We start from the raw sequence: 144179 nt of genomic DNA on the forward strand, positions 1-144179 counted from the left end.
ATAGGTATGCCTATCCTCAAGCCTGTGTTCTCTCCTCACCACCAAACTGATGCGTCACCATCTACCCAGCCCATGACATATTTCTGAGCTGACAGCCTAGCCTGTTGCTGTGATAAACGCCATGACCAAAAATCACTTGGGGAGAGGGTCCATTCCAGCTTCAAAATCACAGTCTCTCATCAAGGGAAGCCCTAGTGGAACCTGGAGACAGGAACTGAAGCAGAAGCCATGGAGGAACACTGTTTTTAGCCCCCTCCCAAACTCACGTTCGGATACCTGTCCTATGACGATGCATGTGCACCCTCGTTTGGCTCCCAGGACGCTTTGTAGGTCAGTGGTGTGGTGTGGCAATATTTTGCCAAGTAGTACCAAATGGGCTTTTGAAAACGAATTAGCCCAGTGCATGGACTAGTGGGCTGCGCTGAGAAGAGAATTGTTCAGTTGCTGGCATAGGGCTTCCTGAGCTAGACCTGGTGTTTGTTTTCTTTAGTTACAACCATTTTCATTTGCAATGCCTCCTTCAATGACTCTTTGCATAGTCCACTCGAGAGCCAAGAACTCCTGGTCCAGCATAGAGATGCAAACCTGCTAGTCTAGCACTGAGGAGACTAAGGCAGGAAGATGATAAGTTTGAGAGAAGCCTGGGGATGCTCCAAGGCTTGATGCTACTACCGATGCGATGCTACACTGTGCTTGCAGACAGGAGCCTAGCATGGCTGCCCTCTGAGAGGCTCTACCAGTAGCCGACTGAGACATACACAGATACTTACAGCCACCTTTCTTGGACACAAAGAAGCCAGGCATCCCTGTGGTTCAATTAGGGAAAGGCTGGAAGAAGCTGAGGAGGAGGGTGATCCTGTAGGAAGAAGATCACCAGTCTCAACTAACCTGGACTCCTGAGATCTCACAGACACTGAGCCACCAACCAGGCAGCATAAACTAGCTAGCTGGTCTGAACCCCCCCCCAACACATATACAGCAGAGGACTGCCTGGTGGGGTGTGGGGGAATGTGGGGGTGTGGGGACATCCTCTTTGAGATGGGGTGGGGAGGAGGAATGGGATGAGGGACTTTTGGAGGATAACAGGAGGGGGATAACAAGTGGACTGTAAAAAATGATCAAAGATTAAAGCAAGGATAAGGCGAGGTGACACAAGCCTTGAATCCTAGCACTCAGGAAGCAGACACAGGCTGATCTCTGTAAGTTTAAGGCAGCCTGGTCTGTATAGAGAATTCCAAGTGAGCTAGGGAGATCCTATCAAAAAAATGACCAGAAATACTTGACTAAAAATAAACTAATAAAGCAAAATAGAGACAGACCCCTTTGCTAACCATTGGAAACGAAAGACAAGGAAAATCTGGTTGCTTTCTTTCTGTCCATCCATCTGTCGGCCTTCTGTCTGTCTGTGTATGTGACCTGAATTTTGTTCTCATTGCTGTGAGCTGGGATTGCTGAGATATAACCTCCCTGGTTCTTTCTCTGCCTGCCTTTTTTTATCCTGCATGTGTCTGTGAGGCACCAGTGCAGGGAGAGTTTCTGAAGAATTAGCAGCTGCTTGACTCTAACACTGCAAGCTGGTGGAGGTCCTGGGAAACTCCTTCTTCCCTGTTTTTTGTACCTACTTCTTTTGTATCCCCCTGTTCGACTCCACTCAAAGACTTGTGAGTGAGGCACAACATAAGGCAGGGCATCTGTGCATGTGGCTCTTCCTTCCAAATGTTATTTGAGCATAGTTCCCTTTATATAACACACGTCTGAAAATAGGTATGCCTGTGACTGTGTCTGCTTGAACGAAGCAGCTTCCTTTTCAGTGTGGATTAGAGTAGATTGTTGTGAGACTATAAGAAGACACTACACACCAAATCAGACTAGTACAATGTGCTGTGTAATTTTTTCAACACCCTATCAATGATGTTACACTTGCCCTTATTTTCAATGTAAGAAAACTGAGGACGTATGATTACCAGAAAAAAAGGAAGCGGAAGAAAGGATAGAGTGGGGAAAAATAAGAGGGAAACAGTTGGGAAAGTGATGACGAGGAAGTGAGAGGATCTGGTGGTGCTTTCAGAGGTGGGTAGATGATGGGGAAAAGTTTAAAGTAGATGTACTTTTGTTATGAACGTAGGACACGAAAAATAAACCAAAACCTTCTTGAAATGGGACAATCTGAAGTCATAATAATCAAGAAAAGTCTCTCTCTCTCTCTCTCTCTCTCTCTCTCTCTCTCTCTCTCTCTCACACACACACACACACACACACACACACACACACACTTACTTTTCATTACTTACCTCTTTGCTGATAAGGCAAAGCCAGGCGTCTGTTCTGATATAGAGCCATAGTGCTCCATCTAGTGGCGATCTTTAGAAAATGCACTATAGCCATAGCATCTAATGGGAAGCTTGAAATACAGCGAAACTATGTCAGGGAACCAAATAACCCTATTAAAAATGGGGTACAGAGCTAAACAAAGAATTTTCACCTGAAGAAATTCAGATGGCCGAGAATCACCTTAAGAAATGCTCAGCATCATTAGTCATTAGGGAAATGCAGATCAAAACAACCCTGAGATTTCACCTTACACCAGTCAGAATGGCTAAGGTCAAAAACTCAGGAGACAGCAGGTGTTGGCGAGGATGTGGAGAAAGAGGAACACTCCTTCATTGCTGGTGGGGCTGTAAGATGGCACAACCACTCTGGAAATCAGTCTGGTGGTTCCTCAGAAAACTGAACGTGACACTTCCGGAGGACCCTGCTATACCTCTCCTGGGCATATACCTAAAGGATTCCCCGGCATGCAATAAAGACACATGTTCCATTATGTTCATAGCAGCCCTATTTATAATAGCCAGAAGCTGGAAAGAACCCAGATGTCCCTCAATGGAGGAATGGATACAGAAAATGTGGTATATTTACACAATGGAGTACTATTCAGCAATTAGAAACAATGAATTCACAAAATTTTTAGGCAAATGGTTTGATCTGGAAAATATCATCCTAAGTGAGGTAACCCTATCACAAAAGAATACACATGGAATGCAATCATTGATAAGTGGATATTAATTAGCCCTGAAGCTCTGAATACTGAAAATACAATTAGCATATCAAAAGACTCCCATGAAGAAGGAAGAAGAGGGCCCTAATCCTGGAAAGGCTTGATCCAGCATTGTTGGGAAATACCAGGACAGAGAAAAGGGAGGGGGAAAGATAGGAGAGTGGATGGAGAGAAGAGGACTTATGGGACATATGGGAGGGGGGGAACTGGGAAAGAGGAAAGCTTTTGGATTGTAAACAAAGAATATAGAAAAGAAAAAAAAAGAAAAAAAATGTGATGCATAAAAACAATGGAGTTTTATTAGGCCATAAAGAAGAATGAAATTATGTTCAGGAAAATAGGTGCAGCTGGATATCATCATATTAAATGAAACAAGCCCAAATTCAGGAAGAAAAAACTGTCACGCTGTCATATATAAAATACAAAAAGAAAAGATAAGAAAGAAAGGAGACTGGGAAAGTCAGGCTGAGTGTGTCGGGGAGTGGGAACACGTGCAGGGGAGTAATGGAGGGGCAGCCACATCAAAGTATAGTATGTTCTATCCATGCATGAAATACATTGTTTTGTATAATTAATATGTGCTAATAAAAAGCTTCTATTTGAAAACCAAAAAAAAAAAAAAAAAAAAAGACCTTGAGATCCTGTTGTGCGGCTACAATTAAAAAAAAAAGAATGTTGAATAATCATTTGCTTCATATATTACAATCACTGATGCACAGTGCCTTTGGACCAATCAGTAACTTCAGCCCACCTTCTTTGTTGCATTCTTTCCTCGGGAGGGTTATTCTTTGTCCCGCTGTCCACTTCACAGGATGTGTTTGTGTATCAGGTGCTGGGGACACAGTGTAGCACAATATTCGCAAGGTTCCTGTTCTAATGGAGCTTCCTGTGAGAAATATGGAATAGTCAAGGCCATTCCTTACAATAAATATTGTTTAAAAACCTCAATCATAAGCAAAAGTAATATTGCAGGAGGTATTACCATACTCGATTTCATGCCATAGTAACAAAATAACATGGTACTGACACAAAAACAGATAACGAAATGAAGTAGAGGACCCAGACTTAATCCTGTACAATTTTAGCCATTTGCATCTAGACAAAAATGTAAAAAGCGTATATGGGAGAGGGAAAATACTTTTAGACAAGCGATGTTGTGAAATCTGGATGCATACATGCACAAGAATGAGACCAGATATGTATGCCTTACCCTGAACAAACCTGAAATCCCAATGTACCAAAGACCTCAGACCTGAAACATAGAAACTGTGGAAAAAATAGGACACCAAGATCGCTAAAATGAAACTTACAGCCGACAAACAGGACCTTATAAAACAAAGCCTCAGCACAACAAAGGAGCTTGTTAGTCATGTGAGGAGACATCTAGCAGAATGGGAGAAAATCTTTGTCCCCTATACATGTGGCGAAGGACTCATATCTAGAATATACAGAGAGATGACTCAAAAAAAAAAAGAATTGACAAAGAAACAACTAAATTAAAACAGTGAGCTGATCCAATAGTTAAGTGATCCGCTCAGAAATCATATACAAGCAAGTAATATATGAACTGAGCTTCTATTTTACATATTTAGAAGTGTGTGTGTGTGTGTGTGTGTGAATAACAATTAATGTAATGTAAAAGAGGCCGTGCATTTGAGAGAAAGAGCAAGGGGGCGCATGAAAGGAAGGAAAGGGAAAGGGGAAAATGATATAATTATATTTGAATTTCAAAACTAAAACTAAATTAAAGTAATAGTGAGATAAGAAATGAAATAGAGCACTCAAAATAAAAATTACACGTGCCAACAGATAGTTTTTAACTGATCAACATCCTTTTTTTTTTTTTTTTTTTTTTTGGTTATTTTGGATTTGGTTTTTTCGAGACAGGGTTTCTCTGTGTAGTCCTGGCTGTCCTGGAACTCACTCTGTAGACCAGGCTGGCCTCAAACTCAGAAATCCGTCTGCCTCTGCCTCCCAGAGTGCTGGGATTACAGGTGTGAGCCACCACCACCCAGCAACATCCTTTTTTTAATTTCAGAAACAAAGAAGTAAATACTTCCCCACGTTCTAATCATATTTTATTGTTTATAAATGTGACTTCTACATTCTGCACATCTTTATATTATCAATGTTTAAATGATATACTGAAACTTATAACCCAGAAGTTTTAAAAATGAATTAAATGATATGTTACACAAATAAGGCCAGTTTTGCATAGTATATTAATATAGTAACAAATCAACTCTCTTTTCAAAGTTCAGAGAAACGGGAAGCTGGTATTGGTTTCTAGGGTCAGATCCAACTTTGACCAAGCCAACAATATTCTTAGATTAGAGTCAAATAAATTTCCAAACTCAGTTCAAGAGAAAAGGAAAACCTTTAGTTAAAATCTTTACAATAAAATAATTATGATTATAAATCTCTTCAGTTAAATATGCATACATTACATGGTATTTTTAAAAGGATGGAAATGGATAGTTTCCAGACAAATCTAATGCACAAACACTCCATTTATAGCGTATAGGTCAGTTTAACATTCTCTAACAGTTGTGTTATACAGTGGCTGTTTTGTGCAAACACAATGAGCAAACTTAAGAAAAGTTTGTCAAAATTAGTTCTGAGATTTCTGAACTAGAAAACAGTGAAACAAGCAGAGGGGGTGCAGTCACACTGGATTTTACGCACAGGCTGGACTGGAGTGACCAGTGCTGATGCAACCCTGCGGCGGCCACTAAGTCTGTCCTGGGCAGCCTTGGTCTGCAGTAAAAAAAAGTTGAAGTTGGAACACTTGTGCTTTTATGCAGCCACAAGGCCAATAAGGTAGATGCTGTCCTAAAGCTGTCCTACAAAATCTTCACCAATGTTCTGAGCAGCGCAGTGGGTATTTCAAATAAACCCTTTTTGACATTTTATTCGTCACATGAGGACGAGTGAGGTCAATGAGAAGCAGAAACAAAGAGTAGCACAGCACGTCGACAGCCTCAGGACTAAGGCCGAGTTCCCGTGTTAGGTCAGGGTTGCAAGCACAGAACCTATGTGAGAACATTGTTATAAGAATTTCAAGGTCCAGGCCGGGCAGTGGTGGCGCACGCCTTTAATCCCAGCACTCTGGGAGGCAGAGACAGGTGGATTTCTGAGTTCGAGGCCAGCCTGGTCTACAGAGTGAGTTCCAGGACAGCCAGGGCTATACAGAGAAACTCTGTCTCGAAAAAACCCAAAAAACCAAAAAAAAAAAAAAACAACAAAAAAAAAAATTCAAGGTCCTCCCCATGTTCTTCAGGAGCGTGAATATGACAGGGGTGTGTGTGTGTGGGGGGGGAATCTCTCAGTGCATTTGGCAAGAGCTGATTCCTAACATGAGGCAAGGTGGGTTACAAGGTCAACCAAGACAATTTCTCCTTTCATCAAGATAGAATCTCAGTTCTTTCCAATCTAGTGTTCTGGTACAGAAGAGAAATTCTGTTATTTCCTTTAGCGAATCATCTAGGATACCCTTGGACATAAAGTAGCTCCCTCCCTCCTCTGGGTTGGCATTAAAGGCGAGGCTTCCCTCATCTAGCTGCATATACAATTTTCTAAAAGAAAAATCCTAAAGGTGGGTTCTTATTGCACATTGAACAGTGACCCCGTGTGGATTTACACAACCCTTGCCAGGTCTTGCCATCATTGGCGAGGTCTTGCCAAACACACGAAGCAAAGCAGAGGGTCCATTGCGTTCAGTTAGGATAAGATGGTGGTGCTCAGCTCAGGAGGCAGCATTTCCAAGTTAATGAATCCCTTCTGTTCTTTAGACTTCCTTGCCTTCAGAAGATGATAGATATTGTGCCTCGTTGGGCTTTGTTTCTGGCGGCTGCTGGTGAGAAATGTTGCCTGAAGCCACTCTCCTGCTGTTCTCTGCTGAGGTACTCTGTCTCACCCTAGGCTTCCTGTTGGAGATGCTACACTGGTTTCTGGCCACTCTCCAGAGTCCTTGACCCATCTGCGAGTCTGAGCGACCTGTGATCTCCACAGCTGCCACCACTCAGCCTGTGAGCAGAAGGGGACTGGGGGGAGGGGGGCAGTCAGCCTAAAAGAAAATGGCTCAGCCTGGAACTGGTGCTCAAGCCATACAGAGGCCTGTCCAAGTGCACATGTTCGCGCTGGAGAACATGATGACTATGAGAATACCAGAACCCACCCCAGACTCCTGCGAATTCACAGCATCTCAGCCTGCAGGAGCCGGAGGGGCGGCAGACTTTGCAAGTTTTTGACATTTCCTATTGTTGCCGGAAGAACTAATCAATACCATTATCCTTTAGGAAAATGTAAATTAATAATTACTTTTAGGCCCCATATCACTCCTTTCAGAATAGCAGTCATTAAGAAATCAAATACCGCTGGGCGGTGGTGGCGCACACCTGTAATCCCAGCACTTTGGGAGGCAGAGGCAGGAGGATTTCTGAGTTTGAGGCCAGCCTGGTCTACAGAGTGAGTTCCAGGACAGCCAGGGCTACACAGAGAAACCCTGTCTCGAGAAAAAAAAAATCCAAAAAATCAAAAGAAGGAGGAGGCGGAGGAAGAGGAGGAGGAGGAGGAGGAGGAGGAGGGGGAGGAGAAGAAGGAGAAGGAGAAGGAGAAGGAGGAGGAGGAGGAGGAGGAGGAGGAGGAGGAGGAGGAGGAGGAGGAGGAGGAGGAGAAGGAGAAGGAGAAGGAGAAGGAGAAGGAGAAGGAGAAGGAGAAGGAGAAGGAGGAGGAGGAGGAGGAGGAGGAGGAGGAGGAGGAGGAGGAGGAGGAGGAGGAGGAGAGGAGGAGAAGGAGAAGGAGAAGGAGAAGGAGAAGAAGAAGAAGAAGAAGAAGAAGAAGAAGAAGAAGAAGAAGAAGAAGAAGAAGAAGAAGAAGAAGAAGAAGAGAAGAAAAAAGAAATCAAATACCAACAAATGCTGGAAAGGAAGGGCACAAAGGGGGATCTGTGTACACTATTTTGAAGATGAAAACTAGTCCAGTAAGTGTGAAGATCAGTATAAACGTTTCTAAAAGTTAAATATAGCTCTATTATATGACTGTGCTGTGCCACTCTGGGTATTTATGCAAAAGACTCTTAGTCAACATATTAGAGAGACACTTGCACACAAATATTTGCAATTGAGAAAATGCAACACTATTTTGTTGTGATCATAAAAAGAGAAAATGGCGTAAGAATATGTTCTATGGTGAGGTGTGGGGGAAGGGCATGCCTCCACGGGCCCATGCCAAGGCATCCCTTCCCCTGAGGGACCAGACACACTATGGTATAGCATAGAATAGAGTTTATTTAGGGCATGGGAGGGGAGTTAAGAGGGTAGTGAAGGCAGAGAAAGGCAGAGAGAGCGAGAGAGTAGAGAAGTAGAGGCCAGCCATGACCACGTGGAGAGAGGGGGGAGGGGAGAAGAGCCCAAGAGCGGGTAAGAGAACAAGAGGATAAGAGGATAGAGAGAGAGGAGGGGCTGAGCAGTCCCTTTATAGTGGGTCAGGCCTACCTGGCTGTTGCCAGGTAACTGTGGGGAAGGGCATACCTGGCTGTTGCCAGGTGACTGTGGGGGTGGAGCTTAGATAGAATCCTAACACTATTCACAACATTTAAGATATTAATCTGTAGAAACAACCTAGGACAACCTAGGTGCCTCATGATGAAGAAATACGAAAATGTGGCATGCATATACTATAAAAAGATTTTTTCATCCATAAAAAAGATTAGTGTCATTTAAAGGAAAATGGATGCAACTGAAGATTATCATGTTAAGTGAATTCAGTCTCAGTGTATCTTTCTGATACACACACGCACACACATACATGTGTGTGTGTGCGTGTGTGTACACATATATATGTATGTATTCTATACATATATACATGTATTCTAGCCCTTCCCTTAGGCCATGTACAGAGTTAACAGTTGATAAAGAACAGTTAGATACTCCAGGGCCTAATGTAAACTGTCAACAATTAAGCTGGAATAATCTTCTCTTTCTACTTCCCTCTTCTCCAAAGGTCCCTGAGCCAGGGAGGGGATGTCACTCATGTATATTTCCTATGCTCCAAGAGGGACTGTGTCTCCATTCCTTTCTATTCATTCCTCCATCTCCAGGACATAGTGGTTGGAGCCACTATTGCACTAGTTGGTGCATCTTGCCTGGTACTTCTTCTATCACAAATTATGCGATGGCCAGTGTGGAGGCACACACATAATCCCAGCACCCAGGAAGTACAGCAAGGAGGATCTTTGTGAATTCAATACCAACCTGGCCTACCTAGCAAGTTCTAAGACTACATAGAGAGACCCCTGTCTCAAAAAGAAAAATAAAGCATTCAGGATTGGTGATTCAGTGGTACTTTGAGGCTTAATTCTCTCCAGCATCCTTAGTAGCAACTTCTGAAGCTATAGGAGCTAGCTCACAGGGAGAAGACACTTCAGGCCTGTTCTAGCTTTATTTCTCAAAGCATAGCAGCCAACGCATATAACCTCTTCAGCAATAGGCTCTAGCCTTTCAGTTCTGAAATGCAATCAACAACTGTCGCAATAGTCTTTATTGTTTTGCGGACCTCTGTGGCCTCTGCAGCCACCAATTGCTAGAGAAGTGACCCACTTCCAACTCTGAGATTTCCAATTAACCATCTTACGGCTCCTGAGAGCATCCATGTATGCCCTTTAGATACATTTCAACATTTATAGGCCCAAGCTATTGTAAAGTTTCCCTCAGCCACTTTGTTGTTTGTTATCCTTTGAGCCATACTCAACCATAATTAATGCCCTTGACCTTTGCACCCTTTGTGAACTATTCCCTATGCTCACTTCTTTAGGCACACTCTCATGTATCTTAAATAAGTCTCTGAATCTGCAAAACACTCAGGGTCAGAGTTAGGGTATCCATATGTAGCAACGCCTTTATACAAAGGGTCGACAAGAATGGTACCAAGACGATGCACCATTGCATAATGAATGGTGGGGCTGTGAAGATAACCTTAGTAAAGCACTTTGGGAGTTCATATTTACAGAAGGCCACAACTAAAGAGATACTGAAGTCAAACATAAGCGAGGTCTACCACAATAAGAGAAGATTCTAGCCATTCATATCAATTATTTCCTTCACAGATGCACGTTGGGTACAGGATCTTAGTAGGAGTCAGTGAGTTAGCTTTCCACAACCCTCAGCCATTCTGAGCCATTCCGTTTCCACGTCCTGGAGCTGTCCTATGGAACCTCCCCATATGTCTCCAGCTCTGAGGAGCATGGTGAGGCTGCCTCAGGTAGCTCAGGCCAACTCAGAGCTAATGAATGGTAAGTGAGATCCAGGTCTCCTGCTGTTCCTGCTGCTCAGGCTGGTCCTCTGGGTCAGAGAAACTCTGGATTGACACTGGCTAGAGCTGTAGCTAAAGTCTCTCCATTCAGCACACCTGACTTCTGGAAGAGACCCAGGCCGGGCAAACCATCTCCTCCCCTAGCATACACTTTAGCAATATGTAAGCTCTTCTGCTTAGTGTGGAGGGGGTAATGGTCCATCCCTGTACAAGCTTAATCTGTGCCTGTATTGTTTCTTTTTCTCTTCTTATCTTCTTTCTTTCTCTCATTATCTCATTCTTCCTTCCTTCCTTCCTTCCTTCCTTCCTTCCTTCCTTCCTTCCTTCCTTCCTTCTTCCCTTCCTTCCTTCCTTCCTTTCTTTTTTTCATAAAAGCCTTCTGCAAATTGCTTCTCAGTCTTTAAAGCCTTCCAGAAGTTCTCTAGCACCAAATTTGCCTTAGTCTCATTCCCCCTTAGGAATATGTACCCAACACAAATCTTGCCACAGTTGCCTTGCAGTAACCCAGAGAAAGCTCTTTCTCAAATTCAACTTTCTCTTACTCTAGGTTGCTCTCCCACATTATGGGCATCTTAAGCTCGCTGGCCTAAGTTTCTTAACTCCTCCAAAGCCTTTCCTATTTCATAAAGATTCTGTCCCACCAAAGGGCTCAGCAAAGCTTTAACTCTATGCCGGTGCCTGGGTTCTCCTTAAATCTGGTTCTTTCTCAAGTCTGGTGAACACTGTCCTATCAGGTACGCTGATCTGGGCATCATACATTGCTTTTCTAATACCTACATTCTTGAGTTGTACCTATCCCTCCTCTATTGTCTTACTGCCCCTGGTATCTCTGAGAACTTCTGCTAGCGATAACCAAATGTCTCTGATGGATTGTCTGAGCTAGTCCACCAGGGGCTGATTCCCTGTGTCCTGCCACAGGCTATGCAGTTTATGTCTCAAGGATGGATGTGTGCTTATATTGTTTAATTCCTTTGCTTCCATAGTATTCACAGCGATCACATCTGCTCTGTACACCATAGCTTCACAAGTAGGCTGTAAACAGTTTCCCCCCTGATTCCAGCTATTATAGTGCAGAATATCCTTTGACCACCATGCTACCTCACTGAGGACCATTGTTAAGACCCCTGTCAGCCTGCAGCACTATGGATTTTCCCTTTCTCTGTGTCAAAGGTCAGACTTGAGTAGCATATGTTGCTTGGAGGGCATTCCCTTTTTTGCTACCCAACTCCCCTGACATGTCCCTAGGTTTTGGTTTCTAGAAGGAGCTTTGTATTATTGGTCTAATCAGGATACTTTTCCCATTTTAGCCATGTGGTCATTTAAAAATGCCAGGCTAATGCCTCCATTTCTCCATTTCTTTTAGCCAGTTTACCCATTAATTCAGATGCCAGTGCTAAAGCCTCCCAACTCGTATCTTTCTCACTGCAATCCCCTTACTCTACTTGTAGTCACTCTCAGGGATACCTCCTCCACCTTGGATAAAGGCTAGATCTCTTATTACCTATAGCAGTGGTGAGGCTGCCTCTGAAGCTGCTTGCTGGCATGTCCACCCATGATGTACTACTCCCAGGGCTTATAATGTCTGCTATAGACCTTTGCAGTTCTCAAAACATCTTCAGACTCCTAGAGTAGACCCTACCTGTCAAGTAGTATGTCATTCCTTAACACCTGGAAGAGCTTCCCCAGTGGCCTTACTTGCATGCCTCACTACTCTCTGCACATTATATGCCCTTGGCACTATCCCTACAAACTTTAGAGGGACAAACTACCACATCAAAATTTCCTCTGCAAATGCTCACACAACTTCAGTTTGTCTGCCTCCCTCATTCTGCATATGGGAGACAATGCTATTTGCAGTTTCACTCCCCAATCCATTATTGGTTTTGTTGTGTCCTCTCAACTATGCCAAGGGTTGCGAAAGTTCCTTTCCCTGGGGTAGACTTAACATCTACCATTGCAGCTGAGGTCCCAACAACAAACTGAGCCAAGGAAATGATTCACCCAAAGTTTACTCTGGGAACCAATGGGTTTATTAAGCTTCCTCACCTAGGCAACCTGAGGAGTTACTTACACGGATGTGGGCACCTCTCCTCCAAATGGCCCTACCTGAAACGCTTTACTCAATAGGGATAAGGACTTCCCTGGGACCACATGGATGGAGTTCCCAATTCTAGTCTTCCCCAGCATGCAAACACACACACACACACACACACACACACACACACCCTTCTTGGGCCAGGTGCAGAGTTGTAAATTGGTTGGGACAATTGGGAGTAGTTGGAGCTTGGGAACAAGCCCAGTTGGGATAATCTTTTCAAGAGGGGGCATAGAATACCACCATTAAAATGGTAATTACTTGGCTTGAAAGGCAGTCACTCACAATGTATATGGTTCTTTGATTTTATATAGATATATAAAATCATATATATTGCATATGTCAGGCATGACAGCGAATGTGACACTGTCTAGAGGAACAAATGAGACTGACAGGAGGGTGAAAGGGGGAAGAGAAGTATAGAGGGGTCTGAAGGGTGTATTCTCAGAATATAATAAATACTTGTATTATGTCCTTTAACCCGAGGACCACACCTTCAATGAAGGGAAACATTTTCTGAACACAGCAAGGCAGGTGCACACATGAACTCACAGCAGGCACAAAACCTATTCAATTCCGGGCCAGACTAGTTTCCAGCATAGAGAGGGGAGTTGAGCACACAATCCCACCATTCGTCGCGGAGTGCTTGAAAATTGCTAGCTGCTAAGAAAGGAGACTCTTTTCTCTAACAGTGTGTGTGCACCCTGGTAAGTCAACTAGTGGAAGACCACACATCCAAGAAAGTGGGTCTTAAAGCTTTTAAAAATAAAAAGGATAGCAATGTGGGCAGGCAAGAAAAGGGACTGGATCTGAGATGAGTTGGGGGAGAATGAATATGATCAAGGCACAGTGTATGAAATGTGAAACTCTTAAAGAGTTAACAAAAAGTGAATAAAATAAAATAAAAATGCTGCAAACAAGCCACTGGGAGTCCTATCATTTCATGCTTACTTAAAATTATATATATAATGTACACATATATACTACTCAGTATAAACTACATATATACATAAATATCGTGTGTGTGTGTGTGTGTGTGTGTGTGTGTGTTTGTGTGTGTGCTTGCATTGTGTGTGCTTGCATTGTGTGTGCTTGCATTGTTTAATTGAAGTTATACCAATTGGGGTAATAATGCTCTCCTCAAAAATCCTAGATTACTCCCAAAAATCTCAGTGCCATACATGGAAAACCTCCTTTAGAGTTGTTCATCAGTGCAGTCCAAGAGACCTGTAAAACAATATAGACTATTTCCATGGTCCCTAATGCCTTTTGTAAAAAGAAGGCAAGGCCCTGCTGTTGAAGATATAACACACTTTGAATACAGGACTTGGAAGAATCAATCTGGATCCAACCTCAAAGCTGCCTCCTTGAAGACTAGTTTTTCTAGTATCAGAAGGAGCTGAAAGCTATTAACAGTCCTGTTCATCTGTATAATATATGAACTACAACAATAAACAGCACGGCAAGACATTTTGAAAAGCACAATGGCAGCATTTATATCCCGAGGGTAACCAACAGCCACTCGATTAGACTTCAGGGCCACTCAATGGGAAGGAATATATGTCTGGCACTATATATTAGCCAACTTCCCATGGTGTTGAGGCTATGGAACCTAGAGGAGACACCATTACTATCATATTCCAGAGCCAGTATAACTGGATGTAAGTACTAATACTTGTATCCACAGATAAATGTAGCTTTCATCCTTCATTTAAAAACTTTCCTGTTTTTTAGCAAGTGGGGAGCATGATAGAAAATCACAACCAGTAAAAATGCAGAAATCAACCGACCATGGAGTGCCTGCTCCCAATGAATACCCCTACACCTAAGGCTCAGGGAACATTTCAGAAGGGGAGAGGGTCTCAAATATTATAAGACCTACAGAACCAAGATAGCCTCTAAAGAAAAGAAAGCACACAAGTGGGGAGGGAGGAGGTGTGCATCTGGGAAGAGCGAGGATGGGAGTGCGGGATGAATACAATCAAGATATGCTTATGAACTTCCCAAAGACCTAATACAAATATTATGTAACTTTTAAAAAAATAGAGAAAAACTAATCACCAATTTAATTAATTGAGCAACAAATCATTTGTGTAGAAATTCAAATAGGCCTTGCTTTTAACACACAGTTTGAGGTCAGGTCAGATTTGCAAAACTGGTTTTTTGCAATCCTAACTTTAAAACTATAAAAAAATGTAGATTTGATTAATAATAGAAATAAGTGTACAGAAATATCAAATCCACAAAAGCTGTCAGAAAAAAAAATATCTGAGACCATGGAAAAGAAGGAAGTGGCAGAGGATGCTCTGCTCCTGGAAGATACAGGCCAATATTTCAAAGATGTTCATGAAGTCAAGTTACTATCTTTTTAAAAAATATGTTTATTTATTTATTCATTATTACATGTATTGGTGTATTGTCTGCGTGTATGCCTTTGCACCACATGCATGCAGTGTTTATGGAGGCCAGAAGGTGGCATTGGATCTTCTGGAACTAGAGTTACAGACAGTGGTGAGCCACGTTTTGGGTGCTGAAAATTGAATCAGGGTGCTCTGGAAGGGCCGTGGCATTCTCTTATCCACTGAGCTGCATCTCCAGCCTCTGGATTTGTAATCTTAATAAAATATTCTAAAGTTTTTAAACAACTATATGAAGCTGTTTACAAATCAATAGATGAATATTGACAATCAATTTTGATGCTAGAACACACAAACATTAAACCCCATTTAGGCAGTATTGACCTTCCAAGAGTTCAGTTCTTGAGCTTAATTCCGTGAAAAATAAATGTAATTATCATGTCTTAGTATAGTGTTTGTGGAAATATTTTCTTTCCTTTCGTGAATACATAATGATCTAGGTTTTAGCTTTCTCTGAGACCTGCAGAGCCTAAAATATTTACTCTACACTTCCCTGACTTAGGATCCTTCATATTGGACAACTATATTTTAGCTGACAACCATAAAATATAGAGGGTAGCATCAGGGATGGAGAGAGCTCAGCCACTAAGAACACTTGCTGCTCAGTGTCGGGCAATACCAGGACAGGGAAGCAGGAAGGGGTTGACTGGGGTACAGGGGGAGGGAAGAGGGCTTATGGGACTTTCGGGAAGGGGGGATCCAGGAAAGGGGAAATTATTTGAAATGTAAATAAAGAATATATCAAATAAAAAAGGGGGGAAGAACACTTGCTGCTCTTCCAGAGTTCTGTTCCCAGCACTGACATCAGCCTGTTCTTAAATGCCGTTAATGCTGGTTCTATGGGAATCTGATGCCCTCTTAGGTTCCAGCACTCACTTGGCATACACTAGCACAGACACCTTTAAAAGAGGAGGGGAGAAGAGCGATAGGGTTGACTTTGACCTAAAGAGATCCCAGGTTTCTAAAAGTACAAACTAACAAACAAAAAGGTGGTGTTTCCTTTTTGTTAAGGAAATTGAAACCCGCCTCAAGGTTTTCAATCATTCATTGGACAGTGGCCACGTCAATCTTCACTTATCAACAAATCAGCTTAGAGCTGGCTATGTAATGACAAAACCGTTTATATAGCGTTCATAAGCCCTGCCCCCACCACCTATGACACAAGTATTTCCCATCTAGTTCCCGGATGTTAGCAGAGACACTTGGGCTGGCCTCCGCCTGGGCAGGCCTCTTCTGCCATCACGTCCCTGCTACTTCCATGGGACTACCTCAGGTACCATCATAGACTTTTGTCCCCCTCACCTGCTGTCTCTTCCATAAGCCCTGTCTCCTCCAAGTATGCCGTTCCCAACTTGTCTTTAGGGGCCAGCAACTTCTTAATCGCCATCTTTACCGGAGTCCTCGCTGTTGTCATCTCGCCTTCTGTAGTAATCTGGTGTCATCCTGGCCATTTCAGTCTGAGTAGTCATTATCTTCATTATCCCAGATCAGTCAAGGTCTTGCTGAGGTACCTACCAGTGTCATGTCTAACATAAGGGATCAAGATTCAGCTAAAGAGAGCCAAGACAATACAGTAACTCTTGAGGGAGAGTGGGTACAGGAGGCTGCAGAGAGCAGTGCAGTAGGCCCAGATGGCTCCTCTGCCACATCTGAATCTGAAGAAATAGTGGTAGCTTGTCCTACAGGGGTGGAGGATGTTGGGCCCGAAGGAAACCCGGAGGAAGAGGGTAACAGGGCAGAGAGTGTGGGTATCGAGGAAGACTCGGACATTGAAGCTGTTGAGGAAGAGAAGGAGGAAGAAGATGAGGAGCAGGAGCAGGAGGAAAGTACTCTAGCAGATCAACATGTTGTGGTGGATGCCCATCATTTCCCAATGGCTGGCTTCCGAGTTATGTTTCTGGATCTGGTCCACGCCATTCTCAATCGTGTGTATTACAACGACCACATCCTGATTAGAGACCCCCGAGACGACCAAGAGATGAACTCGCCTAACACCTGCGAATCTAGCCACTCAAGTGAGCTCCAAGTACCACCGGAGCCTATTCCATCAACAGTGAGGGCAGCAGACTACGATCATCAGGGCTCAGACCTTCCGGAGGTTATCTCCACGTTTCCAGAGCTGGAGGAGCCTCCTTACTTCGAGGAAACAGCAGACCATTACCTGCAGGAGCCAACAACTAGGACAGCCGGGCAAGCAATAGAAGAGATGGCAGAAGCAGCAGCAGCAGAGGCCGCAGAAGACACAGCAAAGGAAATTATAGAGGAAGCCATAGCCTCCAAGGGTAAGGAAACAAGGCTAGGGTCCTATACGTGCCCAACGGTACTGGGCAGGGGTGGGGAGGCAGGAAATAAGAGCAAAGATTGGCACCAGGAGGGAGGCTGCTGCTCTGGCTGAGGCTGCTTCTTAACTGCGCCTGAACAATTGACTCTGCTCAGTGCTGGCCTCTGGTGGGGAAAGTTGGGTGGGTCGCCTAAAGTCAAAGGTAGCTGGTTAAAAAACTTGTTCTGTTTGTTATTGTTTTTGCTTTTATTCATTTGTCTTGAGACAGGGTCTCATTATTTATTTAGCCTGGGTTATCCTGGAACTCTCGATATAGCACAGCTTGATTTTCACAGTTCCCTGCCCCTGCTGGCTACGGAGTGCTGGGATCATAGGGCTATGTCACTAGGCCAGTTCTATGACATCCTTTACAGGTGTTTGTTGTGTGGCAGTCTCACATAGGCTAGGTTGGCCTTGAGCTCACTAGCCAAGGTGTCCGAACCAGAGCTTGAGATAGAAAATAATAGTAGAATAGAATAATAAAATAGAATAATAGAAGAATAAAAGTAGAAAAGAAGGCTGGCTACAAAAGAACAAGAAAATCGTATTCCTCATCTTGAGTTTTATGGTTTTTAATAGTATAAAAATTCTCAGAAATTTGATTCCCCGCATTGATGAAGTGGTGAAGCAGTTTGGGAGCACTTGCTGGGAAAGGAAGTGTTCTTATTCATGCCTTGAGAATAATTCATTATGAAATTCATATCTGAGGCAAACATAAGTATCTTCCTTCCAGTGTTCTGCCTGAGGTATAATGGATGCAAGGTGACTAATGCTTCTGATGTCTTCTTCAAAGGAGAAGAAATGAACATCATTTCATGGGATATTTGCTGGGAAAGGGAAAAATGTCACTAGAGAAATGGTCAGGTGGCAGAAGTGTAAGGGTTAGGGAGGCATAGCGTGAACACTAGGAGGGTACCCAACTACTGTTTTGGTAGTTGCTCGTGTCTCCCTGTTTCTCCCAAAAGTGTATGGTACTATTAATTGGGAAATAAGAAAAAATGTTCCTGTATGGTTTGTAATGATCTTTACTAAATAAATAGGTGAAAACCATTGTGCTAGACAGTATGAAGATGGCAATGTAATTGATGAGGACGAAGAAAAAGGCGAAGGAAAGAAAAATGAAGCCCTTGATGAATTGGACCCAGATGCAGCAAACTACTGCACCAGCAAATTCAGGTTTCTGTGTATAGCTTTGAGTATCACTTGCCATCCCTATAGCTATTTATCACCTTTTTTCTTTTTTAAATTCTAATTAATTAATTGAGAAAAGCTTTATTTTGAATTCAAACAAAATTCAATATAACTTACTTAGGATGTGACTAAAATATTCATGTACCCATTAATCTAAAATGTGGTGTGTTTTTTGTGGCTGTCCCTTACATATTGTGCAGTGTTTTGTACATGAATATAAGATTAATAACAAGTGATAAAGATATTAGACTTTATACCTGCATCAGATCTAGATGAATATCTGTTTAGAGAACAATTGTCTGAAGCAACAGTGGTAACAGCTGGGCCAGTCACTAATTGAGTCCCCAGTGCTTGGTCACAGTTGTGCAGTCACCTATACTAAGTAGGAAACACCTTTAAGATCACTATGGACAAATAGTAAAAATGTTAGACACTTCAAGTAAGATCATTTCTAATGGTTAACACCTAAATACTCATTTAGCTGTGTATTTTTATATTTTATACCAGTCAAAAGAAATTTTGTCCTAATATGACCATTTATCACCAAATTGATAATTAAATTTTAAGGAATATTTCTTTAAATGATTAATTTTTCTTCTCTTTTCTTTTTTTTTTCCACAGCTGAGCGCTCCATGAAATGTGTGGAAGCAAACATCTGGGAGGGTAAGGAAGTAGAACTAGCAGTGGCTTTACAGCTCAAGGACTCTACATGCCAACAGAGTCTTTCAAGCAGAATATACAAGACTGAGGCCTTCGCTCAGTGCGTTGGTAGTGTGTGGGGTTGACATGTTCAGTTGGGATCTCTGGAGCTGACCACATGCTTGCGTGTGTGTGTGTGTGTGTGTGTGTGTGTGTGTGTGTGTGTGTGTGTGTGTGAAGCACAGACTAATAGCCAAAAAGTCGGTGTAATCACATGATCAGTTGCACAAGCACCTTGATAGCCATGGGTTTGATTCATAAGACAGAAGCATATTCTTCGGTGATTGCTGAGCTATAGCACAAACACAACAGGCGTGCGCAAGGTCGGATTGTTTTCTTGAACATAGGGAGCAAATTAATCTTGTATAATTTTTCATTTTCTCTTGTAGTAAAGAAGAATAGGAAGAAAAGGATGAAGAAGGAAAGTTTACTAAGTTCACCAAATTTAGACTTTCCACTTCTTAAAAGCCCCCCCCCAAAAAAATACAACAGTGACTTCGTCTGAAAGTTCATTATCCAATAGCGAAATTCCTCCTCCTAAATTTAACATGGTGCATTCAAGTTCCAAGTGAAACAATGTCATGTGATAAATTAAAACATAGGCATGATTTGGAGGCAACACTGTAATTCTCTTTTACTGCTTCTGTGTTCATTTGACAGGGATAACTTTGCAGTATTTCATATTTATTTTAAGTACCTTATTGTAGCCCAATAATTAAAATAACACACTTAAAACGGTTTTATAGGCAGGAAGATGAAGTTTAAGGCATTAGTTAAAACTCCATGATACTATCCAGTTATACATGCATTTTCTCTTACCTGTTACAGATATATTTGACAATGCTTAGTAAAGCAAAAAAAAAAAAAAAAACATATTGTAAAAAGAAATAGCAATATTTGTAGTTTTTATTTAGATAAATGCTCCTGACTCATTTCTACTTTTTACTTCTTTGGCTACATTACTTTCATTGTAAGGCAAACTTATTTTAGTTATTTTTATTGTGGTTCAAATGAAATTAAATGTCAATTCGAAAACAATTTTTATATGTGGGACAGCAAGGCTTTACTGTTTTGTTTTCTCCTATAAGAGTGACTACTCTCATGTACCTGTTGAATATTTTAAATATTCAGCTAGACTGATTTGACATATGCTGTGTGAAAAACAATGTACAATATCTTATTGATTACATGCCTAAATCACAACCTATTGGGCTAATTTTTAAATATATTATCTTTTTATTACATTTTGCAATATAAGTTTTCTTCATTATTTAAAGATTTCAAGGGACTTTTCAAAAGATTTTTTTCACTTTTATTTATGTGCAAGCATCTCAGTGTGTGGGTGGGTGCCCATACAGACCAAAAGAAGATGCTGGATCCTTTGGAGCTGGAGTTAAGTGCAGCAAATGCTCTTAAGTGCTGAGTTACCTCTCCAGTCCCTGTAATGCCTTTTTGATTAATTGTTCCCTTTATTAAAATGTCTTCTTTATCTTTTCTCATTAGTTAGAGTTAAGCTACTGTTTTGTCAGATACTGGGATAGCACTACTTTGCCTTTTTAAAAAAATGCCTTTCTTTGTCCTTTCACTATAAGGTGCTACCAGTCCTTAAAGCTAAGACAAATTAGGTTGTAGGCAGCAGAAAGATGTACAGAGCCATATTGGGGTGTCATGCCACATGGCAGGAACTTGACATTGGCCAAGGACAAGGGCTTCGGGCAGGAATCTGACGTTAGGGCATAATACGGAAGTAGGTTACAGCAGGAATTTTTATCCTAGGGTGGAGTGCTAAGAGTGTACTTGACATTGGTCAAGGTGAACTTCTCCTAACCTTTGTTGAGCAAGGATTCATGTGCTAGTCAGGATCCTACCCCACCTAGGGTGGAGAAGCTCAGAGTGAAGGTGAAGTTTGTCTTCCTCCTGATCTACGAATTCCTGAATTAAGCAGGTGACCCACCCAGCTGCCTGAGCAGTAGAGCCAAGACCACCAGAAGACTTCTCCTGAACTCAGCCCAGAGTCTGGGGGGAGGGGCTTGCCCAAACTGTTAAATGGTCTGACCACCATTAAAGTTGGGACCTCGATCAGTAAACTATCATCCTGGCCTCCTTCTTTTCGCACCTTCCCCATCCAAACCTCAGCTTCTGTTCCCCCCCAGTTCATAGTAGCTACAGGCAGCTACAGAATACAACAGAAAGATGGATTTTGTTTTTTAATTCACTGAAGCTGTGTCTTTTTTATTGAATAAAATAATTATTTGAAGGTGTGCATTGAATGCTGTCTTTCCTGTTTGTGTTCATGATCCTATTTTGTTTTTCAGTAATTATAGTTTCATTTGTTTTTAGCCTATGGCCTCTTGGATACAATTGGTTCTCTTCTCAGTCTGAAGTTTTGTTTCCAGTATTCTCTGTGGGGCTGGTTTGGTGGGCATGAAGTATTTAACCTTGTTTATATCATGAAAAGTTTTTTTTCTTCAATTCTGGAAGATAGTTTTGCTTGACAGAGTTTATCTGGGATTGGTATCCAAAGTCTCTTACAGCTTGTAGTACATTGCTTTATGCTATCTGACTATTAAAGTTTATTCTGGTGGTGATTTCCCTGCATGAGAAAACAATTTTAAGCTTAGCATAAAACTAGTTTTCATTGCCAGGAGGGAAAAGGCAAAACTGTATGATTTTTAGCAGCATAAAAATAAAAAATTGCATAATTATAAGCATTAACCAACTTATAAAACCAAATCAAACTGAATAGTATTTTCAATGAATTCTTAATTTTACCTACTTCTATCTTCCTGTATTACTGAAAGTAATTTATAAATTGTACCAGGAAATAAACATATAGTTCCATGTGACTGGGAAATACTGCAGTCTATGTTCCTTTCAAATATATCCTTTAAAAAAGTAGGAGTGTGTGTGCAGAGGGTGCACAGACTGCGAGCACATGAGGAGGTAGGTCCCTGGAATCCTCTGGGCTTCCCTACTGCTTTGATTACAAACATGTGTTACCACCTAGTTGGTGCTATGATCCAAACTCATGTTCCCCTATTTGAGTAGCAGGATCTTCACTCAGTGAATCATCTCCCCAGCACCTTTAAAAAACAATTTTGGCCATTTCAGGTCATCCAAACTCAGTCTTCTTGAGAACTTTTTACTATTGCTGAAAATGGAATTACACACTTTCAAGAATATTCTGCTTGCTAAAAATCAATACCAGGTGGAAACTAATAAATTACTCCCTTTAAACGTGTCTCAGGATCACGTCTATACTGACTTTTTATACTATGGAAAATAAATATAAAAATAAAATTGGAGGTATGTGTTTGAACATTTTTTAAAGGGAGAGAATTTCATACTAATTTAAAAATGAGCGGCCTGTTTATTCATTGGATTACGGACATGTCACTTCTGAGTTTTCAGCAAATCAATGTACAGTTTGTTATGCAAAGGGACAGGAAGTGGCTCTTTGGCTGATCCTTGGTAACACTGACCTCTCTCCCCTATGTGGCATCCTTTTCTCTTCTGCCTCAACTTGTGGAATAAAGTCTAGGTTTTCGGTTCCTGAGATTGTACACCTGTCTTCCCATGGGAATTCTCAGGTGGCACTAATTAGAATGCTAACCTCTAGATTATCTCCCCCGCAGCACCTACTCCTCCCGCCCCCCACCCCCCACACACCCCCACCCTCTCGCCATTACCTTAGTGTTCACTCCCTAACTCGGCCCTTACCCTTTTGACCCTCAGGTCCCATCGGGCCCCCTATCCCCCTTTAGCTCCCTTTATTACTGCAGCTCCATCTCTTACCTTGGCCCCTCAACCCTTTTCCCCCTTGGGCCTCTCTTCTCCTCAGCCCCTACTTCTCACTCCACCTCTCACTCCACCGCTTGCCTTATGTTGATGAACTCTACAAAGACAACAACCAGACAAAAGAAAAAGGGCTTAATGCCTGAAGAACCCGGACAAGACACTGATCCAGCACAAGGCTGCTCCAGCAACTCCAGATACCGGTGCCTGGATCTGAGTATTACTTCCCATCCCTGCATTTCTCATAACTTTATTTTTAATCCTATTAAAGTAACTGAGAAAACATATTTAAATTTAGATAGAGATTCAATTGATCCTTTTGTGAAATGTTACGACAATATTCATGTTCCTAGTAATACAAAATAGAGTTTTGAAATATATACCACAACAGTTCTTCAGTATCTCTTTTTAAAGACTATTAACAAATTGTCATTACTCAGACTTAGTAGCTGTGTTCTACTAGTAACTAGAGTAGCTTGAGCTGGTCACGGCTCAGCTCCAGTTACGCAGTCTCCTGTAGTGACTAGAAAATGATGCCTTTTAAACTGTTGTTACTGAAAAACAGCTATCGGTCACAGACTGTGTGACTAAATAACTAATAACTAAATATTAATTAATGAATTTTATATTTTTGTTATTGCCTTAGAATCATCACTAAATTGGTAATTAAGTTTTACTTTTTGTCTTGTTTGTAAGTATACTTCAGTGACCAGGAAGAGTTTTGTCCTCTTTTCTATTTAGTTTTTGTTAATGTATCTGTGTTTTGTGACAGGGTCTTGCTCTTCAGGCCAGAATGGCCTGAAACTCACTGTAGAGACCATGTTGATATCAAATTTACAAAAGCACTCCCATCTCAGATGCTGAAGTACTGGGATTACAAGTGCAAATATCCATGCCCAGCTTCATTTTTAAATTGTTATTATTCCTGCCCTCATAGTTTCCATTGTGACATTCCTAACACAGTTTCTTTCCCGCCCTCCTCCCAGATTCCCCTCCCTACATTCCTTCCTCCTAGTTGTTGTTTTTATAAGCAAAATCTTTAAGACTAGGAGGTTTATGTAAATCTCCAAATGCCCTCTCAAGTGACAAACCATCCCCTAGTGTTAGGAAAGGAAGGAAGGTTGTTGACATTACAGTTGAAACCACAGTTGGATAAGCACCACCACAGTTGGATAAGCGCCGTGACATTGCAACATTCAAGCTACAAAAGGAAACCATGTCCTCTATTGGTTAATTCAGCGCACACCTGTACATGATCTATAGAGCTGTCTGGTTCTGTTTAGAGTCATTGAGGCTGGTTGACCTTTAGTTACTCCATTTTCTTTCAAATGATTCTGGAGTCAGGAGATATCAAAGGAAAGTTGAATAGGAAGAAATACTGCTTTCTCTTGATGGTTTGAGGGATTTTCAGTTGTCAGAAGGCCCCAGAACTTTTTTTTTCTCCTGTGGCAAGCTTAAGATGAGGTCTTTTTTTATATATTTTTATTTTCTATATTCTTTATTTACATTCCAAATGATTTCCCTTTTCCCAGATCCCCCCTCCCCATATGTCCCCTAAACCTTCTTCTCTCCATCCATTCTCCAATCACCACCCTCCTTTTTCTCTGTCCTTATATTCCCCTCCAATGCTAGATCAATCCTTTCCAGGATCAGGACCCTCTCCATACTTCTTCATTGGAGTCATTTGTTATGCGATTTGTGCCTTGGGTATTCAGGGCTTCTGGGCTAATTAATATCCACTTATCAGAGATTGCATTCCATGTGTATTCTTTTGTGATTGGGTTACCTCACTTAGGATGATATTTTCCAGATCAAACCATTTGCCTAAAAATTTTGTGAATTCATTGTTTCTAATTGCTGAGTAGTATTCCATTGTATAAATATACCACATTTTCTGTATCCATTCCTCCTTTGAGGGGCATCTGGGTTCTTTCCAGCTTCTGGCTATTATAAATAAGGCTGCTATGAACATAATGGAGCGTATGTCTTTATTGCATGCCGGGGAATCCTCTGGGTATATGCCCAGGAGAGGTATAGCAGGGTCCTCTGGAAGTCTCATGTCCAGTTTTCTGAGGAACCGCCAGACTGATTTCCAAAGTGGTTGTACCATCTTACAGCCCCACCAGCAGTGGAGGAGTGTTCCTCTTTCTCCACACCCTCACGAACACCTGCTGTCTCCTGAGTTTTTGGGCCCCAGAACTTTTAACGTTGATATCATTTTGCTTTTCATCACTCATAGGTGGCTTTCCATGGCATGCGTCATCTCCTTCTTGTTGGAAATACATCTCACAATGTTTGGCAATGTTAAAAGTAAATTTTAAAAATAGAGAGAAACACTGTCAGGTTTTATTTACATAATCTTGACTAAAATCTGTGGCTTTTCTCCAGGCATTTTTAATTTCATTGAAAAGTGAACTTGTTTTAAATTACTTTATGTAGCCCAAAGTAAATTAAAATGTCATGCCTAAGACAATTTTTGTGTAAAGAGGCAGATGGAGGCAGGCCTACATTAATCACTGAGTGCATGTGACAACTGAGTCCCTACTTGAAATGGAGCTACTTGGATATTAGATGGACTCTTTGGAGTGTAATTTTCTTTCTTTTTTTTTTCAATTTCTATTATTTTATTTATTTACATTCCCTTCATTGTCCCCGACCCTGGTCTCCCCTGTCACAGCTCCTCATCCCATTCTGGAGTGTAATTTTCAAAAGAACAGTTAAAGTTAGCATACAAAATTATATGTTTTGTTATAGCTTGTGTGTGTGTGTGTGTGTGTGTGTGTGTGTGTGTGATTTTCTTTGTTCTTATTCAGCTTTTCTAGTTACTCTGCCTTATCTCTCTTGCCCTAGATGCCTTCCTCCTCCCAAAAAGTCTTCTCTTTGCCTTTTCTGACATGAATTCCATTTTCTTCACCTTTTCTCCTCTCATCTTTTTTGAGTCTTTTCTTCTCCTTTCATGGTCTCCCTCCTACTTCTATGAAACACACACACACACACACACACACACACACACAGAGAGAGAGAGAGAGAGGGGGGGCACACATGTACACATTTAAATGTAAATTCCATATATAGGAGAAAACGTATTTGGGGGTTTTTAGTGTGGCTTATTTTGCTTAGCATAATGATCTCCAATTTCATCCATTTTTCTGGAGATCTTATTATTTCATTTCTTCCTGCAAATGGAGATAAAAATTCTATTTTGTATATGTTCTGAGTTCTATTGTTACATTTATCTCTTGAACAGCTGTGCTGGCTCTATTTTTTTAGCTATTATGAATGGGGCAGCAGTAAATATGTATGTGTATCCATATCTGTGGACTGTTGACATGGAGTATATCTCTGAAACTGGTATAGTTGAGTATTTCTATTTTGTGGGTTTGCTTGTTTGTTTTGGAGGAACCGCCACACCAATTTTCCTATCAGTTACACTAGTTTACATCCCCTTGGCAGTATATAAAAGCTGCTCTTTTCCTATATCGTTGCCAATATTTATCATTTGTTTTCTTCATAATAGCCATTCCAACTGGGGTGGGGGGGGCGATCACAAAACTGCCTGTCCTGTTTCATAAGGATACTGAGCACTATTTTCAAATATTTATAGAGCATTTGTATTTCTTCTTTTGAGAAATGCTTATTCATTACAAGTCATTCTGTATATATTTTTATATATTCTAGTTATTAATCTATCTGATGTATAAGTGAAAAATTTTCTCATTCTTTAGGTTGTCTCTTCACCCTAGTGATTGTTACCTTTGTGATTAAAAAATGCATGCAAACCATTTGTCATTTGGGAGATTCTTTGCTCTGCTATTAGAGTCCCATTCATACATTCCTTGCCTGTATGTCTGTAATGGGAAGTGCTTTACCTAGGTTTTCCTCTGGCAGTTTCAAAGTTTTATGTCCTAAACTATGGTCTTTCATAGATCTTGTATTGATTTATTCAGGATGATATATGGAGATCTAGCTTTATTCTTCTATGTGTGAGAAAGTACTATTTATTCTATTTATTTAACTTTTTGAGACTGGGCCTCACTATAAAACCGTTAATGTACCATGATGATCCACACTCACAGACCATCCTCCTTCTGTTTCCCCAGTGCTGGAATTAAAGGTGTGTGGTACAAGGCCCAGCCTTCCCTTATTTCTCGATCTAGGGGATGTAAGTATTGCTTGACCTTGCTTCCTGGGAATACATCTAAGTTGGGGGACAAGAATACTAATCTGTGACTGTCTCCTGGATAGTAGGTACAATATCCTTGGAGTACATTAAGTATGTACTATTTGTCTTTTAGATAGTCTTGTACAGTCCTTTTCAAATTTCAGACATTGGAATTTTCCTATAGTTTGAACAGGAGGCCCAATTAAAAATGCCTCCTTTGTGTTTTTAGTCAGGTTTTGGTTAAGTCATTCTTACTCCAGTATAAATAATCTGCCGTGCACATACAAATATCTAGCAGTCCTGACCTAGGTTCAAGAGATAACTGGCATTTACTAAAGCCAGCATTTTGCAACATGGTTTTTCACCTGAAGGGCTTCTCTACGGTTAGTTCCCATATTATTCCTTCCTGTTTCCAAGGCCCATTATGACCTTAACTCCTTGTCCCTCTACGGTAGCTGCCTTCCAGGTCTCACTTTCACAAAGAAGTCCATGTTTAAGATAACCAGTGTTTAAGATAAGACCAATGGGTTTCCTCACAATAGTTCTTTTGGTCCACAGGTTATCACTAGATGGGGCCATATCCAAAAGGAATTGCAGTCTGTTTTACTGGTGTTTGTAGTTCCATCACAGCATGATGAGGTCTGAAGGGTGAGCCATGGTTGGTCTATTCCCAAGTAGCATCACCTGGAGGAGATAGTACAGGCCTCCTCATGGCCTCTTAAGGGGACAGTAAGTTATATTGATAGGTGTTGAAGTTTCTCTGGAACAAGGTTTCACTCCATACTAATTTATGTGACAGAGTTAGAGACTGAGTGGGGACTAGCTCAAATGCATATCCATGGGATCAAGAAGGACGTCAGGAGGTGGAGTAGGAGCCAAGGCATTGTCTCCATTTCTAGATAGTTTGAGATGATCAATTTCAGTGGCTACTCTGGGTTGGCTCTAATGGCCCACTTCTGGCTTGGGTCTGCAAGTAGCCTTGGCATGATTATGGTGTCTCCATGGCTTGACACCTGCAACTTTAAGAGTTGTGGGAGTGGTGATGATTAGGCCATTTTTGTGTGTGTGTGTAGCATCAGCCAAGTCTTTCAATAACCATTAGAGGTACTTGTGTCTGTACTCTCAGAGTTCCCCTGAGTCCTTTGGGAGTGTTGGAGGTGGGTGACAAACACGATCTGATCTCAAAAGGACAGTAACCACATTTTCAGGGTGTGTAAGTGCACCCTAAACAGTACATGTGACAGAATTTAAAGTCCTATTTATTTTCTCAACCAGACCTGAAGATTCAAGTTGGAATTTTGTGTGAAAATTTCAAGTTAATTCTCTGTGCAGGTAGAAGTTACACAGCCTGAAATGTATTGCCAGACTCTGCTGGATTGAGTGTCAGTGAAATTCACTTACAGATGTTTAAATGGGTAGGGACCCTGTTTTGTGTCAACATGAGGACTTTTGAATCCCTGCTTGAGATTTTCCCAAGAACACACAGAAAGGCTCTGCTAGCTTGTTGGGTCAGTATTAGAAACCTTGGCACCACCAAATGTCTTTGTGATAATCCTTGTAAAACTCTTTTTTTTTTTCCTTTTTATCCAAATGGGTTGCTTCAAGAGCTTTTCAACATTAGAATGGGACACATCACCTCGGGAATTGTTTCCTATCGATACTATTCAGCCAGTCTTCCTGATGTTTAAGTAGCTCCTTCATCAATTGTTAAAACATTCCTTTTAGAGGATAATGACAGGGAATTTGGGGTTGGGGGCTTTATCTTCATGGAGGGTAGCCTGTTTGGCTGCCTGGTCTACTTTGACTCTGTATAGCATATCAGTGTACCAGTGCCACAGCCAGGAGCCCAGGGAAGCTCCTAGGAGCTGGTAGATTTGTTCTGTTTTTAAATGACTTTACCTCCTGAGGTGAGTGGTCCTCTTTCTCTGTATGTTGCTGTTTTGGGTCTCTTGATATGAGGGGCTAGTTCCCTTTTGTAGACATCATCTTCTAACAATAGAAAGGTTTCATATCTGAGTTGAAGAGTGGTTCATCCTTTAAGTCTAGTCATGAGAAAAAATTATAATGTATCTGAAATCGTAGAGGCAGATTCCCTCCTCTTCAGGCAAGTATGTGGCTGGATCACATACCTGTCATCTTGTTGAATGAGGAGAGGACCTGGATTTTCCCATAGTGGATATATTGGAACCCGCTCACCCCTGGAATGTGACCTCCTGGAATCTGGTTAGCATCCCCACATACCTGTTGTGGCTGACAGAGCTGGCTGGCAGGACAAGTTGATGTGCATTGCACTGGACAGATGCCAATGGAGGGATGGAATCAGGTGCTCTCCAACTGCCTCAGTAATGTTAGCATTTGGAGCCCGCAGGGAGCAGCATCATGAGCAAAATTCTATCCTCTGGAGAAGCTAATCGTGGTGGTTCCCTGGGGTCTTTGCAGAACTGAATGGGTCTCACATTGGAACTGTGTAGATCCCATAACCAGAAGAGTTTCCTAACCGGGAGTTGAAGAGTTTAAATGAGCCTAGCCCCATGTGATGTGTAGGATAGACTGGAAAAGACCATCTTCTCCCTCAAGCAAGGGTGACTCCCTGGCTTGTCACCTCATAGTGACTTAGGGGGAGTCTTACCTTAGGTTCATATACACAATACTAGACTTAGTCACCTCCTATTATAGATGAACCCAGAAGAACCTCGGGTTGGGCCCGCAATCAGGTCCAGTAGACACAGCACTGTGGAATTATTCACATAACTTGCTCACTATCAATTCACAAGTTAGACATTTCCTAATTTTTATTATTTATTTATTTAAATATTTAAATTTTAATTAATTAATTAATTAATTAATTAATTGGTTGGTTGGTTTTTTTCAATACAGGTTTCACTATGTAGCCCTGGCTGTCCTGGAACTCACTCTGTAGATCAGGCTGGCCTCTAACTCACAGACAGCCACCTACCTCTGCCTCCCTAGTACTAGGATTAAAGGCATGATCCACCATTACCCAGCTTGCATTCCCATTTTAAATTCCTAGTCTTTTCTATTTCTCCAGAGATCAATACCACTGCCTTGATATTCCTTTGAGGCTTTTCCTTTGAGACCAGTGACACCTTGGCATCCTATTGAGGCTTTGGATGCTATCTCCTGTTGGATAATTAAGCTCATCTGGCTCCTCTTGCCTATCTCCAAGGGGGTCGGGGCTGGGGCTTACCTGGTCTGGAGGTTCAGCATAATCTCATTTTTGTTTTTGTTTTCACTCTTGGATGTCACAGTTCTCTTAGCCACTGAGATGAGACCCCAGAATCCAGTCAGAGGTGCACACTTCTATGCTCCAGAGACCTTTAGTGAGCTAAGAGGGCTGGGAGCAGCAGTCTTCATCAGGGCCTCCAGGAATGTTACAGAAAGCTTTGTGGAGTGAGTACTCCAGCACCAATAAAAGCAGAAAGTAGGAGATAGCACCAATGGCGTAAAGCCAAGATAGCTCCTGAAAGGCCTCAGTCCTGCATCTAGTTTCCATTCTCATTTTATACTCTAAAGCCACAAGGTGAGGCGGTGGGCAAGCAAGAGAGATTTTATAGAAGGTATGTGGCAGTCAGAAGACCGTTAAAGGCAACAACTTATTGTTTTAACTATTTCTCCAGCTCATTCTTTTCCAGGCACTGAGGAATGCCATGCTTGGCAAATAAGCAGTATAAACAGAACTTTAAGTACATCACTAAATCGGTATCTAATAATTGGTCTTATTTTCAACAATATATGATAAACATGTTTATTTTTCTTTATGATAATACCATGAAAGAGAAATTTGGCACTTCACCCAATTTGTCTTCAGGAATATAATTAAAGTATATAGATAGTAACAAATAATGATTAAAGGAAATGATATTGTCACTATATTTTCTTGTATTGAACTAGAGTCTTCTATAATGTAATATATCCTGATTATGATTTCCCCTCCCCCTGATACTTCCAGTTCCTTCTCAGGTCACCTCCCATCCAGATCCATTTCTTTTCTGTCTCTCATTTAAAAAGAACTGGCTTCTAAGAGATAATACTAAAATATAACAAAATAAAATATAATAAGATAAAATAAGAACTATCACATCATAGTTGGAAAAGAGCCCAAGATTTGCACAAGAGTCAGAGACTCATTCATTTTCATACCCAGAAAGTCCATAAAAACACCACACTGGAAGCTATGAGTACGGAGGACCTGGTGCAAACCTGTGCATGCCGCTTCAGTTGTAACCTTATTCTAGTTTACGTATCTGTATTATGTTGATATTTATTTCGTTCTTATGGTTTTGGCTAAATGTTTGAGTACTATATGGAACAAGAGTGCTGTGAATGGGCACTGTAGAATGGCCCCCATGGGCTCACATATTTGAATGCTTTCATTGAGAAGTGGTACCACTTGAGAAGGATTAAGAGGTGTGGCCTTGTTGGGGTGCTTGTGGGTTTGTTGAAGGAAGTGTATCACTGGGGGTGGGCTTTGAAGTTTCAAAAAGCCAAACTAATCTCACTGTTTCTCTCTTCCAGCTGCCTGCAGATCCAGATGTAGAACTCTCAGCTAGGCCAAGTGGTGGTGGCGCACGCCTGTAATCCCAGCACTCTGGGAGGCAGAGACAGGCATATTTCTGAGTTCGAGGCCAGCCTGGTCTACAGAGTGAGTTCCAGGACAGCCAGGGCTATAGAAACCCTGTCTAGAAAAAAACAACAAAAAAGAACTCTCAGCTATTTCTTTTCTTTTTATTCTTCTTTCATAAAATACATACCAATGATACCCTTCCTCCCATTTCCTCTCCACACTCTCCAATTTATCCTCTCCCCTAGATCCACTACTTCTCTGCTTCCCTTCAGAAAACAGTGGGATTTCCAAAGCTATCAAACCAACATGACACAACATGATGCAATAAAGCTATACACAACCCTCATATCAGGGCTGGACAAGGCAATATAGTTGGAAGGGGAAAGCAGGCTATTAGACTGCGAGAAATAAGTCTCACCTATTTTCCTAGTACCATGTCTGCCTGAATACTGTCATACTTCTAACCATGACGAGAACAGACTAAACCTATGAAACTGTAAGCCAGCCCCAATTAAATGCTTTCTTTTCTAAGAGTTGATGTAGTTATGATGTCTCTTCCCAGCAATAAAGCCTGAAGACAGGCACCCTTATTATAATTCCTGATTTTAGGAAAACAATTTCTTTTTCTTCCACATTTAGCATAATGTTGACTATAGGTTTATCACGTCACCTTTGTTATGTTGGGATATTTTCCTTCTGTTATTTTATTGATTCTTTGTAAATTTCACATCATACATCTTAATCCCACTCATTTTCCAGTCTTTCCATATCCAGCCATCACCCTTGTAACCCCTCCCAAAAATGAAAATAAATATAAAGAATAAAATCTCTCATGGTGGAAGCTGCAGTATGTCATGCTATGTCCCACAATATACCTTTTTGTCCAAACAGCTCACTTGCAAATGTCCATTTCAGTGAGTCACTGGTCTAGCTTACGACCACTCAATTCTGCAACACCGTCATTACTGGGTCCTCACTAAGACTCCTTTCAGATATCCTGTGTTTCCCTGATTCATAGAGATCCTGAAGCTTTGGTTCCTCAGTACCAGCCCCTTCATGAACTCCAACAGCTCATAGGTGGGGTAGATGTTAGGACAGGCCAGTTCAAAGGCCTGGATCTGGGCCTGGATGGTAGCTGACTTGGTCTGCCTGCCAAATCTTTGCCTCAAAAATAAGGTAAGCTTTCCTGGGCCCATGCTATCAATGCTAACTCTCCTGCCCAATGGAGGGTGGGGCTAGCTCTCCTATGCACAAGCTGCCAGGGTCAGCTCTTCCAGGATGTTCAGGCAAGGGATAGGGTCAGCTCTCCTGAGTGCCACAGTCATCAAAGGGCAAGGACACCCTTCCTGCACTAACTCCATTGGGGCCAGAGCCTCATGGTATGGGTGTGGGAGAGCTTGTCAGGCCCCTGGCATTCTATTCTTTTCTTTAAACTCTGTATCACATTGGAATGTTGAACTTTGGAAAAAAGACTTTTTCTGTGGCTATTGAGATGATTGTGTGATTTCTCTCCTTAAGTGCATCTATGCTGTTACATTATATTTATTGATGTTATTTTTTATGTTGAACCAATCCTGTAACCATGGGAGGAAACCAGCTTGGTCATGGTGTACAATATTTTTGAAGTGTTCTATAACTTGTAAGGTTTTTAAAAACTGTCTTTAATTTTTATATGATGATATCATTGCCTCCCTCTAAGATCTCACATACCCCTCCTTATTTCCCCTTTAAAATTCATAGACTCTTTATTTTGAAAAAAAAGAAAATTTGCACCTATGTCTATCAGAGAATGTGGTCTACAGTTTTCTCTTTGGGTTGGACTCTTAGTTCTCATATCGGCATAATACTGGCTTTATAGAGCATGTTTATGGGTATTTTTTCCATTATGATTTGTGGGTAGTTCTTCAGAAGTTCACTATGATTTGGCAGTGAATCCATCCAGTTTTTTGTGGAGAGTCTTAATCACTGTCTTTATCCCATCGCACATTAGAAAACTATTAAATGGTTTTATTGTCTTACTCTCCTAAAGCCCTGGGCACTGACTTTTGCACTGAATAGATCCTCTCCACACCCATTACAGTAGAGTAGACGAACCTTCTGCTGTATGCTTGATTAACATGAATGCTGATGTTTAAAACTTACCATCAAATAATATTTCTTATGGCTTGAACCACATAATGATGCAGAAGCACAAAGCCTCTTGTCATTGTTGCTTAAATTGGAAGGACAGAGTGGGTCAATAGATGGGTATTCACGTAGTGTGGTTTGGTGCGCTAAGCTGGTTATACTTTGTTATTATTTGTGTTGTATGACTTGTTAAAATAGCATTGCTCTTTAGATTTAATTATGAAGGACATATTTCTTGACCTCTATATTTCTGAAGTCACATCTTGGCCATCTTCTAGTTTTATTTCTCTCTAGAGGGCCAAGAACTTATAAAAGCAAGGTCTCCCATTCTGCTAGATTCTTCCCCATGTGGTTAATATCTCTATTTTCCAGTCTGCTTCTAGAGGCCACACACTGCTCTTGAGATGGTCCACTTGGTAAATCTGACTGTCCTACCAGGGTATAGGCTCCCAGAGCTAAGTGTGCTTGTATGCCTAGAATGAGACCTAGGGCTTTGTCTAGGAGATAGGCCAGGGACTAGAGTGGGAACAGGAGTGGGGGAAAATGGTCACATCATTGTTTAGGTCTTTAGTAGTTTGAATGTTCTAAAATCCATTCTAGTCTCTCAGAACATTATTAATATTACATGAGTAAAAGGATAAACTGTTACACAAAACATGTTGGGATAGGAAGGGGTTGCTTGGCTGGTTTTGTTGTTCTTTTTTTTTCAAGGCAGGATTTCTCTGTGTAGCCCTTGCCATCCTGGAACTTTCTCTATAGACCAGGATGACCTTATATTCAGAGATCCCTCTCTCTCTGCCTCCCCATGTACTGGGACTAAAGGCATGAGCTACCACCACCAGGCCCATGAAGCATGCTTTATTGGTTGATTTAAATGTAGATATTTCCAACTGATCTCCAGTTCTGAAAATCAGCTTATCGGCTCGCTAGCCAGAGTAAGGAAATGGTTGTTAGAGCACTTTTGCTTCCTTCTATGTGTGCCATGCATTGTTGGATGATCCCAATGGCTCCATCTAACCAGAAGACTTAGACTCAGTCATCAAGCTGGCTGGATTATAGCCCCCATGTGCTATGTGCCTTTTCCCACCAAACAATGGCATACTTGAAAGCCATCAGCTTTTGTCAGATACATCAGTGTGCAGAATAATGATATAAAGCAACCTCTTAAAATGTTGCTCCCGTGACAATCTTCAGTCTGAGTTGTCAATATTCTATTTCCCTCCCTCCCTCATTTCCCAGAATGAAATGGACTACAGAACAACCTTTATTGAATTTATTTGCTTTTCATTAATCAAAAACAAAGAAAGCTAAAATGAAAAAGAAAACTTATCAGAATATATTTCTAGGTATTAAAAAACTTAACCTTATGATTAAAAACTGAATTTTCTTAGTAATGTGAGAAATATTATTAATGGGGAGTTCTCATAGTGAGGATCAAATAATGGGGTATAGGCAAAAATGGGGAAGGGAAGGGTTAGAGCTGATATACCAGAATTAAGTGTGTTAAGGGCATTGATTTAAACAAACTATTCACTATGGTAATATAAATGGAATGAAATCCAGTCAATCAAAACCTTAACACTATCAAAAGGGCAAATCTAGAGGATCAAAATAAAAAGGTGCTTTATAGATTAAATGAAAAAAATCCAGCATGTTGTTGTACAGTGTTTCATTATACCATCATCAGCAAAAACCCAGCACCAGTTATTTAAGCTAGCTATAGAATCTCATTGCCTCTCTAGATTTGATTTTGAATGTAGAAGCATTCATCACAGATGATCAAGGCTGCATTTATGTTTAAGCAAAGCAAACACCAAGTGGTAGAAGTAGATGTCCTTAGGATCTAGGAAAATTATCCTAGGTTTATTGTTAAGGCATCTGAAGGTGGCTTTTTATAATGTATGCTAGGCTGAGAGATAGAATAAATGTGGAGAATTTAAAAATGAAAAGTGAATTAAGGTGGGGAACATCCACCCACCATAGGTGACACTATCCCCTAGCTTGGGATTCTGAACTATGTATATTAAAGGGTGAAAGTGAGTTGAGGACTAGAATTCTTTACTTTCCATTTCTTGCCTGGAAAAGCAATGTGACTAACCTCCTTGAGTTCCTGGCTGCCAGGGATTCCCTGCAGTGATGAACTGTACATCAGAATTCTGCCAAAATAAGCTCTTTCTCCATTGGGTTGATTTTATCAGAGAATTTATCAGCAATAGAAAAATTAGCTAAGACTCTGAATCACACAGAGTTCTCTGCTCTAAACTTGGAGCAAGAGAGGAAAGTCACTCGCTCTCCAGAGGCAGCAGACACAGTCTAACTAGTGAACTTGCCACCTACCTGGTCGAAAGTACATCCATTCCCTGGGCTAAATCACCCGGATCTTTCCACTAATTTTTTTTTAATTAGAAGAAATGGTAATCTTTAAGTTGCTGAAGCAAAATGCGGTTGTTTTCTTTCTTTAAAGGCACAATGTCTAAAGTTAATGATTTTACAATTCTGTAGCATAGCTTTTCTGGAAAACATGCTGGGTTTGGAGATGTTGGTAGTGAGTTACTGAGGGTTAGACATTAATAGCATTAATCTCATTCAAATAATGAAAAATGTTAATTTTTATTTCTAAAGTTATTTTCCCTAATAAAAACTAGCCCTAGCAAAAAATATTATATGGAAATACCATAGTTACAGGCAATTATTACTGAAAACGCTGATGCTCCAATCCAGGAGCTATTTATTGCATCATATCCGCCATTTGGCTCCATGCTTGGGCTTTCTTCTTGGCCATTGAGAACCACTCAGGCTCCTCAGGCTGTAGAAATTTCGATGGAAGACTTGAAGATCGTTTGGCTTCTCTTTCCCTGGTATATGGGTGAAGCATCTTCTGACTGTCAAATGCAACTAGAATCATAGGAAACAACACACAGTCAGAAAAAAAACAGAGACACTGGAATATGTTTAAAGCTGAAATGAAGTGGACCATTCTTTTAGTTTTTCTCTGATCACCAGGTACTTACTACTTTCTCTTAGAAGTCACTAGTCTAAAAGTTGTTGCTTGGGCAAATGCCACAGTAGGTGTGTCCAGGAACAACATCAACATGGATATGGCCATAGGGTCATAACCATGGGAAGGGATGCGAGGTACTTCTTGCAGTATAGCAGCCAATATATATATATATATATATATATATATATATATATATATATATATATATATATATATATTGTCATTGTCATTTGAGACAGGGTTTCTATGCTTAGCGTTGGCTTTCCTGGAACTCACTCTGTAGACCAGGCTGGTCTTGAACTCAATGATCCTCCTGCCTTTGCCTCTCACGTGCAGGGATTAAAAGTATATTGCCACCACGGCCCATCCATAACAACCAATATTTTGACATTTATTATTTGAATATCTCATATGTTTGAACTCACATCCAAAGAGAAACATATTATACCTATGCCCTTTTTAATTTAAGATCTGTTTTAAGCAGTCCCTGCCATTGTGAAATTAAATGACTGATGACTCAGTACATCTATCTAATAAAAGCCTATGGAACAAGCATATGCCAACTACTGTAGCCCATCAGACTACTGGTTCCCCAGGCCACTGCCGCCCTCATCCTGCTCTATGGATGATGAGCCTAACTCAATGGTTTCGACCAAACCAGTGGTTTTTAACTCTAATTACACATTGAAACCACCAAGGAATTATTTTAAAAATACTAATGTATCTGAGTATAATGGCACAGGCTTGTAATCCCAGCATTTTGGAGGCCATGGCAGGAGGCCTGGGAGTTTAACACTCTAGATTGGGCAAATATCAAATGACAACCACAACAACCAAAGAACAAAGAAAAACACTCACACACACATACACACACACACACACACACACACAAGAGCAGTGCTCATTCAATTTCTTGAAGTAACGGAATAAGTAGGATGACGTCAGGGTCATCTTTTATTTATGAGCTTCCTGGTGGTTCTACTGTTCAGGAGAGTTGAGAACCACATTTCAGGAATAATCTCATAAGACATGGAGCAAGGTGATGACTGCCATTTCCACAGCCAAATAATGGGTTCCTGGGTCCCTAGTCTTTTTTTTTGTTTGTTTGTTTTTTTTTCATGAAAGGGATTAACGGTGAAAACAAAAATAGCTGAAGTAAAGCCATCCCCACTCCTTCAGCTTCTGCTGAGGAAATCCCTCTGGCACATAACTCTCACTGATGAGATCACCATGTGTCATTTCCTGTCACATTTATTTGCAGCTGTCAACAAGCTTTTTCAATAGTTAAAAATAAATCAATAGGACTGGACCTTTGCAGTGGAGTTTTGTCAACAGTTTCATTGAGAATAGAACAAGTGAAGACATACTGCTCTGCTCTCAGCTAGAATGTGACTTGGTCCTTTCCTCTTCTCCCTAGCAACAAGAATGTTTTGTGCCTTGCCTTGGAAGCTGCTTTGGCGAGGTAAACCACTAGAAAAGGGGCTATGGAAAGTACACACTGGCCGGGCAGTGGTGGCGCACGCCTTTGATCCCAGCACTTGGGAGGCAGAGGCAGGCGGATTTCTGAGATTGAGGCCAGCCTGGTCTACAGAGTGAGTTCCAGGACAGCCAGGGCTATACAGAGAAAACTCTGTCTCAAAGAACCAACCTCCACCCCCCCCCTAAAAAAAAAAGAAAAAAGAAAGTACACACTGGACTTAGATATTCTAACAATTGGATTTTCTTAAACTAAATTAATATCTATTGCATTTCATGAAAGAGACAAGAAAGAATCATGAAGCTGATTTAGAAATATATTGAATGAACCTGAAGTTGCAAAACATTTCACTACATTCCTCCATGGCTATTTTCGACAGGCCAAAAATGAGTGTTCTCACCTGCTTTTGTATGCTGCCCTGACTGTGGCATCTCGTGTCTGGGGATAGTGGAAAGAAAAGTCATCTTTGGTAGGATATCAGTTATTGGCTCAGATTCCTGAAATATCGAAATGTAAACAAAAGATTTATAAGTCCTATCAATAAAGACAGCCAATTTCTTAGAAGATTGCATGGTGCAAGCCCAGTCCTGAATACTATGAGCTCAACAGTAATCAGAAGAAAAGAAATATAGATATAGGATATAAATATTGATGCAGAAGTATATACCTGGATAGAAATATATATGTATAGAAATTAATTATATAGATCCATAACAAAAGATATTACAAAGCTCCACACCAAAGCTAACATACATCTCCTTGATCTTGGAATACATCCATACATGCATGCATGGATAAAATTTAATGATTTGGAATATATTAATTTTTTATTTTATGTGTACAAATGTTTTTCTGCACATATGTGTGTGTGCCATAGGCAGTGACTCTGAGGCTAGAAGAGGGTATTTCATCCCTTGAACTGTTAAGGATGATCATGAGCTACAAAGGCCGGACTTGAACCCTCCCCCCTCACATATGCAGCAGATGTGAAGCTCAGTTTTCATGTGTGTCCCAAACAATTGGAGCAGAGGTTATCCCAAAAGCTGTTACTTGTCCATGGGATATGTTCTTCTAGCTGGGCTGTCTTGTCTGGCCTCAGTGGGAGAGGATGTGCCTAGCCTCACAGAGACTTGATGGGCCAGGGTGGGGGATACCCAGGGGGGGCCCACCTGCTCAGAAAATGGGAGGGAAAATGGGGAAAGGATTGAGGTAGGGAGTGACCAGGAGGGGGCAATGAGTGGGATGTAAAGTGAATTAAATAAATAAGAAAGGGGGATAAATAAAAGATGGTCATGACCTGCTATATGGGTTCTGAAAACTGAACCCATGTCCTCTGCAAGAGCACTAAGTGTTCATAACCACTGAGCAATCTCCCCTGTCCCATAATTTACATTATTAACAAACCCCAAACTGACTCAAGTTTACCACTCTTCTTTCAGACTTAGAAGAAATGTTATCTAGTTACACAGTGTAAACAGATTGAAATAAGATTACCTCCTCTTTTGTCTATAGACACACAGCCTCAGACTGTGCTTATCTCCACTGATCTCAGAAGCCAAGCATGGCCAGACTTGGTTCTTACTTGAATGGGAGAACAACCTTCTCTCTAGCACTGCACCACTTTATAGCTGTGAGCTTACCAAATGTTATGGTCACATGTAAAGCTGATGAGTTGGTTGAGGTGAGCACTTTAAGACTTCTACCTTCCAACAGTTGTTGGTATATGACTAGAAATGGTTTTTTTTTTTGGTTTTAGGCCTTTAAAGTTATCTCTACACAACTGTTCTAAGCCAAAATGTTTACACACATGAGGGTAGAAACAATTCACATATAAAATGATGCCCAAGAAGAACGGAGGAGTGGCCCCTGGTCCTGGAAAGGCTCAGTGTACCAGTGTAGGGGAATACCAGGACAGGGAAGTGGGAAGGGGTGGATGGGGGAACAGGGGGAGGGAAGAGGGCTTATGGGACTTTCGTGGAGTGGGGAGCCAGAAAAGGGGAAATCATTTGAAATGTAAATAAAGAATATATTGTATAAATAAAAAAGGGAACATAGTGGGCTTTACCCTTTTATGATCCTCCTTCCACTTGAACGCTAATGACTACAAAGGAAAATCTTTTTAAAGAAAATGAGTAACCACACCACACGACTTCCTCAATAAATTTAGTCAGCACTTAGAAGCATAGAGTTTCAGGTGGAACTTTTGATATGTAAATGCAATATGCTTTCTTGAGGCCCGTTTTCTGCAGATTTTCTAAGAAGAAAACAAGGCATCCCGCATCATTCCATCATCCCTGATCCTCAGGTCTAGCTCATACTGTACCATTTTAAAATCTACATGTAGGTAAAATCTACATGTAGGTGTGAAACCAAATCTGTACATAGAAGTGCAAGCTTCAACACCTAAATACACATATTTAGGGACTGGTATGAAAATTGTGCATAATGAAACTCTGGATTAAAAACAGCTACCTTTTTCCTATGGCTTCTCTTCCCAGTTTTAATGATGCATGGTCAATTACAGTCTAAAAATATTCAATAAGAATTTTCATAAATAGCTGATAAACTTTACACCCCCACCTGGCTGTGAATCTTCCCTTTGTCTAATATCCGCACACTGTGTGCTGATATCTTTTGCCTCTTACTTAGCTGTCTTAAATGTCTGAGGCCCTGTGATGGTACCATCATAGTGCCTGTGTTCAGGTAACCTTTATTTAACATAATTATACCCCAAAGTGCAAGAGTAATGATGCTGGCCATCCAGATACAAGGAAAAGGAGCTATAAAATATCCCTATTACACGAATAAGCGAGAATCCTAAACTTAACTAAGAAAATGTAAAAACATATGCTGAGTTGCTAAAATCCATGGTAAGAACAAAACTAATTTTGAAATTGGGAGGAATACTTGCTTTGAGCTCAGATTTTAAAAGTTAACAGCCACAATGTATAAGTAACGAGTTAAAATGAAAAGGGCAATCAATTACAGGGCGATAAATCTTTAGTATTTAGAAGCCCAAGTATTCACAGAGGACCCTATAATGTATTCTTTGTGAGTAAAGGGGCCTAATGTACTTATAGCTTGATTCTCATTTATGTAAATCATATGCGTGCACTTGAAGCATGGTTGCTCAGTTTTTACCTTACTGGTTATCTCTGTTGTTGTTGCATTATTGTTGTTATTTGTACTGATAGGACCATTGTGGCTTTACCTACTCTGCAACCAAAGCTTTAGAATATTTATGGAAGGGTTTGATTTATAGACTCTCATTTACCTTTCATTGGCCCTGTAAGAGTATCAAGGCAGACACATTTGTGTGAATACAAAACAAAGACCCTTAAATTGTCCATTATTATGTCTGCCATAATTCCCAGTGCAAGCTTAAATGGTAGCTCCACTAACCTTTGGTACAATTTCCAACTCCGGATTATACTTTGCCTCATATCTAGGTTCCTTGGTCTCAGCCCTAATTTCAGATCTGGTCCTGGGTTTCTTAAGAAAGTGGGATGCAAAGCCCCTTTGCCGCTGTTTTACCATGGTGATCCAAGCTGGCTCCATAGAGGAATCTGCCTTCCAACTAGAGGTCTTTTCTGAGAAAGAAATAAGAAGTATTAGAACCAAAGCCGGGCAGAAAGGATCATCAGTCTGGTTGAGGTTACCCACAATAGTGTTCTAAATGGGATCCTTGTGTTGGTTCCAAGCAAAATAAGTAGATACCAATTAGAGAAGGACCATTCTCTTTTGTACCCTTCCTAAAAACTAGGAAGATAGGGACTGAGTAGTTAAATAGATATGAATTAAAATGGGCATACTGTCCCTTACTGGACCCTTTATTTCCTTTAGCCATCCCTCTTCCCATCACTAAATCGGGGGAAAAAACAATGCTTGACAGGCAGGCTGAGAAAATTCTCAAGACAACAGAGGCTCAGACCATTGATGCAACCCTTACGAATCCAAGAAAAATCTTACAGAGTCTGTTACTTCTTCATCCCTTGTGCAAATATCGTAGTGAAATAGGTGCAATCAGAGGTGGAGACAAGACTTCAAGGATGAGTCTAAGGGTACAATGTTTTTAAGAAAGAGTAGTATTTACAAGATCCCCTTGATCTGAATTAAATTAAGATGATTTCAGGGTAAGAGTGAAAACATATTCCTCTTAATAAACTCAGTTTTGGAGTTCTGTTTGGCAGATTAAAGTGATATGCTATGTGCAAAGTTAAAAACAAAACCAAAAAAACCATAGAATTCTGCCCAAAGTATGCTATGCATGAGGCACATGGAGAAGGAAAAAGCAGTGTCATGACTCTATTAATGAAAAGGGACTGGATCTCCAGACTGCTGCCTCCCTGGAAAAAGAATTACTTGTGAATGTCTTCATCCAGAGTTGGTCACTATCCCACCTCTAAATCCACAATTAATCCTGCCAAAGCAACAATTCAGTGGGAAGCCTAGAGGCTAGAGAATTCATGGCCCATTCATCCAAGGTTTTGCCTTACAGGCCGACCCTCTCTCTACCTAGGGAGACAAAACTCTCACCTGGAGGTCTGTAAACTGCTGACTTCTTCAAAGTGCCTTCATATCTGGGCCTGTTCCCTTGCTTTTCCTCAAATGCTGGGCTGGACTTCTCTGGAGCTCCGCCTGAGTCCTGGAGAGCTCCTTTGTTTGCCTGTTCTTTGCTTGCTCCTGCTACTGAAACTGGGACAAATGGCTTGCAAGGATCTGGATTCTCCATTCCAATCTTCTTTGAGGTTCTGCGCAACCGCACACCGAAAACATTTTCGACATCAGCCTTGCTGGTAGATAGAAGTGGAGAACTTCCACTTACATCACAACACTGAGGAACCTCGTCCTTAAAATAAGTGCTCATGGAAACAAATGGTTTCTGGGCGGGAGCAGAAGCCAAGGTGGCAGGTTTGGTAACAGAAGTTGGGGTGCTTTTAGTGAAATCCCCGTAGCTTTGTCCATATTTCACATTTTTTGTCGAAGCTGGGCCTTTCAGCGTGGGCCAGTAGCCAGTCTTCTTCTCAGGAATGGCTCCTTCAGCAGCAGCATTGGCAGAGTTTACATAAACTTGTTGCTGATAGTCAGTAATCAAGAAAGACTGAGGAGGGTGACCAGGAGGCTGATGGCCCTCAGAAATTCTCCACTCCGCAGGAACATTTGCTGAGTCCGCTGGTAAAACCCGTGGCTGCAACTCGGCTACATCGAAGGCTTGAGAAGGTTGTGTGGAAGGCAGCTGTCCTTCAGACCTCTTCCACTCATCGGGAAAACAAACCGAGGCTTTCTGCTTGTAGTCAAGCTTCCCCAGGGGCTGAGAGACATCCCCGGAAGAAGTGCTCCACTTCACAGAGGCACCCTCAGAAAACGGCAAAACTTTTTGAGGCTCTTCGGACTTTCTGGATAACTGAAAAGGCTGCTTCATGGGCAGATTCTTTAATGTGGTGTCTTTCTTGGGCTCGTCATCCCAGTTATATAAGAAGCCATGCTCGTCGAGTTTAGGCTTCAGTAGGGATCTGGAAGGACGGCTTCGGCCCCGAGTAAAGGGCTTTGAATAAAGGTCCATTTCACTAGCGGCATTCTCTGAAAATACTTGCTGTGCCATGAATTTCACAAAGGACTTGGAAGGTGGCCTGGTGTTCTGTGGTTTCTTGGGCCTCTCTTGAGCAGAAGCACTCTCTAGACGCGAGGACATTTCCTGAACTTTAGATCTTATTGAGAATGGGGTGTGACATTTGGGAGGCGGTGGCCTCCAAGGAATGCCTCCCTCCATAGAGGTACCCTCAAAGCTTGAGGGTGTTTTCTCAACTTTATGTTTGGTAATTGTTTTGGAAGGATGTCCCGAAAGCCAGGCCTCCCTCAAAACACCCCCCTCTCTGGCAACACCTTCTAGACCCGAGGCTGGCTGATGAGCATATTTGGGAGGCATTGATTCCATAGGAATGCTCCTTTCTCCAGAAGCTCTCAGAGAACCTGGGGAAACTTCTTCCTTGAAATCTGGGGTCACTGGGGGCTGAGAGTGCTGCCTTCTAGGCCTCCTCAATGTAGCAACTCCCTCTACTGCATAGCGCTCTGGATCTACTCTTCGCTGGAAGGGGAATCTGGAAGGTAGAGTGCTGCTCTTTGGCAAAGAAAGACTTGCTAACTCCTTGGAGGTTGGTTGCTTGACAACTGATCCCATCAATGGCTGAGTTCTCCTGGGAGCTGGTGGATCGAGAGGAATGCTCCATGAAGCAGCACGGTCTGGGGATACAGAGACTTGTTCAAATGCTGTGCTCTGCCATTGCTGCACAGAGTACCTAGAAGGTTTTGGCTCTACAGTGATGACCTGTGGTACAGATGTGTTCGTGGCTCCTCTGGAGACTGGTTGTTTGGCTACTGATCCCATCAAGGGCTGAGCTGATCCCATTCTGGTAGCTGGTGGATAAATAGGAACGGCCCATGCAGCAGGAACACTGCCTGGGGGTACAGATATTTGCTCAAAGGTAGGTGTCACCCATGGCTGTGGGGGGCATCTGGGAGGAACTGGCTGCATAGACAAGCTCCCTTGGGCCTCAGGGCTATCTGAACCTACAGGAACTTGCTTAAATTTAGGGTTTGCTTGTGTTTGGAAGATCTGTTTAGCAGATCCGGGCTCCATGGGGCCGCTCCATTGGGTGGAAGTGTTCACTGGATCTTGGGTCATCAGTGGCTGGAATTTGGGTATCACTGAAGACTGAGGAGGCAGCAGCTCCATTAAAATGGCATCTTCTACAGAGGTGCTTTCCGGGACTGGTTGGCTTTGATGACTTGGTAAGGGATGAGCAGAATATTTGGGGTGCAGTTGGCCCTTGGAAATCATTTTAGCAGCAACAGTCTCGGATTCTAACGGCACTTCTTGATAAGGCTGTAGCATAGGCTGGGAAACAGTCAGAGCCATATGCTCCGTAGAAGTGCTCCCTTCAAACACTGTGCTTTCTGGAGTGGAAGAAAATGATTGCTTTCCTTGAGGCTTCATCCATGGCTGGTACTGTGTCGGAAACTTTGGATCCATAGAAATACCTTTTTCCAAAGCAGATACCTGTTGCTGGACAAAGGGTTTCAATAGAGGCTGAGAAGGATGCTGGGGAGGTGGGCACTCCAAGGAAGCACCCGCCTCAAATGCGGCACTTTCTGCACTCGATGATATTTCTTTCTTGATGCCTGGCCTCACTGAAGGCTTCAGAGGATATCTGGAAGGCTGTGCAGCAATACTCTCTTCAAAAACAGTAAGTTCCGAATCCACAGAAACTTCTTGCTCAAGTCTTGGCCTGGTTGGTGGCTGAGAATGGTGTCTGAGAAGTACCGCCTCCGTAGAAGCCCCCTCTTCCATGGTTACAATGTCTGAACTGGAGGGGACATTTTGCTCAACATGGCACCCCTTCAAAGCCTTTCTAGGGGACACTGGCTGCATAAAAATGTCCCAGTCAGCAGAAACACCTTCTGGCTGTGCAAATACTTGATGCTCAGACCGAGGGCTCACCCAAGACTTGACAGTGTTTGTGGAAGGCTGTGGCTCTGCAGATTTGTTTGGTCCTACAGAAATGTTCACCAAGATAGGAGGTTGTTGTTGCGTACTTGAACTTACAATGGGTGGAGAACTGTGTATGGGGCGCACTGACTTGCCAGGAGCATTCCATTGTTTTAGAGAACTCTTTGAAACTGGGGACAACTCTTGCTGCTCTTCCTCTGAGCTGCTCAGATCCTCGGAACTGTGGTACTTCTCAACATAACTACTTGATTCTGTGGAAACTTCCTTTTCCTCTAACTCCTGCAAGGTCTGGGAATGGTGCCTGGTTGCTGGCTGTTCTTCAGGGACAGAACCTCTGGTGAAAATTCTTGATTCTGAGCATTCTTCAAACTCTTCCAAGGACTGGGAAGAGTGCGCAGATGTCATTTCCTCACAACTTCTCTCATCTTCTGAAGAGCTCTCTAGTTCTGCAGAAGCTCCTCTAGCTTTGGATTTTCCTAATGACTGGGAAGAATATCTGAGAGGCTGTTTTGGATCCATCTTGCTCATTTTGACATCTACATTTTCTGATTTGAGGAAGACATCATCATCTTCATCATCTTCATCGTCTTCATCTTCATCATCATCTCCATCTTCTTTATCAGCAGCAGCAACAGCATCTTTAGGCTTGTAGGTAGGCTTGAAAGAACGTGCAGGACTCAGCTGTATTTCAGAACTACTCTCATACTCTGAGGTACTCTTTGAATCTGAGGAGATTTCCCTTGTATTTGGCCACCTTCTGAGAGGGAGAGGTGTCATCTGTATAGAAGCATCATCTTCTGCAGTAGCACTTGAAACACTTGTAGAAAGGGCCCGGAGACCACTTCTTGGATGCTTCTCTTTGGGGTAAGTTGTGCTCTCCAAGGATAACTCCATTTGGAGTTGAAACTTTGGCATACAAGGACTGGATACTTCTTCCTCTTCTCCACAGACTTCAGAAGGACGCATATGCACTTGAGCCTCGTCCCTCCTCGAGATAGTGGCCTCTTCTTGGCTTGTAGATTTTCTCATCCACTGCAACACAGTTTTGTCCTTTCTCTTCTTGCCTTCAGAAGGACCATGTTCATGGCATGGTGATGGACCACTAATCAAGGACTCTGCCACATCTGTAGATGTAGGTTGTGGTGCTGGTGCTCTTTGAGCTTCCACATCTATGTCGGCCAATTCCCTCTCCACATCCCCTTTATCTGATGGCATTTCCTGAAGACTAGTAATTTCTGCTTCTGTAGTTGTGGGCTGCCCTGCGCCTTTCTTCTCCAAGAACAGGTGCAAGAAAGAGTGCTCCCCACCAGGCATCTCTTCAGTAGCTGAGGACTCAACTTTGGTGCTCAGGTTATACCCTTGAGTGGATTTTAGAAGGCCTCTTTCTATGATCCCCCACTCATTTTTGGCCCTTCTTCTACGTCTTCTTGGATTGAGGCCTAAAATAGAGTAGCTTGAGGCAGCATCAGTAGTTGGAGTCTCATCTACTGTCTTATCCTGAGTCTCGGTTTTGTAGCTCTGCTCCTGGCTTGAGCGTCCTGCACCAAATGTAAAAAGGAATGGAGAAATGTGTGTGCTTTAGACCTCCTAAAAGAGTGCTATGCTTGTCACTGAATTCCCTGGTATGAAGAAGCAACTGTGCAAAGGACATTCCTTTGTTCACTGTTAGCTTTAAGCTATGGGGAAATATTTAAATCAAAGGGAAATTTCAATCCAATGAACAGACAGTACTCAACTGGCCAATTAGCTCTTTATCAACAATCTGGCTGACTATTAAGAATGAGATTCAGAAAGAGGCGTGCTATGGTCTTGTAACAATGATTACATTTGAGAAACCTGACTGGAGCAGGAGCAAAGGGAATTCTTTAAAATGCCTTTTATATTATTATTTTGTGTATATGGCTATTTTGCCTGCATGTGTGTCTGCTCTTCATATATGTGTGATGCCTGGTGCCTGTAGAGGCCAGAAGAGGACCTCAGATCCTCTGAAACTAAAGTTACAGATAATCGTGAGTCTCCAAATGGGGAGATTAAGCCTGGGTCCTCTGAAGAGCACCAAGTACTCTTAACCTCTGATCCATCTCTACAGCCCAGAAGGGAACTTTTTGCTTTCTAATTAGTAGTCTTATTTTCTATATAGTACTTATCTAAACTTCTTGAAATTATATATTCTATGGATTCATGCTCCTCCCCCACCCCCCAAAAAATGTCAAAGGAATCATTTGAGAGTTTAGGATTATGATCCTTTTTCTTCCATTTTCTGCCTTCTTGCCTTAAACTATTCCTGCATAGCATGTAAAGCAGTTCTTTGAATACATACAAAGCAGTACTCCCAACACCCCAGCAATTGCATCTATGTGAATGCTCCATTCAAGTCTTAGTTCCTAAGCAACTGTTTGATCTAAGCCAGTTCCTTTTTCACAGACGTTGTCTGTAGCACCACCTAGTGGTTCCATGTGTGATATACAGCAGAGAAGAGCTGGACATGCTTTCTCAACTAGGCCCTTCCTGCGGATGAGCAAAGTACCCTATAAGTATTGACACCCATCTCCACGTATGAAAGGGACAACTGTAAAAAAAAAAAAAAAAAAAAAAAAAAAAAAAAAAAGGACATTATTCTCTTAATCTGTGTTCCATCCTTCCTCCCTCTTGTCCTTCTTTGAAAGACTGTTTTTAGTGTTTATTTTCTTTTCTGGGAAAAATGATACATGCTTAAAGAAGTCCTATCTTTGAAACCACATGCAAAATCATTTGTGAAAAAAACCCTGACAACCATTCAACTTAATTGATGGAACCAAAATTTAATTTTGTCAAACACTGCATGAAATTATCTTGCCATCTAGCTGAAGTTAAAATCCATCTGTGCACAAGGAAATCTGCCTGCAGCTATGCAAAGCTGTGGTAGCCATGGGTATGTGAAGTCACTGTAAACACAAGACCTTCTTCTCTCTACTGGAAGAAAAACAACTCCTAAAAAATTAACTGGAGGACAAGTAGTTCAGTTGTTCCTATTTTGTTATGTTGTTGAAGAAGGATACTGAATCATTACTTGCCCTCTGCAGAACTCAGCAAGCATTTGAAAGCATGCAACACATCTACAAACGAAGCAATTCTCTGATTGGAAATTCATTTAGGTAGGATATAAAAGCATGTGCAAACCTTTCCACGAAACCTGTACAAATGTTGTTTTGCCAGTTTAGGTGGAGAGTCTAGGGTTGGACTTGTGTGGGCCTCTTTTTAACTGAAAGTTTTGTTTTGGTGAATTTTAAACTATGTGTATGGGTATGTATCCCCATAAAAGGTCCTCAGACCTTGTCACAAGTGAGCTAGACAGCAAGAAGAATGACAGGAGGGTCGCATAAAGTCTTTCACGGTGGAGCACTTGCCTCCCTCGGGTATAGTGAGATGTCCAGGGGCATGCTGCATGCATAGGGTTTTAGTAATTTTTCAATTATATGTATGTGTATGTGAAGGAAGGTGCCCACAGGAGCGACAGGTGTCAGTTCTTCCTGGGGCTGGAGTTACAGGCAGTTGTGAGATGCCTTGCTTGAATGCTGAGAACCAAACTGAAGTCTTCTGAAGGCCAGTAGCCTCTTAGCTACCGAACCCTCTCTCCAGCTCACTTGTGTGCATCCAACACTGAAATCCCCAAGAGAATTCAGGGTAGCAGCCATGGGGGCATGTTTGTTTATAACACCCAATACACTCCACTATGCAGTGAGGCAGAAGATCATTTGCTAACCTGGACTGTCCATTTTCTGCTCGTTCTGCTCGGCTTGTTTTGTCTTGATTGTCGACTTCTCTTTGGGTGGCACTGAATAGACTTGCTCCTCCTGATTTACTTTCACCTGAAACAAAGTTTGTGTTTTTTAAGAGAGAGAGAGAGAGGCAGAGACAGACATTCAGACACACAAAGACAGAGGCAGAAAGAGGAGAGAGAGAGAGACAGAGACAGAGACAGAGACAGAGACAGAGAGGGACAGAGAGGGACAGAGAGAGGGAGAGAGAGGGAGATAGAGAAGGAGGGAGGGAGGGAGGGACAGAGGGACAGAGATGGACAGAGAGGGATAGAGAGAGGGAGAGAGGGGGGAGGGAGAGAGAAGGGCAGAGAGAGACAGAGAGAGGGAGAGAGAGGGAGAGAGAGGGAGAGAGAGGGAGGGAGGGAGAAAGGGACCGAGAGGGACGGAGAGGGAGAGAGAGAGACAGAGAAAGGGAGAGAGAGGGAGAGAGAGGGAGGGAGGGAGGGAGAAAGGGACAGAGAGGAACGGAGAGGGAGAGAGAGAGGGAGAGAGAGGGAGAGAGAGGGAGAGAGAGGGAGAGAGAGGGGGGAGAGAGAGGGAGAGAGAAGGGAAGAGAGAGAGACAGAGGGAGAGAGAGAGAGACAGAGACAGAGACAGAGACAGAGAGAGGAACTTTATTTCAATTGGCTTGGCCCTCAGACCTTTTCACAAATGAGCTAGGCAGCAAGCAGAATGCCTGAATGCTTGGCCAAAGTCTCCCATAGTGGAACACCTGCCTCCCCTCCCTGGCTTGTGGTGAGGTGTCCCGAGGCCCAACTTGTATGTAGGCCTTGGCCTGTGGATTAGCCTGCTCCTGGGGCTGCCCTCACAACTCAGATTTTATCCATGTGTTAAAAACAAAACTGAGATGTCCTTTTTTTCCTTTTTAGTTTGGAGATTGTAATATCATCACAATGTTTCTCCCTTCCCTCACCTCCTCCAAATCCTGCCTTATAGTCCCCATTGCTCCCTTTCAAATTGGTGACACTTTTTACATTGTCATTACATGCATTTATGTATGTGTATCTGCCCAATCAATATAGCGTTACTTATACATATATTTTCGGGGCTGACCATTTGGGATTAAAACACCAGTTGTGCTCTTCCCTGGGGAAGACTCTTTCCCCCAAGTTCAGCATTCCTTAGTTGCCTATAGCCCTTTGTGTGTAGGGTGAGGCTTCGTGTGTGGGCTTTCTTGCATCCACTTTGGCATGTCTATTCATGTGTTTCTTGTTCAGCTCATGTTGCTGAGTCTTCATGAGCCCAGCTTCTGAATGGTAGAAGTAACTGTGGGTGACTACCTGAATTATTTGTACTTTCAAGCTCTTCTTGTAAAGTGTTTGTGCTAGCTAGTCGTCCATCTATTTTAGTCCAGAATATCCAATTAACTAATTGGGCGTTTGACTGGCTAATTTCTTTTTAGCCAAAAGATCCTTTTAAACGCTGTAGCTTTGATTTCTAATCTATAATTGGAAACCTCTTACAAAGTCATTAGTTTTTTGTTTTCTTTTAAAAGGACTTATTGCATTCATTTATCTAGGTGCATTGTGCGTGAAAATGTGTGTGCATGTGCCACAGAGAGTGTGCAGAGATCAAAGGACAACTTATAGGAGTCAGAGCTCCCTCTTGTACCCATCTTTTTACATGGGTGCTGGGGATCAAATTTGGGTTAACACTCTTCATGACAAGCAGTTGATTTAACATATCTGTTGTGTGATTTTTAAGAAATGTTCAAAGATTTATGTTCTTTAATTATACATATATGGACTATCTGTGTGTGTCTGGGCATGTGTGACTGCAGGTACTTAAGCAGTCCCGAAGAGGATCACTGGAACCAGAGGCACAGGTGGTTGTGAACCACCCTGACATGGGTGCTAAGAACCAAATCCAGGTCCTCGATAAGAGCAGTATGAGCTATCGACCACTGAGCCATCTCTCCAGACCCCACTGCTAAGAATCTAACTCATAAGCTTTGCCTAAATGTAGCACTGCTTGCTAGTAACTCATGTGGCAGAACTCTGTGGCAATGTGTGGAGGTTTCTGGAAGAGTTAGCAGCTGAATTAGGGATGATTGGAATGTCTGGTGTCTGATCTCCGAATGAATTGGGCAATGCTGCAGTTTATAACTCCTAGGTCTCACACTATCAATAAGCCAATGAATCTTTATCCAGACTAGGCTTGCATACCTTCTTCAGAGAGGATTCAGGGGGATTTACAAGTACTAAACCAATAAGCAGGTGGTGTAGGGTTAACTCTGTTTCTGATTTTCTCATTCTATTTAAGGAAGTTTCGAATAGACAGGACATTTCATGCAACCAACACAAGAATGCCCACCTGCCGCACACATCAAGGCCAGGACAGTACCATATACATTACTATCCCTACTTAGGGTATGTATCGCTCATCAAATGTATTCAACCTATGTCCCTAAGGAAGCACATAGCCACATGTTGCCAAATTTCTCTATGAACGTGGCCCAACCCAAAACTGCAAACTTAAAGCATTATGAGATATTTTGGGCACCTATTTATAATCCAGCTGCATGGTTCTGAAGAGTGAACTTTGTAGATAACAATGTCATGCCACAAGGGACACGTCTATACCCATATAGTTTCCTAGCAGCGGTGGGCATAGGCTGGAACTTTTCTCACAGAATTTAATGCAGGATCTCCTGAAAGACTTACGGATGTGGAACTTGACTTCTTCTTCTTCTGCTTCCGGGGGTTTAAAGCTATCTTGTATTTAGCAGCTGAAGAATCCAAGCATCCCTGTGAGGTGGCTGGGGTGCTGAAACCCGAGGGCTGCTGAGCACTGCTTTCAGAAGACTGTGATAGCTCAGGATCCGAGGACAGTTCAGAGAAGCTCTGGAGAGTGGGAGAGAATAAGTCAGTCAAATCCATACAGATGCTGTCCCTGCTCTCAAAGCAGGAAATGCGTCTTCCTTGCTAAGGAAGGCATAAGGAAGCCTGTCATGGATGACTGCCTGCTTTCTCTCCCCTTTCAGTTTAAATGCCACACTTTGGTTCCTTTGTAAATGAAAATGAAAAATAGAAAGAGATTGGGGATGCTCCCTCTCTCAGAAAGCAACAGGGGTGCTACACTGCCCTCACAATTAGAATGCAAGCACATAGTGCCAGTTACAAGTTGGAATTATCGTGTTTCTCTTGTACCGTGTCCCTTCTCGGTGACAGGAAGACATCTGGCTAGAAAGAGAGGTGCATTCCTGGGTGGGTAAAACTCAATGGGGCCCTGGGACTGCTGTGCCAGAGAGTTAGGGAGGGAGATAATCTACTTGGAAGAAGGCCTCTTTGCACACTGTGTTTTCAGAGAGAGCACACTAACATTATTTACTGTTCATAGGTGCAAGGACGATGGGAAGACTCTAGGAACTGACTTCTCAGACCTCCAATGAAACCCAGACAGAAGCTGTAACCTTGTTCTCATTATAGTGGGCTCTATTTCCCCAAAACTATTTCGAACTGGGATACATGGTTCCATTCCTTGGTAGGAACTTTAAAATAATCCCAAGGGTGATTGTGGACATAACATTTTCTATGCCTCCAAGAGACATACCAGATCTCTCTCACTCCTAAGTACCTGCACAGAAGTCACATTGAATAGCAGGTGATGTATCATCTCACTCCTCGACATCAGAAGCACATGGTGCCATATTTCCTTTGTCTTTACCCTTATAAGTAGTGTTGCACAGTACCAGGGACCCCTTGGCCAAAGGTAGAGTTCACATGCCCCACATTTCCTATGGCCACTGTGTGCAGATGCAGGGATAGCCTCAGCAGCTCACCTTGCCTCTAAACGTGGTCTCGATTTCAGTGTGATGGGGCTCAGCAGTGCTAATAATAAACTTAGATCACCTTTCTGGTTTCACCTTTAATCAAGGTGAAAGGAAGAGACAGAATCCATTTTGTGGGGTCAACCACACAGCACTAACAGTGGCCCCAAGATTTTCTTAACTTTTTTTTCTTTTCTTTGTTTTGTTCTTTTTGAGACAGAGTCTCTCTGCATAGCCTTAGCTGCCCTGGAACTTACACCATAGACCAAGCTAGCCACAAACTCAGAGACCTGCCTACCCATGTTTCCCAAGTGTGTGTGGGACTAAAGGTGTGTGTGCCACCACTGCCTGGATTTTCTTAACTTCTTTATGCGAATGTCATCCATTAACTTATAAACACCCTTCCCAATATAATTTACTCAGCTGTGTCTGTTCCCTGTGTCATTTTAGTCCTTCTGTCTAAGACTTCACTATTTCCAATTAAAAGATCTAGATGTAGAAATCCTAAAAGGATAACATCCAAGTTGCTTTGTACGAAAGCCAACATAAGATGCCTAAATGGTAAACCATACAGACCAATTTTCATTCAGTTGACCTCCCAAACCTTGCAGTATGAAAACTATATAATAGCATTTTTTTGCTTCAGTGACACTCATTCTAGAGTAAAGCAGAAATATCAGGCTAAGCAAAACTCTATTGATTTCCAGATTGGGTATATCCAAGAGGGAGTTCCTTCATTCCCAATCACAGTCCAAGCCAAGGTGGTATTAAACTTAACCCCAGCCACTAGTTAGTCTTTGTTTGTTAGTTCAAATTTCATTGATCTGATTACTGACCTACATCTATCCTGAACTAAAAGCCAAAGAAAAATCACCCGATTATGGGTGCACTCATTCAAACTAGCCACCAGAGGTCCTTTTGTAGGCTCACAGTATTTTGCATGGAAATGGAGTATATTTGGATTTACATATTTCCTTAAACCCACCAGTGGGCTAAAAAAATTGTTTATATTCTGGAGCTCTGGACAGTATTTCTTAGCATAGGGATCAGGAACACACACACACACACACACACACACACACACCAATATTAAAATCATCCAGAAAGGGGTGTTGAAAGGTATATTGGAGGGACATAGAAAGACTGGACAGTAGCTGGGGGTATAGCTCAGTGGTAGAGCACAGTGTTTAGCATGTGAAAGGCCATGAGTTCAATTCCCAGCACCCAAAACAAAATAAAAGAGACCTGAAGGATAAGAATATCAGGAGAAGGGCCTTACAATGACTTGACAAACTCTCCAAGTGCGTATTTTAGGGCCAAGGTAGAGAACAAGAACTGACAATGGATCTAGCACATCTTCAAATAAAAGCTCATGGATTTCATAAATAATCCCATCAGTCTTCTTAGAACAGGATCCAGGAATATGGGTTTTTTTCTGGTCTTTCTTAGGTCCCATCTCTTCCCTCAGCTATATTGTTTTTAGTACCTCCCTAAGAATAGTTACTGAGGAAGTCAATCATCAGAGAGCATGAATTATCCGAGAGCAAATTAAAACCCCTTCTAGCAGGAGTCTGACGGAAAGGCAAGGAAAGAATAGGACTCCTTTCTCTAATTCTCTTTTCCCAGCTCCTCTATCTGTCCTCAGACCAACTCACACTGTCTGTACTCATGTGTAGAGTGTTAATGTAGATAGACATGGTTTCCTTTCTTCTGTGTGTAAGAGGGGGTTGAATATAGACATCCTTTCTGAAGAAGAAAGCTAAGGTTAGGGCTTCAGGCAAACCAAAGAAAGGGGTCCTTCAGTACTACTTAGTAGGGAACTGAACTGGACACTCTTTTGCTATTAACTCGGTTAGTGGAGGCTCTTTCAAAAATTAAAACACATTTCAGTTTTATTCTTTCCACCTGTCAAGTATCTAGACCCAGCTGGGAGCAGCTTGGTCAAAAATGCACCATTAGGGCATCCTTTTAATGACTGCATCTTTTTCTCTGTGTATTGTTAGGCTTCCCTCTCTTTCTTTGTAGTTGATAATAAGATACTGGTAAAGGGATATGAAGAACCAGCCAGGCTCCATCTTAGGCTTACAAAACATCTTTTAGTAAAGACAAACTAGGTTCATTCCTGTTTATGATTAAACCTCTATTTCTCAAGAACTAAGTTGTGTCCCACCTATAATCTTAACTGCAAATTGTTCTATACTGTCTGTTCCAGAGATGCCAATAATGTCTTTATTTCCAAACCATCTTGCAACCCTACCTTTGTCTTAAAAGATTTTTATGACTACCTGTTGTTATGACTACCTTGTTAGGACCACCTTGGAACCATGTCTTTGTTTCAGGAGGCCATTGTGACTAACTTGTTATGCTTACAGTCTGCTCCTATAACGCCAACTATTTTGCCCACAAATCCCCCATTTGGAACCCTCTACCCTTGAGCTATCAAAGCCTTGTCTTCCTCACATCCAATTCAGACCTCCTGAACCCCACTTTAGGGGGAAGCACCTCACACATGCCCCACCCCCACGCATGCTCACACAAATCTTGTTTTAATTAATTGCTTACTTTAATTAATTTGGCCATGATGATTTAGGTCACTGGTTTTTCTCACATTTTAAGGAAAAAGAGAATTTTGGTTGACTTCTCAGGACAGAGGGAAGTCGTGTCTTGTATTAAGAATTGTAGGCGGCCACCATCTTTGCTCCTATGACTGAGCAGACGGGTGCAACCAGGAACGCAGGAACCACCTGAGTATCAGAACAGTTGGGACACGGTCCACCAGGGCCCACCCTGCACACAGTAGCTGGGCAATGCCACAGCCGTCTGTGCACCTATCCTGCCAGGGGACATCTGCTCTGCAGGGAATCCCACATCTAGTAGGAGTCCTGCATTTAGAATTGAAGCCGCCATCTTCACTCCTACTACTGAGCAGTCTGTTACAGCCAGGAACGCAGGAAACAGAACAGTTTCCTGCGCAGAAGAGTGTCAGAACAGTTTGGACACAGTATGCCAGGGACCTACCTACACCCAGGAGCTGGTCAGTGCCACAGCCGTCTGTGTACCTATCCTCCCAGCAGAGAAATGCTCTGCAGGGAGTCCCACATTTAGAAGGAGTCAGCATCTTTGCTCCTATGACTAAGTGGACAGGTATAGCCAGGAACACAAGGAACACAGGAGTGTCAGGACAGTTGGGACAAGGTCTGCCAGGGCCCCACCTGCACACAGGAGCTGGGCAGTGCCACAGCACTCTGTGCCAGGGGAAAGCCAGTCACCCAGGGACGCTGAGACAAGCTTGCAAGCACACAGGAGGGACAAGCACCAGTCAGAGACAGCAGAACCAACTAACACCAGCGATAACCAGATGGCAAAAGGCAAATATAGGAACATTACTAACAGAAATCAAGGCAACATGGCACCATCCGAACCCAATTCTCCCACAACAGCAAGTCCTGGATACCCCCAACACACTGGAAAAGCAAGATTTGGATTTAAAATCATAGCTCATGCTGCTGATAGAGGGCTTCGAGAAGGACATAAATAACTCCCTTACAGAAATACAGGAGAATTGGGATTTTGATGGGTATTGCATTGAATCTGTATATTGCTCTTGGCAAAATGGCCATTTTAACTATATTGATTCTACTGATCCATGAGCATGGGAGGTTTTCCCATTTTTTGAGGACTTTTTCCATTTCCTTCTTCAGAGTCTTGAAGTTCTTGTCATACAGATCTTTCACATGTTTGGTAAGAGTCACCCCAAGATACTTTATACTGTTTGTGGCTATTGTGAAGGGGGTCATTTCCCTAATTTCTTTCTCAGCCTGCTTATCCTTTGAGTATAGGAAGGCCACTGATTTGCTTGAGTTGATTTTATAACCTGCCACTTTGCTGAAGTTGTTTATCAGCTGTAGGAGCTCTCTAGTGGAGTTTTTTGGGTCACTTAGGTAGACTATCATGTCGTCTGCAAATAATGATAGTTTGACTTCCTCCTTTCCAATTTGTATCCCTTTGACCTCCTTATGTTGTCGAATTGCCCGAGCTAGTACCTCAAGTACAATATTGAAAAGATAAGGAGAAAGGGGGCAGCCTTGTCTGGTCCCTGATTTCAGTGGGATTGCTTCAAGTTTCTCTCCATTTAGTTTGATGCTGGCTACCGGTTTGCTGTATATTGCTTTTACTATGTTTAGGTATGGGCCTTGAATTCCTGTTCTCTCCAAGACTTTAAGCATGAAAGGATGCTGAATTTTGTCAAATGCTTTTTCAGCATCCAATGAAATGACCATGTGGTTTTGTTCTTTGAGTTTGTTTATGTAGTGGATTGTATTGATGGATTTCCGTATATTGAACCAACCCTGCATTCCCGGGATAAAGCCTACTTGATCATGGTGGATGATCGTTTTGATGTGTTCTTGGATTCGGTTGGCAAGAATTTTATTGAGTATTTTTGCATCGATGTTCATAAGGGAAATTGGTCTGAAGTTCTCTTTCTTTGTTGGATCTTTGTGTGGCTTTGGTATCAGCGTAATTGTGGCTTCGTAGAAGGAATTGGGTAGTGTTCCTTCTGTTTCTATTTTGTGGAACAGTTTGAAGAGTATTGGTGTTAACTCTTCTTTGCAGGTCTGATAGAATTCTGCACTGAAACCATCTGGTCCTGTGCTTTTTTTGGTTGGAAGACTTTCTATGACTCCTTCTATTTCTTTAGGCATTATGGGACTGTTTAGATGGTCTAGTTGGTCCTGATTTAATTTTGGTATTTGGTATCCACCATGTAATAAGGATACCTGCTCTACTATGTTCATAGCAGCCCTATTTATAATTGCCAGATGCTGGAAAGAACTCAGGTATCCCTCAACAGAAGAGTGGATGCAAAAAATGTGGTATATGTACACAATGGAGTACTATTCAGCCATTAGAAACAATGAATTCATGAAATTCTTAGGCAAATGAATGGAGCTAGAGAACATCATACTAAGTGAGGTAACCCAGACTCAAAAGGTGAATCAAGGTATGCAATCACTAATAAGTGGATATTAACCTAGAAAACTGGAATACCCAAAACATAATGCACACATCAAATGAGGTACAAGAAGAAAGGAGGAGTGGCCCCTTGTTCTGGAAAGACTCAGTGAAGCAGTATTTGGCAAAACCAGAACGGGGAAGTGGGAAGGGGTGGGTGGGAGGACAGGGGAAGAGAAAGGGGCTTATGGGACTTTCGGGGAGTGGGGGGCTAGAAAAGGGGAAATCATTTGAAATGTAAATAAAAAATTATATCGAATAAAAAAAAAGAAATACAGGAGAACACAGGTAAACAAGTAGAAGCCCTTAAAGAATTACAGGAAAGCACAACCAAACAGGTGAAGGAATTGAACAAAATCATCCAGGATCTAAAAATAGAGGTAGAAACAATAAAAATATCACAAAGGGAAACAACTCTGGACATAGAAAACCTAGGAAAGAAGTCAGAAGTCATGGATGCAAGCATCAACAACAGAATACAAGAGACAGAAGAGAGAATCTCAGATGCAGAAGATACCATAGAAAGCATTGATACACCAGTCAAACAAAATGCAAAATGCTAAAAGCTCCTGACCCAAAACATCCAGGAAATCCACGACAAAATGAGACGGCCAAACCTAAGGATAATAGGTATAGAAGAGAGTGAAGATTTCCAACTTAAAGGGCCAGTAAATGTCTTCAACAAAATTATAGAAGAAAACTTCCCTAACCTAAAAAAAGAGATGCCCATGAACATACAAGAAGCCTTCAGAACTCCAAACAGATTGGACCAGAAAAGAAATTCCTCCTGTCACATGAAATTTAAAATGCCAAATGCACTAAACAAAGAAAGGATATTAAAAGCAGTAAGAGAGAAAGGGCAAGTAACATATAAAGGCAGACCTATCAGAATTACAACAGACTTCTCACCAGAGACTATGGAAGCTAGAAGATTTTGGGCAGATTTCATACAGACCTTAAGGAAACACAAATGCCAACCCAGGTTACTATACCCAGCAAAACTCTCAATTACCATAGACGGAGAAACCAAGGTATTCCATGAAAAAAAAAAACAAATTTACACAATATCATTCCACAAATTCAGCCTTCAAAGGATAATGAATGGAAAACACCAACAAAAGGAGGGAAACTACACACTAGAAAAAGCAACAAACCAAAAAGAAGATAACCTCACAAACATAAAAATTACATCACAAATAGCAGGAAGCAACAATCAATGTTCCTTAATATCTCTTAACGTCAGTGGACTCAATTCCCCAATGAAAAGACATAGACTAACAGACTAGATACAAAAACAGGACCCAACATTTTGCTGCATACAGGAAACACATCTCAGTGTCAAACACAAACACGACCTCAGAGTAAAAGGCTGGAAAACAATTTTCCAAGCAAATGGTCCCAGGAAACAAGTTGGAGTAGCCATTCTAATATTAGCTAAAATTGACTTTCAACCAAAAGTTATCAAAAAAAAGACACAGAAGGACACTTCATACTCATCAAAGGAAAAATCTACCAAGAAGAACTCGCAATTCTTAACATCTATGCTCCAAATGCAAGGGCATCCTCATTCATAAAAGAAACTTTACTAAAACTTAAAGCACACATTGCACATCACAAAATAATTATGAGTGACTTCAACACCCCACTGTCCTCAATGGACAGATTAGGGAAACACGAACTAAACAGAAACACAGTGAAACTAACAGAAGTTTTGGACCAAATGGATTTAATAGATATCTATAGAACATTTCATGCTAAATCAAAAGAATATACCTTCTTCTCAGTACCTCATGATACCTTCTCCAAAATTGACCATATAATTGGTCACAAAACAGACCTCAACAGATATAAGATCGAACTAGAGGACACAGCTTGCTCCGGTGGGTCCGGGCCCCACAGAGCTTAGGTAGGTGCCAGCCCTGAGGCCTCTGGTGGGAGCCTTCAGATCTCCTCTTCGGGATCCAGAACAGCCTGGGCTGCAACTCCACATCTCCAGGTCCTGCAAGAGGCCAGAGGGGCACCCGGGAGGCCGGCTGGGAGGAGTCAGTGTGCTCTGGTGAGTCCAGCAGGTCCTGGGCAGGAGCCTTCAGGTGTCTGCTTCGGGATCTGAACAGCCTGGGTCACAGCACTTAGTCTCCAGGAAGTGCAAGAGGCCTGGTATGCACCCGGAGGCAGACTGGGAGGACACAGCTTGCTCTGGTGGGTCCAGCCCCACAGACCTTAGGTTCCAGCCCTGAAGCCTCTGGCGGGAGCCTTCAGATCTCCCCTTCGGGATCCAGAACAGCCTGGGCTACAACACCACATCTTAAGGCCCTGCAAAGGGCCAGAGGGGCGCCCAGGAGGCCAGCTGGGAGGAGTCAGTGTGCTCTGGTGAGTCCAGCAGGTCCCGGGCAGGAGCCTTCAGATGTCTGCTTTGGGATCTGAACAGCCTGGGCCACAGCAGCCTGTCTCCAGGCAGTGCAGGGGGTCAGCTGTGCACCAGAGGCCACCTGGGAAGGGGAAGCTTGCACTGGTGAGTCCAGCATTGACAACAAGACCAACTAACACCAGTGAGAACTAGATGGCAAAAGGCAAATGCAGGAACGTCACTAACAGAAATCAAGGCAATATGGCAGCATCTGAACCCAATTCTCCTCTACCAGCATGTCCTGGATACCCCATCACACCAGTAAAACAAGATTTGGATTTAAAATCACTGGTCATGATGCTGGTACAGGAACACATGAAGGACATACTTAAAGACATTCAGGAGAAAATGGATCAAAAGTTAGAAGCCCTTACAAGGGAAATACAAAAATCATGGAAAGAAATTCAGGAGAATACAAAAGCCAACAAGGAGGAAATGCAAAAAACACTTAAAGAAATACAGGAGAACTTTGGTCAACAGGCTGAGGTCATGAAAGAGGAAACACAAAAATCTCTTAAAGAATTACAGGAAAGCACAAACAAGCAAGTGAAGGAGCTAAGCAAAACCATCCAGGATTTAAAATCAGAAGTAGAAACAACTAAGAAAACTCAAAGGGAGACAATTTTGGAGATAGAAAACCTTGGGAAGAAATCAGGGGACATAGATGCAAATATCAACAACAGAATACAAGAGATGGAAGAAAGAATCTCAGATGCCGAAGATACCATAGAAACCATTGACTCAACAGTTAAGGAAAATGCAAAATGCAAAAATCTTGTAACCCAAAACATCCAGGAAATCCAGGACACAATGAGAAGACCAAACCTAAGGATTATAGGCATAGAGGAGAGTGAAGATTTACAACTTAAAGGGCCAGCAAATATCTTCAATAAAATTATGGAAGAAAACTTCCCTAACCTAAAGAGAGAGATGCCCATGAATATACAAGAAGCCTACAGAACTCCAAACAGACTGGACCAGAACAGAAGTACCTCCTGTCACATAATAACCAAAACACCAAATGTGCCAAACAAAGAAAGAATATTAAAGGCAGTAAGAGAAAAAGGCCAAGTAACATATAAAGGAAGACCTATCAGAATCACACCAGACTTCTCACCAGAGACCATGAAAGCTAGAAGTTCCTGGGCAGATCTCATGCAGACTCTAAGAGAACACAAATTCCAGCCAAAACTACTATATCCAGCAAAACTCTCAATCACCATAGATGGAGAAACTAAGATATTCCATGACAAAACCAAGTTTACCCAATATCTATCCACAAACCCAGCCCTACAAAGGATAATAGGAGGAAAACCCCAATACAAGGAGGGAAACTTCACCCTGGAAAAAGTAAGATAATAACCTTCTTTCATCAAACCCAAAAGAAGATAACCAATCAAATTTTAAAAATAACATCAAAATGACAGGAAGTAATAATCACTATTCCTTAATATCTCTTAACATCAATGGGCTCAATGCCCCAATAAAAAGACACAGACTAACCGACTAGATACGTAAACAGGACCCTACATTTTGCTGCATACAGGAAGCACACCTCAGTGTCAAAGACAAACACTACCTTAGAGTAAAAGGCTGGAAGACAATTTTACAAGCAAATGGTCTCAGGAAACAAGCTGGAGTAGCCATTCTAATATCAGATAAAATTGACTTTCAACCCAAAGTCATCAAAAGAGACTCTGAGGGACACTTCTGCTGGTCAAAGGAAAAATACAAGAAGAACTCTCAATCCTGAACATCTATGCTCCAAATGCAAGGGCACCCTCATTCATAAAGGAAACTACTAAAGTTTAAAGCACACATTGCACCTAACACAATAATTGTGGGTGACTTCAACACTGCACTTTACTCAGTGGACAGGGACACAATGAAACTAATTGAAGCTTTGGACGAATTATATTTAACAGATATATAAAGAACATTCTATCCTAAAGCAAAAGAATATACCTTTTTCTCAGCACCTCATGGTACCTTCTCCAAAATCGACCATATAATTGGTCACAAGACATCCTCAACAAATATAAGATCAAACTAATACCATGCTTCCTATCAGATCCCTATGGAGTAAAAGTTGTCTTCAATAGCAACAAAAACCAACATACACATGGAAACTGAACAATATTCTACTCAATGATACCTTGGTCAAGGAAGAAAGAAAGAAAGAAATTAAAGACTTTTTAGAACTTAATGAAAATGAAGACACAACATACTCAAATCTATGAGACACAATGAAAGCAGTGCTAAGAGGAAAATTCATAGCCCTGAGTGCCTCCAAAAAGAAAATGGAGAGCTAACAGCTTAATGATACACCTGAAAGCCCTGGAAAAAAAGAAGCTATTTCACCCAGGAGTTGAAGGCAGGAAATCATCAAACTCAGGGCCGAAATCAATCAAGTAGAAACAAAAAGAACCATACAAAGAATCAACAAAACCAGGAGCTGGTTCTTTGAGAAAATCAACAAGATAGATACACCCTTAGCCAGACTGACCAAAGGGCACAGAGAAAGTATCCAAATTAACAAACTTAGAAATGAAAAGGGAGATATAACAACAGAAACTGAGGAAATTAAAAAAAACATTAGATCCTACTACAAAAGCCTATACTCAACACAACTGGAGAATCTGGAGGAAATGGACAGTTTCCTAGACAGATATCTGACACCAAAACTAAATCAGGATCAAATAGATCATCTAAACAGTCCCATAACACCTGAAGAAATTCATAGAAAGTCTCCCAACCAAAAAAAGCACGGGACCAGATGGCTTCAGTGTAGAATTCTATCAGACCTTCATAGAAGATCTAACATCAATACTCTTCAAACTTTTCCACAAAAGAGAAACAGAAGGAACTCTACCCAACTCATTCTATGAAGCCACAATTACACTGATACCAAAAGCACATAAAGATCCAACAAAGAAAGAGAACTTCAAGCCAATTTCCCTTATGAATATTGATGCAAAAATACTTAATAAAATTCTTGCCAACCGAATCCAAGAACACATCAAAACGATCATCCACCATGATCAAGTAGGCTTCATCCCAGGGATGCAGGGATGGTTCAATATAAGGAAATCCATCAATGCTATCCACTACATAAATAAACTCAAAGAAAAAAATCATATGATCATCTCATTAGATGCAGAAAAAGCATTTGACAAAATTCAGCATCCTTTCATGCTAAAAGTCTTGGAAAGAACAGGAATTCAAGGCCCATACCTAAACATCGCTAAAGCAATATACAGCAAACGGGTAGCCAACATCAAACTAAACAGAGAGAAACTTGAAGCAATCCCACTAAAATCAGGGACTAGACAAGGCTGTCCTCTCTCTCCATATCTTTTCAATATAGTACTTGAAGTTCTAGTTAGAGCAATTAGACAACATAAGGAGGTCAAGGGGATACAAATTGGAAAGGAAGAAGTCAAATTATCACTATTTGCAGATGACATAATAGTCTCTTAAGTGACCCAAACACCTCCACCAGAGAACTCCTACAGCTGATAAAGAACTTCAGCAAAGTGGCTGGTTATAAAATCAACTCAAGCAAATCAGTTGCCTTCCTATACTCAAAGGATAAGCAGGCTGAGAAAGAAGTTAGGGAAATGACACCCTTCAAAATAGCCACAAACAATATAAAGTATCTTGCTGTGACTCTAACCAAACAAGTGAAAGATCTATACGACAAGAACTTCAGGTCTCTGAAGAAGGAAATCGAAGAAGACCTCAGAAAATGGAAAAATCTGCCATGCTCATGAATCGGCAGGATTAATATAGTTAAAATGGCCATCTTGCCAAAAGCGATCTACAGATTCAATGCAGTCCCCATCAAAATCCCAACTCAGTTCTTCACAGAGTTAGAAAAAGCAATTCTCAAATTCATCTGGAATAACAAAAAACCCAGGATAGCTAAAACTATTCTCAACAACAAAAGAAATTCTGAGGGAATCAGTATCCCTGACTTCAAGCAATACTACAGAGCAATAGTGTTAAAAACTGCATGGTATTAGCACAGTGACACACAAGTGGACCATTGGAATAGAATTGAAGATCCAGAAATGAATCCACACACCTATGGTCACTTGATCTTCAACAAAGGAGCTGAAAACATCCAGTGGAAAAAAGATAGCCTTTTCAACAAATGGTGCTGGTTCAACTAGAGGTCAGCATGCAGAAGAATGTGCATTGATCCATTCTTATCTCCATGTACTAAACTTCACTCCAAGTGGATCAAGGACCTCCATGTAAAACCAGACACACTGAAACTAATAGAAAAGAAACTTGGGAAGACCCTTGAGGACATGGGCACAGGGGAAAAATTCCTGAACAGAACACCAATAGCTTATGCTCTAAGATCAAGAATTGACAAATGGGACCTCATAAAATTACAAAGTTTCTGTAAGGCAAAGGACACTGTTAAAAGGACAAAACGGCAACCATCAAATTGGGAAAGGATATTCACCAACCCTACATCTGATAGAGGGCTAATATCCAATATATACAAAGAACTCAAGAAGTTAGACCCCAGGGAACCAAATAACCCTATTAAAAATGGGGTACAGATCTAAACAAAGAATTTTCACCTGAAGAAATTCAGATGGCCGAGAGGCACCTTAAGAAGTGCTCAACATCATTAGTCATTAGGGAAATGCAAATCAAAACAACCCTGAGATTTCACCTCACACCAGTCAGAATGGCTAAGGTCAAAAACTCAGGAGACAGCAGGTGTTGGCGAAGATGTGGAGAAAGAGGAACACTCCTCCACTGCTGGTGGGGCTGTAAGATGGTACAACCACTTTGGAAATCAGTCTGGTGGTTCCTCAGAAAACTGGACATGGCACTTCTGGAGGATCCTGCTATACCTCTCCTGGGCATATACCCAAAGGATTCCCTGGCATGCAATAAAGACACATGTTCCATTATGTTCATAGCAGCCTTATTTATAATAGCCAGAAGCAGGAAAGAACCCAGATGTCCCTCAAAGGAGGAATGGATACAGAAATTGTGGTATATTTACACAATGGAATACTACTCAACAATTAGAAATAATGAATTCACAAAATTTTTAGGCAAATGGTTTGATCTGGAAAATATCATCCTAAGTGAGGTAACCCAATCACAAAAGAATACACATGGAATGCAATCTCTGATAAGTGGATATTAATTAGCCCAGAAGCTCTGAATACCCAAGGCACAAATCACATAGCAAATGACTCCCATGAAGAAGTATGGAGAGGGTCCTGATCCTGGAAAGGATTGATCTAGCATTGGAGGGGAATATAAGGACAGAGAAAAAGGAGGGAGGTGATTGGAGAATGGATGGAGAGAAGAAGGTTTATGGGACATATGGGGAGGGGGGATCTGGGAAAAGGGAAATAATTTGGAATGTAAACAAAGAATATAGAAAATAAAAAAATATTTATAAAAAAAGATACAAATAAAAATGGAAGAAATTAAAAAAAAAAAAAGAAGATCGAACTAATCCCATGCCTCCTATCAGATCACTATGGAGTAAGAGTAGTTTTCAATAGCAACAAAAATGACAGAAAGCCCACATATACATGGAGGCTGAACAATACTCTACTCAATGACACCTTGGCCAAAGAAGAAATAAAGAAAGAAATCAAAGACTTTTTAGAATTTAATGAAAATGAAGACACAACATACCCAAATCTTTGGGACACAATGAAAGCAATGCTAAGAGGAAAACTCATAGCCCTGAGTGCCTCCAAAAAGAAAATGGAGAGAGCATACACTAGCAGCTTAATGACACACCTGAAACTCCTGGAACAAAAAAGAAGCTAATTCACCCAAGAGGAGTAGAAGACAGGAAATCATCAAACTCAGGGCTGAAATCAATCAAGTAGAAACAAAGAGAACCATACAAAGAATCAACAAAACCAGGAGCTGGTTTTTTGAGAAAATCAACCAGATAGATAAACCCTTAGCCAGACTAACCAAAGGGCACAGAGACAGTATCCAAATTAACAAAATTAGAAATAAAAAGGGAGATATAACAACAGAAACTGAGGAAATTCAACAAATCATCAAATCCTACTACAACAGCCTACACTCAACACAATTGGAAAAACTGGATGAAATGGACAATTTCCTAGACAGATACTAAATACCAAAGTTAAATCAGGATCAGATAGACCTTCTAAATGGTCCCATAACCCCCTAAAGAAATAAAAGTGGTCCTTGACAGTCTCCCAAACAAAAACAACACAGGACTAGATGGTTTTAGTACAAAATTCTGTCAGACCCTCAAAAAAGACCTAACACCAATATTCTTCAAACTATTCTACAAAATGAAACAGAATGAACACTACCCAACTCGTTCTATGAAGCCACAATTACACTGATACCAAAAGCACACAAAGATCCAACAAAGAAAGAGAACTTCAAGCCAATTTCCCTTATGAATATTGATGCAAAAATACTTAATAAAATTCTTGCCAACCAAATCCAAGAACACATCAAAACGATCATCCACCATGATCAAGTAGGCTTCATCCCAGGGATGCAGGGATGGTTCAATATAAGGAAATCCATCAATGCAACCCACTACATAAACAAACTCAAAGAAAAAAGCCACATGGTCATTTCATTAGATGCTGAAAAAGCATTTGACAAAATTTAACATCCTTTCCTGCTAAAAGTCTTGGAAAGAACAGGAATTCAAGGCCCATACCTAAACATAATAAAAGCAATATACAGCAAACCAGCAGCGAACATCAAACTAAATGGAGAGAAACTTGAAGCAATCCTACTAAAATCAGGGACTAGACAAGGCTGGCCTCTCTCTCCATATTTATTCAATATAGTACTTGAAGTTCTAGCTAGAGCAATTAGACAACATAAGGAGGTCAAAGGGATACAAATTGGAAAGGAAGAAGTCAAACTATCACTATTTGCAGATGATATGATCACTATTTGCAGATGATATGCTAATATACTTAAGTGACCCTAAAAACTCTACTAGAGAACTCCTACAGCTGATAAACAACTTCAGCAAAGTGGCTGGATATAAAATTAACTCAAGCAAATCAGTAGCCTTCCTATACTCAAAGGATAAGCAGGCTGAGAAAGAAATTAGGGAAATGACACCCTTCACAATAGCCACAAACAATATAAAGTATCTTGGTATGACTCTAACTAAACAAGTGAAAGATCTGTGTGACAAGAACTTCAAGTCTTTGAAGAAAGAAATCCAAGAAGACCTCGGAAGATGGAAAAGTCTTCCATGCTCTTGGATTGGCAGGATCAATATAGTTAAAATGGCCATTTTGCCAAAAGCAATATACAGATTCAACGCGATCCCCATCAAAATCCCAACTCAATTCTTCATAGAGTTAGAAAGAACAATTCTCAAATTCATCTGGAATAACAAAAAAAACCCAGGATATCTAAAACTATCCTCAACAGTAAAAGAAACCCTGACCTCAAGCAATACTACAGAGCAATTGTGTTTAAAACTGCATGGTATTGGTACAGTGACAGGCAAGTAGATCAATGGAATAGAATTGAAGACCCAGAAATGAACCCACACACATTTGACAAAGGAGCTAAAATCATCCAATCGAAAAAAGATAAAGCAAAACATTCAACAAATGGTGCTGGTTCAATTGGAGGTCAGCATGCAGAAGAATGCAAATTGATCCATTCTTATCTCCTTCTACTAAGCTCAACTCCAAGTGGATCAAGGACCTCCACATAAAACCTGACACACTGAAACCAATAGAAAAGAAACTGGGGAAGACCCTTGAGGACGTGGGCACAGGGGAAAAGTTCCTGAACAGAACACCAATAGCTTATGCTCTAAGATCAAGAATTGACAAATGGTACCTCATAAAATTACTGAGGTTCTGTAAGGCAAAGGACATTGTCAAAAGAACAAAATGGCAAAAAACAAATTGGGAAAAGATCTTCACCAGCCCTACTTCCGATAGAGGGCTAATATCCAAGATATACAAGGAACTCAAGAAGGTAGACTCCAGAGAGCCAAATAACCCTATTAAAAATGGGGTACAGAGCTAAACAAAGCATTTTCACCTGAGGAATATCAAATGGCTGAGAAGCACCTAAAGAAATGTTCAACATCATTAGTCATCAGAGAAATGCAAATCAAAACAACCCTGAGATTTCACCTCACACCAGTCAGAATGGCTAAGGTCAAAAACCCAGGAGAAAGCAGGTGTTGGCGAGGATGTGGAGAAAAAGGAACACTCCTCCACTGCTGGTGGGGTTACAAGTTGGTACAACCACTCTGGAAATCAGTCTGGCGGTTCCTCAGAAAACTGGGCATGTCACTTCCGGAGCCCCCCCCCCTCCATACCACTCCTGGACATATACCCAGAGGATTCCCCAGCATGTAATAAGGATACATGCTCCACTATGTTCATAGCAGCCCTATTTATAATAGCCAGAAGCTAGAAAGAACCCAGATGTCCCTCAACAGAGTAATGGATTCAGAAAATGTGGTATATTTACACAGTGAAGTACTACTCAGCTATTAAAACAATGAATCTCGAAATTCTTAGGCAAATGGGTGGAACTGGAAAATATCATCCTGAGTGAGGTAACCCAATCACAGAAGAACACACATGGTATGCACTCACTGATAAGTGGTTATTAGCCCAGAAGCTTAGAATACGCAAGACACAATTAATTCACATATCAAATGATGTCCAAGGAGTAAGAACCAAGTATGGATACTCTGGTCCTTCTTAGAAGGGGGAACAAAATACCCACAGAAGGAGATACAGAGACAAAGTGTGGAGCAGAGTGTGATGGAAAGACCATCCAGAGACTACCCCACCTAGGGATCCATCCCATATACAGTTACAAAACCCAGACACTATCATGGATGTCCACAAGTGCTGGCTGACAGGAGCCGGATATAGCTGTCACCTGGGAGGCTCTGCTAGTGCATGACAAATACTGAGGGGGACACTCTCAGCCAGCCATTGAACTGAGCACAGGGTCCCCAATGGGGGAGCTAGAGCAAGTAATGAAGGTGCAGTGATGGCGCATGCCTTTAATCCCAGCACTTGGGAGGCAGAGGCAGTGGATTTCTGAGTTTGAGGCCAGCCTGGTCTACAGAGTGAGTTCAGGGCAGCCAGGGCTACACAGAGAAACCCTGTCTCAAAAACAAAAACAAAAACAAAAAAAAACAAAAAAAAAAAACAAAAACACTCGCACAGGGTGCAAGATTTGCTACTGACTGATGTTCTCCTCCTTTGGGTGTGTCAAAGAAGTGTACATCCCCATTCATGATGGTGTCCCCTCAGCTACTGCTTCACTCACAGCCTTGGTACATAAAAGCTGTTGAGGCCAGCACTTTTGAAACTTCAACATTCTAGGAGACAGAGGCTTGATGTAGCCTGCATCCTCCCTCCTAGCGCAATTGCTTCAAATAAAAAACAAGAATATGCACTATGGAGGCTGATGGTGTGCACCAGTGGTAAAGCATGAACGCGAGGCTCTGGGTTTCATTCTTAGCATGTGAACACATATGCACACACAAACACATGGACTTTGGAATTAAATAGGACTTAATTTGAAGTTCTGGCTATACCATTTACTGGCTCATGTTCCTTAACCTCCTTATTATTGATAGAGACTTTGATGTGTTGTTGTTGCACAGATTAAATAAGTTGATGCACAAGAAGGGCTTAGCACAATGCCTCTCACACAAGAAAACCCCCATAAATGGTAGCTGATATTTAACATGTTGGTGGTGAGATAATTGTCAGCTTCTCCATTGTATTAGCTAATGAACAATGTCATTGCTACTGTTGGACATTGGTTGTTCAAATGCATAAGACTGCTAAAGGTCACATGTTTCAATGAAAACTACTGTGGATTTGGGACAGGATCCCCGGTTCAAGGCCTGGCTTTATCTCTATGGCCTTGTCCAAATCATTTCACCCCTCTGAACCTCACTTGTTTTCTCTATAAAGGGCACGAAGTATCTTTTCTTTTACATCTTTAAAGTCTTATAGAGAGAACAAAGTGCTTTGTAAACTGGCAATTTCCACATGATAATTGGAAGGTGTTATTATACTCTCCTCTGACTTATCACATGAACTTAACAAGGACTGTTCATTAAGAATGAATTAATTATGAAGAAAGCTACAGAGAATAACATAAGAATTGCAATCAGAAGCAATTGTAGTCAGAAAGAAGCAGCTGGGCAGCAATCCGAGGAACTGCACCGGCCAACATGATGGAAAACCTTCAGATAACCTAACCTAGAACATGTTAAAATAGAAACCATTATCCTCCAATGGGACTAAAACTGGGCTATTTAATCAGTTGTGACCTTGCCCTGTTCCACATTGTTCATGAATGTGAAAATTTATTTGGTCCTGTGTGCATGACAGCATGCAATTGTTTTTCATTTTAAACAGGGTTCTGAAAAAAAAGAGGTCTATCAGTGCGGTTCTCTTATGTCTTGTGATAGCCAAGGTTCTGGGAATGCAGGGTTCTGGGAAGCATTAGGCAGGAGGAGTCTCCTGGTTAAAGTACGAGGTGACTTAAGCCCTGCTCAGCCCAACTATCTAGAGAAATACCTGTTCATCTTCACTGCCTTTCTCACCGAATGTGAAGAACTGAACCTGTCCCACATTAGAGACTAATCTGGGAGAAAGCCACGTGTTTTGCAGACTGGAGGAAACCCACAAGGCACCTCACTCTCTACCTAAGGACTTGTAGAAGGAAGAAACTGTGGTGGCAACTGTAAAAGAAAAGCCTTTCAACTCAATCCCAAGGGATTCTGTGAAAGCAATCGCATAAGGGCTGTAATTGGTGGCATGCATTCCCCTCTTCTGCCAGTAGAGGGCAGCAACTGAGAGAAGAAAGAGCAAGGAAATTTCTCCAAAACAGAGATTTGGTCATTGTGTACCCTGACCTGTCTGGATCTTTTCTTCTACTCTGCTTAATGCCCTTCTTGTTGTTTGGTGAGAAGGCAACGGTAACTGGGTTGTGGGGAAATATTTGCAAACAAGAGTAAGGGGCCATATATCTGCTGAGCCATTTATCTGCTTAAAGAATCATCCACCCAGGCCAGCTTATCTCCTGGATGCCAATGAGATTTGTATCCTTAGACGCTGCTGCTGCTGCTACCTTTTCTGCCAACAGCATGCCCTGTGGATTCACCATAGTGAAGTAATAGGTCTGGGATCATGGCAGAAAGCACAGACATTCACATCTGGGAACAATTAGGAATGACACCATAATACCAAAGACTCAGCTTCTACCTGACAGCCCAATAACTACTTTCTGCTAACCTGACTCAACTCAGTCCAATTTGAGGAACTGTGTTTTGTTTTTAAGACATGAATATCCATCTACAGATGAATGGCTAAAGAAATCGTAATGCCTACACACGAAAGACAGCCATTCAGCCGCAAATAAGACTGAAGCTCTGATATCATTCATTCTATTGATATGAAATGCATCAAATAGGAAAATGAAGGCAAAGAAATTCAATTAGTGTTCTCAGAGGTTGATAGACGATTGCAATAGGGAGTCACTGCTTAACAGGTATTGGGTTTCCATTTGGGAGAACCAAACAAGTGTTGGATGTAGAGATTGGTGGTGAGTGGATGTAATTCCACTGAACCATACTCTAAAATGGTTTGTATGCTTACTTTCATGTTATCCACATTTGCCCAGGGAAAAAAATGTTATCTAATCCAACCCTTCCAGCAACTCGGACCTCCCATCCCAATCCATCTGATTTAGTGGTGTTTGGCAGAAATAGTTATAACCCAATTCCATAAATTAATGATTTTCCATCTACTTACTGTCCGTCTGTGCTTTTATTTTGGTCTAACCTAATTTTTGACATATGTAGCCAAAGGCTGTTTTTCTTCATACAATCTTTATTTTTTCTGTGCTGGGATTTGAAGTCAAGGCCTTGCAAATGCTAGGCAAGTACAGGGTCATTATAAAGTATGTTTCTGTTTACTCTTAGTTCCCAGTACTAATGGCTCGAAATTCTAAATTCATCTAGGTTCACAACAACCAATTAAGGTAAACACAAATTTGACAACAGAGCTGTTAATATGATTACAATCAACTATTTTGCCAATTGTTAATGGGTAGTGTTTGGTTGGCAGATCTAACCATAAAACATAGATGCATGCACAGCAACTAGTGTGTCAACTGCCTTTCATTAATGCTAGACACTTATGAAATAACACTGCATTGCCTAAGCTCTGAATATTTTATTTTAAAATGTACAGGGTTTGGCTTCAATTAAAGAAGCTCTATTTTAATTTTCATAAAAATAACTGAACATATCCACAAACTAGTATGTATTTCTGAAACAATGTCTTCTATTCTTTATGAGCTAAATTGGTGATTATTTGGTTTGTAACACCAAATGGAAAATGGAAACCATGATGCACGTCACAAGCCAAGCATGGCAATTCCTTTTCCCAAGTTTGTCCCTGGAGTTGAGATATGACAAGAGAATATAGAACAAGAATGTATATCTATCCCTGAGAGGAAAACCAATATTTACCTTCCTTGGTGTTGAAGAACAGTGTGAAGACCTCCTTCTGGAGCTCTTGGGTGTCCTGTCACTGGCAAAGAATTTTTCCAAGTCCTGAGAGACTTTCTCAGATCGGGTAAGGAGTGGGCTGATGCTGAGTCCCCGTGAGCGCAGAGCTTGAATCTGTTCAAAGGGAGAATGCAAGAGTTTCAAACATGGTGGTTCTCCCCTAGGGTACTGCTATTCTTTTAATTCCTTAACTGGTGAAAGAAGAAGTCATAAAGAATTATGTATGATAAATGCTAGTAAGGACTGGGAGATGTCTCAGTAGGTAAAAGTGCCCACCATGCAGAGATGAGGGTGTGAGTTCAAATCCCTAAAACTCATGTAAAATTAATATGGGCTACAGAAGTAATCACACAACCTTAATTGCAAGTGAGAGGGGGTCAGAGACAGGAGAATTTTTGGAAATTTGCAGGTCAGGTAGCCTGATTCATACAATAGAAAAACAGTAAAGAGACCCAGTCTGAAACAAAGGGAGGTTAAAAGGCAAGAATTAATATCTAAAGTTGTGAGTTTGTCCTCTGACTTCTACAAACATGTCATAAAGTGTGCACACTCACAATTGAATGTTTGTGTGTGTGTATGTCTGTGTGTGTGTGTGTGTGTGTGTGTGTGTGTGAACAATGCCCATGAAGCCTCCATAGGTTAATGTTTAAACTGAAGACACTGTGTGGTGTTTTGAATGAGAATGGCCTCCATGACTTTTGAAGTTGGATAAATGCATTTTGCATGATGCGGCTACAAGCCTATGGGGCCAAGGAGTGGAATGTGGTGGTTTGAATAGATTTGGCCCCCATAGACTCACATGTTTGAGTGCTTGGCCCATGGGGAGTGGCACTATTAGTAGGTATGACCTTGTTGAAATATATGTAACTTTGTTGGAGGAAGTGTGTCATCGTGGGGACAGGCTTTGAGATCTTAAATGCTCAGCTATGCCCAGTGTGAAATCAGGACTCCATCTGTTGACTATGGATCAAGATGTAGACCTCCCAGCTTCTCCAGCACCATGTCTACCTGATGCTGCCATGCTTCCTGCCATGATGATTATGGACTGAACCTCTGACACTGTGAGCCAGATCCACGAATGGCCCTATTGGCTCATATATTTGAATGCTTAGTCACCAGGAAGTGGAATATATATATTTGTGTGTGTGTGTGTGTGTGTGTGTGTGTGTGTAGGAATTGGTTCTAATACTTTGTCTTAATTTAGCTCCCAAAGCTACCTTCCAAACCTGAGAGTCCCTGCCCCCTCACCTACTGGCTTCAGTTGGTAATAAAGAATTGCATATAGCCAGTTGCTAGGCAGGGAGACAGAGGCAGGACTTTTAGAGAACATGGGCAAGGGGCCAAGAGAGAGGGGGGCAGAATAGGAGAATCACCATGACTCTGGGGCAGAGGGATTAGATTTAAGAGCTGCAGGAAAGAAATCATCCAATATAGGTGGAAGGGAAAGCAACCCTATGAGGTGGGGGTAGGGTCTGGGTGGGGGCTGCCCAGAAGGTAACAGGGCAGCAAAGATAAACTATAAATTTAGAAAGTATTAAACAAGGAATACCAGAGGGGAATGTTTGCTCTCCAGCGGGAGATTTAGAAGTTCCCAGCCATTGAGCTAGTCAAGTCATCAAAATTAACTGGTGTCTGTGTGTTTCATTCGTGAATCCAGAATTCTTGGGCAGCTGTAGCGCATGCGTGACACACAGGGAACCAAGACAGATTAACTAATTCACTTTTACAACACACACACACACACACACACACACATATATATATATATATACACATACATACATACATACATATATACATACATGTAAAATATGCTAATATATATTAACAACTGAAAAATCGGCTCAGGAATGAAATTCCTGCCTCCCTACCTTCATGTCTAATATGTATTTAAACTAAAGACCAGCAAGCAGTTTTGCTTTTGACTCTGGGTTTCTACACACGTTTGCCAATCCCCAATGTCCAAAACTAAAAGTGGAGGGAAAGAGTAGAGAGAGCAGGACCTAAGCTACTAGGAGTGGCCCCTGGTTCTGGAAAGACTCAGTGAAACAGTATTCGGCAAAACCAGAATGGGGAAGTGGGAAGGGGTGGGTGGGAGGACAGGGGAAGAGAAGGGGGCTTACGGGACTTTCGGGGAGTGGGGGGGCTAGAAAAGGGGAAATCATTTGAAATGTAAATAAATTATATCGAATAAAAAAAAAATTTAAAAAAAAAAGAAAGAAAGAACCTGGGACCCTCCAGAATGCACCAGAGATCTGAGAGGTGAGAGACTCTCAGGACTCAAAAGGAGGGACCTTGGATGAAATGCCCTACAGTGGGGAGAGGGAACTTAGAGAGCCTGCCTCCAGCTGGAAGACAGGGCATCAAATGAGGGAGAGGGGGACATCCCACAGTCACAACTCTAACCCATAATTGTTCCTGTCTGAACGAATTACAGGAATAGAAATGGAGAGGAGCCTGAGGAAAAGAAGGTCCAGTGACAGGCCCAAAGTGGGATCCAGCTCAAGGGGAGGTTCCAAGGCCTGACACTATTACTGAGGCTATGGAGGGCTCACAAAAAGGGGCCAAGCATGACTGTACTCCAGAAGACCCAACATGCAGCTGCAAGAGTCAGATGATTAATCTGGACCCCTGAGATCTCTCTAACACTGGAGCACCAACCAGGCAGCATACACCAGCTGATATGAGGCCCCCAACACACATACAGCAGAGGATGGCCGGGTCTGTGTTCATTCAGAGATGATGCACCTAACTCTCAAAAGACTGGAAGTCCCAGGGAGGATAGAGGTCAAGTGGATGTGGGGGATGGGGACATCTATGTGGAGACAGGGGTGGGGAGGAGGTATGGGATGTAGAACAACAGTTGGAGGGCAGGTGGGGGCAGGGGAATAAAATATGGTATGTAAAAAATTTCAATTAATTAATTAAAAAATAAACGCCTTAAAAGAAAAAAAAAAAAAAAGAAAGAAACAACCTGTGATACTTCATGACCATAAGGGAGCAAGGGGTATAACTACAGGCATGCAAAAGGTGGTCTTGCTATTTGGGACTGAACAGCAGAAAGTAGAGGAGAATAGGTTCTCCCTAACATGCTGCAAGAAGACAATGATCCACTAACACTAGGGCCCCCAGCTACAGAGCCACGTCCTCTGCTGATTTCCTCCATGCTCTCCTCCACCCTTCAAGATGTAAGCACCCAGCAGAATTTGCACACACTGCATAAACCAGTTACTCACGTGAAGTCTCGAACCTGTGTCAGAAATAAATCCAACTTACTTTGTGCCAAATACAAAATTAAAATAGGCCCAGAAGAGTGCACTGTGTCTGGACAGCGGTAAAGAATGAAAGCATCTTAGAAAGTCGGTAATAGCAAGCCTGTGGATTTTGAGGTTAACACACCTGAAACACATTTCTAAATCAACCATGTTCTAGCTTGGTGGCCCTGAATAGTTTCCTTTAAAAACATTTATTGCGTATATTTGTTTATTTTATGTGTATAAGCATTCTGCCTGCATGTATGTCTGTGCACCATGTCCCTAGTGCCAATGGAGGCCAGAAGAAGATATTAGGCTCCCTGGAACTGGAGTTACAGATGATTATAAGCTATCATGAGGTGCTGGATATCAAACTTGGGTCATCTGGAAAAACATCTAGTGCTCTTAACCCCTGAGCTATCTCTCCAGTCCCTTGAACAACTTTACTCAATCCTCATAACCAAGTTTTTTTGAGGGAGATATCAATAACATTGTAGATGAGGAAAGGAAGTCTCAGGGAAGTTAAACAGCTAAAGTATGGTCTTACACCCAGTAAGTTGCAGGACCAGAATTCAAGCATAGATCTGTGTGGTAGTTTGAATGAAAACAGCCCCCATGTGCCCATAGAGAGCAGCACTATTTGGAGATGAGGCTTTGTTGGGGTAGAAGTGCCCTTGTTGGAGGAAGTGTGTTGCTAAGGGTGGGCTTTGAGGTTTCAGAAGCTCAAGCCAGACCTAGTAGCTCACTGTCTCTTCCTGTTATCTGCCAATGCAAATGTAGAACTCTCAGCCCCTTCTCCAGCACCATGTCTGCCTGCATGTGGCCATGCTTCCCGCCAGTGTGAAAAGAGACTAAACCTCTCAAACTGTAAGCCAGTCCTGATTAATGTTTGTCTTTATAAGAGTTGCTTTCATCATGGTGTCTCTTCACAGAAATAGAAACCCTTACTATGACAGCAGTTGATACCTAGGACTGGACTGGGATACAGCTGTGATAGTACTGACCACATTTTTGTTTGGAGGAATGTGTTGGGACTTTGGATTAGAAAAGCATCTGAATGCTTTAAGTTGGGCCTTAATGGGGAGAAGCATGGAAGACAGTGGTGCTGGGTATGATTTGAACTTGGGGGAGGGCTGGCTCAGAGGGCTTCAGAAGAGAAAAATATTTGTATGTTGCTTAGAAATCATTCTTTTGATATTTTGGTGAAGACTGTGGCTGGTTTTTGCCCTTGTCCAAAGAGTCTGCCTGAGGCTAAGTTGAAGAGTTATGAATTGCCTGCTTTGGCAGAGGACATTTCCAAACAAGCTAGTGTTGGCTGTGTTGCGTGGCTACTGAAAGCCAGTCTGATGCAGATCTATCCTGCAAAGGAGCAAGCTGGGCAAGAACAAATACAAAGTGCACAGTTGGATGAAAAGGGGGACACTAGAAAGCATAGACAGATTCAAGAAAAGCCTGATTCTAAGTGGACTAAAAGGAGTGGTGACCTTTGAGCAAAACTCCACTCAGCTAAGCTTCCCATTTGTAAAAAGGAATTAAAGAAAAATGAAAATGAATTAAGGGAAAGCTTAGAGCCAGGTGCGGTGGTGCACACCTTTGATGCCAGAACTCAGAGGGCAGAGGCTACCACTGGTAGTACTTGAACTCTGAGTTCAAGGCTAGCATGGTCTATTGAGCAAGTGCCAAGACAGCAACACTTGGGCGGTGAAGGAAACCCTCAAAAAAACAGAAAGCTTGTGAAGATGTCATTGAAAGAAGGGTTCATATTCCATCTCTGCAAGCAGCAGAACTTGTTGAGACTGTGATAGAATATGAGGACTTTTGAAGCTGGACTATGATATGGCTACAAGCCTATAGGAGCCAGGGAGTAAAATGTGGTGGTGGGAATGAAAATGGCTGACATAGGCCCCCAGGGAGCAGCACTATTAAGCAGTGTGCCCTTGTTGGAGTATGTGTGGCTTTCTTGGTGCAAGTGTGTCACTGGGGGGCAATGTGAGGTTTCAGATGCTCAAGTCAGGCTCAGTGTCATTCTCTTCTTCCTGCTGCCTATCGAGCCAGCACCATGTCTGCCTGTATACTGTCATAATTCCCACCATGATGATAATGGACTAAACCTCTGAACTGTAAGCCATTCCCAATTAAATGTTATCCTTTATAAGAGTTGGCATGGTCATGGTGTCTGTTCTCAGCAATAGAACCCCTAACTCAGACAACCTGCCTATGTGACTTAGCTGACCATGCTATACATATTTCCATGGTATTATCTCAGTAAATTTGGAGCCTGGGGCCCAGATTCCACTGCTGGGGAATAGTGGCCCCCCAAAGTTGCAAGGGCACCACTTCCTGTGACTCTAGGCAAGGTTCTGGAAATAGGAGATCTCTGTGGAGAGAGAGAGAAAAGCTTGGGGCATTGGCATGCTAACACATAAATATTAAACTGACCACTATCAAAATAATGATGGTATCCTTGGGTGTGACTAATAAAAACACATGGCAGCTAACACTATGTGTTGGTCATGTTACATAGCCAAATGCCTACTTATATATTGTATCATTTGAGATTTAAGGTAGCTCTGTGAGATAGAATTAGTTGATAATCAGTATAAAATTCCTCCCTCTTTTGAGGAGGGATCAGGATAGAAGAATAGTGTGCAATTAGACTGAGGTCAGATTCATTGTTACCTTCAGTGATCTGCTTCTCTGGGGCTCTGGAGAAGAGTGTAGCTTGCCTGCTGTTTTTTCAGGCTCAGGGTCCGAACAGAAGACACTGTCATGAGATATGGACTTGGCTCCCATGCCGCTCTTGGGCCTATGTGGAAAGAAAAAGTCTTGTGAAAACAGTGCAAGGGATTAGGAATTGAAGGGCAAGGTATTTTCATGACGTAGATACCATAGGAGAGCGCAGAAGGATGCAGAGATGCAGGGGGGCTGACAGAGAAAGTCATCTCTGAGATGGAGAGTGAGAATCAGAAAAAGAGTATGGACCCATTCAGCACACACACATCTCACTCACACACACACACACACATGCACACACATACAGACATGCCCACACTCATACATACACATATACATGTGCATACATACACACACATACATACATATATACATACATACATACATACATACATACATACATAGTTCATGTTCAGAAAAATGTCTGGGAGGTATCTGTCAGACTATTAGTGCTGAGTCCCTCTGAGGAACGGTCCAAAAGAAGTGAGAGGGATTTTCATTTTCTGCCTTGTGCCTTGGATGAATTTTAATGTTTAAAAATTATTTGTGTATGCCTTTGTTGTGGCTCATAGTCATCATAAAAGCAATGAGGGGGTATATGAGAGAACTTAGAGAGAAAAGAAAGAATGGGGAAATGATGTAATTAGATCACAATGTCCAAAATAAAAGAAATAGTTAAATTGTATATGTTTTACAGCAAATTCTACTGAATGGTTTAGTCATCATACAATCTGTCCATATAATATATAACTCCATAGTAACAGGCCCCAAGATATAGGGCTTTTTTTCTAAGTTGTTTTTTCTCCTTGTTTATAAAACATTAAGGATACATCTGTCCTCCCCCCCCCAAGCATTCTTATGCACCATTCATGTGTACCCCCCTCAAATCAATTAGAAAGGCTTTCCAATTGGGAATGGGACCAGCTTGATCTCCAGTGTGTATGTGTCGAAACAACTTGCAGAAATGTTAGAAACAAAAGAACAGCAAAGGGCACGAAAGTCACCCTTAGGGACATGGTAATGTGGTTTTCAGCCATTCGACATGCAAGCGTGGAGGCATGCCAGCGTGAATGGGGAATGACAGGGTACTCGTGTAAGAAGCAAAGGAGTGGAAGGAGAGAAGACAGGGACAGAGCCAGCGCCGGCAGCCCCGTGGCTCTTTTGATTTTGCAGCATCTCAAGTTGCCTCCAAGGGACCTCCTTCTTACATGGACTTGTCACAGTCTCCTGTTCAGAGCCCACAGCCTCACGACAGGACACTTGCGAGTCCTATAGCCTCAGCTGCCTCTCTTGTCACCATTTCCTGATGGTTGCTTTAAGCACAGTCTTTTTTTTTCTTTTTTGATTAAAAAAAATCTATTCATTTAAAATTTTACTTATGTACTTTATTCTTTGAGAATTTCATACAATATATTCTATATTCTTTCATTTATTTTCTTTTTTGTTAAAATATTATTACATCATTTTCCCCTCCCCCATCTTTCCTCTAACCCCTACCGTGCCTGCTCCCTCTCAAATTCATGGCCCTTTTCTTTAATTACTGTTGTTACACATATAAATAAATATATGAATAAGTAGAAAAACATAACCTGCTAAGACCATTTCCTGTTGTGTGTGTTTTCAGGGTTGAACACTTGGGATTCAATAATCAAATAATATTTACTTCCCTCCCCCTCCAACTCCTACTATTCTTTCTCAATTCTCCCTCTCCTTTTCATGTTCCCTTTTTAAATTTACTGTCTTCAATTAGTGTTTCCAATATACTTAGGATTCTGTCTAAGCTCCACCCCACAGTCACCTGGCAACAGTCAAGTATGCCCCTCCCCACAGTTACCTGGCAACAGCCAGGTATGCCCCTCCCCACAGTTACCTGGCAACATAGCAGGCCTGGCCTGCTATAAAGGGACTGCTCAGCCCCTCCTCTTTCTCTTATCCTCTTATCCTCTTGTTCTCTTACCCCCTCTTGGGCTCTCCTCCCCTCCCCCTCTCTCCACGTGGTCATGGCCAGCCTCTACTTCTCTACTCTCTCCCTCTCTCTCTCTGCCTTTCTCTGCCTTCACTACCCTCTTAACTCCCCCCCCCATGCCCTAAATAAACTCTATTCTATGCTATACCATCGTGTGTCTGGTCCCTCAGGGGGCAGGGATGCCTCAGCCTGGGCCCTTCCCCTACACACCCCATGGAACATATTCTTAGGCCTATTCCTTTTTTTATGATCACAACATTGGTTCCGTGACATGGATCCAGAAACTCTGCAGGCTTACATTCCACCTCAGCTACCACAAGAGACCCACAGTCGCCAGCCCAGATCTGGTAAGGCGCCCATGCCCCACAGGGCTTAAAGCAACTGTCTGCATGGTCCTAGGTATTTCTTGAGCTCAGAGCTACTCCTGTGCTTCCCTGACTGAGATTTCCCTCTCCTCTTTCTCGATGCTGAGAATTCCAGGCTGGGCCTGGATAGCCCTTGGGTCAGTCTGTCATCAGTTAGACTTTCCTCTCTCCCCTCTCTCATTTGCAGCCTGCTGGTTCAGCTGTCTGAAAAGGAGATCTGGCTCTCCATGCCAGGGACTCTGCTACCCTCCTCCCCGCTCCTCCTCGCTCTCCTTGCTGCATTTGTTTCCCCCAGACTGACAGCTTGTGCTCAGCGGTCTCAGCCCACAGCATGGTGCCCCACAGCCACAAGCGCGTTGCTAGGATACCAAACACTCTACTTTGGGCCCTTATATTTCCCCACCCACTGCGGGCTGTGACTTCTGGCTGCTGGTAGAAAGGTCCTCCCCACTGCAGCGCAGACCCACCAGCCTGACCTGTAGCACCGGCTGCCCGCTCCCACACACGAAAGAGACCTCCCCTAAGAGTGACTGCCACCCAGCCCCCAGCCTCTGCCATGTGGGTTACACAGTCAGATTGGCCCAAGCCAACCACTCAGTCCCACATTTTCTGCTGCCAGACTGCAGACCCTCACGAACACACAACAGCATATTGGTTGATAAGGAGTTTCTCCAGTCAGCAGGAGGAACCCTATATGCCCAGAGAGTGCCCAGCCAGCCTCTTTTTGGCTAAGGTGTTGGCTTTCAATGCCCCATTCTTAAGATTGGACTCCTGGATGACCTATGAGTTAGGACATAGGTCCTTGGGTGTCCTCTCTTCCAGAAAGCAGTTCATTAATCCCTTGGGCTCTTGCAGCCGCCAAAACTTCCTGGACCAGGTTGAACTGAAGACATTGCCATTGTGATCCATGGAAATTCACGTGACAACCTGAATTTCTAGCTTGGCCATACAGCCTATTATTGAGCAGTCTTCTAGGACACTGGTACAGACTGTTAAGTAACTACCCTCCCACACAATACGTGTTAAATTGTCTTCGACCATGTATTTTAAGGGATCTTCACACATACTGCCAGCAGTCTGGTAAATGAAAAAACGACCTCTGGCCTGTTCTCATTGCTTGCATGCTCAGTTTGTGTCACGGGCCTAAATCTGCCTGGACAAACTCATTTCCTGTCACCACGATTTTATGCCACTGCTGCCAACTCTCTTATTCCAGTCACTTCTTTACTAATACAAAATATACTTTTCTCTACCTACACAACCTGTCAAAGTTACCTAAGATTCTCATTCCTATCCTGTCTTTGCTACTGCCATTCTATCTCATGCTCAGTTTTGTCAGAAGCTTGTTAACTATTAGATTTATGACAGACAGAATTCCCAATAGCCTCTAACAGTTTCTCCCACGAGGTCTCAGAAGATATGGACACCACTACAGGATGCTTCCTAGATTGTGTGTGATATAATAATCACTGAAATACACAGTGGACAAGAGTCAAATGACTTAGCTAAACCATGGTAAGCCATTTCTCATGCCATGCGTATCCATTCCACAGAGAGAAAAAAAAAAAAAAAAAGCCCTGTGTCTCCCGCGCTTGAAAGCCAGACTGACAGCCCAAATGGCCATGGAGGCCATGGAGACCACGGAGAACTGTTGGCTCCTGTACTCTGTCATTTTAAAAATAATATAACTGCTAAATTACTGTTTATTCCTCAGACTTCTGACTATATTGACAGCTAGACAGCTATCTCCTTACCTAAACTCGGTTTCCATTAAATGCTTCATATTTCCTCTTATTGCTGTGCCACTGTCCTAACATTATCTGAGTTCCTATAAATTTACCTAACTGTAATAATAAACATTCCACTATACAATCCAAATTTTTAATCTTGTTCCTTCTGCTCCACAAAAGGCTCATCTTAAAGACTGTTCATGTGGTTAACTCATGTTGTTATCTGCTCTAAAAATTTATAAGCTACAGAAAAAGCCACTCAGATCTACCTCTCATGGACCACCCAGGTAAGGACACCTGCCTAACCTACTCCAGAGGGTGGGATTCCTCTGGGTTTCAATTGTACACCTTAAGATAAATTGTTCTTTCTCCCAAATGTACTTAATCTTATTCCCTACCTATACTAATGTGCTTTCATGTCTTGTCAAGTCCAGGTGCTTACCACACCCAGGACAGCTCCAGAGAAGCAACCTTCAGATGCTCCAATCTCCTCTCAGACACAGCTTCTCCTGGACCTGTCCTTCTGACCTATCTTCAGATGGCCCCACAGTCCCTGAACAACAAGGAAGCAGCCAGTTCTCCTGAGACTGGAAAAACACCCCTGATACCCATCCCTCTAGGATCCCCAGAGACACATCACCCCAATATCAGCATGAAGCAGCCAGATATCATGGCAACCCTATTCCTGCTTCACCATCACCTCTTTCTAATTTTTTTCTTTTCTTAATTAAACCAAAAGGGGGAAATGTTAGCATTCTGTCTAAGCTCCTCCCCACAGTTACCTCGCAACAGCCAGGTAGGTCTGACCCACTATAAAAGGGGCTGCTTGCCCCCTCCTCTCTCTTATTCCTCTTATCCTCTTGTTCTTTCTTGCCCTCTTAGGCCCTTCCCTTCCCCCTTCCTTCCCCCTGCCTTCCTCCCTCTCTCCAGGTGGCCATGGCCGGCCTCTACTTCTCTCCTCTCTCCTCTCTGCCTTTCTCTGCCTCTACTACCCTCTTACCTCCCCTCCCCATGTCCTGAATAAACTCTATTCTATACTATACTGTCATGTGTGTGGTCCCTCAGGGGGCAGGGATGCCTAGGCATGGGCCCGCTGAGACACGCCCTTCCCCCCCCACATCCATAAATCATATTCTTATGCCACTTTCTCTTTTTATGATCACAACTGGGACACAGTTAACCTACAAAAGCCACACCTCTTAAGAAAATTGAGACGTTTTAGTAGCCATCATCTACCAATAGTTCCTCATTTAGGGGTAGAACCTCATGGTCCCTTCCATCATGCATGCTGGAATGGTAACTGCAAAGCTCTGTTTTTTAAATTGTGACTTGCAATATCCATATATTTATGTACTCAGAAACGTGCAATAATTAAAAATTAATTCAAAATCAATTGCATATCTGGCAGTGTTCATCCATGTTGTATTGTGAACTTTTACTGAAACCTTGGTTCTGAAACACATAACACATGCACTTTGCATTCTGCATGCCAATGAAACACTTTGGTTTTTTTTTTCAGTGTTTTCTACAGTATTTTCTACACTTATGGAAATATAATGGCTCAATTATAAGAAAGACAATTATTTTCTTACTATCATACCTCAACATGGAACTATTAAATCAGTCTATCTTTGGATTATACTGTGTTAAAATGCTTGATTTTCTTTGTTTATTTGTTTGTTGCATGAAACAGGGTCTCACCATGTAGCCTTGGATAGCCTGGAACTTTCTATGTACATCAAACTGGCCTCAAACTCCTAAAGATCACTTTGCCCCTGCCTCTCGAGTGCTGGCATTACAGACTTGTGCCACCATACCCAGCTGGCTATAAGTATTATGACTTGAGGTGGTTTGAATATGGTTGGCCCTTAGGGAATGATACTGTTAAGAGGTGTGGACTTGAAGGAGGAAGTGTATCACTATGGGGGCTTTGCAACTCTGCCCAGTATGGAAAAGCCAGTCTTCTCCTGTTTGCCTTCAGAACAAGATGTAGAGCTCTCAGTGTGATGGTTTGTATATGCTCAGCCCAGGGAGTGGCACTATTAGAAGGTGTGGCCCTGTTGGAGTAAGTGTGGCTTTGTTGGAGTAGGTGTGTCACTGTGGGTGTGGGCTTTAAGACACTCATCCCAGAGCTGGGCAGTGGTGGTCCATACCTTTAATCCCAGTGCTCGGGAAGCAGAGGCAGGCGGATTTCTGAGTTCGAGGCCAGCCTGGTCTACAGAGTGAGTTCCAGGACAGCCAGGGCTATACAGAGAAACCCTGTCTCGAAAAAAAACAAACAAACAAACAAACAAACAAAAAAAGAAGACCCTCATCCTAGATGCCTGGAAGCCAGAATTCTACTAGTAGCCTTTAGATGAAGAGGTAGAACTCTCAGCTCCTCCTGTACCATGCCTGCCTGCACACTGCCATATTCCTGAATTGATGATAATGGACTGAACGTCAGAGTCAGTAAGCCAGTAAGCCAACCCCAATTAAATAGTGTCCTTTACAGCTTTGTCCTTTGCAGCCCCATAGGAGGAACAATAATATCAACCAACCAGATCCCCCAGAGCTCCCAGGGACTAAACCACCAACCAAAGAGTACACATGGAGGGACCCATAACTCCAGACACATAAGCAGCAGAGGATGGCCTTGTTGGACATCAAAGGGAGGGGAGGCCCTTGGTCCTGTGAAGGCTCGATGCCCCAGTGTAGGGAATGCCAGGGCAGGGAAGCAGGAGTGGGTGGGTTAGGGAGCAGGGGAGGGGGAATGGGATAGGAGTTTTTTGGAGGGGAAACAAGGAACGGGGATAACATTTGAAATGTAAATAGAGAAAATATCTATGGGCTGGTAAGATGACTCAGTGGATAAGAACACTGACTGCTCTTCCAAAAGTCCTGAGTTCAAATCCCAGGCAACCACATGGTGGCTCACAACCATCTGTAATGAGATCTGAGGCCCTCTGCTGGAAAACAGCTACAGTGTACTTACATATGATAATAAATAAATCTTTAAAAAACATAAAGAAAATATCTAATAAAAACTTCCACCTATCTAAAAAGAAAAGAAAGGAAAAGAAAAGAAAAGAAGAGAAAAGAAAAGAAAGTTATAAAGAACAAAGATCTGATTAAAATCCCTGAGCATATTCTGAATCTGAAAAAAGAAATGTTGTCCTTTATAAGAGTTGCCTTGGTCATGGTGTCTCTTTACAGTAATGGAAACCCTAAGACATGACTGATTGTTTAGATGGATAAAAAGCCTGAACTCACTTCCAAACACCTGAGTGGTATTCTCTAAGGTTTTTGTCCTAGTACATTAAGCAAGGGGACCAAAGCCAGGAGTGATCTTCAGGCTCTTTAGTTAGACTTTATAACTTATGCTTCTTGCCAAACTACGTCTCCCTCCTCACCTGCTTTGAGTCTCTCTCAACATTTCTTAATGTGGCAAATATAGCAGAGTTAATGGACCGTTTTGGAGTGAGAAGTTACAATCTTTGTAAAAATAGCCATTACCAAGTTGCAAAAACAATGCAGGCTAAATCAGACAGCCCTGCGATCCTCCACTCCTCTGGTTTAGACAGGCTAGTTATCATCTTATTTTGAGATAATGTCCTACAATGGCATTGCTTGTAAGGTGTAAAATAAGCCCTTCTGTTGTGAAATAGCCCTTGGCAAGGCAATCTGAAAGTCCTCATGGTGGGTGCACTCATTAAAGAACCATACATACTTCATTGTCATCGTGTCATGGGAAGTGTTTGGGGGCGTGGTGGGAGAATCTTAGCGTGGCAGAGCCTCAGAGAGTAACTAGGAGTGCTACTGAACTCTGTGCAGCACCTCTAGATGTCTGCAGTTTAATGCCATGAGAATTAGTCTAAGGAGTGCTCCATAGAGGGATCCGATGCAGAGACACCTGTAGGTACAGGATATCCATCCCAATGAAAGAGAAATAGGGCGGGTGCGAGTGAGTAGCTGAGAACAGCCTTCCTCATAGCTCTGTGACCACCCAGTGTCCTGGAGAGGAATAAAAGATGTATTGAGCTGACTAGCTTGCTTCTGTGCTTTTGCAGCAACAAAAAATTTTATGCTTAAGCTCTTGTACGCTAAAATGCTCCTCTTCCTGAGAGTTTATTATCCAGATCTGCAAGCTAGGGGTGAGGCAAGCAAACTAGGCCAAAAGACTAAACCCCTGTATGACATGGACCATCCTGATGTTAGGAAATGGACCACAAGCTCCCCTTGAGCAGGAAGCCCGGAGTCCGATCGTTCTCCTTGCTCGTGCCTGTTCTGGATCCAGCCCCAGTCCCAGCCCCAGCCGCTGACCCTGTCTGGGCTTACTTGGACTCCATCACTTGCATTTCCAGAACTGGCTGCAGAGAAGACACACTAACAACACTGCTGCTGGAAACCCTGGGCTTTGGCCCTGCTGCTTCGGAGGAGACTTCTTCTGCTTCTTTCTTCTTCTTCTTGCCAAAAAAGCTCTTAAAGGCTTTAAACTTAGATTTCTTCTTTCCTGGAAGCAAGAAATGGGCGTGAGGCCAAGTGTGATGGAGGAAAAGGGAGGAGAGAGATGGAGCCTCAGTGGCAGGAAGACGCTGGTGATCCCAGGTGCCTTGTAGATTTTCACTCTGGTACCCATCACACTATTTACTTGTTTGTGACACCCTTAGAAATTCAGTAACCAAGTGTCTAAATTGCAGTGGGAAGTAGCAACCCAGGCCACAGATTGGGGTCATAAGGCAGCCTCAATTCAGGGTATCAAACTCATAAGATACCCACTTGCTTGTCAGTTTTGATGACATCTGCATCTTATTTGGGGGCCTTCATCCTTGTACCTTTTGAATTTTCTTTTTTGCTGTTGTTGTTTTGGGTTTTTTATTAATTATTTTTATACACTTCATATATTATTCCTCACCCTGCCACTCTCAAACTGTTCCACATCCCATACCTCCTCCCCACCCCCATCTCTATATAGATGTCCCCACCACCCACATCTACCTGACCTCTAACCTCCCTGGGGCCTCCAGTCTTGAGGGTTGGGTACATCATCTCTGAATGAACACAGACCTGGCAGTCCTCTACTGTATGTGTGTTGGGGGCCTCATATCAGCTGGTGTGTGCTGCCTGGTTGGTGCTCCAGTGTTTGAGAGATCTCAGGGGCCTGGTGAATTGAGACTGCTGTCCTCCTACTGGATTGCCTTTGTCCTCAGCTTCTTTCAGCCTTTTCCTAATTCAATAGCAGGAGTCAGCTGCTTCTGTCCATTGGTTGGGTGCAAATATCTGCATCTGACTCTTTCAGCTGCTTGTTGGGTTTTCCCGAGTGCAGTCATGCTAGGTCCCTTTTTGATTTTTTTCTATTTTACTTTGTTTGAGTTTATTGGAGGGAAGGCTCGGGATGTCACTATATAGACCAGCTGGTCTTTCAAATCCTGGTTCACCTGCCTCAGATTCCCACTGCTGATATTACAGGCCTGTGCTATTCACCCTGCCCCCCACGTACGGCCATATCTAGGAAATTGGGGTGGGGCGGCTTTGTATTCTGTAGCCCAGGATTCCTGCTTGTACAGCCAGAGGAATGGTACGGCAAGCGTGTGCGGCCACCCTGTATTTGGCCTCTTTTTTAATCTTTTAATTTCTCAAATCTAGGAAAACATAGGCATTAAAAACGAAACAAAACAAAACAAACTCCTGTAGCCCAAGCTGTCTGAAACCTCTCGATCCTCTAGTGTCAACTCCCTTAGTTCGGTTAGGACACGCCTGTGCCGCCACCTGGACCTGGCTTTGCCTTTTAATGTTTTCATTTTATAAAGCCACAAAATTCTAGGGGTTTAAAACTAAAACAGACCTCAAACTTTCAATCCTCCTGCCTCCATACCATGGGCACGGTTATGGCAAGCCTGTGCCACCTCCTCTGCATTGTCTTTTAAACTCCTAACTTCTTAAATCTGCAAAACTGTGAGGGTTTACAAAAACTGGTGTTTCACTATGTGGTGGAAGACAACCTCACACTCCTGAGCCGCCTGTCTCCAAATCTAGGTTCTGATATTATGGCCTGTGCCACCGACCCAAGCAGTGCCTTCTCTTTAAATCTTCTGAATTTTTTAAGCTATGAAATTGTGAGGTTTTTTTTAAAAGGTCTCAATATGTAGCCTAGGCTAGTTCCATTTAATGGTTTAATTTTTTTAAATCTAGGGAATTGTATGCATTTCTAAAATGCATCTCTATGTAGCTTAGGCTGTTCTTAAACTCCATCTTCTGGCTTCTCAGAGCTGGTGTAGTAAGTAGGCCTATAGGCCTGTGCTACCATCCCAGGCTTGACCATCTCTGTAAACCTTTTTAAATGTTTTAAGTTGAGGAAATTGTGGAGATTAAAAACAACAGGATCTCACTCTGTAGCCTAGGCTGTCCTCAAATTTGGGATTTTCTTTCCTCCACACCCAGAGTGCAGGTATAGAAAGCCTTTCATCCCACCCAGAAATGACCTTATCTTTTACTTTTAATTTCTTTAATCTAAGAATTTGTGGTGGTTTTAAAATGAAAAAAAAATACATGAGTCTTACTCTATAGTCCAGGCTATCCTCAAACTTTTTGATCTGGACTTTGGTATTGTGGGTCAGGCCTGGCTACATCCCACTGGTGTACTGTAGGCCATCACTGCAGACTAGGCCTTCTCTTTTAGGTTTTTTTTTTTTATTTTTAAATCTTGGAAATTGTGGGAGTTCAAAAACTGAGGTCTCATGCTGTAGCCCAGGTTGGCCTGGAACTCCCAGCTCTCTTCTCTACCCTGAGTGATGCTGGCATTGCTAGCCCGTGCCACTATCCAGGTTAGCTGTTGTTACTTAAGTTTCTAGTTCTTAAAATCAAAGTTGTGTGTGAGGGCTTTTCTTTAAAATGGGGGGGGGGTGGCGGGAAGAAAACAGGGTCTCACTGTGTGGACTAGGCTGGCCTCAAACTCTTCATCCTCCTGCCTCTACCTCCAGGCACTAGTGTTCTAGGCCTTCATCACCAATCTTCTAATCTTCTAACTTTTTAAATCTATGAAACTGTGAAGTGTTTTGTTCAAGGGTTTTTCTATGTAGCCTAGACTGGCCTCAAATTGTTGATCCATCTGTCTTCACATCAAGAGTATGGTATACAGGTGGGTGCCACCACCCCAGATTTAGCTTTCTTTTTTAATTTTTTAATTTCTTAAATCTAGGATATTATAGAGTTTAACAGAACACAGGGTTTCACTTCATAGATGAAGCTGCCTCTATACCCTGCCTGAGTGCTGGGATTATAGGACTGAGGTCTATGTGGGCAGTTCTAGTTGCTAGAATCGCATTTGCACTTTGGGACTAAAACCTATTTTCCTATTTCCTATTTCCCCCCTTTGTGGGGACATGCCCTCCCTGGTCTGCACCCTCTATCTTTTGGGTGCAGTGAAAACATTTGCTATCATGGCCATTTTGAATCAGTCTCTGAAAACAACTTGAGCCAGTTTGAGCCAGTCTGAGACAGCTCCAACACACCAATCACAAATGCCTGCCCTTAGAGAAGAGTTGAGTCAAGCAGGGAAGAATCTGCTACATTTCCTCCATTAGAAGCATCACCATCTGCTTTTGAAATACAGAGCCTACTGCCACTTTTGCTTCAAAATCCCAGAATGGGAGGCAGGGAAGCAAAGCTAGAGATTTCAGAGTTGCAAACCTACTTCTTACAAACCAGCAAAGCCAAGAGAGAAGCATCAGCAGCCAGTAGCTCCATTTGTAACACAACCAGCAAACATGGAACAGCTCGGCGAACATACTAATAAATTGGTACTAATACTATCAAAAACTGGTAAGGCTGTAAGCCACATTTGCCAAACATACTCATGATGTGAGCAGACAAAATCACACTGACACACACTTTATCCCCCTAGATTACAAGAAGACTTGTGTGCTAGCATTTCAATATGCATAGAATTCAGGTTTTCCCTCATTTTTCATTCTTTAAAGAGAAGAAACAACACACTTTCCTTTAAAGATTCAAAATACTTTACATAATGCACATCACATCTCTTCCCACTAGGGGCGCTGATGGATAAGGGCCGGTTCCATTGTAACATTGGACGCAAGCTGCTGTATGAGTGTGGGGCTTTCATAGCTTTGCTAGCAGGGATTTGGGATAGCACAAAGACACCAAACTGGCAAACATGGTGTGCCGGATGCTCACTGATTCTAAGCAGTGGCTTAGAAACAGGGCACCATCTTAGTTGCTAAATACACACTTTTGAACTCCTAATACAATCAAAGATGTTGGCCAGAGAATATCTCACCTCTTGGGTATCTGGTACTCTCTAGAGGGTTCCCCCCACCCCTGGCCACTTCTTGACTTCTCCCCTCCCCATATCGGATCCTGTTCCCCTTTCCCCTTCTCCTCTCTCCCAAATCCCTCCCTCCCTCCCTCTGCCTCCCATGATTATTTCCTTCCCCCTTCTAAACGTGGTTGAAACCTCCTCACTTGGGCCTTTCTGCTTGTTACATTTTTTATGGTCTATAGGTTGTATCCAAGGTATTCTGGGGTGACCTTAGCCAAAATTCCCAACACTGGGGAGACGGAACATGAACAGTCCACAACCTCAGTAGATAGACAGGGCCTCATGTGGAGGGACAGGGTTACTAAGCCACAGTCAAAAATTCTGACCCAGAATTGTTCCTGTCTAAAAGAACTGCAGGGACAAAAATGGAGAAAAGACGGAAGGAAAGGAGGTCCAATGGCCAGCCCACCTTGGGATCCATCTCATGGAGGGGAGGCTCCAAGGCCTGACACTATTACTGATGCTATGCTGTGCTTGCAGACAGAACCCTAGCATGGCTGTCCTCTGAGAGGCCCTACCAGCAGCTGACTGAGACAGAAGCAGATAGTTACACCCAACCTTTGGACTTAAGTTGGGGACCCCTATGTTGAATTAGGGGAAAGACTGAAAAAGCTGAAAGGGAGAGTGATCCCATAGGAAGACCAGCAGTCTCAACTAATTCAGACACAAGGGAGCTCCCAGAGACTGAGTCACCACCCAGGAGCATCCGAGGCCCCTGGCACATATGTAGCAGAGGTCTGCCTGGTCTGGCTTCAGTGGGAGAAGATGCGCTTAATCCTAGAGAGCCTTGAGGCCCCAAGGAAGGGGGAGATTGGTGGGGGGAGAGCTCCCTCTCAGAGGCAAGGAGGAGGAGGACTGGGATAAGGAACTATAGGGGGAACTGAGAGGGGACAATGACTGGAATGTAAATAAAGAAAATAATTTAAATTAAAAAAAAAAAGATGTTGGCCAGATATTTGGATATAATAAATACACCTTTCAAGTTTACTTTTTGCAAGGGTTGCTTTTAAATTTCTAGAAGATGATCCACAAAATACTGGTTTTCAGAAACCACTGAAAATACAAACGGTAGTTAGGCAGATATGGGTAAAAACTCACCTTTATACCCAGCAATATTTAAGTATACGCCTATAACTCATGTCACCACAAGGTGTCGCTGTTATAGCCAGTGAGCACATAGCTGACCACATGCTGACAGCTATCTGGCTTTCTCTAACAAAGCCATTGATTTCTATGTTCAATCCAATTTCCAAACAGTAAGCAACTTTCAACATCATTATAAAACAAAGAGCAAAACTAACGTGCCACATGTCACCAAAGAGCCTCCAGAAGAAATGGCAGCTAAATCCAGAGAAGAAATTATTACTACTGCTTCCTGTGTTTGCTTATATCATCAGGTACATGAGCAATCCATTCCATCTGGGTTGAACAGCTTTAAAATGCATAATATAAAACGACCTTATTCTTTTGCCTTGCTACTTAGGAAACACACACACACACACACGTCTGCCTTTTCCTCCTTTCCATCTCCAAATGGCCATTTTATTGTCTGGCTATCAGTAGTTCAAAAAATATGTAATCTTTTGAAAATTCTAGAGAATAGACCTAAAGCATTTCCCTCTCCCCACCCTTCATCAAGACTTGTGCACTGCTGCCTCTTCTGTAGGCATCAGCCTCAGTTGATGACATCGTTAAGTCTGCTTTGGTGAAGAGTCACTTCACTTACTCATTCATTCGTTCATCCACCCATTCATCCATATATCCAGTTCTTAAATATTCTGGAGTGTCTAATAAGTCTCTGAGACCCTGATAACCAAAGATCAAGGGCCCCTTCATAGTACCACAGGCAAGCTTAGTACCCCATGCCTCACACATTCAGTGAACTTAGGCCTACAAGAATCCAGGAGGAGGTTCCACTCTCCACCTTTCTAGATAGACAGTCTTTTGAGTCATACTTGAAGAAAATTCAACAAACAAATGAAAAAAATCCAAGCCAACTAACTATTACATCTGGTTCTGTCTTCTAAGTCAACTCTCATAGTTCCTTTTCTGAATGTGCTTTTGAAAGAGAAATGGTGATGGGAGTGGTCCATATTATTATTTGTTAAAGATTTATTTATTATATGTGAGTACACTGTAGCTGTCTTCAGACACACCAGAAGACGGTGTCATAGGATCCCATTACAGATGGTTGTGAGCCACTATGTGGTTGCTGGGAATTGAACTCAGGACCTCTGGAAGAGCAGTCAGTGCTCTTAACTACTGAGCCATCTCTCTAGCCTGGCCCATATTAAAATTAAATTACATGCATAGATAAAAACTTCACAATGAAACCCATTATTTTGTATAATTAATATGCACTAATAATAAAAAAGGAAAATATAATGCTTTTGTAATTTATAATTTATCTCACTGTTTCGATCACTGTACTCAGGTTCAGCCATCTCTCATGGATAGGTGAACAACTTAGCTAATGAGTACACATTTGAGGAAGGTTTGCAAGTGAGATTTATTCTAATCTAATATTTTTTATTTTAATTAGCATACAAAGTATTAGGTTTCATTATGGCGGTTTCAAGTAATATTTTTTGCTGTTGATTCTCCTCCCATTTCATCTCGACATCGGATTGTATCCACCCCCTTCCACTCCCAGCAGCCTCCTCCATTCCTCAACACTTCTTCCCCACCCCCACATCATGGGGGGGGGGGTGCAGTCATACCCACATATGCAAAAACATTACAAGCTAGGATCGGCATATGAGACCTTTCATAATCTGAACTTAGATGCCTGTGGTGGCCTCTTCTGTTCCTATTCCCTTCACTCATTACAAATCCCTCCCTTGGTTGAATCTGAATTACTGTCTGCATTGAAATCTTAATGGAGTCTATGACACTATGGTTCAGTTCTGGTTATTCTTTCTGAATAAACAGAAATACCTCTACCTTAGCAAATAGAAGCGTCTGCAAATATTTCTGGCCTTTCAGCTCCTCCCCTCTCATGCCCCGCCCTCTTTCAGCCTCCATCTTCTCTAGGACTAGCAGCCTCCATTTTGTTTTCATGTCACATGATTTCTATTACATTTTTCCCTACCTCACCCCTCCCTTAAGACCTCACCCCCCCACCCCTCCACCTTTCCCTTTTTAATGGTCTTCTTTTTTTATAAGACTGAGTTCTTTTTTCTGATGGCAGTACACAGTAAATCTGGTTCTAGTTATTAAGTTTTCATTGGGTGACTTACCATCCTCGGAGGCTTCCAAACCTTCCATACTGCTGGATACTTCACTTAATGACTCAGCCATGGTAACTCACTAAAAAATCCAGAACAAATGAGGAAAAGATGTATTGTTTGATATATAGGATACAAAATTAAAAAAAAAAATCATTACACCTTGCTACTTATCCTATAATCTCAAACTATTCAGGAAAAGACATAAGAATGCAATTACCTGCTAAGGGTAGACAACATGTCTTTAAAAATACAGTAATCCTAATAATAGGCAAGTACGTGGACACACAGGATATCTTGCCTAGGGCTGGTGGGGAGAGAGCATTGCCAGGAGTGATGGATGAAGAATCACTGTGACACTTGTGGCCATCTTAGTGAACACTGCAGTGCTTCCCAGCGCTCAAACTTACAAAAGACAAAGGGAGAGCAAAGAAAAGGGGGCTATTTTGACACCCCTGAACCTCAGTGCCCCTATGAGAAGCAATTCTGCTTAACCCCAGAGTTCCGTCTGAAATTTTTCTTGAATACATGCCTCATTTCCTTCAACTGATCCTAAACGCCCCGCGGACATCACCACCAGGAACTACGCAGTCAGGCAGAATGGGTGGGATTTCTCTCCTCCTTACCACACTGGCAATCACAATAAAATGAAGCTCTCCTCTTCGTTGCAAATCCTTTCCTGTTACCTCCCCATATTTCTTGGTCTTGTTAGCACAAAATCGAAGCGGTTTTTTCTACTTACTCTTTCTATGGCTCTGCTCGCCGTTCGTTCTTCCCAGTGAGAGCTCCAAGCCTTGGTCCCCACAGCGGAACTGCTCTGGCTCAAGCCAGCTGTCCCAAAGCACCTTTACGCCTCCCAGTGCCCCCTTTTAAAAACACTTGTATCAGTTTCTGTTCAGAACAGCACACTCCCCGAATTTTCCTCTTTTCTTATTGGCTGGTCCTTCTCAGGCTCTTCTAATGGCCCATTGTCCTAGCCCTGATTTTGAAACATTGCATTCGGGCCCTTGTCCTTGGCTCTCTTTCTTTATCAACAATAAAGTCCTAGCCCAGCAAATGTTAAGAGAAGCACAATTTTAAGCCACGTGACCAATTAAAAATTCTATGGCAACAACACCTTAAAGAATCCGATTTAAACAAAATTTTATGTCAACATGGAATCACTATGAAATATTAATGGTATATTTTACATTTTTCTTGTCACACTAAAACTGTCACAATAGTCACATCAGCCCCTTGCTCTGCTTAAACTCATTCACCAACTTTCTGCTTCTTGAAGGTGAAAGGCCTTTCGACATACTCTGGGGCCCCCTTGTTCCTCTGTCTCCCATAAGCCCCCTGTTCTCCTCTTCCCATACCGTGCTCTCCTAGAATCACAAGCCATTCCCGAAACACACTATTATTTTGGTTTATCTGAACTGTGCACAGTCTGTCCATCATGCCTGGAATGCCATCTTTCCAAATGCTTATTACCTTAAGTTCCCTCATGTTCTCCTCCCATCATGTTCTTTACCATTTGCATATACATCTTCTATAGCTGCCATCACCCAGTGGACTGGGATAACATTTTGCTTATCTGAATACCAGCATTACGTAGTAGTACCAAGCACACAAAGTGCTTGTTCCGGGTAGTTGGTAAGGATAGATGCTAGAGTGCACAGAGTACTGGAGGACAAAGTCTGAGGCAAGACAGAAAGTGCTCCTCTTGTTTAAATGAATGGGAGCAATTTGAGGCACATTGCAAGTACAGAACTTCTTTGATGAAGTTCTATGAGAAAAACTGGTAAGACAAGGAAGGAAAAAGAAAACGTATTTTTATATATAGATGCCTTCATATAAAGTGGTCATTAGAAAGTCTGCCCCAGCAAAGAGATGAAATTGTATTATGGATTCTTTTTTTTTAATGCATGCTAGACTGAAATGTCCCTCAGCAGAAGAGCATGAGCACAACTCTGAATTTGATCCTAGCAAAACACACACACACACACACACACACACACACACACACAAATGAGAATGAAAAATGCATGTTTTCTTCCCTGGGCCAACCTGGGGCTACCCTGGGGCTACCTTCTTCCTGTCTCACTGAAAGGTTGTGAATGCTTCAAAGGTAAAACAGAGAAAGCCTATCTTTTAGGCTTGATGAAGTTGTTTAACCATGGCCTTGTTGAGGTTTAAGGATTCAGAAACCTTTGCTTTCCAGATCTGTCTCCTTTCCAGAATGGAGAATGTGATTGCCATGCAGTTAGCCTTATGTTCTCAAAAACCATTCAATCGCCTCCCCAAGGGGGAAAAAGCACTACAGTTGGTTATCCAGCACCAAAGAGTCAACGCTGAAGACAGTACATGAACTCAACAGATTGTATTTAGAAATATATGTACAGATACATACGTAAATGCACACCATAACAATTAGTGAAAAAGGAGCCATGAATCTGAAGGAGAGCAGAAAATGGTATAAGGGAAGGTTTGGAGAAAATAAAGGGAATGGGGAAATGTAGTCATTAAAATAAAATCCCAAACGTACAAAAATAAAAATAGTCATTTGGTAGAATAAATGCTTTTCATGGGGTCTGCAGTAGATAGAATCCTTAAATAGATGCCAAGCTTTTTTCTTCCTATGTATTCCCTCCCCTTAGGTGAGGGTGCACCTGACCTAATTATGTGAGCCCTGTAAATGGGGATATGGACGATAGCTATAGAAGTCAGAGATTGGAAGCTGTCACAGATGCTTTGCTATTGACCTTGACAGAACCATTTGTCATGAATGGCAGAGAACAGCAGACTGTTTCACAGCTGAGAGCAACTTTTGGTTAACAGCTATCAAGAAATCAGAGATCGTATAGGTAGTTGTGGTGGTGCATGTCTATAATCCCTGCACTCAGAAGTCTGAGGCAGGAGCATGGCTTGAGCTCAGAAGCTTGGGTTAGCCTCAGTGTAAGGGATATTAAGTGTTTCCTCAAAGGCATTGCTGAAGACCAGCTCGTGGAGAGGATAAGTAGGTGACTCACCAGGCATGGTGGTATACTTCTTTAATCCCAGCACTTGGGAGGTAGAGTCAGGAGCATTTCTATGAGTTCAAGGCCAGCCTGTTTTATAGAGTGAGTTCCAGGATTACTTTGAGAGGATAGATAGATAGATGGATAGACAGACAGACAGACAGACAGACAGACTCTGGCCTAATAAGTGTATTCAGCCACTGACAAATTTTTAATTTGATGGCGTTAGTGATAAGCGATTGAAACTTGGAGACAGAATCTGAGTGAGAGTGTTACTGGCAGTAATGTATCAAGAGTAGTGTGCCTCAATTTCCCACTACTCTTCTCTTCCATTTCACGCCTGAGGTTGTTTGTTTGTTTGTCATAGTTAACACTATTACAGTTCCTAACAGTCAATAATACATGATTGGGAGGAGAGCACCTCTCAAAAAAAGTAGGGCAGGACCCTGAGTAGAAGAAAGATAAATGGGTGTAGGTGTGGGCTCTGAATCTCCAGCAGCTACTTGGAATCTGTGGGGTTTGACTCAGTTCTTCACTGCCCTTACAATCCCAGAGACACCAGAGAGCAGACTCAGCAACCTGGACTAGAGACAGGAGGGAGGCCCCGGAAGCCAGCCACTCCCAGGTCCTTGGATGTGGAGGCAATGAACAAGGATGAGAAACCAGGCAGAGACTTGATCCCACGCTGGATCATCCGTATCCTTTGTGAAACAATTTGAAACTTTTTAGTTTCATCTTGAGAACCTTTAGCCCACAGTGTACCAGTTGGAAGACACAATCTGCGAATCACCTCGTGGTCTCAACAAACAGCCTTTGTTCTCTTGGCTCTGTCTGGTGGAAAATAGAGTGGTCTCTGAACAGGTTTTGGAGGGGGGGGGGATTGGCATAAGGAGAGGAGATTCCGCTATCCCCAGTAGGTGCATGTCCAATGAAATAAAAATGCCTCCCAGAAAATGAGATTCCTGAACCTTCTTCCTTAGGATGATACTAGTAGGCCAGCTGGACCTCTAATTTTCTTAGATCGTAAATCCATAGGCGTTCTTTCAACTGTGAAGAGACGCAGCTGCTACCTCCTGTACTGAGCAGGATTATCTGAAGGCACTTTGGATCCAAATGGCTTCCTTTACTGCAACCCGTGCTACTTGGGTTAAATAGCTACTGGTAGATGTAGTCCCTTGAACCACACAGCCTACTCAGAATGTCATCATCAGGGCCTCCTCCCTTAAGCACACCCTGACTCTGTGTGAATGCATACTATGTGCCTGGGTCTGTTTTAGATGCTATGGAGGCAATAGCCAAAGAAATACTGAATGTTTGCTATTTACTGGACACTGTGCATGTGCTGACACTGAAGTGTTTTGCTCAAACAAAACAAAACAAAACAAAAAAACCAACTCACCAAATCCTCAGGCCTTTCCCGTGGCCAGTTTTATAGCACCATGTCTGAATTCTCCCTGTAGAACGAGCCTTACATTCATCCAATGAAAAGGTGGTTGGTTACGCTGAAAACAGTCATGCAACTATTGAGCCCTCTTTACCCTCACATCCTCTTTTATAGGGCTATGGAAGTTGAAAGGCTAAGAAACTACCCATGCTCACATGGTAAGTATATGGCACATACAAGTTATGAAGTTGGTAGAACCTAGGACTTCAGAATGCTACATAAAATGTTCTATTGTCTGGTGATAGATTAAAAAGAGACGAAGAGAAGAAGAGAGGGGGGAGAGAGAGAGAGGGAGGGAGAGAGGGAGGGAGAGAAAGAGAGAGGAGGGAGGGAGAGAGGAGGGAGAGAGGGAGGGAGAGAGAGAGAGAATGAGAGAGAGAATGAGAGAGAGAGAATGAGAGAGATGGGAGAGAGAGAGAGATGGGAGAGAGAGAGAGAGAGAGAGAGAGAGAGAGAGAGAACATGAGAGCACGTGTCTCCATCCCAGGAAGAAGGAGGGTGAGTCAGAAGGCATGTACCCAAGGCTTCATAGTAAGTTTCAGAACAGTCTGACCTTTAGAGTGATACCCTATCTCCAAGAAAGCCTGCCCTAATTTGTTCTCTGTGGCTGTGATAAACACCATGGCCAAAAGCAAGTTAGACATGAAAGGGTTGATTTCAACTCACAGTGCCCAGGTCACACTCCATCACTGAGGAAAGGCAGGGCAGGGGTTTGAACTTAGAGCACCTGTGTAGACCAGTACGTTAGAAAGGGACGAGTCGACGCAAGGAGGAGAGGCTTTAAGGGGAAAAGAGCAGTAGAATGTATGTGATATGAGGGGAAAGTCAGGGAATAATGTGGGTAGAAAGGTTTAAGGGAGGGGGTCATGGAGGAGACAAGGGTCTGGGGATTAAACAAAGTGAAACTTGTATGGAAATGCTACATGGAAACGTTCTGGTAAGGTAATTTTAAAAAAATGCAACTTTTAAAAAAAAGGAATGTGTCCTGTGTGGGTAGATAATACTGATCCCAGAAGCTATATTATTTAAGAAAAATCCCAATGCCAAGTATGGGATAGCTCCCTATGACTGCAAGTACAGGAGACCCTAACGGTTCCCAAAGCAATACAAACTATTGTCATTGTTCTTGGTTTCCTACTAGAACTAGATAAGATTCTATTGCTGAAGACATACATACTTATGTTTTCATAGCAGGGAGAGTTACACAGGCTGCTGGAGGAGAAAAGTCATTGATTGTGTTCCCTAGATGTAATTTCTATGACTTACAATATCAATCAGCCAGGGAAGATGTACCCCACCACCCCTGGCTCAATAATTGCATGACTGTTTTCAACCACCTTTCAACTGGATTGATGTAAGGTTCATTCCACAGAGAGAATTCAGACATGGTGCTATAAAACTGGCCAGAAGCGCATGGCTGGGGATGTTATAAGCCCTAGAAGGAAATCTATTATTAATGTTTGATATTGGGCATGGTGTCAGCATGGTCACAATATATGGTATAATATTTTTTCAATTTAAAAAAGCTGTTTTTTTTTTTTTTTTAAGAAAAAAACTACAGCCAGGTGGTGATGGCACATGCCCTTAATCCCAGCACTCAGGGTGGTGGTGGGCAGAGGCAGGTGGATCTCTGTGAGATTGAGGCCAGCGTGGTCTCCAAGGCAGGTTCCGGAATAGCCAGGACTGTTACACAGAGAAAATCTATGGGGGGGGGGTGGGAGGGTGTGGAGGAAAGCTGGGGGGGGAGGGAAGAAAATAGAAATACAAATGGTTAATAAATATTTGAAAAGATGCTCAACATCCTTGTCAGGGGAATGAAAATTAAAATTACTCTGAGATTTCCCCTTCATCAAATCCAGAATGGCTAGCAATCACAATGGCTATCGGTAGGGGAAAAAATGCTAGTAAGGCTGTGAGGGAAAAGAACCCTTATTCAGTGCTGGCCAGTTTAACCAGTTTAATATGCAAATCAACATGGAAGTTTCTCAAAAGCTTAAATCTAGAAATCATGTATTACTGAGCTGTACCACTCTTGGACATACACTCAAAGGACTTAATATTCTCCTACAGAGACTGACTCACTCATGTTTATTGCAGTTTCTTTCACAATAATCAGCATCGATGTTATAATGCAATACATAAACACAATAGAATTCTACTCCACTACAAAGAAAAAAATAAGTTATGAAATTTGAAAGAAATGGATGGATGTGAATATGATTATAGTAAGGGAGCTGTCCCCAAATCAGAAAGATAAATACCACATGCAGGCTGTGACTTCTAATCTTTAGATATGTGTGTTTGTCTGGGAGTGAATGTGTGTAAAGATGGCATGAGCTACGAAAAAGGTCCCATGACAGGTCCCAAGCCTCAGGAAGGGAGCTTGGGAAGGTGATAAAATAAGACGTGAAAAGGAAAACAAGGAACTCTAGAAGCCAGAAGGATATGAGCCAAAATGGGGGAATGGGGAGGGGGAGGAGGAACAGTCAGATAAGGCACGAATACAAATGCCTTACTGAAACTGGTCGCTCTGTGTGCTAATTAAAAGTAAATGAACAAAAATAATAATAACCACGAGGCAAATTACTTATGGTAAAAATAGAAATGATAATTGGATGAACTAAAAAAAAGTAAAATGAGAAAAGAATGTAGCTTAAATGAAAAAAAAAAGAAACAAGCAGATGACAGGTAAAGGATTTGAAGTAGAGAGAAGAGATACAAAAATCTTATTTCACAAGAGAGGAAAATGTCTAAGCCATGTTATATAAATATAAAAGAGGAATGAAAATCACAAATTGCTTTTTAAACGTTTAAAAACACCAAGAGTATCAGAAAATAGAAAACACAAAGAGGAAAATACAAAAATAAGAATAAAACCCCAAAGCACAAAAAAAAATATATTAACAGTTTCAGCCTGCGTTCTCTAACAGTGGAGTCTACAGGGACTCAGTTGAAAGTAGTGATTTCATTCATCTAGTTCAAGCTGATGCGGAACCCGGAGTTGTTGCAGACCAGTGGATCAGTGGTGTTGCAATCATTGTAGAGGCTGCCGTGGATGAACATGATCAGCATGTTATCCTCTGTTCTCACCATCTTCAGAGGAACACACACACACACACACACACACACACACACACACACACACTTTTTATTCCTTTGAGTAACTAATTTCCAAGTCAGGAGATGTCTCCCAAGTGTGCTAGAGTTGGGGAAAGTAGGTGGAGTGCTGAGATCTGTAACCACAGGACCCATCTCAGTGCTTTCTGGTCCTGTTCAGTATTAAACACATTATGGAGTGAGGAGGTTTGAGGAGTGACCGCTGGACCTGAGGCTTAGAATTCTTCATCTTCTGAGAAGTAAATTGCACTGTAGAAAGCTTCTCCTAGAGTTTGTATGGCCTGCGCACGGGCCTCTGACTTGGTGCTATCAATCTCCACAGTTACCCTGGGATTGTGTTGTTGTTGTTGCTGTTTGATTTGAAGGGTTTTTTTCCTCATAAAAATCAAAAAGCAAGGAAAGTAACTGCTGTGTTGGAACAGCCCATTGAACAGTGTTTCGAGTCTACATCCAGTCTCACCCCCGCCCCCATGTACGAACTGCCAAGAAGTCTAGAGAGCTCGAGGCCAGCCTGGTCTAGCGAGTGAGTTCCAGGACAGCCAGGGCTATACAGAGAAACCCTGTCTCGAAGAAAAAAAAATCCAAAAAACAAAACAAAACAAAACAAAGAATTCTAGAGAATTCTCGAGAGGAGCAATGGTGGGAGGAGGGCTCAGTGGTTAAGCACATGCCACTGCTCTCAAAGAGAACCTGAATTCAATTCCCATCACCCACACGGGGTGGCTCACAACTACCTGTAACTCTAGCTCCGAGTTCCTCAGCCACAAACCATGGCATATACATACTCACACGTACACCCACCCACAGACGCGTAATTAAAAGACAATAAAACACATCTTTAAAATGGTCATTCTCCAAGGTACAGAAAAGCTAGCTGGACAGATAAATGTTATCATCCCTAGAGATTTATGAGGCAGAGAACGAGAAGGTACATTGTCTGCACGTGTCATACAAGGGCCCGGAGATCCAACAAAAGGATGAGGACCGTGGCTATGCCAGGGAAGTGTGTCCGCCCTATGCCACAAAGCTGATTAGAAGGGAGCACGCAAGCAATACCAAGACCCTGAAACTTAGGGATGAATGGGTTAAAGAAGTGAAGGTGAAAGCACAGAAGAGAGTGGGGGATGGGAAGCCTCCCTGACCACAGGAAGCCTCCCCAGCATGGTTCACAACCTCCAGGCTGCACAGGACTGAGGAGAGCTACGAATGCAGCTGAACACAAAATCATAGGCTTATTTACATTGCTCTGAGAGATCTTGGCATTTTTTTGTTTTTTTGAGACAGGGTGTCTCTGTGTAGCCCTGGCTGTCCTGGAACTCACTCTGTAGACCAGGCTGGCCTCGAACTCAGAAATCCACCTGCCTCTGCCTCCCAAGTGCTGGGATTAAAGGCGTGCGCCACCAATGCCTGGCAGTTGCACATTCTTGTACAGAGGAATAGCTCCACAGAGCTTTACTAACCATGATGGCAGATAAGAGTAACAGTGTGAGGACAGGGATCAATGAGAAGCCTGTAAATCAACAGCAAACGTCGTAACACCAAAAGGAAGTGAGGGCAAGAAGAGCGAGATGAATGGATGATCATCTCTTATGATCTCCAGACGTAACTGTGATGAAAAAGGAAAGTGACTTTTGGTTTGAAGGAGTGTGGCATTTTAAAAAGATTTATTCATATTTATGTGTACATGTGTGTATGTCATGTATGTATCCCATGTGTGTACAGTGACCAGTGGAGGCCAGAAGAGGGTATGGGATACCCTGGCGCTGGACTTTACAAACTGTTGTGAGTGGCACAACCTGGGGTTGCTTCAAACCTAACTAGGATCCTCTAGAGGAACAGCAAGCATTCTTTGTTGTTGTTGTTGTTTTGGTGTTTTGGGGGGGGGTTGGGTTTTTTTTTTTTTTTTTTTTTTGGATTTGGTTCTTTTGAGACAGGGTTTCACTGTGTAGCCCTGGCTGTCCTGGAACTCACTCTGTAGATCAGGCTGGCCTCGAACTCAGAAATCCACCTGCCTCTGCCTCCCAGAGTGCTGGGATTACAGGCGTGCGCCACCACTGCCCGGCAGCAAGCATTCTTAATTAGGGAGCCAACAACTTCAAGCAGAATGTTTTTTTTTTTAGATAAATGCATAAATATGAGTTTCCGAAGAGGACTCTAAGAATTTTGGAAGAGACCAAACCTGAGCCCCTAATCAGTTGTAAGGCATTTAAACAAACCAAGTCTTTTCAGTGAGCCTCAGGTCCTTGTCTAAGTACTTAGAGGATGAGCTAGATTTGGAGGTTGGGGTTCATTTTAGCCCCTTAATCATCTGGATTTTATAATCACTGGGACCCTCTTCCAAAGTTGCCAGTTCCCCTTAGAGAGGTCACATTTTGCAGTTTCACTACAAAGTGTGCCTACGTTAACCAGCTGAGCCTAGCTTTAATAGGAGGTTTTTGGGAAGCCTGGTAACGTCTTCAGTACAATCTCCTTCTTTTTTCCAGTTGTTTAGAAATTCAAGTGTTTTTTTTTCCACTTTAAAAAATGTACAGAGTTGCAGACTTAATGAAAATTCATCAGTCTTTCCTCTCCTCCTAAAGAGATTGTTCTCCCCCATTGTCTGGGGTGATGTGTGGATGCACACTCACATAGTGGTCAAAGGACAGCTACAAATCCACCTGGAGCTCATCAGTGACCTGGATGTCATCTGGCTGGACACCTGGCCTGTCTAGCCAGAACCCCAGAGATCCCTCAGGTCTCTGATCACAGCTTCATCCCATAGCAGTCCCATGGGTCTCAAAAGACTTTTCCTCTGACTTACTTTCCATTTTCCTAGGACAGGTAGGTTTATGGGGGGGAAATCCAAATACAGATGCAGACATCACACCATAACCCTCAGTTTATGCCCCTTGGCACTGAAAGGCCACATGGTGGGAAATAAGGAATGGGGACCTTGGGCTATACAAATACAATACTTTATCTCTTTAGTAACCTTATTTTTTTTTCTGAAAAACAATGCCTATGGTGTCACTGTTGGTTTTTTTTCTCCATATCTAGACTTTCCCATGCTCCTATCTCTTCACTGTGTCATTTGTTGTTTCTAGCCCTCGTTTAGCTCATCTCCCTTACATGCTGTACTAGATAGCTGAGTTCTGCTGTTAAAATGTGTTGCTTGTAATAGATAGCTCTGTACTAAATGTTTGATCTTGCATTCAGGTCAGATGAGTAAACTACTTTATGTGTCTACTTCCAAAAAGTGTTAACTGCTCTAACAATACAAAGCCTATTCTTAATTTTTTTCCTACTGAGCCTCAGATACATTGGATGAAAATCTCCCTAACAGAATTAAAGGCTTTATAAGGACCAGAAGCCCCAGTTGATGTAGATCTGTTGTTCTCAACCTATGAGTCGTGACTCCTTTGGGTGTCACATATCAGATATTGTGCATATCAGATATTAACATTATGATTCATAACAGTAGCAAAATTACAGTTATGAAGTAACAATGAAAATAATGCTGTGGTTGGGGGTCACCACAACGTGAGGAATTGTATTAAAGGGTCGCAGCATTAAGGAAAATTGAGAACCACTGTAGTAGACTCTGACTTCATGTAAGGCCTTCAACAAGTCAGAAAATCTCTGTAAACTTGTTTCCTGCCCTATAAAAGGAGCATAATAGAGCATGTCTAGCATCAGATTGAGAGATGGAGAAAGTAGGTGAATGAAGGAAGTATCGTGTTTATAAAATCAGATGAAATTTGGCTGTGTACTTCTAAATCCATAAGCTTCTTAGAAGGCATGCCTTTATAACAAAGACAATCAGGCATGTTGAACTCCTTAGGGAAAAAAAGTATAATTAATAACACTAACCCATTTGCAAAGTGGGTAAGCTATGGAGTTGGACAAATTTAGGTTTCAATCCTGCCTCTTATGAATATTTTGATCTTGAACAAAACACTGAACTGAGGCTTAATTTTCCTGTTAAGTGGAGCCGTTTAGTGCTTCTATCATAAGCTAATGGTGATTGATGGCTCATTAATTTAATAATTGTCACTTGAATACCTACTATCTGCTAAGAAAAGCTCAGAAGAGTGGTCAAAATAGAGAAGGGCACTTATCTCACAGATAATTTGATGAATCTCTGCATATGGGATGCTCTCATCATGGTAAACAGTGTAATGATAGTCCATAGATGTTGATAAGGATTTCCCTCCTTGTGGTAGAAATGCTCCCTCCTCCCCTCTCCTCTCCTGTCCTGTCCTCTCCTCTCCTCCCTTTCCCTCCCTTCCCCTCTCCTCTCCTCCCCTCTCCTCCCCTCCCCTCTCCTCTTTTCTCTTCTACTCCCCTCCCCTCCTCTTCTCTCCTCTCCCCTCTCTTCTCCTCTCCTCTCTTTGCATTTCTATCCTCTCCACTCCCCCCTCTTCTTTCCCTTCTCCTCCCCTCCCTTCTCTCTTCCCTTCCTTTCTTTTCTCTTTATAGGTTTTCCAAAATAAGGTATCTTGCAGTTGGTTCTTCATTCTCTCTCCTGAAGCCCCCTTAAACTAATTCAAGGGATTATGAACCAGTGAGGAAAATGCTAAATAGATTCAACCCTTTTACAGTAAGGGTAGTTCACACAACCATAGATGTTGCTGAAGTTTAAACTGTGAAGTCCTCAGTAATCTATACTACCTCTAGAAAGCCTGTGTTTAGTGTACAAAGTTGGGGGGAATCTCTTGGAGGAAACTTGCAAAGCCAGGCATTTGTAACTATTTCTAAACTCTATGATGCATAGTCCACACTGGTCTGTTTCTAGGATCTCTCTCTCTCTCTCTCTCTCTCTCTCTCTCTCTCTCTCTCTCTCTCTCTCTGTCTCTGTCTCCATCTCTCTGTGTCTCTGTCTCTTTGCCTTTGTCTGTCTCTGCCTCTGTCTTAGTCTCTTTCTCCCCTCCCTCTCTTCCTCCTCCTTCTTCTCCTCTTCCTCCTCCTCCTGTTTCCTCTCTGACAGGGTCTCATGTATCTCAGGCTAGCCTTAAATTTATTAAGTAGCTGAAAATGACCTTGAACTTTTGATTCATTCTGCTTTCACTTCCCAAGTACTGGCATTACAAGTTTGTCCAGGTTATATATTAAGATCAAACTGAAGGCATCATAGGTGACAGATAAGCACTCCATCAATTGAGCTATATTCCCAGTCACCCCGGTTTCCTCTTTGTACAATGACCTAAATAGTTTCCTCATGCCAATAGCAGAAACTTTAATTTCTTTCTTTTTCTATCCCAAAGAAGCAAAACTTTGCCACAAGCTATTTATCCATTAGTGATTGATCCTTGTTCATCAACCTTAGGTGACAAGGGAACTCTAAGGAGAGTAACCTATGGTATTGATATAAACATTGTTGATAATTCTATTAGGTAAGAATCACCTCATTTTATAGACAAGGAAAGTAAGACTCTGAAAGGCTAACAGAATTATGTAAACTAAAATCCAAGTCTGACTCTAATGTCTACTGCTCCTTCTTTTTCTTTTTTCTACTGCTCCTTCTACAGCATGAAGCCAAAGAATTTTGGTATGTGTAAGTGTACATCTCTTAGTTCCAGTAGATGGGTACTTATGCTCTTGGGTAGGTATGACCTTTGACAGCATGGTGGATCTCTAGCTAAGGAGCTGCCACGAGAAGCTCAATTTTCTTCCCTTTGGCTGGGTGTCTTACTTCTTCATTAGAAACCTGGAATCAGTCCAGTCTCTACAGTGCTTTGATCTCTTAGCCCCAAACACTAGAGGTGTGGGTTGTCCTACCACACACTGGCCAGATGACCAACAGAAGGACCCAACACTGCGAAGAGCAAATGCCTTCTTCCACCTCCCCAGTTCAGACACTCTTCTTCCAGACTGAGGGCAATCCCCTTGACACTGGGCAGCAGTACTGTGTACAAACTACCAGCATATTCCTGAAACTTGGGAGGACCTGACACTCTGAAAAGCACTTCCACTTTCCTGCAACCCCATGTGGTGAACCACTGGGCAAGTGGCCTTACTGTGATTATCAGTGTTCATTATTCCCAAAGAGAAAGACACCAACCGAGGTCCAAAGAGGTACAGGGATATGCCTCTAGAATTGCTGTGCAGCCAAAAGTCTCTGCTGCCAAAGTGTCTCAGGGATAGAGTTTGTTCTTAATCATTTCATTCACACAATACCAACTACTAAATGCTATCCCAGATCCCTGGTGGTTGTGGCCACCATCTTTCTGCACCAGACATTGCAGTACACATGTTCATCTCACATAGGCTCACGTGGTACTCACGGGCCTTAACAGTGGGGCCTTTGACTAAATTCAGTTTTAGAGATGAGGGAACTGATACTCAAATGGCTTAAGTAACAGGACCAAGTCCATAAAGCTAGGAAGTAATATCATGAAGATGTTCTAATGTTCTACTGGACTATGCCCTTAAAGCAGAGCCCCAGCACCCATATTAGATGAATTACAAGGTAACTCCAATTCCTGGGGATTTGGTGTCTTCTGGCCTCCATGGGCACCAGGCCCACAAACAACATACAGACATACATGTAGGCAGAACACCCATATACATAAAATAAAATAAAATAAAAATGTATGTCTATATCACACCCCCCCTCTTCAAGACTCAGAGATCTGTGTGGAAGAGAGTATATAAAAGGTGGTGGATGACTTCCAGGAAACTGAATTTTCCAGACACAACAAGACTGATACATATACGAGCTCACAGAGATTGACAGCATGCACAAGACCTGCACAAACTGAAGCCAGACAAAATCCCAACATGGTAGCAGGGAAGAAGGCATGGCGTTCCACCCCTAGCTAAGGCACTATTGGCAATCGATAGCTATTGGGAGGAGAGTCAGGTTTCTTCAGTGGAGTGACACTGGGTATATCAACTACATCCCAGGATAGAATCCATGCTCACAAATAATTAGGCAATACAAATTAGACTCTGTAATTTTTCTTCCTTGTTTTTTTTTTCTATTGTTTTTTTTTTTAAAGACAGAAAGAACATAAAGTTGGGTGGGTAGGAGGTAAGGGGTGATCTGGGAAGATTTGGAGGAGTTGGGATAGTATGATTGACATTTTAAAAAAGAATTAATGTCATGGTAATACTCAACACAGCATAGACTGTTTGGATGGGATGTGCTGCATCATGTTATCTGAGTAGACCTCATACATGGCACAACATCAAAACTCTGGACTAATTAATTAAGATTAATTATTTTTTCTGGCTTGAGCATTAATTACATTTAATGGAGAGACACTTAAATTCTATTTTTTATTGATATTTGTAAGGAAATGACTCACGAATTCCTTTTGTTTCTTAATTTTTTTTTAAAGTAAGTACATTAAAACCAAACACATTTTGGCAACCTTTGAAACCTAAATATTTAAAACTTTTTAAATTAAGGTAATAAAACAGAAGAGTTCCATAGAGAAGACACTAACCACATGTGTCAACTTAAGTTGAACTGAATTAAATAAAATTAAGCATTCAGTTCCTTAGTCTTGCTCAGTAGCCACAGGTGTTTAAGGCTGTTACATAAAATCAAAATCACACAGGTGGAGATCACTTCCATCACTGAATAAACTTCTATTTGTCAGTAAGAGTCTGAACACTATAAAAGTTAGTCTTGTTTCTTAGGTTGGTCCTTCAGATTTATGCCTTGGTAAAAACATTAGTTGAAGACAGTGTTTTTCACTAGCAGCAGCATGTTTGAAAAGAATGGATATTTAGTGGTATCTCTGCTCTGTAACCACTAGATGTCAGTAGTGTACCCTTCCTCCAATTTTGACACCAAAAATGACACTCAGTGCTTTGCCAAATGTTCTCAAGGGAACAAAATTGCTCTCCACCTAACTGGGAAGTTGGGAACCTTTAGCTTAAGGGTATCACATGTACTTGAGTCAAATAGCAAATCTTATGTACTTACTAACTTAACCTGGCCTTCTGAGTGTAAGTTAGCTTGTTGACACATTTTTCTTGCAGATTATAAAGTACTTCTATTTGTGTTGAACAAGGGGCTTTAGTAGTTTATTAAAGATATCATAAAAGTGTTAAGCCATGTGCATCAGCTGAACTATGGTGACTCTACCAAGAAGGGATAAGTAGAATGACTAGCTCTTCAATTTGGATAGGCAGGAACCATAACTAGGAAATGTAAGAAGTATAAGAGATAGATTGGCTTATAGAATAAAAATAAGAGGATAAACAGTAAAGTATAGAGAATCAAGTAAGAAATAGCAATGCAACCTGGCAGTGATAGCACACGCCTTTAATGCCAGCACTTGGGAGGCAGAGGCAGGTAGATTTCTGAGTTCAAGGCCAACGTCGTCTACAGAGTGAGTTCCAGGACAGCTAGGGCTACACAGAGAAACCCTGTCTTGAAAAATAAAACAAAACAAAACAAATAACAGTGCTATTACACACTACACTTTGGATAGTAATTTCTAATTTCTAGAAGTAACAAAAGACAATGAGTTATGTTACTGGAGAAATTGGTGAAGTTAGAGCAGCATAAAGTGTTCAGAGGACTGAAAGTAAAATTATTGCAGGGAGAAAGTAATGTAGCACGATAGACACATTAATCTCATTTAAACACACCACAGTGTACGAGACCTAAAGACGTAATGCTTGAGGACTGTGCAGATGGCTCAGCGGTAAGTGCGTTTGCTGCTCAAACATAAGAATCTGGAGTTCGCTGCTTGGTCATCCAGCCTCTCTCCAGCTTCAGTGAGAGACCCTGCCCCGGAGGAGCAAGAGAGACAGTGATGAAAACGAGATACCAGGCTTTCTTTTCCGGCCTCTGCACGTGCACACACAAGCACACATACCAAAAACATGTGTGTGCGCACACATGCACAATTTTATATTTATATATTTAGTTTTATATGTGTATTTTGCCTGAGTGTATGTCTGTGCAATGCATGCATGTCTGGACCCAGCAGAGGCCAGAGTAGGTGAGATCCTCTGGGACATGTGGACACTGGGCATTGAACTTGGGTCTTCTGGAAAAGTAGCCAGTGCCCTTTACTACTGAACCATCTCTCCGGCACCCAAATAAGTTAATTTTTAAAAGCAGGGAAGAAAGGAGAGAAAAAGAGGAATACAAAGTGTTGTAAGGATCACTGATGACCATTGGCCATACTCTGAATTACATCAAGGAGGGGAAATGGGGTCTGAACTTACTGGCTGAGAAATCACAGCTATGCATTTCTGATGCTTTCTAATGACCTAAATTTGTCTTTCTTAATTGAAAAAAACTCATGTAGAGCCAGACTTCTCCAACAGCATTGTTCCTTGGATGCACTGGGACACAGCCTGTCCTCCCAGGACTGTGGGCCACTACCGGGACACACAAGGTTTAGCATCTGGATTGTATGCTCAAGAAAAATGCACAGGGCCCTAGACTAGAGCTCAGAAAAAGACAATTATTTGTGATCTCTAATCTGAAGTGTCATTCTGCATTGTTCCCAAGGCTATCAAGGAAGATTTGCACCCAAGTGGGTGGGTATTACTAGTGCATGGCTGACAATAGTTAGTCCTTCATCAGGACCATAGCGCTGTCAGCATCACCTTCCTGAATCTTATTCTTAACTGAGGAGAAACTCACTAGCATGACCTGAGTGTCTCACCATTCTGACCAGTTCCTCCAGTTGACCGCCAATCTCACTGGAATAGCACAAAAGCTCAAAGGGCCTATCAAAATGCACATTGTTAAGGGTTAATCCACAAATGTCCAAAGACCAGCACAGCTCGCTCACTGTATCCAGGAGCAATCTCTGGGCCACAGAATGGCAAGGTATTAGTTAGCCAAGGGGAGATCCACAACCTTGGCTTCCAGTGGCTTAAAGAAGAAAAATCTGGAGAGATGGACAAGATGCAGGTCTGGAATACCTGGAATGGAAACTGTTCAGGTCAGGAATGTTGTGTCACAGAAGAAACAGAAGTTGCCAAATGCAAGGTCACCATAGGCACTATTCTGCCTTAGGCTGAATAGGCCTTGGCAGCAGCCCCATCTGGGTGCCAAGGGCCCTGGGTAGATGCTTTCGTTCTAACTGTTGATAAGCTGTTCCTTTCACTAGCCTGTGATATACAGAATTCTAATTTTATCATTGACTGAATGAACCACCGAATCCTTTCCCAATCATGGAGTCAGAAGTCCTATCTACCCTTAACAGGATCTGGTTAGATTCTAAAAGTCCCTTGTATTTTCTTCATCTTCATCTGCAACATGGTATTATTCCCTTGAGGTTCTTGAAAGGGAGTCAGTCAACATCTGCTGGGATCTGGTTGGCTCCAACTGTACTTATTTCTACCACTGGCCAAACATGTCCAAATAAATATCCATATCTAGAGATAAAATATTGAGTATAGACATGAGCTAGACAAGAGACATGCCTAAATTCCTGTTTGGAGGTATTTGTTTGTTTAGTACATTCCATTTGCAAATCCTATTAGGGTTCGTTAACAGCATGTAATCCTGAGGATACAGTTAAATGGTGATTCTAGGGAAACCCCTGTTAAATGGATATACAATGGGGTGTGCCCCAGGGCTTCTAGGGGAATCGTGAATGTTTAAGTATTTAAATAGCATATTTCCCCTCCCTATTTTCTGCTCCTGAACTCAATCAAAAGCTCAGAGAGAGGACTTAGGCCACACACACACCTTCACGTGTAAGTGCCTCTGTCTTCCTTTCATTACATTCTACTGAGCCGTGCTCACATACTCCAACTCTGGTTCCCCGGGTTGACCTTCCCCTAAAAAGCTAACTCCTCAAGTATACCTTGATTCGGATCAAAATCCTTCAACAGGTACTTGTGCCAGAGAGTGTGCTTGCTGGGCTCCAGGAAGGAAAAAAGGAAATGTTTCACTCTGAGGACTCAGCACAAAGCTAGCTACTACTAGCTAGCTACTGCTAGATCTAAAAAGCTAGAGACTGCTGCTGTGTACTTGGTCTGCTGTACGTTTCAAGTCCTGTGAGAGCTTCTGTGCCATCTGTTTACATGGGCGCTGGCTGCTCAACCTCCTCAAACTCCCTCTCTGTTTCCCCTGCCTTTTCTTTTTCAATTTCCCTTTCACACTTTGGGAACTGGGGGTGGAGTCTTATGACAAGCTGGCTTTCAACTCTCTGTGGCAGAGGAAGGTCTTGAACCTTTGATCTTTTTTTTGCCTCTACCTCTTAAGTGCTGGCCTAACAGCTGTGCACCCCCATGCCATGATTATTCATTGCCGGGCATTGAAACCAGGGCTTCAGCCATTCGAGGCAAGTACTCTCTCCACTCACTGAGCTACAGGCCCTGAATGCACTGCTTCTTGAATAGACTATCTATCCCTTGAGCTCAAGTCCAGATTTATCCACCCGTGGCCAAGAAAGCAAGCTTTTTATGTCCACAGAGTGTCCCTTTTCCACCCCCAATACCTCAGGCTGTGGCAGATCCTGCCATGAGAAACAAATACTAAAATGGAGGAACCCTGAAAAAGTAAACCTAAGTGATTTGCAAGAAGAAAAATCTAATAGGGACTGGCCCTGAGTCCCAGAGTGGGAACTTACCACTCATCTGAGAGCAGTGAAATCTCCACCATCACGGCCTTCACCACCCTTCTCGTCAAAGTATTCACCATTCACTCTCAACTCCTCTGTCATCTGAGACTACAGAAAGAGCCTTCTAAAAGTCCACAGTATCTGCCCAAGGCCATGGACTAAGGGCACAACCCTGAGGGGAGAGGTGTTCTTAAAACAGTTGCCAAGGACTCTTCACAAAGAGACCAGCAGGTATTCCAGAGTCCACACCCACAGGATATTAATACGTGTGGCCAAAAGGATAACTCACACCATAGCTTGTCTCAACTTTTTCCCACGATCGGTATCCTCCAAGAAACTTTTTCCCCCTAATAGAACCCTAATAAACTTTAATATAAGTATGCTTATTTTCTAATAATGTCTCATGGCTTATCACCATCAAGAGAGTTAGAAGCATGTGGTGGCAGTGACACTGCGGGGGGGGGGGGGAAGCATTAACATTTTTAATCCTATATCTCTGTGCTCAAAGTACCTCACCTTAGCACCTCATATTCCAAATGCCACGAGGGCCTACAGGTTAGCTATTCCATAGCTGCAATGAGGGAGCTGTGTTTCTATGTTGGATCCCTTGTAACAGATGAAGAGAATTAGGAATATGAAAAGTAGCTTCGCTAGTGAATGGTAGATGACCCTATATGTCAACATACTCATTAGTTAAGCATATGGCTACATCTGTCTGGGTTATATTCTTCCTGTGGGCACTGCTTAAAATATGCACACAAGCCGGGTGGTGGTGGCACTCACCTGTAATCCCAATACTCTGGGAGGCAGAGGCAAGTGGATTTCTGAGTTTGAGGCCAGCCTGGTCTACAGAGTGAGTTCCAGGACAGCCAGGACTACACAGAGAAACCCTGTCTCGAAAAAGCCAAATCCAAAAAACAAAATATGCACACAAATCCCAAATCTACACTATGCACATATATTAGGAAGATACTAAAAGCCAGACCACCATGATCCATTACGATCATTACAAGTACATGCCTATAATCCTAGCACTTAGGAGGCAGAGGTAGGAAGAGCCTAAGTTTGGGGCTAGCCTGAGCTACATGCTATTTACTATATACTATTTACTATATAGTGCTCCATCAAGTAACTGAGAGACTGCATGGAATACATTTTAAAAATACAGCTTGGAATCAATTTAGAAAAATGTGACAGCTAAAAAAAGCTCTGCAAGGTGTTTTTCTTGAATCCAAATTCTCCTTTCTCCTTATATCCATCCCCATCTCCTGATTGTAGGGTGCATTTGGTGAACACTAGCAAGATTTCGTTTTGACATATGCAAGCTACGGCCTGTGCTCTTGTCCAAGTCTCTCTCCATAGCCCATGTGTCCCGTCCACACCCTCCGTGTACAGCTCTCCCTTCCCAACTTTGGAATCACGTCTTACAAATACTGGTGAAGCCAGACTGCTGTAAAGTGCCTCGGTGCCCAGGGAATGGCCCAAAGCACAGGTTCTTGCACCTTCTCTGCAGCTCCCCAGTTTCCCCTGCAGTATCTCCTCTCTCTTTGCATTTATGAGTAAATTGAGCACACTACTGCAGCGGTTTGGAGGAGAGGGGAACTCTGGCTTTAACTCCTCACTCCCTGGGAGCAGTTTGAACGTGCCAAGTTGGAACTTAGGCAGGAAGGAGAAAAGACCCGAACACCAAGAAGTCTGGAGGCAGCGTCCGGACACTCCAAATTGCTTCTCTAAGGATTCTCTAGTTTCAGCTTTGCACCCAGACCTGGCAAGTACTGGAAGCTGGGCCAGACTCATTATGTCTTCCCAGGGACAGGCATCCTCACACCTGCGAGAGCTGTCCCAGTGGTGCACTCCCACACGTGGGTGGGAGAGATATTGCAAGTTCCGCTCCCAAGTGAGGCACCACCCCCGCATCCCCTCATCTCCTCCCGAGGTCACTTCTCATTGTCCCTCATTACTGCAAGCATTGTGCTAGGGCAGATGAAGCCCCCTACCCAGCATGGCAGAGCCCTGCGGCGGATCCACTATGATATCCACTGGGACCAGGTCAGCTGTACCAGCCACTTACTTTGAGTCTTCAGGCGACCTTCATTGCCAGCCGTGGAGCTTCTGAGGCAGCCGCTAGTTCTTTATGCTACATGCCCTTGGAAGTGCCTAGGAACCCAGGCCGTGGACACAACCTTGGCTGCTGGCACGTGGGGGGCACCTTTCCGCTCCAAACACCCACATACATGTGGCTCCAAACTTTCGGGCGGATGCAAGGACTAGCTAAAGGAACTGTCTTCTGAACCAGATCCAGAAAGGGTTGGGCTTGTTTCTTACAAGATTAGGAACTGTGAACGCCCAGTTTTCTCTGTGTCCTTAGTGCAAACTACCAGACGCTCTTTGGCTCGTTCTCATCTCTCTGTACCCCGTGGAGCCAAGGAATTCAAGAGATAATTCGATTTAAAAAAAAAAAGTCTAAAGGGAACAGGGTAGAAACTTATCAGAGCTGGTAAAGAAAGATGCTTCCTTTGGGAAGGAAATGTAAAACGGGCCGATTTCTGGAGTTTTCTACTGTAGTCTAGGAGTGGGAAGCAGAGGGAAGTGAAGTCGGAGACAGAAAAGGAATTTCATTGGTTTTCAACCAGAGTGATTGTTTGCCCACGAACAGCTGTCCTGTCACTCCTAGATTTGCCCGGGGGAATCCCACTGCTGACTTTCTAGAGTACTTGTGTTCAGGGTTCTGGAGTAACAAGGTTCAAATCCTACTTCAACCAGTGTCTGCTATCACAGACCTGTAATTCCAGCTTCTCAGGAGGCTGAGGTAGAAGGATGGAAAATTAAGGCCCTTCTGAGTGAGTGAGTGAGTGAGTGAGTGAGTAAGTGAGAGAGTGAGTGAGTGAGTGAGCGAGCGATCAGGAGACAAAGGACGGGGCTTCAAAGACATTGTAGGAAGATTAGTGAGGCCCTTTCTCAAAATTAAAAGTAAAAAAGTGTGCCAAAAGCAAAGCTTAGTGCTGGGGTTGTGTGTCCAACACACACACAATCTTAGCACCCCAAAATATAAGTAAAAAACAAGGAACTCTGAATCCAGGTCACATTTCTGTGGCATGATAATTGCATTATGATTTTGTGAGAAAATTTTTTTCAGATGTATGCTGAAGGATTTAGAGGGGAGTCCAGTGGCGCTTTCAACATCATCAATTTGGTCAGAAAGTGAATGGCTATGTGTGTCTACAGAGACAGACAAAGGATGACAAGACAAGCATAAAAACAGTAGTTGGTGAATCTAAGCGAAACACACACACACACACACCATATCTTCAGTATTTATTTCACTCTCTGTACTTTTTGGATGTCGTCAAAATAAAAAGTTGAGAATGCAGCCTTAGCCCTGCCTGCCCTTATCAACTGCTAAAGAAAATGGCTAAAAGTTGGAGACAGGAACACAACCTAGTCCAAAGGGTTGTTATAAAGACAGGAATGACTTTATATGACCTCAGGAAGGCTCCAAACATGGCAAGAATTTTTCAATAGATCAAACATTGCCTTTTCTTATTTTCAAGCTGTTTCGTATGCATACACCTAGTCTCCTTAGCTTACTTTTTTTGGGGGGGGGGATTTGGTTTTTTCGAGACAGGGTTTCTCTGTATAGCCCTGGCTGTCCTGGAACTCACTCTGTAGACCAGGCTGGCCTCAAACTCAGAAATCCACCTGCCTCTGCCTCCCAGAGTGCTGTGATTACAGGTGTGCGCCACCACCGCCCCAGCTTTAGCTTACATTTTAAGCCTCCAGAAATCCAGCCACATTTTTTTTTTTTTTTGCATTCACCACAGTAGCTAGTGCACTGTGACTAGAGCAATTCCTTAAGTGATTCTGGGGCACTGTTTTGTGGCATCTGTGTTCATAGCATTGAAAATCATGTCCCAAGGCCAATCATTATTTATGATGAACTGCTGAAAGGAAAACATTGGCCTAGCATGGTAGGGAAGACATTTACAATAAGAAGCAGTGATGAAAGCTATGTAAATGGTCTCGTGTGTGTGTGTGTGTGTGTGTGTGTGTGTGTGTGTGTGTGTGTGTGTTGCAATATAAAATTTGACTACAGTTGTCCATGGGTAGTAGAAAACACTACAGACAAACCTTACACAAAGGGAAACTAGTGTATGGGTGTTTGTTAATGGTATCTCCCAGTCCAAACTACTTTTCCTTCCTTCTTCATCCTTTTCCTCCTCCCCCCCTTCTTCTTCTACTCCTCCATCAATCGGAGTCTTTAGTACCCCCTGCACTTGGATGCCTCTGATAGTGGAGAAAAAAGAGACATCCAGGAATATCACCATCATGTATCCACAGGTGTGTTTGTTTGTTTGTTTGTTTTGTGGTGGCAAAGAGCAATGAGGTTTGGAGAAAGTTTGTGTGATATAGAATCCTTAATATATTCAATATCACAAACTCAGCTCCAGATGTGGTCCTCAGGGATCTATTGACTGAGCAGAGCCAGCAGGAGTATGCAAATAGATGTCATGGGACATTCTAAGCACATACACCTCTTGCCTGTGTGACTTGCCTGTCTTCCGGTTGGGCCACAGATGTTGAGAGGAAAAGTGCAAGGATGTGGAAGTCACTTGCCAGTTTCTTGCTGGCTGCATTCATTTCCACCCTTGTAGCTAGCTGTGAGAGAACTCTGAAATAATTCTTTCCACTTTCCCCAAATCCCTGGCCTTCAAGAGCCTGGGGGTGGAAGAGTGGTCAGGATTAATCTAATTTTCTTTTCTCTCACCTCTAAGCATAGCCAACATAATGATCTCCAACCTGAAAATCACCAGCAAAGAGAAAGCACATACATGTATCTCCCACACTGCTCTCAGCCCAGAGCTCAGAGCAGAGCGGCTGAGGCTGCACAGCTGCCTCCTTTGGGATCAGAAGTTGGGCCAGGTACCTCCCCTACAGGAGGCTCTGTCCAAATCCTACATCCTGCCCAGCCACCAAGAAGGGCCCATCGGAGGATGCTACTCCATCAGGTGACAGGCTTGCTAGGCTCAGCTTCCAGAATTTTTACCAATTAGCCAAACATAAACAAACAGTTTAGGATTCCTTGCCCAGGCATATGAGAGGAAAGTTAACACCACACCCCCATAACCCTTCCCCACACCTACCCCACCCCCACAACCCTACAGTCTGGAGGTCTGGACTCAATGGTTCATACTGGCCTACCCAAATGGCTCCTGCTGTTCTTCAGTTCCCATTTCCTGCCTTCCTTACCATACTAAACAAAGTTTCTGATTACTTCCCCTAGGCCAATGATTCTCAATCTTCCAAATGTTGTGAGCCCTTAATATAGTTCCTTGTGTTGTGATCACCTCAGACATAAAATTATTTTACTTGCTTCTTTATAACTATAAATTTGCTGCTAGCCGGGCAGTGGTGGCGCATGCCTTTAATCCCAGCACTTGGGAGGCAGGGGCAGGTAGATTTCTGAGTTCGAGGCCAGCCTGGTCTACAGAGTGAGTTCCAGGACAGCCAGGGCTACACAGAGAAACCCTATCTCAAACAAACAAACAAACAAACAAACAAACAAGTTTGCTGCTGTAATAAATTGTAATATAAATATCTGTGGTTTTGATGGTCTTAGGTGACCCCCTAAAGGAGTTGTGACCCACAAGTTGAGACACACTGCCTTAGGCCATTGGACCCCACAGCTGAATGACTGATTCAGTCATTTGTACTAGTCAGTGGGACCAGTACAAACATATACCCTAGGAAGCTGAGATCTCCCCAAAATGAAGTAAAATTGTTAGAAATTTGTAACAGTTCATGGAAACATGAAACAAAACTTTGAAAGAAGGTATTGCAATACAGCCCGGGCTACCCTCAAACTACAATCGGCCTTCATCTCAAATGCTGGGATTACAGACATGCATGAAGATGCTGAGCTAAATCATGAAAAGCCATCTCCACCTTCACCTATATAGAGTCCCTATCATGTTTCTTGGATTTTCTACAAAAACAAAAATGTGTGTGTGTGTGTGTACAATATCATATGATTCTTTATTATCCTCAAAAAATGTGTCCTTCACACTCCAAGAGAGTGTCAAGTGGCAATGGAGATACTGAATGAAAATGAGGAAATGACTGCTCGTAGGTTGACAGGGTTTTATTGTAGATATGAGGGAGGGTATCGACAGAGGCCTTTGAAAGTGTACAGGTGTTCAGACTGAACAGGACCGTGGCAGGGGCAGGGGTGGGGAGGGGTGAGAGAGAACAAAAAGAAAAGAGGAGAGAGGGCAAGAGGACCAAGAGAAAAGAAACAAGAGGTCAAGAACGGAGCCAGGGGCAGGAGAGATGGCTCAGCAGGTAAGAGCAGCAACTGCTCTTCCAAAGGTCCTGAGTTCAATTCCCAGCACCCACATGGTGGCTCACAACCATCCATGATGAGATCTGACGCCCTCTTCTGGTGTGTCTGAAGACAGCTACAGTGTACTCGTATACATAAAATAAATAAATCTTAATAACAACAACCAAAAAAGAACAGAGCCAAGAGAGCACATGGCCAAAAAGACTGAGGTATATAGTCCTCCAAAGCTGGAGGAAGAGAAGCCCATTCCCTGCGCTGGAGAGGAGATGTTTACAGTAGGGGGCAGGGTAAGAAGTGCTAGGAGGGCCCACAGGGACTGAGTGAGACTTATCCCTGGTTTCTTTGAGACTTGACAGACACATTCTAAGGAACTTCAACATTACCTCGGAGTAAGTGTCATAGAGGGGGGCACTTACAGAAACTGAGCTGATGGTGAGGTCACTAGAAATGGTGACGCTGCTTTTCCCTGAGCAAAACACTTGTATGTGGCTCAACTTTGTTTTTTTTAAGATTTTATTTTATTTTCAATTATGCATATGTATAATTGTGTGTAAGTGTGTGGGTAAATGAGAAGTGGAAACTTAATGGGTTCAGTTGTGTTAGATGGGGTTTTGCTGGGACATACACATGAGGGAACATTTCGCTAAAGTAGACACAGATAGAAGGATATTCTGCTAAAACAAGCACCTGAAAGAATATGTATTTTGTTTTTTGGTTTGGTTTGTTTTTTGTTGTTGTTATTGTTTTGTTTGGTTGGTTGGCTGGGTTTATTTTATTTTATTTTTTAAATTTTTTTGGTTTTCCCAGACAGGGTTTCTCTGTGTAGCCCTGGCTGTCCTGGAACTCACTCTGTAGACCAGGCTGGCCTCGAACTCAGAAATCCGCCTGCCTCTGCCTCCCAAGTGCTGGAATTAAAGGCGTGCGCCACCACCGCCCGGCGTGAAAGAACCCGTGGTGAAGGATTCTTTTGGTACATCTTAAATTTGCATGGTTGAGATCCTTTGGTCTGGACTCCATAGAGAGAAACACAGCTGTGTGCCACCGCTTCTTGCTTCTTCTGTGGACTTGGGAAGATTGGCAGAGTGATGTCAACTGATACAGACTCACGTGGAGTTTTGTTAAGACAGACTCACATCCTGAGGCAAGACATGCTTAGGCAAGACCCGTGGAGGAACCTACTTCACAATACAATGTTTTATATAAAGTTTTTCTCTCCCACACAGGAAACTACTATCTAACACTTAACAATGAGATGCACTTGACATTAATCAGATATTTTGAACTCTATTGGGTTAAACTTCTCCAAGTTGGATATATGCCTGTACCCAACTCTTGAGACCTTCAGGTAAGAGGAATAGGAGTTCAAGGCTACCATAGGCTGCAGGTTCCAGGCCGGCCTGAGCTCTGAAGAGATGGCCTTTTATTAGGTCTTCATTTGTTCTACAATGTCATACTGCTAGGCTGCTTGCTTCAGCCTGCTAGCTTCAGCCTGCTAGCTACCACTGACCCAGCTTGTTTTCAAGGTCTTTAGTGGCACACTTGAAGTATCTCAACTGCACTGTAATGCGGTGCTCCCGCGGTGAAGGCCTATACCTCTTGTAATGCTTCTTGGTAACTTGGTATCTTGGTGTTACCCAGATATACTGCTCCTGGATATACACCTAAAGGAGGATAAAGCATGTTCCGGGAATACTTGTGTATCCATGTTTATTGAAGCACTATTTACAATATCCAAGACATATAATCAACTCAGGAGTCCAACAACACAGGAACAAATAAGGAAGATGAAGTTTTACACAGGCAGATGAAAAAGAACATCATGTGGTTTACTGGGAAATAAATGCAACTGAAAATCATTATATTAAGCAACGGTAACCAAATGAAAGGATACAAGTATTACATGTTTTCTCCCATTTGTAGATCCTAGCTTTTATATTGCTGCATAAAATCACTTGTAAACACACAGCAAGAAGGCAGAATGGAGACTGGGGGTGGGGGGAGAAGAGTAGAGGGAACGGGGGAAGAGAAAAGAGAGAGAAGAGGAGAAAGAAGACTGTTCAAGTGCCTGATGTACATGGGAAAATTGGTCTTTGTGGGGACCTAGTACTGTGTACTACCCTGTCCTTTCTTGGAAAAAGCAGAGTATAAAGTAGCATATATGAATGAGTGAGTGAATGGGATTTAAAAGTGGGATGGGGACTGTGGGTACCTGCTGGCTGGATGATGCTAGGAAAATCACAAACTTTCTGCCACCCAATTTGCTCATTAGATAACTAAGGATGAAAATAATGTTCAGTATAATGAATTACTATGCAGCACCAAGAATAAGGCCTGAGACTTACATAAAGTGTTTTCATTGCCATTAATTGGTAGAAGATATGTTATCCACATTTTGCTCAGTTGTACAAATTGGAGGATCAGGACTGGAACCATTATTCTGAGAAACGTCAGGTAATTATATAATCATAAGCACAACAATAGAAATGAAGAGAATATGTTAAAAACATGTATCTGATAAGGAATTAATACCCAAAATATATAAAGTACTCTTACAACTCAACAAACAAAGCAAGTAACCTGATTAAAACTTGAGCAAAAGTCATAAACATTTCTCCAAAGAATATGCATGTGAAAAACAAAATCTTAGAAAAAGACAAATCAAAGCCATAATGATATACTACTCCACACCCATTAAGGTGGCTATTATTTTTTTTAAAAAATAGGTTGGCTAACAATACGCATTGTTAGCTTGTCACCATAGACAGCATACTGTCCAACCATAGTAGAATTCTTGATAAATGCTTATTTATGCATTTATGATAGGATGACTTTTTTAATTCAATAAATTCTTTATTTACATTTCAAGTGATTTTCCCTTTCTGTTTTCTTTTCCCTGAAAGTCCCATAAGCCCTCTTCCCTCCCCCTGTTCCCCAATCCCCCCTTCCTACTTCCCTGTCCTGGTATTCCCCTACACTGCTGCACTGAGCCTTTCCAGGACCAGGGGCCACTCCTCCCTTCTTCTTGGGCATCATTTGATATGTGAATTGTGTCTTAGGTGTTCCAAGCTTCTAGTCTAATATCCGTTTATCAGTGAGAGCATTCCATGTGTGTTCTTTTGAGACTGGGTTACCTCACTTAGGATGATGTTCTCCAGTTCCATCCATTTGTCTAAGAATTTCATGAATTCATTGTTTCTAATGGCTGAATACTAGTCAGAATGGCTAAGATCAAAAAATCAGAAGACAGCAGGTGTTGGCGAGAATGTGGAGAAAGAGGAACACTCCTCCACTGCTGGTGGGATTTCAAGCTGGTACAACCACTCTGGAAATCAGTCTGGCGGTTCCTCAGAAAACTGGGCATGACACTTCCGGAGGATCCTGTTATACCACTCCTGGGCATATACCCAGAGGATTCCCCAGCATGCAATAAGGATACATGTTCCACTATGTTCATAGCAGCCCTATTTATAATAGCCAGAAGCGGGAAAGAACCCAGATGTCCCTCAAAGGAGGAATGGATACAGAAAATGTGGTATATTTACACAATGGAATACTACTCAGCAATTAGAAACAATGAATGACTTTTAAAAATAAATTATTTTCAGAAAAATAAATGATATACAGGTGCATTTCCAAAGTGCTGATGTGTAACCTTAAGAACCATGACTATAGCTGGGTGTTGTAGTTCTCCTGTTATCGCAGTACTGGAAAGGCTGAAGAAGGAGAATCGTGAGTTCAATGCCAGTTTAGGTTACATAGTAATCCCAACCTCAGCCTGGGATAGCTAGTGAGACCTGATCTCAATCCCAAATAAAAGTAAATTTTAAAACAGAAAAAAAGATCCCAAGACCTGGGGACATATATCAGTTGGTAGAGTGTTTGCCATCTGAATAGGAGGTCCTAAGGTTTGATCCCCAGCACTGCCAAAGAGGAGGAGGAAAAATAGGAAGGGGGAAGGAGGAAGGTGAGAGAAAGGAGGAAGAAGGAAGAGGAGAAAAACAGCATTCCTTTTTCTGCATCTTAATGGTCCTTCAAGTACCCTTTCTTTTTAAAGATTTATTTATTGTATGTATATGAGTACACTGTAGCTATACAGATGGTTGTGAGCTACCACATGGTTGCTGGGATTTGAACTCAGGACCTTCGGGATAGCAGTCAGTGATCTTACCCTCTGAGCCATCTCTCCAGCCCTCAAGTACCCTTTCTTAAGATGAACAGATTCTTATTAGATGGGATACTTTGTAGGTCACATGGAAGGCCTCCTTCCTTCCATAGCCAGATTAGTCTCCTTCTAATTGTGTTGATGCTCAGCTATAAGTAGACCATCCTGGATCCTAACAAGAAAGATGTACAATCTAGAATTATGTGGCTATACCAAGAAGATGAGAGTTCCTTTGACTGTCATATTCAAGGGTGAGAGGCTAAAGTCCTGAGATGCCAAGTTCAGGGGAAGAGGCAGAAGCCTGAGACTCCAGGAGAGAGCTGAGAACACACACAGCACCCACTCAGGGGTCAAGAATTACAGATCCTCTACGCCCTCCCTCGCTGCCAGCGCGTTCTGGATGCAAAGCACAAAGAGAATGTTTTTCCCCTCCATAGTTTGTCATCTCTGTTCATGAGCAGAGGTCAATACAGACCCAGAAGAAAGGATTGGTGTCTGATTTATATAGCCTCCAAAATGAAGTAGGCTAGGGGCCAAGCAAGGTGGGGTTCCAGCCCCCACATCCTTAGATCTATAGAGCAACATTTTTTGACAGAGCAGAGGGGATACTGATAAATTTTTCACACCATGTGAAAAAAAAAAAAAACTGGTATTTCCTGCCCAAACACCAGGGCAGCCAGGAGTTTATAAATGAAAACTTTATGGTTCCTTTAAAAAAAAAAAAAAGAACATCTGAGTTGTCATTGGAATAAAGCAGCTTTAGTTCTTTACTGGAAATGTTTTCTGCTGGGCAAAGAGAAGCAAGAAGCATGTCCCACCGATGTTATGGCTTTGGCATGAGCCTAATGAAACGTCCACTGTCAGTCAGGACTGCAGGCGCACATGGCAAGAACAAGCTGTATGCTGTTACCAGAACTGGTGGAGGCCCGCGGAGCTAACCAGAATCAAAATAAGACTTTCCAGGCTTGGCTAGTGTGCCAATGTGCTGTGAACAAAGCTGGTTTGTGGTGATGACTTGGCTCCGTTCTTCCCCGCACCTGGTCTCTTAGTCAGCACCTCCAGGACTTTGTTTATGGGATCTTCCAACTTTCCTGTCTCAGAGAGAAGGACACTGGTTGGAATGGCAGGGACCCTAATCCAGGCAGCTCCCCACACCTCTTTTTCGTGTTTATTCGTGAAGAAAATGAGGACTTTGGATGTGTGCCTGTGATACTAACATTTAAGAGGCACGAGAATCATGAATGTGAGCAGTTTGAAGAATTGGGTTACGGTGGTCCGACTCTGTGGGGTGGGGAAGGGAGGGAGAGGAGGGAATGAAGAAAAGAAGGAAGAGGAGAAAGAGGAGGAAAAGCAGGAGGGCAAAAAAAGGAATGAGGGAAAGAGAAAGGAAGAGGAGGAGGAAGAAGGGGAGGAAGGGGAGAAGGAAGAGGAGGAGATGAGAAATTTGAGCAAGGGCCTAATAATGAGATGCATTTGAGATCATGCTCTAGTGATTTCTGAATTTCCCTATCATGATCTCACATACAACCCTTTAGGCTGTCCTTTTAGATCAAAGAGCTGCTCACGTCTAGGAAGCTTTGCCATTCTGGTGAATGGCCCCCAGACCCAGCCATACACTGTGAACTCACATTCCACTCAAGTTATTTCATGGGTGTCTTTTCACAGGTAGGTCCTGGAGCACAGGGCATGCTTTTAAGCTCTTTGATCTTACATTCTATTCTCCTTGCGAAGGAGAGCTTTCCTTGTGAAGCTGGGTGCATCCCAGGTTGCAGATTCCCTGGCAGAATGATGCAGCAGTTACTCACTGAAGATGAAAGAAAACTGGAAGCGTTTCTGAAATAAAAGGCAACAGAAATTACAGCTGAATGGCATTCCTAAGTAGGCCAAATGTGATTAAGAACAATCATTTTTGAATTGGACGGCTGGAGGTTAGAAGCCCAGCTATAATGAATTCAAAATGTGTGCTCTCAAGCAAATGGCGTGCACTCTGTGTGCCTTGTTTGTCTTATCCATTAAAGGGGGGAATAGGAACAGCCCTACCTGGTAGGGCTGGAGCCAAGTTGTAGTAAGATCCTCCAGCATGATGCCTCTAGTAGGAAATGTGGCAAGCAATGAGCTATTTGATGTGAGGAGGGAAGTATCAACCCATCCCAAGAGGACGAGCATGGGGGTAAATGTCTAAAGACTTGGGCTACTTGGTTCCCAGCAAACAATGCCTGGTTATCTTCTGGGTTATCTGGACCTAACTGCAAGGAATCAGTTTGTGGTTGTCTGTGCTCTGTTTTTAATTGTTCTCATGATTTAGAGATATGACATTAGTAGGAATTGTGGGAATTTGAGGATGTACATGTGGTATGTTATAAATTGTTAAAGTCTCCCGTTCATTTAATCCAGACCCCACCCCCATCTATGGGATTGTATCACTCACATTCAGGATGGATCTTAGTGCCTTTGTTCAATATGACTCCTTCACAGGCATGGCTGGAGGTTTGTCTCCATGGTGATTCTCGATCCTGTCAAGTTGCCAATCTATATTAACCATCATAGAAGGTTTCTTCAATGCCTAGTTCCTAAGCTACCCCCACACACACAAGAAAGAAAAGAAAAGAAAAGAAAAAGAAAAGAAAAAGAAAGAAAATGGACACTGAAAATCAACTTGAAATTAGTCTAAGAGCATCAAGGAAAAATGGCCTGTCAGCCATCTCCAAATGCTCTTCTCTCTCTGATTCACCATGGTTACCCTTAAGGAAAATGAGTTCAGATTGGAAGATTGTATTTCTTAGGATGATGAAAGGTTCCTTCAAATATAGCTTTTACCCTTCCATTAGGGAAAAAATGAGCATCATCAAACAAATGGATATTATTTCTTGAATATATTAGGATCACAATCTTATACTCTGCTGGTGTCTATCCCCAGCCTGAGCAGGAAGCCCGGGTAGCTAGGAAGACTTGCTACTTCCTCAAATTTTCTTACAGGGATGGAAAGATGGATCAGTGGGTTAAATATTTTTTGTGGAAGCATAAGGACCTATGTTCCAATTCCCAGCACATACATGAAATCTCTGCACGGGCTGTGCGCCTTTAAGCCCATTACTATGGGGCTGTGGGGGTGGACTTGTTGGATCTTGCTGGCCATCAAGTGTAGCAGAAATAGTGAACTTCAGGTTCAGTAAAGATAATAATATGCATGCAGTCCATCGATCCTAGCCCCGTGTGACCTGTGTCTGGCCCTGACCCTTTTAGGTGGCTTCTGGGCAGTAGAACCATGGCTGTAGGTAGATGAACAATGGCTTAAAATCCTGTCTCGCTCTACTTTCTCTGAAGCGAGATTAGTTGAAAGTGAAGTCTCTAGCGCAGTCTGAGTGAGCCTACAGTCCCAAGGACAAGTTCCTAGGCCATGGCCACCGTGGTGGGTGGCCCCAGGAAGAAGCAGGGAAGAGTCACCCACTCTCGGTACGGAGTTTCTGGTAGGAAGGGCTTCTGCTGCACCCTGGGAAGGAGAGGCATGAGTGGCTCTTGAACATCCTGTTCTAGTGTGAGTTTCTTTTCAGGCTGAGCAAACACCCCTGCTTCCTGCATTCAGGGCTCTTGACTCGAGGCAGAATGGACCAGGAGAAGGAGTGAATGTTTCTCTTGCCAAAGGGACAAGAGAAACGGCAAAGCAAGCCTGCCTGAGGCCTGTGAGGCCCAAGGTGATGCGTGTCCTGCTGTTCCCATCATAGAGCTTCTGCCCTCTCACCTTTCTCCCCAGCCATGGCTGCCTCTTTGCTCTCCCTCAGCTGCCAGGCATGCCCCAGCCCCAGGACCTCTACAGTTACCATGCTGAATTAAGACAGCATGTGAGCTTCAGACATTTGATATATTGTTGAACAAGCAGGGTGACAAAGTGAGCTCTCTGTTCATACCTTAGTTTCTCAGAAATCCACACTGAGCTCCTTCCACAAGATTCTGACCAGTTCAATTTCTCCTTTGCTGAGAAAAATTAGAGCTGTCAAGACCTTATGCCTAGCTCTTCAAGGACTCTACTGCCCCAGCAATTCAGAAGTCTCAGGGAAGAAAAGTAGCCACATGCTTGCTAGCCGTGGCCCCTGATTGGTCTTCTGTGTCCCTTCTGTTCCTGAAAGGCCCCTACCCTGTCTCTAAATCCTTTATCATAGGAGGACAGGCAGCCGTCCTGGTCGGCGGTCAGAAGGATGGATGGATGACTTACTCACTCCCTTGTGTCAGTAGCCATCTTAGTTGCAGGGGTCTGGACGGCAAGTTCCCTTTAGAGTCCATTTATGCGATACTCCTTTGCATCCACAGCTTGTCCAGCCCTTCTTTAGGTAGAGGCAATCAGACATGCTTGCCTAAGCATAATGACCAAGGCTAGATATACTCAGGCAAATCAGCTGCCTAAGGCACCCTCTGCTCCACACACACACACACCCCAAAAAAAGTCCAAAGGCAATTATAGGAGACCAGAAAGCCAGTGAGGGCACGATCATGTTTGGGTCTTAATTTCCAAAATCCAGAGATTGGAGGTAAAAGGTAAAAGTCAGATGCGGAGTGTGGAGATGTCTTACTGGGTATATGCATCTCCTGTGAAAGCAAGAGAACCTGAGTTCAAATCCCCAGCACCCATGTAAAGGTTCTACTTAGTGTGAACTGAGCTACTTGGCCAGCATGTACACTTGTGTGTGTGTGTGTGTGTGTGTGTGTGTGTGTGTGTGTGATGTCACTTATACCATTGCTAGAATAAAAGATAGGCTGGGAAAGCAAAGGTGAGAGAACAGTAAGAAAATCCAGTTGCTTTGAGGACAGCATAGTGTGGGTGTGCGGATTGAGGCTAAACCAGAAGCCCACGTGTGAGTGAGAGCACCATTGAGTTAAAGTCCAGAATCAGCCTCAGGGGGATGTGACAGCTTTCTAGTCCAGCCTCACCAGACTCTTGCCCTCAGGGACTCTGAAATCAAGCAGACCTTTGCTCTCATATCAGGGGTTCATGGGATTCAAATCCAGCACTAGTGTTTTGAGCCTTAGATCTCCTAAAGTGTTGATTCTAATGAAGTGTTGACTCTCATTGGCATTACAGTCGGCTGTCCTGTATAGAAAGAGGTGTCACCAGAGTTCCCGCTCCCTCAGGGCTGGAAGTGGCCTTTCAGTTGGTTTCCTGGATATTGAAAGAAAGGGGCCCTGACTCAGACACATTCTTTCATCATATCTTCATTGTGGAGAAGGAAACAAACTTGCCAAAATTGGGCTGGTGTTACTCTCCTAAGTTTTCTACCTGATGCTCCGGGTCAACAGAGATAATTTGGCCTCTTACTCACAAAGACACCTCTTGGGAATTAAACATTTCAGAGTCAACCTGGCCTTGACACTGTAATAACAATCCGGTTTTGCTTGCTAGCAGAAGGCAAGGGAATCCTGAGACTCCAGGGATCAAACTGACTTTCTCATAAGTCTTTTAAAGAGGACTTTGCTGTGGAGTCCAAAAGGCCATCCTGGGACTGTTGATCCTCTCACCTTGGCTTCTCCAGTGTAAGGAATAAGGATGTGTGTCTCCTTTCTGATACTTTTTTTTTTGAGGTATAGTCTCTTGTAGTTCAGGTTGGCTTCAAGCTTGGTGTGTAGCTCGTGGTAACTTTGAACTCCTCATTCTCCTGCCTCCGCCTCCTGAAGGCTGGCATCTCAGAATCATCACATCTTGCTGATTCTTTTATTATCTCTACAATTTGATGAGAAACACAACAAATCCATGTTCAGTTCAGATGCATCCCCACCCCCACCCCCAGCTCCTTCCCTCTTCTCCCAGCCCCACTGCACCATTCTGCCCTCAGTAATCCCCCCATCCTGGTTCAGGTCTCATGAATTCTGGGTTCTTTTCTCCATTTTTTTTCCTTAAATTCTTTTGTGATGGCACACTCCAGTAGGCAAATGTTGAAGAAGACAAGGCAAGAGTTTAAGGCCAGCCTGATCTATACACATACACACACAGCCTGATCTATACACATACACACACAGCCTGATCTATACACATACACACACACAGCCTGATCTATATACATACACAAACAGCCTGATCTATACACACACACACACACACACACACCATATGGCTCTCTCCCACTGTAATTTTGTGAAAAAGAAATAGCAATAGTCTCTGCCTCAGATAATTGCCGATAACTACTATTCACAGACCACATGAAGCTCAAGAGGAAGGAAGAACAAACTGTGGATGCTTCAGTCCTTCTTAGAAGGGGGGAACAAAATACCCATGGGAAGAGATACAGAGACAAAGTGTGGAGTAGAGACTGAAGGAGAGACCATCCAGAGACTTCCCCACCTGGGGATCCATCCCATATACAGCTATAAAACCCAGACACTATTGTGGATGCCCACAAGTGCTTGCTGACAGGAGCCTGATATAGCTATCTCCTGAGAGGCTCTGCCAGAGCCTGACAAATACAGAGGTGGATGCTCACAGCCAACCACTGGACTGAGCACAGGGTCCCCAATGGAGGAGTTAAAGAAAGGACTGAAGGAGCTGAAGGGGTTTGCAGCCCCATAGGAAGAACAACAATATGAACCAACCAGTGCCCCCCAGAGCTCTCAGGGACTAAGCCACCAACCAAAGAGTACACATGGAGGGACCCAGGGATCCATCTGCATATGAAGCCGAGGGTGGCCTTGTCGAACACCAAACGGAGGGGAGGCCCTTGGACCTGTGAAGGCTTGTTGCCCCACTGTAGGGGAATACCAGGACAGGGAAGGGGGGTGGGTGGGTTGGTGAGCAGGGGGAGGGGGAATGGGATAGGGGGCGTTTCGGAGGAGAAATCAAGAAAGGGGATGACAGTTGAAATGTAAATAAGGAATATATCTAATAAAAAATGTATCCTAAAAAGAAGTAGAGCAGAGGTGAAGACTAGAGGCAGTAAGATTTGCTGACCTTAGAAAGACCTAGAAGTCTGTTCCATCTCTCAGACATCCATGCAGTTTACCTCTTGTCTTCCATCCACCTAGTGAGCAGGGTCTCCCAGGCCTTCTTTGCCTATGATGCATGTTTTTCCTTCAATTTCACCTTGATGTGAACCAAACAAGAGGGGGAATGGCCAGGGTCTGATGGCCCACCCCTTCCAGTCCTACCCAGGGATGGTTATCAACGTACCAACATCCCAGGCACAGTTGAATGTACACCAGTGCAGCTGTACTTAGGGGTCACATGTGATTTCTCCTCTCTTTCAAGGCCTACTTCAGTACTGAGTTTGCATCAAATGGAGAAATGGGGGCTTCAAGCCCACTCCCATGGTATTCTCTTGCTTTAAGTTTATAATAAATTGTGTTTATTTCTTTAACTACCTTTTCTATCAAGCAGTTCATGAAGACATCTTAACCAGGTCCATCCTTTAAGAGATGCTCCCTGACAGCTAACCAGTCAGCAGCATCACAAGAAGAGATCTGTTCTGCTTTAAAAAAAAAAAAAAGCTGCTTTGTGATTCTGGGAATTGAGTTTAAGACCTGATGCATGCTAGATCAGAGCTCTATCCCTAATTTTACGTTTGGTTTTGAGCTAGAATCCCACTAAATTGCCTGGGCTAACCTTGAATTCAGAGCAAGCAGCTCCAGCTGTTATCTGCTCCTACAGACATGCCTCTACCTTTATTAATAAGGAGCCAGCTAAACAAACAAGACTGAAAGAAGGTTCCAGAATTCTTGGTCTAAAAAAAAAAAATCATTACAGGGGGCCTGGAGAGATGGTTCAGCAGTTAAGAGCACTGACTGCTCTTCCAGAGGTCCTGAGTTCAATCTCCCAGCAACCACATGGTGGCTCACAACCATCTGTAATGGGATCTGATGCCCTCTTCTGGGGTGTCTGAAGATAACAGTGTACTCATAAATAAATCATTCTTTTTTTAAAAAATTAATATAGGACATTTGCTTCTCTATAAATAGAATCTTTGAGGAATTTAAAAAGAAAAAGGCAGATCCTGTCCAGAGCAGGCAGGGCTTCTTTAAAATTTTTTCAAAATTCACCTAATGATCAGTTCATAAAACTCAAGTCTGCAATTCAAAGAGCAATTAAAAGTCAAGCAAGCACTGCAATAGAACTAAAAGATGCACTAACTGGAAACTTACATCCTGGGAATGGTGGTAGGAACACATTAAAAAGACTTTATTTTCCACAATTAAACCATTATACTTCTTCTACAACACCAGAAAACTTTATATATATATATATATATATATATATATATATATATACAGTAAAACAGGGAAAGAGACTTGTGTCCTTGGTAGCTAGGAATGGACTTGATCACCTGAGAGAATAGCTATAGATTTTGGCATTCCTGAGCCTGGTGTCAGGAGGGTGGATCAACCTCTGGAAGACTATAGAGTCCAAGAACCCTGAAATTCGAGCAGAACCCCGGGCATCTTCAGCTGGATCCATCATGCAAGGTGGTCAATTCTTAGGTGGTCTGGAAAGGCAAGATAAGTGTTCCACCTATTCAGATCTCAGAGTTATCGTTATTTCCCCTACTTCCAATAAACTTCACCTAGAGGTGGTTGCTGTGATCCTTTAATACAGTTCTTCATGCTCTGGGGACTCCAACCATAAAAGTACTTTCATTGCTACTTATATTACATAACTATAATAGTAACGTAAATATCTGATATGCCGCATATTTGATATTCGACACCTGTGAAAGGGTCGTTCGACATCCCCCACCTCTGAGGGGGGCGTCAGAACTCACAGATTGAGAATCACTGCTAACTGTTGGCTAGGAGAATCTAAGACATATTTATATGGCCTGGAGAATCTTGGAAGTGCGGGGGGGGGGGGGGGGGGGGGGGGGGGGGGGGGGGGGGAACCTGCCCAGCCATAAGATTGCAAAACTGAGTGTGGCCACCAGAGGGTCCCTAGTACACAAGAAAGGGAAGCTACTAAAATGGAGACATTGCAGTCATCCTAGACTTGGGGAAGCTGGACTCAGCAGCAGAAGAAAGCCAAAAGCCCACGATTCTATCTGACCTCATTCCGCATTTATATCATGCACATCTATATTTCATCATTGATTTTTTATTTTGTTTTTCCCCTTTGTATTTTTATTTTTGGCCCCTCCCTTTTTTTATTTATTTATTTTTTTATTCGATATATTTTTTATTTACATTTCAAATGATTTCCCCTTTCCTAGCCCCCCCCCACACTCCCCGAAAGTCCCGTAAGCCCCCTTCTCTCCCCCTGTCCTCCCACCCACCCCTTCCCACTTCCCCATTCTGGTTTTGCTGAATACTGCTTCACTGAGTCTTTCCAGAACAGGCCCCTCCCTTTTTTAACCAGCTTTTTGTTTTATTTTGTTTGTTTTATTATAGTTCTAAAACATGAAAGGAGAGAATCTCTAAATAGAGACGGTGGGGAGGCCCTACTAACAGAAGATTTTTCTGGCAAACCTGATGGCATAATAAAGAACTTCTTTATCAAAATAAAAGGTGTAGGGACATCTCTAGTCTCCCTGGTTTAATTCTCACACTAAACACACACACACACATGCACACACACACACACACACACACACACACACCTTAGTGAGAAATATACAGTGAATAAAATGCCTAAATGTAAAAGCTAGAACTAACAGTAAACACATAGTTTCAAAGGCCTCCAAAAGTTCCTTATGGAACTAAATTGTATCGCCAATATTAAGAGCTCCTGATGCAATTTCTGTTGAATGCTCTAGAAATTACACAAGCTGAATTAGATGTTCCAAGAGTTATAAATATATTACTAATGGCTCATTCTTTAAGTTGATCCGTGGACTATGCACTTCTAATTTCACTCTTGAAAATAAATACTAGAGTGAAAATAATTCTCCCAGGTTGATTGAAGCTATTAGTGTAAGTTTAATAATGTCTTTTATAATCAGGTCAGATAACAAGATTTTCTTTACTTGTATTTTAAACCAATAGGTGAACAGAAATGTCTTTCAATGCCACCACTATTCATAATTTAGTGTAATTTTAAAACAGTTATGTGCGACCATTGACTAAAATGAGCTTAGAGAGTTGTTGGGTCTTTCCTACTGGATTTGTGTGATAGGTCTTTATCCTTCATGTGTATGTATACTCTGCTCAGATGAAATACCTTTTTCCGTGTGCTTTCTATTTTTACCTTTTGAATCATGTGTGTGTGTGTGAGAGAGAGAGAGAGAGACAGAGAGAGAGAGAGAGAGAGAGAGAGAGGGAGAGAGAGAGGGAGAGGAGGGAGGAAAGGGAGAGAGAGGGAGAGGGAAGGAGAGGGGGAGAGAGAGAGGGGGGGAGAGGGAAGGAAGGAGAGAGGGGGGGAGGGAAGGGGAGAGAGGGGGGAGGGAGGGAGGGAGGGAGAGGGAGAGGAAGGGAGAGACAGAGACAGAGAGAAAGAGAGAAAGAGCATTGTGTGGTGCATCCGGTGTGCCTGTGCGAACATATTCCATGTGTATGCTGGTGCCCTGCGACTTCAGAAAAAGTCATCAGATCTCCTGTAGCTGAGTTACAAGGAAGTTGTGAGCTACCTGATACAGGTTCCAGGAACCCAACTCAGGTCTTCTGGAGGAACACAAAGCACTCTTAATCACTGAATAATCTCTCCAGCTTCTTGCTCACATTTTAAAAAGTGGTGGTTTTTGGTTCTGGAAAGACTCAGTGAAGCAGTATTCAGCAAAACCAGAACGGGGAAGTGGGAAGGGGTGGGTGGGAGGACAGGGGAAGAGAAGGGGGCTTGCGGGACTTTCGGGGAGTGGGGGGGCTAGAAAAGGGGAAATCATTTGAAATGTAAATAAATTATATCGAATAATAAAAAAAAGTAATCATCACAAAAAAAGTGGTGTTTTTTTTTTGTTTTGTTTTGTTTTGTTTTGTTTTTGCTGGAGTTGGAGGAGCAGGGACTCATTTTGTAGCCCTGGCTGGCCTGGAATTGGGGGTGTAGAGCAAGCTAGACTCAAACTCCAAGAGATCAGCCTAAGGGTGTGCTGTCATTTACTTCTTGATGTATACTTTTTGAAACAAAATTTCTGTGTATATAGCTGTCTTGATTTTTTTCAAACCTCCTCTTATTTCTATTTGTTTTAAAATTAGTACTAATGGCCAAGAGGTTTCCTTACGACAGTTCCACATACACTTAGTTTTGGATGTTCTCCATCCTCACCACCCACCCCGCTTCCCTGGTCTTCCTGCCTGAAGTCCCCATCTGAACCCTTCTGCCCTCGGTATTCCTTGTGGCTCATTCATCTCACTTGTTTCCGACCACCCTCTCCACCAGTTCCCTTAAAGCCTTTTATTCCCTTTCATGGGCCCCTTTCTACTTTCATGAACTCTATACTCAACCAGACATAGAAGAAACATGCTAGGCGCTGTATTTCAAAGGGAGCATGTATATAGTATTTCTCTTTCTGAGCTTAAATTACCTCGTCTAGTATCATATTTTCCACTTCCATTCACTTTCTGAAATTTTCATTTTTCTTTATATCTGAATAAAATTTCATTGTCCATCTGTGTAATGTTCCCACTATCCATTAATGGGTTTATGAACATCTCAACTGATTCCACGTCTCTGCTAGTAAGAATAGAGCTAAAATAAACATGGTTATGCAAGTATTTTTGTGCTAAGCTATAGCTGTGGTATAGCTGGTTCATATGATCACTCTACTTGTAGTTTAGAGTCTAAGAACACCTTCATGCTGATCTCTACAGTGATTGTACCAGTTTATATTCCCACCAACATGAATGAGAGCTCCCCTTTCCCTGTATTTTTGCCAGTATTAGTTATAATTTTTTGAACACAACCACTCTGATTGGAGTGAGATGAAATCTCAGAGTGGTTTTAATTCATATTTCCTTGGGAAAGAGGCTCTTAATTGCTTTCAAGAATTATAGATTAACAAATGCTATTGTTTTCAAATACTAAGAGGATATCCACATAATAATCATATTTTAGATCAACTTGAAAATTTTTACCAAAATGTCCCTTTCATGTTGAGTCTTAATTGTCAAATGCCTACAAGTAATGTTCCTTTCTTTTGTAACTTTTGTCGTGGTTTTGTTGTTACAGACTTTCTTTTTATCAGACTTTGCCCTTCTCTCCTCATGCCAAAAGGTATATCCTGTTTAAGTGCCCTCTTATCTGAGGCCATTGGGACTAACTTTGATCATATAGGAAGTAATGAGCAGTAACTATAAATCTTCCCACACAACATGAAGTAAAGGAAATTCTTATTCAAGGAAAATGAAAATAATAATAAAATAAAATAAACCTTAGAATTAATGAGTTCAACGAGCATCAGGATACAATACAGAATTCAGGATACACAGACTACACCAGACAGGATATCCATACTGAAAAGCCCATTTATTCCTTCATATTAGCAACAAAGGCACACACACAAAGATTAAACAATACAATACCATTCATAAAATTAAAGACATTTAATCATGACTCCAACAAAATATGTATAGAACGTTTTTTGCTACAGTAATGAAAGAATATATATATATATATTCATATGGAACATTGGAAGATTCTGCACATAAGGATGTCAAAAGTTTCTGAAATTATGTAAAATTTAAAAGCATAATCTAATTTATATAGAAAAGCAGAACTGAAATACAGAAAATAATTTTAAAAAGTTACAAAGTTGGAGTATCAGTCCATCTGATTTCAAGACTTGCTCCATATATACCACGGTGCAGCATTAGCAAAGGCATAGATGCATAGATCAACAAATAGAGTGAAAAATAAAGTAAACTAGGCCCACACAAATATTCCTATTGTTGACAATGGTGCAGAAGCAAGTCATTGAAAAGAGATACCTTTTAAAGTAAATGAGCCTGGAATAAGTGAGAATCTATAGGCCCCAAAGACAAAAATCAGTCAAAATAGATGACAAAGTTACCTGTAGATCTAGAAGACTCTTAGGAAAATAAAAAAGGAGAAAAATCTTCAGGATTTAAGACTATGTGAAGAGTCAAAATGTATAACTCATAAAAGGAAAAATTGCTAAATGTACATCATTCAAATAAAAATATTTGCTCTATGAGAGACCCTGCTTAAAAGTTCTAAGATGGGGTTGGAGAGACGGCTCAATGATTAAGAGCACTGACTGCTCTTCTGAAGGTCCTGAGTTCAAATCCCAGCAACCACATGGTAGCTCACAACCATCTGTAGTGAGATCAGATGCCCTCTTCTGGTGTGTCTGAAGACAACTTCAGTGTACTTACATATAATAAATAAATAAATCTTTAAAAAAAAGTTCTAAGATAGGCTCCAGACTGGATGACAGATGTTTGCTGCAAAACCACATGTTTAATAAAGGACTAGTATCTATCATATATGGACACTTCAAATTTCACTAGAGGGCTAAGGATGTAGGTCAGTGGCAGAGGACTTAAATAGGATGTAAGAGACCCAAAATTCAATCTCCCATTTTTTAAAAAAAAATAAGAAAACTGCTAAAATTTGAATCATTGATATAGTCTGTGTAGTAAAAGCTCCGTCCCCAAACATCAAGCTACTAAGAGATAGTAGAATCTCCAAGAAGTGGGCATAGTAGGAAATTTTAAGTCAGTGAAGAAATACCTTTGAAAGAACCAAGGAATTCTTTTCTTCTTTCTCTCTCTCTCTTTTCCTTTCTCTTCCTGGATCAGCTAGGCAAGTTGAACAATTTTGTTGCATAATGGTTACTCTAGGCCCAAGGCAACTGATCATGGACAGAAACCTTAAAAACAGTCAAAAATCAGAGTTTACTATTTCAGATTCTTGTTATAGTGATGAAGAGCTGACAAATACACAATCTGAAATGGCCAAGTGACATGAACTGACATTTCAACAAGAAAGATATATAGACAGAAAACACATATATAAAAGTATATATTCAGTGCTACTGGGCATTAGGGAAGTGAAAATGAAAACTACAATGGTCTATTTCTCAGAAAGATTAAAAAAACAAAGAAACAGCACAACATTAATTTTTTAGGAGAATTTGGAGAATGTAAGACATTCATATGTTGTTATTGGGCATATAAAATGATATGATATAGCCACTTTGGTAAAAGGTTTGATCATTTCTTATAGAAGACAAATGTATTTCTTAAAATATTCAACAAATATATGATCCAGTAATTACATTTTTCATCTTTAACCCAAGGCAGTGAAAAAACATAAGTATGCACATGCATACACACAGACACAGACAGACAGACAGACAGACACACACACACACACACCTGCCTATGGGCATATATCCCAGTTCATAATAGCCAAAACCTGGAATCAAGCCATATTTTCTTAAAAAGTGAATCGTTAAGTAAATTGGCACATCTGTATATATAATAATATTACTCAACAATAAAGAACCGGCTATAGATGCATGTAGTCACTAAGACAAATCCTTAGGAAATTATGTGGAATACACAAAAGCCTAAGACAATCTTGAAGGGTCACATGCTACATGATTCTACCCTATAACTTTCTTGAAAGACAAAGTTATAAAAATGGAGCAGTTGTTTCCAGGGGTTAAGCAAGGACCTGGAATGGGAGGCAATTAAGTGTGGCTACAAATCAGCCACCTAAGATGCCGTTGTGATGGATGCTCTGCATCTTGAGCATGTAACATCCTAGTTGTGATAGTGTGCTATAATGTTTTGAGATGTTACCAGCGAGGGTGCTGAGTAGAGTCCCTTTTTAAGATCTTTTTGCATTATTTCTTAAAATACATCTTAAAATATATGTGAGTCAATAACTCCAAATAGAAAGTTTAAATTAAAGCAAGAAAAGGACTTTCTACTTCCTCTATTTCTTTCTTTCCTTTAGGCCCCTCCACGGGCTGAGGCACTAGTGGTAGTGAAGACACAGCCATTATCTCACTTCTTACTTATATCTTAATGAAGGTTTCTTGGCCATCAAAGATGGGCAGCATGTTGTAAGAAAAAAACTGCCTTGAATTTAAAATTGTTATGCTTTGAAGCTTAGTCTTATCCTTTCTGGTAGCATATTTCATCATCCACAGAAAAACATTTTTAAAAGAGTTAGGGTATGTCTCAGTGGTGGACCACTTGGCTATTATGTGTAAGGTCCTGGGTTTGATGTGAAGTGGGGGGAAGAAATGAAATCTTGAAGGGTTAAGTGAAAACATTCATGAATTAGAAAAACAAACCACAAACTCTCAGTTTACCCCACTGAACACTTACAATTCTATTTCTCTCTACCAACAAGTAGGCAAGCAAGTCTGTGATGGCTGACTACACCTGGGTGTCCACTCAGAATTCAGCTCTGACACATACAGTATTGGATCCCACAGACAAGTTGATCTCATCAGTGTTTCTAATGAAGTAGCTGTACAGTGCCACACACAACTTTCTCCTGAGTTTGATTAATTTGTTCCAGCAGCTCAGAGAAGGCAGGAAAACAGTTATGATTCCCATTTGATGTTAAAGGATATTAAAAATGGTACGTGTGAAGTGACACCCAGAAGAGAGGATGGGTGGGGTAGGAATGTTTCCTTCCTCTTTCTGAGCAACACTACCCTCTATCCCTTCATGAACCTCTGTGCTTTCAGTTGAGGATTTATGAAGATTTCATTACTGTCTTAGTCAGGGTTTTACTGCTGTGAACAGACACCATGACCAAGGCAACTCTTATAAGGACAACATTTAATTGGGGCTGGCTTACAGCTTCAGAGGTTCAGTCCATTATCATCATGGTGGGGGCATGACAGGGATAGACTTGTCTTGCTCTCTCTGCGCATCATTCCTTTCTCAGGTGCAGGACCCCTTTTTCATAAGAAAGTTTGCTACGGTGTACATCTGGAATGTGCCCACACAAAGGTCCATGTGTTAGAGGTTAGGTCTCCAGCTTGGTGATGTTTCTATAGGTGAAATTTTAAGAGCTAAGGAACAACGAGAAGAAGTTAGGTCATTGGGAGTTGTGACCGTGGAGGGGACTGTGAAATCTTGGTTCTTCCTCCTCTCACTGTTTTGTTTCTGGGTACCATATGGGGATGAGCAACCTTCTCTATTATGCCATTGTCTTGCCATGATGTAAGGCCTCACTGGGGGCCCTAAAGCACAAGGACCACCAACGAACAGAAACCTCCAATACTAGGAGCCACAATGAGCCTTGCTTTCCCTATGTCATTTGTCCAAAGTTACAGTAATGGAAAACTGGCTAATATAGAATCTTGTAACCTAATAGTGGGCAAGAAAGTAGGGGATAATTCATTTCTAGAGTCTGCAAAGGAAGCTTTTAAACAAGAACCATGAATAAAATCAGTGTGGGGGGGCACTAATGATATCACCACTTAGTAAATTATAAGCCAGTACACGAAAGAAAGATATTCTTCTCTGTCTTCTTTCTGTCTTCATTAATTCAGCTAACGGGACCAACTATGTCTTAGGCATACCTGTACTCTATACTTAGCACAAGTACCTGCCCCAGGAAGTACTTAATGGCTGCTTGGTAATGTTTCATAGTGGCACAATTACTTAGGAATTTCCTCTAATGTAGAAGGAAAGTTCCACCCTCTGGTTGGAGGGGTGGGAGGAGGGGGTCTTGCTTATTGAGATTTTTGAGACCTTTCACAGTATCCAATGTAGACAGCTCCCAGTGGGCACTGGATGAAAAAAAAAAAAGAAATAAAAAAGGGAAGGACATGCTGGGACGTAGTGGTGCATGCCTTTAATCCCAGCACTTGGGAAGCAGGGGCAGGTGGATCGCCATGAGTCTGAGGCCAACTTGGTCTACAAAGGGAGTCCAGACAGTGAGAACTCTGTTACACAGAGAAACCCTGAGGGGGGGAGAGATAGAGAGGAGAGAAGGAAGAGAGAGGGGGGAGAGAGAAGGAAGAGAGGGGGAGGGAGAGAGAAGGGAGAGAAAAGGAAGAGAGAGGAGAGAAAGAGAGAGAGAGAGAGAGAGAGAGAGAGAGAGAGAGAGAGAGAGAGGAGAGAGAGGAGAGAGGGGGGAGGGAGAGAGAAGGGAGAGAGAAGGAAGAGAGAGAAAAACGGTACTGTTAGGTTCCAGACCTGAAAGGTTATTTCCCCTTCAATGGAAGGAGCCAGTTCAAGCCAGCTAAGATTATATAAACGGCAGGTTTATTGGGAAGTTGCTTTCAGGCAAGCTCACTGCCCCTAAGAATCGAGGCCAGAGGAGTTGCCATGGGCAGGGAGGTGGGGCACACTTGAGCAAGCAGAGATAAAAGAGAAGGAAAGAAAGAGGGAAAGGGCAGCCCAGCCCCTGGGCTGGTAAAACTCAGGGTTGAGGGCAGGGGATGCCAGTAGGGACTGAGGGATGCTGGGAGAGGCGGGAGACCAGGTCTGCTTTGATATGTAAAATATGCACCTCAGTCCTTTGTCCTTGTCTGAAATGTAAAACCTTTTACCCTCCTGGCGAAAGGGCAACTTAATGATCAGGCCTCCTTTTGAAAAGAGCACAGACCATAGCACAGAAACTAGGCCTTAAGGCACCAGCTCCAGCAACAGACTATAAAATCCAGAACAAGATCGTAAAACCCCCTCCCAAAGAACAGCCTAGGGATAATCACAAAAAAAAAAAAAAATGGGGAAATATCTTATCCCTGAATGGGTCATCTGTGCTGGGCAGTCGGTCCTACCTCATCCCATAGTTAACTGTTCATGACATAGGAATGTAGACCACTGACCATCTGGCGCAAGCCAATCAGAAGCCGACCCCTGTGACTTCCCCAGATCCACCAATCAAATTTTAGTTTACCTAACCCAAGCTCAAAATATAGAAGAACTAAGATAGTACCCAATCAAAGTTATAAAATATATACAATGTATACTAATATATACTAATGTCACCGCTTTGGCCCCTACCAATCACATTAGAGATTACCTAATCCTTCCAGAGAGTTCCCCTGGTTCCCTGTAAGAAGGTCTGTGTGCCTTTGTCAGGGCCCCATTTTGGAGAATGGTTAACACACACACACACACACACACACACACACACACACACACACACACACAAATACCACATGCTGGATATTGCTGCAGAACAAACACTCTTTGTCTTTGTATACTATCTGAGTCCGGGGTCTTCCATCAGTGATTTTCAGAACCTTACACTGGCCTCTTTGGCTCCTTTCCTCTCTTCCCTCTCTCATCTCCTCACATGATCATCCTCAGGGTCGCATCCACTCTGGACTCTCAGACATCTCTGTGTCTCTTCTCTCTTTCTCATCTACAATAAAAAAAAATGTTCTCCTCCACCTTACCTAGGAGCATTCATGTCTTGCCTTTCTCTCTTTCTTTCATTCTTTATATATTTATTTTTATTTATTATTTAACATATCTGGTGCCAAAAACAAGGATCAGTCATGTCCTTTCTTTTTTAATTTATTTTTTTCATTCAATGACTGCTCCTAGGTATGGTGGAGCAGAAGGTTTATTGTGGGGAAAAAGGCAGGGACCTCTGGAAGATGCCACAGTGGACATGGACCCCGAACCATGTGAGGGGAGGGGAAGGGGAACGGGGAGAGCCAGGAGAATAAATGTTGTTCCTGGGTTTTGGCACCAAATGTTGGGTTCATAAAAAGAGAAAGAGGTTTAGAGAATGATATAAGGTGGTGTGGGAAGGGGGTGCCTAGGCGGGCCCATGCCCAGGCACCCCTTCCCCCAAGGGACCAGACACACACAGACATGGTATAGAATAGAGTTTATTCAGGGCAGAGGATGGGAGTTAATGGGGTAGGAGAGAGAGAGAGAGAGAGAGAGAGAAGTAGAGGCCCGTCATGACCATGTGGAGAGAGGGGGGAGGGGAGGAGAGGCCAAGAGGTAAGAGCTATGAGAGAGAGGGGAGGGGCAAGCAGCCCCTTTTATAGTAGGCCAGGCCTACCTGGCTGTTGCCAGGCAACTATGGGGAAGGACATACCTGGCTGTTGCCAGGTAATTGTGGGGTGGAGCTTAGACAGAATCCTAACAGTAAAGGGTAGACTAAAGGCCTAGGTAACCAAAGTGGAAGAATTATATACAGAAGGGCAGCTGAGGGAAATGCAACCCAGCTCCTGAACTGAAGAACTTTAGGGAAGCCTGTGGGGCACACAAGCCAGGAGAGCCCTGTAACAGGTGGGGACTGAAGGATGCTGGGAGAACCTGGAACCAGTTCTCCTTTGATGTGTTAAATAGTAGCCTTCAGTTAGCCCTAACAACAAAACATTACTCAGAAACATCTTACAAGGCCTGATGGGGAAAAAAAGATTTCTCACCTTGACTAATAAAAATCCTTTCTCTTTTTAATTTATATGTACATTGATGTTTTGCCTAAATGTCTGTGAAGCTGCCGTGTGTGTGTGTGTGTGTGTGTGTGTGTGTGTGTGTGTGTGTGTATTGGGATTTGAACTCAGGACACCTCTGGGAGAGCAGCTCGTGTTCTTAACCACTGAGCCATCTCTCCAGCCCCTATCTTTCCTTCCATATCCCTGGCTCCTCACCATATCAGCAAAGCAGGCATTTCCCACCTCAGATAGTGCCCAAAGAAGGAAGACATGGAAAATGTAGCCTTCTTCTATTCTGACCCAGAGCCTTTTTCCAGAGAGTCATAGCCAGGCCTCACAAGTTCTTTCCACAGGAAAACGAAAGAGCGGCCAAGACTCGAAAAACGGGTCCCTAGCACCTCCTAAAAGCTTTTCCCTTTCTGAGGCCTCTCACCAG

The 144179-nt window shown here is 42.4% G+C and overlaps 2 protein-coding genes and 1 pseudogene across 2 annotated transcripts; 1 reads left to right on the top strand and 2 right to left on the bottom strand.

Moving 5' to 3' along the window:
- Positions 1–5851: 5851 nt before the first annotated feature.
- LOC127675534 (F-box only protein 8-like) lies at positions 5852–7034 on the bottom strand (annotated as a pseudogene).
- A 9366-nt stretch (positions 7035–16400) lies between these two features.
- Ct47c1 (cancer/testis antigen family 47 member C1) lies at positions 16401–22852 on the top strand. The gene is made up of 4 exons (XM_052170321.1): positions 16401–17160; positions 18239–18382; positions 19011–19157; positions 22824–22852. The coding sequence occupies exons 1-4, from the start codon at positions 16401–16403 to the stop codon at positions 22850–22852; spliced, it is 1080 nt and encodes a 359-aa protein (XP_052026281.1).
- Positions 22853–36485: 13633 nt separating this feature from the next.
- On the bottom strand, positions 36486–94955 carry Kiaa1210 (KIAA1210 ortholog). Its single transcript, XM_052171752.1, has 13 exons — positions 94928–94955; positions 87686–87860; positions 79254–79380; positions 73282–73434; positions 52206–52385; positions 49485–49590; positions 45656–47280; positions 44903–45532; positions 44612–44710; positions 42766–44560; positions 41674–41825; positions 38636–38732; positions 36486–36652 (listed from the first exon to the last, which is right to left on the bottom strand). The coding sequence occupies exons 1-13, from the start codon at positions 94953–94955 to the stop codon at positions 36486–36488; spliced, it is 5334 nt and encodes a 1777-aa protein (XP_052027712.1).
- Between the last annotated feature and the right edge of the window lie 49224 nt (positions 94956–144179).

This window comes from Apodemus sylvaticus, chromosome X, assembly GCF_947179515.1.
Source record: "Apodemus sylvaticus chromosome X, mApoSyl1.1, whole genome shotgun sequence".
NCBI lineage: Eukaryota > Metazoa > Chordata > Mammalia > Rodentia > Muridae > Apodemus > Apodemus sylvaticus.

What these genes read in the sequence shown, in the direction of transcription:
- Ct47c1 (XM_052170321.1), top strand. Translation starts at nt 16,401, where the DNA reads ATGTCTAACATAAGGGATCAAGATTCAGCTAAAGAGAGCCAAGACAAT. An exon ending in GGAAGCCATAGCCTCCAAGG is followed by an intron (nt 17,161 to 18,238) that starts GTAAGGAAACAA and finishes CTAAATAAATAG; the next exon opens with GTGAAAACCATTGTGCTAGA. An exon ending in CAGCAAATTCAGGTTTCTGT is followed by an intron (nt 18,383 to 19,010) that starts GTATAGCTTTGA and finishes TTTTTTCCACAG; the next exon opens with CTGAGCGCTCCATGAAATGT.
- Kiaa1210 (XM_052171752.1), bottom strand. Translation starts at nt 94,955, where the DNA reads ATGGAAGGTTTGGAAGCCTCCGAGGATG. An exon ending in GCAGAAAATGGACAGTCCAG is followed by an intron (nt 47,281 to 49,484) that starts GTTAGCAAATGA and finishes CATTTGGTGCAG; the next exon opens with GACGCTCAAGCCAGGAGCAG. An exon ending in CCAAGGAACCTAGATATGAG is followed by an intron (nt 38,733 to 41,673) that starts GCAAAGTATAAT and finishes TCGATATTTCAG; the next exon opens with GAATCTGAGCCAATAACTGA.